The sequence below is a fragment of the Manis pentadactyla genome, chromosome 15 (assembly GCF_030020395.1).
Source record: "Manis pentadactyla isolate mManPen7 chromosome 15, mManPen7.hap1, whole genome shotgun sequence".
NCBI classification, from domain to species: Eukaryota; Metazoa; Chordata; class Mammalia; order Pholidota; family Manidae; genus Manis; species Manis pentadactyla.
This window is the reverse complement of record NC_080033.1, coordinates 66,915,479-67,059,657: the sequence shown is the minus strand read 5'-3', so window position 1 is coordinate 67,059,657 and position 144,179 is coordinate 66,915,479. Positions and strand designations below refer to the sequence as shown.

The following is a 144,179-nucleotide window of genomic DNA, read 5'->3' as shown; positions in this document are numbered from 1 at the left end:
ACTGACATAGATGACATTGAGTATCTGAAAAGGCTGCTTCACACAAGCCAAGTCTGGGACCTAAATCAAATACAACATCAAGTTGATAAAGTCAATATGAAGATTTTTTTTTTGAGAGGGCATCTCTCATATTTATTGATCAAATGGTTGTTAACAACAATAAAATTCTGTATAGGGTACTCAATGCACAATCATTAATCAACCCCAAGCCTAATTCTCAACAGTCTTCAATCTTCTGAAGCATAACGAACAAGTTCTTACATGGTGAACAAATTCTTACATAGTGAATAAGTTCTTACATGGTGAACAGTACAAGGGCAGTCATATCACAGAAACTTTCGGTTTTGATCACGCATTATGAACTATAAACAATCAGGTCAGATATGAATATTTGTTTGATTTTTATACTTGATTTATATGTGAATCCCACATTTCTCCCTTATTATTATTATTATTATTTTAAAATAAAATGCTGAAGTGGTAGGTATATGCAAGATAAAGGTAGAAAACATAGTTTAGTGCTGTAAGAGGGCAAATGTAGATGATCAGGTGTGTGCCTGTAGACTAAGTATTAATCCAAGCTAGACAAGGGCAACAAAACATCCACAGATGCAGAAGATTTCTCTCAAAACAGGTGGGGGTGAGATTCTAAGCCTCACCTCTGCTGATCCCCAGTTTCTCACCTGATGGCCGCCCTGTGACTGTGCCTGTCTTAGGTTGTTCCTCCCTTGAGGAATCTTACCTGTCTCTGGCTAACCAGTCATCTTCCGGGGCCATACAGGGAGTCAATCTGAAGATTTTTAAGATCCACTTTTCTTTTGTATCTCTATTAATTATGACACATATTGGCTCAATTCCACATTGAAGGGACTTACAATGAATGTTACTCTTAAATAAAATGACTCCATTTTCAATATAAGAAAAAAATATATATGTTTTGGTTCAGGGACCTACAAAGAGTGTTAAGTCTGGCTTTTGACCCATAATTCCTTTTTCTATGTGGGACCTGTTTGCTCATCTGAGAAAAGCACTTGATTAATTCTTTGGGTTATTTTTGGCCTTTTCTATACTTGGTAACAATCTTATGAAACAGGCAGAGCAGGTATTCTCAATTACTGCTACTTTATTTTATGGTTAAGAAATTCAGGTTCAGAGAGCTCAAGAGACTTGCCACAGGTTCCACAGCCATGGGGTGGTACAGCCAGCACCCCATTGTGCTGCTCACAGAAAGGATCTAGAGGAAGAAAAATCTTGGCATTGCACCTGCAGGCCATCAGCACCTCAGACTGGCCTCTCCCCTACTTTTCTTCCATTGGGCAGTGCTCTCTGACCCATCATTTCTGACCAGTTAGCATGGGACTTTGCCTGCTTTCACACACAACTCACTCTCAGTTGCTATGGCTCATTCTCTTTACTTTCAGCAGCCACAAAAGATTCTTCTTCCAAACTTGATGATCCTGGTAACTTCAGCTTCCACTGAAAATAATCAAAGCTCTGGTAGTATGTGTAGAAGAAACAAAATTTCAGGCCTTAATTGAATATTCTCTGTGTTAGTATGTTCATTCATTTGTGATGGGATGGTCTTTCTTTTTCTTCTCCCTAGCCCAGTCCCAACTTTATCCTCCTTCTAGGGCATGGCAAAAATTAAATCCAGGTACCAGAAGGGAAATTAGAAATACGATTGAACATGGAAGAAAAGAGACCCTACTGTAACCAACAATGGCAACGTGAAATGTCTAGTTGTTGGGATCGAAAGCTGCCACCATTACCACTACCACCAACACTAATTCTGGGGTCAAATGGAACTGAATGGTTAATAAGGTGCTGTAGAGGCCAAGGAAAAGAAACAGCTTTCTGGGAAGAGGAGAAAATGGGGATTGGAGAGCTTAGGGATGGGAGGAAGAAGAGAAAGAGGGTAGAGAGGAGAGGCCTGAGGCTGGGTATGTGGGATGCACCCAAAAGCCAAGTTTGAAGAACCCAGAAGCGGTGAGAGCCTGGGAGTCCAAAAGCTGAAGACAGGAGAGGAGGGCCCCCAAAACCTGTTTCTGCCTCTGGCCTCTGTTCGACTTGAAGATTAAGGATCATTTTGAGTGTTCTTTTGGACTCTTTGTGCCTAATTACCAAATACTAACTGTTAAATAATGGACTGGACCACCTCTCCTCCCACAAAGGAGGTTATGGATCCAATCATGTTATAAGTATTTCTGAGCATAGACCATGAACCATGTACTTGGACAGGAATGCATGATGAAGATGAATAATAATACTTGGCCTTTCCTCAAGAAACACAGTCCCAGAGACTCTTTAAGGATAGTGACATTTAAATTTTTTAATGAATAAATATTATTATCTCAGATATTTTCAATAAACACACCAATGTTTCATTAATTCAATGTGTATCCATGGCAGTTGCAATCAAACTGTAGACTAAAAACATAAACATGCAACTTAGAGCAAAACTTTTGAGAACCCTGACCACCATCCCTTCTGAGCACTAAATAATAACTAATATTTAGATAATATTTTTCACATACCTCATTTCTTATTTTGCATTCATGATAGTAAGAATATCTATAAAGTAGATACTGCTATTACTATCCCCATTTCACAGAAGAAACAGGTTAAAAATTTAATAAACTTGAATTTAGTGTTTTTTCTTTCTCCTAAACAATCAACAAAACCCACTGAGGCATCATCCTCTCTAAAGAAAGAGTAGCAGACAACGATATAACAAAATCTTTGTTTTGATTAGTTTGGACACTCTTATAATGTTTGACATCTGCTTTCTCAATCTTAGGCAAAAGGCCATTCTATTTGCCAATTCAAATCTGTTCCCACTGAATATTTTCTATTATTTTAAGCCAACAACAAAATTGCAAATAAGGCACTAATAATACACAAGTAAACTTTGAGAATTTAATATCACAACTGAATTCAGGTATTCCTTGAGGAAAAAGTAAACTATGAACAGGGAGCTTTGAGACTTTATTAAATGCTGTGTTTTCTTATAATGTTTTCTTTGTATTCAAGAAGATGAAGATAATTTCAATGAAAACATGATTTTTTTTAGAATTACAACTATTTTTTTCTTTTTTAAAACCCTAATGGTGTTTATTCCTCATAAAATTCACATTGACATACCATATTAATTGCTGGAGAATGTTCCCTATAGAGCTACTCGGGAAGTATTCCCAGAACAACTGGGATTTGAAGCTCTGTAGTAATTCACCTGAGTTTCTCTTCTACCAAAGCTGCTCTCTAAAAACATAATAAAACAATGGGAAAAAATTCCATAACTGTGTATTCAAAAGCAATGGGAGGGAAAAGGAAAAGAGTAGTGGATGTGAAAGGGGGAGGCAGAATAAAAGGGGGAAGGGGAAGAGAAGGCAGAGCTGGGAGGACACCGAAAAGGTAGGAAGAGGGAAGGGAGACTTTCCTTGGCTCATGGTCTAATCCTGGCTCTTCCCATCCTTAGGCCACATACCCACCACTCACACGCACACCCCAAACACACTCACACACGCACACACCACACACATAACATCCCTTTCACTACATATTCCTGCTTTGACAGTTGCCTTAGCCCCACACATCTTGCACAGGATGTAGAAACTGGCAACATCTCAATGATCCAAGCAATTCCTTTCAAGAACAAAAAATTATGTCCATAAATACATCAATAATTTTAAAACTGTTTTAAAATTAAAAGATTCTCAGAATTGAAACCATTTTCAAAAATAGTCTCATGAGAGATTAATACTTAAGTTGCTTTCTACATTCAGTAATCTACTATTCTTCCACTGGCTTTTTTATAACAAATAAAACATACTTGCTGGGTGGATGGATAGATGATACACAGAATGGGAATTCTAAATCATTAAACAGCACAACCACAACCAGAATTTGCTTTCCATGCTCTCTTGCACACCTATCTTCTCCCGTGCACTCCATACCTCCTTGGGAATGTGGCTTAGACACCAAATTTTATCTTTGGGGAATATTTTCATGGTTGCCAAGGAAAACAGCATAAAATATTCTACAATGGGACTGTTGCATACATATTCACATGTGTACATATACATGCGAAAGTGTGCACACAGACTCACACACGCCAATCCCAGGTATACGGAAACTATACCCATATCCCTCTCACTCTCCAATGTATAAAGGGATATTCTGAGATTTGGATTATAGCTTCTGCCTCCTCAGTAGAACCATATTGTATTCCTGGATGAGCTGTCAAGTATCCTGAAGACACTGTTTAAATTCACATTTGGTCCTATGTCTCAGTTTAAACCAAGAGAGAGGATGGCCCACTCTCGCCGCTGATATGCTGCTTATCTGCTGCTCCCTCCTCAGTTCTCAGTGTTTCTGAAATGCCGGTGCTACAGGCAAAGCACTCTGATTAGGAGTCAGCCTGCCTCTGAGCAAATGCTGCCACCTGGACCCTGAAGGCCTCTTAGCTCTAGCCCAGGGCTGAGGGGCCCGTTGGAAAGTCCCAGACAGATAGAAGAAACTGCTGCAGAGAACTGGGCTCCCAAAAGACAGCCAGACCTATTTGGAAATGTGAGCCAGTACTGAGAGGTGCCTTTTGTGGGGGGAACATGTTCAGGCACTCTCATCCTTTCTAAGTCCCCACTTTTCATTATAAAGAAAAGTATTATTTTATATTCTTAACAGTAAAAAGATAAGTAAAATTTTGTCTTTTTTTTTTCTTATTTCACTTTGCATTACCTAATTAGTATGGGGCTATATTCATGTTGTAAAAGACTCAAACATCCAAAATTATATAATTTAAAGCATGAATAATCTCTTTCCCTACTACTTGCTCAGTGCCCTTCATATCATTTCTGCAAGATTTTCTAACACATATGAATACTTCTTTTTAACACAAAGGGCATCAGGCTCTACTACTCATCCTATGATTGGCTTTCTCCACTTTAGCAACACATCTTAGAGATCATATCATGTCTAAACATATACTCTACCTCTTTTTTTTTTAAAGACTGGGGTTTTTTTAGGGCAGTTTCAGGTTTGCAACAAAATTTAGAGAGAGGTGCAGATTTCCTGTAAGCCCCTGCCTCCCACACACGCCCAGCCTCTCCCAATACCAATTATCACTGACCAGAATGTTACACTTTTTACCAAGGATGAAACTACATTGAACATGATAATAACCCAAAGTCCATGGTTTACCTTAAGATATATTCTTGGTCTTCTACGTTCTATGGGTTTGAACAAATGTGTAATGACATATATCCATAATTATACAATATCATGCAGCATATTTTAAATGCCCTGAATATCCTTTGTGTTCTGTCTATTCATCTCTCTCCCCCACCCTCTAATCTGCAGCTACTGACCTTTTCCCTGTCTCCATAGCTTTGCCTTTTCCAGAATGTCATATATTTGGAATCATAACAGTATGTAGCTCTGTCAGATTGGCTTCTTTCACTTAGTAATATGCATATATGGTTCCTCCATGTCTTTTCATGTCTTGCTAGCTCATTTCTTTTTAGCACTGAATAGTTTTCCATTGTCTGGATGTACCATAGTTCATGTTTCCATTCACCTAATAAAGGGCATTTTGGTTGCGTCCAAGTTTAAGCAATTATGAATAAAACTGATATAAACATCCTTGTGCAAGTTTCTGTTTAGACAAAAGTTTTCAACTCCAAGGAGAATGCCTGCTGGATTGTAAGTATGTTTAGTTTTAAAAGAAACCTCCAAACTCTCTTCTAAAAAGGCTGTATAATTCTGCAATCCCAACAGCAATGTCTGGGAGTTCCTATTGTTCCACATCCTCACCAGCATTTGGTGTCAGTGTTTAGAATTTTGGCCATTCTAATGAGTGTGTAGTGGTATCTCATTGTTGTTTTAATTTGCATTTCCCTACTTGTATATGATGTAGGACATCTTTTCATATGCTTATTTACCATCTGTACATCTTTGGTGAGATGTTTCTTAAGGTGTTTGACCCACTTTTTAATTGGGTAATTTGCTTTGTATCATTGAGCTGTAGGAGTTTTGTGTATATTTTTTAAAACAGTTCATTGTCAGATGTGTCTTCTGAAAACATTTCCTCCCAGTCTGTGGCTTATCCTCTAATTCTCTTGATATTTATTGACTTTCAAAAAGCAGAAAATTTAAATTTTAATGAAATCCAGCTTATCAATTATTTCTTTCATGGATCATATCTTTGGTGTTTTCCAAAAAGTCATCACCATACCCAAGGTCATATATATTTTCACCTATATTATCTGCTAGGACTTTTATAGTTTTACTTTTTACATTTAAATCTATGCTCCAATCTGAGTTAATTTTTGTGAAGGATAGGTCTGTGTACAGATTTTTTTATTTTTGCATGCAGATATCCAGTTGTTCCAGGACCATTTATTAAAGAGAGTATCTTTGCTCCATTTAGTTTACTTTGCTCCTTTGTCAAAGATCAATTGAGTATATTTATGTGGGTCTATTTCTTGATTCTATATTCTGTTCCACTGATCTATTTGCCCATTACTTCACCTTACAACATTGTCTTCATTACTGTAAATTCATAGTAAGTCTTGAAGTTGACTTATATTAGTCCCTCAGCTTTGTTCTTTTTCCTTAATATTGTCTTGGCTATTCTTGTCTTGTGCCTCTCCACATAAATTTTGGAATCAGTTTGTCAATATCCATAAAACAACTTACTGAGAACATGTTGAGATTGCATTGAATCTATAGATCAATTTGGGAAGAACTGACATCTTGACAATATTGAATCTACCTGTCCATGAACATAGAATATTATTTAGTTCTTTGATTTCATTCATCAGAGTTTTGTAGTTTTCCTCATTGGTCTTCTACATACTTTGTTAGATTTATACCTAAGCATTTCATTTTTGGAGGAGTGTTAATATAAATGGTTTTGTGTTTTTAATTTCAAATTCCACTTGTTCATGGTTGGTGTATATATATAGGAAAGCAACTGACTTTTGTAAAGTAAGCTTGTATGCTGCAATGTTGTCTTAATTGCTTATTAGTTTCAAGAATGTTTTTGTTGATTCTTTCAATTCTTTGGATTTTCTACATAGGTGATCATGTTATCTTCAGACAAAGACAGTTTAATGTTTCCTTCCCAATCTGTATACCTTTTATTTCATTTTCTTTTCTTGCCTTCTTGCATTAGCAAAGACTTCCATTACAACAGTGAAAAAGAGTGTTGAGGGAGGAATCCTTGCCTTGTACCTGATCTTAGTGGGGAAGCTTCAAGTTTCTTACCACTAAATATGTTATCTGTAGGCTCTTTTTAGGTATTCTCTGCCAAGTTAAGAAAGTTCCCCTCTATCCCTAGTTTACTGAGAATCTTTGTCGTGAGTCAGAGTTGGATTTTGTCAACTGTTTTTTCTGATCTATGTGATCATGTGTTTTTTCCTTTTTTTGTCTGTAGATTATATTAGTTTATTTTCAAATGCTGAACCAGGTTTGCACACCTGGTATAAATCCCACTTAGTCATAATTCTTTTTATACTTTTTTGGATTAAATTTACTTATATTTTCTTGAGGATTTTTGCTTCTATACTCATGGAGATATTAGTCTTTAGTTTTCTTTTCTTGTAAAGTGCTTGTGTGGCTTTACTCTTAGGGTAATGCTCACAGAATGAATTAGGAAGTATTCCCTCTGCATCTATCATCTGAAAGAGACTGTAGAGAATTAATCTGATTTCATCCTCAAATCTTTGGTAGAATTTACCAGTGAGCCCATCTGTGCCTGGAGCTTTCTATTTTGGAAAGTTATTGATTGTTGACTCAAAATTTTTAATAGATACAAGCCTTTTCAGATATTCTATTTCTTCTTGTATAGGTTTTGGCAGTTTCGGTCTTTCAAGAAATTGGTCCATTTCACCTAGGTTACAAATTTGTAGGCATAGAGTTGCTCATAGTATTCCTTGATTGTCCGTTTACTTTCCTTGGAATCTGGAATGATGACCCACTTCCATTTTGGTCCTTTCTCTTTCCTTTCTAGTTAGCCTGCCTAGAGGTTTAATGATTTTATTGATCTTTTCAAAGAAACAGATTTTGGTTTCATTTTCTCTATTGATTTCCTGTTTTCAATTTCATTGATTTCTTCTCTAATTCTTATTACTTCTTTTCTTCTGCTTACTTTGCTCTTCTATTTCTAGCTTCCTAAGGTGGAAATACCTCTTTCTTTTTAAGGACTGCATGTTTTGTACAGAAAAATATGATAATTTAGTAGTTACTGACATGTATGCTGTATCCAATTTTTGCTATCATAAGCAATGCTGAAATGAGTTTCCTCGTACATAGATCTTTTACAGATGTTTGAGTGCTTTGGTGAAGAACTCAATGAACCTCATTACATTGTTGCAAATACCTGGTATCATAGTTTTTGATTTTTTTATATTTTGATAGATAAATATTTTTATCTTGTTTTTATTTTCCTAATTTGAATTAGTTTATTTTCATAAATGTTTCAGATATTAGCTATTTTCTTATTTTTGTGAATTGCCTAATTTTTTTTCACATGTTCTTATTGAGGTGTTTGTCATTTATAGTTACTGACTTGTAGGAGCTCATTATTAGAAATTAATAAATTTCCTGTTATGTATGTTGAATTATTTTATCCCAATCTGTCCACTCAGAACAAAATCTGAATTTCAACATAACCTTCATTAATTCATTAATTTGCCTTTGATGTGCTTAATTACTTTAAGTTACCAGATTTCTGTGGTTTTTGTTTTTTGTTTTGGGGGGTTTTTTCGGTCATGTAAAATGTTTACATTAACACAATAGCTGTCTGTACTATCTTTGCAATCTTTATGCAAATCTAAACTTATTACCAAATAATTATTTTTCATTCCCCAGCATGATAGGCTTTACAGCTTTGCATGAATGCATGGTTTGTGGTAGTGGTGGAAGTGGTTTTTGCATGTAGTTTGTTAACACACTTGGAATTTATTTTTGTGTATAAAACACATAATATGCTATAATCTAGAAGTCTGTCTAGATTTTTTTTTCTGAATGAAGAGCCTATGATCCTAACATCACTTATTGAGTGTTCTGCTGTTTTCCTATTGATTGGAATACTTTCTTTACTATAAACTAAATTCCCATATTTACCAAAGTCTGTTTATGAACTTGGCTGATTTTATTCTTCAATTTTGTTACTTGTAAATTAATACTCATACTTCTAATACTATTATCACAGTTTGGCTTTCTTTCTTTCCTGCCTATTTTTCCCTTGGTATATTCATTTTATTTTTTTATATGAACTTTAGTGCCTTTTGTTCAATTCAAGCAAGATAGTCTTGTCCCAGATTTATTTTTTAAAGGAAAATAAGTACCTTTACAAACTGTTATCTTCCCATCTTACATAATGGAACCTCCATAAAAACCTAAACAAAGGGGTTGGAGAGCTTCCAGGTTGGTGAACACATGGAGGTGCTGGGAAGGTCATGTGTCTAGAGAGGTCATGGAAGGTCCACACTCCTTCCCCATACCTTGCCCTTTGTACCTCTTTATCCAGCTATTTATTTATATCTCTTATTATATCCTTTATAATAAACTGGTAAAGGTAAGCAAATGTTTCCTTGAGTTTTGTGTGCTATTCTAGCAAATTACCAGACCTAAGGAGGGGTCATGGGAAACCCCAATTTATAGCCAGTTGGTCAAAAGCACAGGAGGCCCAAATTGGCAGTAGGAGGAGGTCTTGTGGGACTGAGCCCTTACCCCATGGGGTATTTGCTAACTCTGGGTAGTTAGTATCAGAACTGAATTACATCATAGGACACCCAATTGGTGTCCACAGAAAACTGATAATTGCTTGATGTGGAAAACTAACACATTTGGTGTCAGAGAAGCATTAGTGTAAATAGAAGAAAAACTTTGCTTTGACTCTGACTCTGGGGTTGAATGAGCTCCAGAGCTGACCCCCTCTGCAGCAGCCTTGACCTGTGTTCATTTTGGTTACATTTTCTTCCACCAATATGAATGTATCTGCATTTTTTTTGTCAGGATCCCTGACTGCACTCATTCATGTTTTCCAGGATGATTATAAATTTATTTTTCATATATATTTCATGAGATTTTGAATAGGAGGAGAAATAGGTATATATCCTCCTTTCCTACTATCTTGATCCATTCTCTGGGAATTGATAAAATAAGGACACCAAATCATTCCCAATCCCTCCACTTTTACATAAGTATTTTTATTTTCATGTACTCCCTTATGGTCTTTGTCCACATACATAGTTTCATATTGTTGTAATCAAAGTGTACTTAAAATTTTGCATTCTTCTTTTCCACTTAATATGCCTTAAACATTTTTCCATGTAATCACCATAATTGCCATTTTAATGGCTACATAATTGTATGTTAAGGTGGTCTGGTATTATTTGCTTAACTACTCCCCAGTTTTTCACTATTACAAACAGTGGAAATGAGCATTTTCAAACATACACTTTCTTTTCTTCTGATGGACTATTTCCATAGGATATATACCCAGGGATGAGCTTACAGGTAAGAGGATAGGAATAGTTTTAAAGTTCAAGTGCTATTGTGTCATATTGCATTTCAAAAGGATTTTACCAATGTACTCTTCTAACTATAATTTTTTCTTTGCTATCATTAATGTACAATTACATGAACAACATTATGGTTACTAGACTCCCCCTATTATCAAGTCCCCACCACATACCCCATTACAGTCACTGTCCATCAGCGTAGTAAGATGCTATAGAATCACTACTTGTCTTCTCTGTGTTATACTGCCTTCCCCATGTTCCCTCCACTACATTATACATGCTAATTTTAACTATAATTTTATCAGCACTGGACACTATCATTTTTCTTCATTAAAAAGTATAAAAATTTACCGTGTTCTAATGATGGTTTAGTTTTCATTTCTTTAATGAATAGACAGATTGAACATTTTCTTAAATAGTTATTGACTCTCCTTCATCTACAAATTGTTACATATCTCATAAATCAAATGAGCTCTTTATTCCTAATATTTGAAGAAGTTTTTAAATAAAGTATAGGTATTCATTAAAGCCTGACTCATAATAAATTCAAATATCTTCCTCAATCTCTTGAATGCCATTTTTAATAATTTTTTATTTTTTCATTATCTAAAAGTCTTACATTTTAATAGTAGCAAATCTACCAAGCTTTTCCTTTGTAACTTCTTTTCTTTTCAAAATTAAGAAAGCCATCATTTGTACAAATTCTTCAGGTAAATATTTTAATTTTTTAGATCATATGTAGTTGATTTTGTATGGGTAACCCACCCCATATACTTTGGAAATATATCCTGAGGTACAGAATTGAACTCAGGCAGTGCCACTTTTCAAAGGGGTAAGAGAATTCTGTGGTGTCCACTACAGTGACAACCAGAAACATGTGGCTGCTGATCTTAGAATGCAGCTAGTCTGAATTGAGATGCACTGACAAGGTAAAATATACATCAGATTTTGAAGACCAGGTATGAAAAGAAGAATGTAAAATATCTCATTAATAGTGTTCATACTGATTACATATACTGGGTTAACAAAATACATGTTAAAATAATTTCATCAGATTTGTTTTTACTTTTTAAATGTGGCTGAAGTTGCACATGTGGCTTGCATACATGGCTTACTTTATGTTACTATGGGACAGCACTGCTCTAGCAGATACTCCCTCTGTCCGAGTTCCTGCAAGAAGCAGAGCAGAGCCCAGAGGATGCCGGCAATTATTACAGATCTTTTGAAAGGTAGACTACTCGCCTTACAATTTAATGAGACCTGAGAGGGGAGCAAAGTTTCATTGTCCGCTGCTGACATCTCCTGTGTCAACACTACGATTGTACTCATTTTTAGTTAAGATCCCAATTGATTCATTGTTGAAAACTCCTTGGGGGCCCAGAGGAAGGGCAAGGATACAGCACTTTTAGACCAGCCCAACTTTTAGAACAATACATTTCCAGCCACTATCTTTGACTAGTTTCTCAAAACACTGTGAGACCTGGAATCTGTCTTACTGTTCCTCTCACTTAAATTCCTCCAATTCTTTAAGGTCTTCATGTAGCTCCCTCTGATTACTCCACTCCTCGCTGATTGCCCCACATCACTGGGTTCCTGTGCACTTGGCATCTGTAACACAATTGGGCAATTGTGCTCTTTGCTAATTGTTTCAGGTGAAACCAGAATCCAAATGAGGCATTGTGAGGCCTATCCTAACTTTAAGACTGATTTATCTGGCAATATTTCCAACATATGTGGCTAATAGTGTCCATTGCATTCTTTGCCCTAAATTATCTAAAAATTTAAAGTAATAATAATTTCATATTTCACTGGTATTCTCCCAAATTATTTTCATTCTAATGATCTCATTTAAGCCCAAATAGGATCCCAGTCTAGCTTGCCAATTTTATGCCTCTATGTTCCACAACATGTAATAATCTAAGAACAAAGGGGTTCCAATCACTGCTCCTCTACAAGGTATATGCCACAAGGAGTCTGGGTTCAATCATGGAACTGTCTGGAATGGCGCTCTCCCTTTACAGGAAACGACCATCATTATACAATTGCCATTTTATGCCATTACTAACTTTTCATCACTTTGCATGGGAATACATACTTGTATGACAGTAAAAGTGATTAAATAACTAAGCAGACCTTGTAGTAAATGAGTTATATCTTTGCTGTCATTATGTCTAATTCATCCTACATTATTCAGCCTGAAGGCTTTTCAGAATCATAAGTAACCCAGATCATTTTTTACCTCATCATCCCATTATCCAAAATGAGAAAATAATTCTAAATGTGAAGATTACTCTTTCTGAAGATCTTTGGTGAACACTCCTATAGACATCAGTGAAATCTATTAACTGTGTTTTTTCATAGCAGAAAGAAGATGCTGAGAGGTGCCCATGTGGTCCTTCCAGCAACTCCCAAGAGTCAGGTTCCTTCAAGACTATAAATGGGCTCTTCAGGATGATCTGACTGAGGTGGTGACTAGCCACCTCATCACCTCTAATTGCATGAGGCATTATCAGGCTTTGGATTCACAGCCAAGGTTTCCCAGAGTAAGGCAAGCCTAGATATAGCATGAAATTTCCTAGGGAGTGTCTGTGATCTAACCATACTCGGTTTGATTCCACAGCTCCAGTAACTTCTCCATGTGCTGTACAGTTTATAAAGGGCTTCCAAACATATTGTCCCGTTTAATCCAATACAACCTAAAAGGAATTATTATCCACATTTTTCAGATGGTGAAATGAGTTTCAGTGACAATCAGTGATTTGCCCAAGATCACAGAGGCAGTTAATGATCGAGCAAGACCCAGGCCCAAGTCTTCTGAATTCAGGTGCCAGGGGAAAAGAAACTCAAAGAACAACTCAGGGGGAAAAGATTCTAACATCTGCTTGGCCAGTAGCAGTTTTGAGACTTTGGTTAAATCACCTCACCAGATTATCACCAGATAATCTCTACAATTCCATGCTACCTAATATTCTAAAGGTTCGAGGGACCTAAATATAATTTCTGCTTATATTATATCTGCTCATCCTGTTGACACTGGTTCCAAAGTTGGGTAGCTTCTTTGGGTTTCTGTCTCATTTTCTCCTACGTCCAACAGGATCCCAGAACCTTCATTTGCCCCAACCCAACCAAAAGTTTCCATACAGGCCAAAAATCCACTCATAGCGAAGCGTCTCTGTGTCTGAGGGGAGGGAGTAAGGGAAGAAGAGCTCTTCTTCTCTTGGGAATTTCCAGAGCCCTGTGGCTAAAAGGTAAAGCCAAGTTCATTCTGCCTTATTTCATAAATTAGATTTGGAAGAGATTGAAGTTGCTTCAGTAATAATCTTTATTGTTAGAGATTTAATAAGTAATTGTAGAGATTATTTAATAATTCATAATTATAGAGATTTCATTAAATACTTGCATGGTGGGAAGCTCGTGCCTCCTTTTGGAAACTAAGCTCAGGAATATCACAGTCCTGCATCAGATGATGTAAGATGGGTATCTAAGCACCTCCATTTGTGTTGAAAAGTGAATGCTCAGGTCAAGATAGATGTCTGTCCTTGGTTATTTTGAACACAATAAATTTATTTGTTATAGAGTTTTAAAAGTCTTTATCCTCATTTGTCTCTGCAAAACTGTAACCAATAATTCAAGGAATTGCTTGTCCCCCAAAAACATACTTTATCACCTTAAATACAAACTCATAAAAAATTTAGGTGATAGATAAACACCAATGGCAATATCCTTCCTCTCTCTCCAAGCCGAAGAGAAGTTTTAGTAGTCTTGAATGCAGTCTGAAAAAGAAACAAACGGCTTTGTAGTACTGAATCTACATCTGCTTGTTTTGTTGTCTTTTCTTCTGCAGCACTCCAGGCGCAAGCAGGTAGCCAAATGTGCTCAGAATGCTGAGTTGAGTTTAGATATCATTCCAGGCACTAGAATTAGCGTGAAAATTTTTAATTGTACCCTTAAAAATGAATGCAACCCAGAACTTGAGGCAAAACATTTTTTTTGAATAATCATTTGGTATGGCCCTATGCCTCTAAACAAAATGGAGCAATCTTTCTAAAAGAGATGAATATATCTCTTGTGCCTAGGGATGGTACACTTACTTTTCTGCTGATTAATAATGCAATGTCTGCAAAGGCAACATGCTACAGAAAGCATATAGGACTTGCTTTTATAAAACACAGGTTCCAGGTCCGGCTACAACTTTTACTAACAGGCTGTGTTGTTTTAGAAAAGTCACTTAACCTCTCTGAGCTTCATTTTGCTTATTTTCATTACAGAACCTTCATTACAGATTTTTACTATAATCTTCATTACAGTAAAAAAAAAGGGGGGGGTGTTTTAAAAAGTCCTAGTGAATTAATAGAGCTAGGCAGTGAACATTAATGACTGATAACATCACACACACAAAAAGAAATATCCAGATTATGAATTATCAAGAAAAATAAACGTGATTCTGATAAAGCCTCAAGATCTAACTGTCAATTTATAGAAAACATGAGGAACAGAGGACCATATTAAACCATGCCACAGGAATGCAATCAGCAAAATTCAGACTGTGAGAAACTCTATATGATAGACAATCCCAGTGTCTGACAACAATAACAGAAAAAAATTAACAAGGGAAAACAAAAAGGCAGAAAAAGAGGAAGAAAATATAGATCAAAAGAGACTTAAGGGACATACAAACTTCAACTTCATGTTGTATAAATCTGATTTGGATTCTGACTCAAACAAATAATTGTGGGGGAAAAAGTTGTGGAGTCTCCAGTTTCCACTCAGGGATATATAGAGAGCTGTACAAAGCATTGCTGTTACCCTAAAAGCAACCAAAAAAAAAAAAATACAGACAACTGCAACTGCAAAGCTCATGACTTTTTTCAAACCTATTTGAGAACTGAGGTCTCAGGGCAACCAACTGGTCCAAAATATAAGGAGAGACAGACACTGTAGGGAGAGAAAAGGTTTGACAATTCACTTACCTGGCATGGAGACCATTGGATGGACTCCTGTAGGAAGAGTTCTGCCAGAGTAGTTAATATTAACAAATCAAATCAAGCTTTATATAAAAAGTATGATATCTCACCAAGTGGGGTTTATCCCAAGATGTTGATTTAAAAATCAATCAATGTAATTCACAATGTTAACAGAAAAAAAATCATACTTAATGGTAAAAGATTGAATGTTTTCCCTTTAAGATCAAGCCAGGAATGTCCTCTCTTATGGCTCCTATTTAACACCATTCTAGATGCATCATAGTGGGTACATTGTAGCCAATGCAGCAAGACAAGAAAAAGGAATCAAAGGCATATGGATTGGAGAGGAAGGAATGAAATGGTCTCCATTCATAGATGACATGATTGTCTATATAGAAAATCCCAAAATATATGCCAGAAATACCTCTTAGAACTAGTATGTGAGCTTGGCAAATTTTCAGGATACAAAGTCAATTTTTCTACATGTGATAGTAACAAATTAGAATTCAAAAAAATTTTTAAGTGCCATTTACAACAGCACTCCAAAATTGAAATTTAGTTTCATATATGTTGTATATATAGCAGAACATGTGAAAAATGTGTATGGTGAAAACTGTAAAACAATGAAGAAAGAAACTGAAGAAGACCCAAAGTCATGTTCATGGATTGGAACTGTCAGTATTATTAAGATGTCAGTTCTTCCTAATATGATCTATACATTTAACAGAACCCTCTGTCAGTAACCCTCTGCACTGCTACTGCTTTTGAAATTTTTCTGTAAGCCTAAAATTATCTCAAGACAAAAAGCATTTAAAAATATAAGATGATTTGGACAATTACAAAATCATTGTTGCTTTTAGGGAGATGAAGGTATGTACTGGGGTTATGTTTTTTAAATCCCTGCCTCATAGAGACATAAATGAAGATTTTAAATAATTAGAAAATCATTAAATGGCAACCACCATAGAATTACTTGTTTCTAGAAAGATTCATGGATGTTAAAACTAGGGAGTGAAAGTATTATGAGAAACAAGACACTTGTATTGTCTCAAAATATCACCCCACAAGATATTTATTAACTATAAAGGAAATGATAGTAACTTTACAGTGAAGTAAACTGGTAAATGTTATCTTAAACAAGTGCCTCCTGATATGATGCCCAGAGAAGGACACAGCACCATTTCTATGTGTTCCTGCCAAAAATGCATAACCTGAATCTTAATCACACAGAAATATTACACAAACCCAAACTGAGGGACATTCTATAAAATAAGCTGTATTCTTTTAAAATGTGGGGATCATGAAAGACAGAGAGAGACTGAACTACTGCTCCAGATTAAAGGAGACAAATGATACATGAGATCCAAATGTAACATAATCCTGGGTTAGACCCTGCATTAGAAAAAAATACTCTCTTTGCTGGAAAGGACATTAATGGGACAATTGGCAATGTTATTATAGGCCTTTAGAGTGGCAAATGGTATTGGGTCATTTTTAATTTCCTATTTTTGATCATTGTACTATGGCTATGTTTTTTTAGGAATCATACAATTGAGTATTTGTGGGAAAAGAGGCATCATACCTGCAGTTTACTCTCACAGTTCAAAAAGAAAATTGTATATACATACATAATATATATTGCATGTGTATAAATATATACATATATTTATAAACATACATGCAGAGTGAAATATATGAGCTATAATATTTATTATATGTATAATACTATATATTACATTTATAAAATCTATTTACAGAGAGAAAATGTAAAGCAAATGCATTAAAATGTTAACATTTACCCCCATATGAAGGGTACACAGGAATTCTTTGCTCTATTTTTGTAACTTTTCTAAAACTCAGAAATTATCACAAAATACAATTTTTCTTTAATCAACAAGAGAGAGGTAATGATAACACCTTGAGCCGTTGGCTCCCCCTAATTCCACCTAGTTCTGTCTATCCCAGAATCAGACCAGCTCTGTGTCTATTATTCGTTAGATCATCCCAGCCACTGTTTTGCTTCCTGTGGCTGCTGTAACATATTACCACAGATTTAGTGGCTTAAACAACACAAATTCATCATACTACAGTTCTGAGGGTCAGAAGCCCAAAATGACTCTTCCTGGGTTAACCAAGGTATCAGTAGAGCTGGAGCCTTCCTTTCTGGAGGCTCCAGGGGAAATCTCCTCGCCTTTTCCCATCCCTAGAGACTGCCTGCATTCCTTGGTTCACGGTCTCTACCTCCATCTTCAAAACCAGCAGCACAGTACCTCCAAATCTTTCTCTGACTTCTACCTTCTTCCACTTTAAAAAACCCTTATGATTTAAAATGAGGCCCATCAGAATAACACAGAATAATCTCCCTATGTTAAAGTCAACCGATTAACAAACTTAATTTCATCTGCAACCTAAATTCTTCCTTGCCATGTAACATAACATTCTCACAGGTTCTGAGAATCAGGATGTGGACATCTTTGAGGAGCCATCATTCTGACCACCACAGCTACCATCTGTCGGGAATGCATGGGAAGTGTGCCCTGTCCACAAACACTTCTGGCTAATCGGATAACCAAATCATAACTGCCCTAGAAACACGTCCATAGCTTGTTGGACATGTTATGGTGATTGCTCCAGATGTAACTTCCTCAACTCTCCCATCCCCAGTAAACCTACCAATTTTACTTATTTCTGGTTTTTGTTTGTTTATTGTACAGACTTCCTTTCTTTAACTGTTATTATCATTGTCAGACTGAGCCTGTAAAATGGAAGGCTGATGAAGACGAGTAACACGAATGTTGCTGATAAGAAAACACTTCCTAATAACCAATTTAAATTGTCTTTATTGAAATATAATCATATTTCTTCCTGTCCTCTCTTTGAAAGTAGCAGAAAGCAACTAGTCAATATTCACCTTATAAAAACCTTTTAGATTTAGAGTCCTTCTTTCTAATGTCAAAAACAAAAATAAAAAACAGATAATATGTCAACCAACTGGCCAATCCAGTATAAAAGCCAGTCAAGTCCGTTTTTGAAGTGATAGAGTGGTACAGCCAAGCCCTAGGATAAACAGCCATCCACAGATGTGACCTGTGTGGTACCTCCGGCTTTCCCCCCTCGGCCAGCATTCCCTCGCTCAGTCCTGGCCTATTTCTGACTTCTCACAGTTTAGGTTGCCCTCCTTCAGTTCTGATTCCTGCCTGGATCTCTTATGCAAGTTCAGTTTGGACCTGGAACTTTGTCCTTCTCCAATGGGCAAGATCTTGTTCACCTTTCAGGACTCTTCTCACATAATCCCTCTCCCCACAAGAACAGTTAGCCATTCTCCTCTGCATACCCCCTTATACATGTGGATGTGGGGGGGAGGGGTTCATACCTCTAATACAACACTTAGCTCGTGGAGTTGGAGTTATGTACATTACCATCAGCTTTGAACTCAGGTCTGGTCACCAGACTGTGAATTTCAAGGAGGCAGCTATTGTGTGCCACATTTCATTGTTTATTAAATGAGTCCTCCAGGATTTCTTCCTACATTTCTGGCTATTCCTCCTTCTACCTTCAGATTAATTCTCCTTTCCTTAGAATTCCAACTCCATATTGGAATCCCTCAATACTTGATGCTTGGTCCTTTTCTCTTCTCAGTGTATATTCCTCTCCCTACTTTATCTATGCCCTCAGTTTCAGTGGCTACTTTTATGCAAATTACTCCCAAGGTACACCCAGTCCAGAACTCTCCTCTGAGATTAAACTCATTCATCTACTGTCTCTTGAAGTTCTTAAAGGCACCTCAAACACATGTTCAAAACAAAACTCAGGAACTTTCTCCCTGGTAATGAGAACTTTCAGTTACTTTTCCAGAACCCATTTCCCCCTTCTCACAGCGGCAATATTCTAATTTTCTTTAAGGACTTCACTTCTCCCACTCCTGGCCAATCTCATTTCCAAGAGGCTGACACAACCCTCATCCACAACTCTAGGGGTAGGCGGTGATTAACCTGGACCACTCTATATATCCCATACCCCTAGGCAGGGCATCTCTTGGACTGTGGGCATGTAATGCAATCCAGGGCTCCTGGAGAGAAAAGTCCTCTTCTTGTACTTGGTGGTATTAGTATGTGGCCATCTTGCTACCCAAAGTGAGCAAATGTACCCGAGGAAAGCAGAACATAAAGACTGATCCTTGTCACATTTTTGGCCCCTGAACAATTCATACCTAATGCCAAGTTAGCTACATATTTTGTGTGTGTGTGTGTGTGTGTGTGTGTGTGTGTGGCGGGGGGGCAAGTGGGGCTCATTTGTAGTGGCCAACAAATTCCTTTCTGCTTGGGCCAGCTCACATTGGTGTTTCTATCATCTGGATCATAAGGAGCCCTGACACTCTCCATCCCTACACCCAACCCTCCAGAGTCTCCCAGCTCAGTGAACAGCAGCAGCATCCATCCAGCTAATGAAGCCAGATACTTAAGAACCATTTCAAAAATCCCCTTCCCCCTTGCCTGCCATATCCAATCTATCACCAAGTCCTGTCAATTAGAGGCCCTAAATATGTCTCCATTATTACTGTTCCCACTCTATCCTAAATATTTGCCTGGACTACTACAGCCAATGAACTGCTCTACACTCACCTACCCTGTCTTCCTCCAGTCTGTCTTCCACACTGTAGCCAAATCATGTCTTTGATGTGCTAACATGCTAATTTCATCATCTTGTTTAAAACATTCATTTTCCATTACTTTTAAGACAAAGACAAAACTCCAAACTCCTTAACATGGTGTCTCTACCTGGCTTCCCCCCAAACAGCAGGACACAAAAGCTTGCCTACATACAGTTTCATTTGGGAAGTGGCCCCCGGGAGAAGACATTTTGGATTAGGGAAAGTGAGTGAAATCAGAGAAAGGGGAAGCGAATGAGAAGTCAACCACCTGGTCAGTCAAGCAACTGTCATTAATCCCGTGGTAGACTCCTGAAGGACTGTGGGAATGCATTTCAGAACCGTTGACCCGACACAAAGGGGAGAAGCATAGACCCATAAACATTCATCTACCATGCTTGGGAATTGTCCTGTTGATGCTAACTCCATAGCACTTCTGAGTTGCTGACATGTGACCATCAGTGGTCTCCTGCAAGGGCTCCAGGCCTGAGACCCAGAGAAACCCAGGCACACTTGGAATAGTGTCAGCACAGAATCAGCAGAAGCTGGTATGGCACCATCCACCACAGTTTTGGCTGGAATCAGACTGATGCAGTACAGGCGTCTGATGCCATACGTGGTCAGGCCTCTATCTTCCAACTTCCTCTCACCCTCTGACTTCATTCAAAACACACTAGTCTTACAGCCCCTGGATTCTACACGGTCCCGTCCACCACAGGGCCTTTGAGCATGTTCTTTCCTCTGTCTAGAATGTTCTTTCCTTCCGTCTTTGTCTAGTTCCCTCTACTTATTCACCAGAATTCAACTCAAGCATCTTTTTCTCTGGAAAGCCTTCCCTGACTGTGCTTCTACTTTAAGGCACAAATAAAAGTTGCAAGTGTCTGCATGTGTGATTACTTCAAATTGGCTGACTCCCCTTAACTATAAGCAACATGAGGAAAACTACAGAATCCTCAGAATCAGCATGGTATTTGGCACATTCCAGGCACTCAGTAAATCCTTCTGGTATGTGGAACAAATAGGTGCTCAAATATTTTCAACATCAATTAACAAATGGAGGTAATACTTTAAGAAACAGAAGTGTTACTTCCTGGTGTGATTTATTTAACTTTTGCTGAATTGCATTCTATTTCTTAAAATTGCTATAGTGAGACTCTTTTCTCAGAAACCCTAGGAAAAACATTGTATTATATTTTAATGTGTAATACCTGTAAACAGCAACTGAATTCCCCTAGAGAGAATAGTTGAGAAAGAGAAAAGAGAAATCATCAATGTAGATAAGAAAGCTCCTTTGTGGACTAAGACAAGGATGCTACCTAAAACAAATGGCTCTAGGTTATTGACCACAGGAAGAATAAAATTCATTGGTATGTGAAAACAAACTCCCCAGAATCTCTCTGAGCTCTCCCTTTCAGCCAGCACCATCAATTATGATTATTAAGCGCCTGCTCTGCTGCTGTGCAGTGGAAGAGGCAGGGAGGTTTGGTAGCTAGGCAACGGCCTGGAAACTCAAATGGTAGGAGTTGTGATTCTGTATGTAGGTCCTCCATAAAAGTGATAAGTGGCCTTGGGTAAACTTTCCCTGCCTTCTTTTCTTCATCTGAAAAATAGCATCACCAGTCTGCCTTTCTGCACTGAGGGAAGAAAAACAGAGGGAGCAGTACATTGCAATTGTAGAAAAGTGAGCTCATGGGACCTGGGGTGCGAAGAACTCATCAAGAGATCAACTTTTCAACTGAAATCACCACTTTATTATTAATGGTCTGAGCGTAAGTAATCTGTGCCTCAGTTTATCTATCTGCAATGATTCAGATTACTGTCAGGTCCTGACTTATAAAAACAAATTAACATGTATGGTCTTTATTTTTTGTAGGATCTAGGGTACCCTCTCCTCCAAAGTGTCCTCAGAATTTCTCAAGTGCCCCTAGACTACAAGCATCTCAAAGGCAACGGTCACATCTGCCTGATTCACTACACAAGCCCCAGCACCTGGCCCAGTGTCCAGTACAGTTGCTCAATTATGTTTACTGTATGAGTACATTAATTATTTAAATAATATCTCCTCTTTAAATAGGGACAAGATAATATGTAGCCTTAAGTGAAGCATAACTAGTCTTAGGAAAAAAAGTCCACTAAACAACTTTGGAGGAAGTGGCTTTAATCTATACTCCATTAAGATAAGTCCATGACAGGTCAGGAATAGCACTGAAATAACATCACCCTTTGACTGATTCTCTTTTATTATTCTTACTATTATTTAGAACAGTCCCCAAAAATACAGTTATGGCCCAAGAGCATTCCTCTTTCCAATATAACTGTCATTCTGTAGAATAAGTTTCAAAAATGTTTATATATTATCAAAATTAAGTTTCAAAATGAGCTACAGTATCTGGAAAAAGGGGATAATAATATTTCACAGAAACTAATTGGAAACTTGTTTTGAAATAAAGTAGTTATTATTTCCATCATGGAGAGATGAAAGTACAGAGATTTCCTTTTATCTCACCCAGCCTAGTATCTTACATTATTTATTCAAACTAAAATTAAAACCTGGCCAAATCCTACTGAGGCATTGCATATCAGTTAGAGATTATTCTCCTGGAAATGAACTTTTGTTCACAAATTTCATTATGCAGTTTCAAATGGCTATTATTAAAATGTAACATGTAAAACTAAATTGTCTTTTTTTCCTAGCCATGCACAAGGTTCACTTTCCCATACCGTATTGTTCTTTTTCTGGACTTAGCAACATGCTGTCCCTCTGCCCATTGCCTCAGCAACCAGACACTCTCACAGCACCCACTCCACCTGCCTGGAGCCCCTCTAATACCACTTTTTATTGCTCATCCCTTGCACCTAGGAACAGAAACCAAGGGACATTTTCCACCGGGTAACCTTGCCAAGTGCCATTTAATTTTTCCTGCAGACTCAAACCTCAGGCAGAGTGACTACCTGAAGAGCTGACCCACTTGCAGGTTTCTGAATGCCAAGTTCTGAAGCTTCTTCCTGTCTGTCCCCCAGGCCTTGCCACATTCTCCTCACTTGACCTGGAATACTCTTCCTTGCTTGCTTAACTCTGACTTACCCTTCAGGTCTCAGCTTAGGCAGAGCTTCCTCCAGAAAGATTTCCCTGACCTATCTCCCAACTACTGGGTCAGGTACAGCCTCTGGGTTGCCATGGCACCCTGTACCATGTAGCACGTGCAACTTTTCCTTTTTAATTGGCTTTACCTCTCACTAGATTGTAAGCCCAAAGAAAGCAAGAGTTATATTATATTGGCTCACCATCTTTCACTACTGCCCAGCACAGTGACAAACATAACAATTGACCAATAAATATTTCACGAATTTTGGATTTAGCTTCAACTCTGTTATCAGACCCTAGAAAACCAACCTCCCATCCAAATACCAAAGAATACTCCCTATATTCAGGCTTGTCTGGCACTGACTTCGTGGTTCCCCAAGGTTCTCCTTGGTTCTTCATCTTGAGAACTCAAATTTCTCCTCTGCTCATTTCCTTCCACTCCTGGAAGGTCCTGCCTAAATCGTCCTAGTTCTTCTTTTCTGGGCAATCTGTTCAAATCATGCTTATCAACTATAAGCATGGTCCTACTTCTTGGGTTCTTCACATTCATGTTCCATCTCCCGTATATCCAGGCCACCTTTTACTTTCTTTCCACTCTCTAGTCTACTCTTTAGCTGTCTTGGCAAGGATTAAGATGATAAGCAATTGTTAAGGGAGACACTGAAAATGTATCCAGAGATTGCATTGTACAAAACAATAATTTTAAGAAATTTCCAATCTTAGTTTCTGTGCCTCTACATGACCTCAGCTCTTAATCCTACTCAAACTTTCCCTTTTCCCCAGGGCGGTCACACTCCTCCACCTCCTATCCTAAAAGAATAGCCTCCCACCCTACCCCTGAAAGTCATTTTCCAAGCAGCTCAATCTAGCTTTTCCCTCTGCCTATGTACTGCCAGGAGCTCCTTTTTCATCATGCTTTTCTAGAATTATTCATTTGACCCTGATGAAAGAAATAAGGGTAGGCTTTTTGAGGGGAAAGTCAAACAGGTCATTTTTTTCATAGGTTGCCTTAATTTGTCTTGGTTCACATCTTGGTTACACGTAAAGAAAGGAGCTAATGAATATTGCTTACATTCACTTTTATTGTTCACATCATTTGAGGTATAAAAGGATATAAACAACATCCTTCTCTCCCCTTCTCAAGTTAAGAATCCATTGAGAAACAAGATGTAAGAGACAGACAAATAGTGATCAAAACGTCAGCTTTATTATTATTACTGATAAAAATGCTTTGAGAAATTGACTTGAGGTTTGGGCACAAACATACTTGTAACGTCGCTTCTCAGAATGGCAGACTTATGCACCAGACACAGATAGGCGTCAGTTCACTGCTGAAGGACCCTCGCCACCCAGGCAGTGGCTGCTCCTGTAAGTTTCCGACCTGTGTCAGTATCTTATAGAAAGGAGAGCTCCAAGAAAGAAGCATCTAAATGTAGGTTTAGTTCTTTCTCCAGTCAGAGAAGGCCAGGAATGTGATGTTTGTTATGCAAAAGAATTCATCATGAAAACATAAAGGCAGGGGACTGGAGAGTCCCTCCATACAGAAACCAATTAAATTCTATCAAAGTTTCCACCATCAGCCCTAATATGGTCCAAAGATCTGATAGGCCCAGGATTCCCTCAACAATTTTTATTTTTTCATACATTATGAAACAATATTTGAGGATTCCCATGAGTGTCATGGATTTGTCTGCCCTCATGTACGACCAAGATAAGTTTTCCTTTAGCACTCAAACTAAGCCAGACCTCTTGGAAATAGGTGCACTGATTACTTGGATTCTCTGGTTAAGAAGAAAGTCCTTTTTTAATTTCAAACCAGACTCAAATGAAAGTCTTTATAAAAATGTATCCATTTACTTTGATGCTGTCATGAGCACACTGAATGTAATATAATCTTCCCTTTTTGATCCATGGTCTTTGAAAGCCTCACAGCATTATTTATATCAATTCTCACTGTTTGGAAATGGATACACAGAGATACAAGATACAAAAAATTGGGTTGGATGTGCCCTAACCGCAAGACAAACTGTGGCTGACCAGGAAGCTCTCTGATGAGGTCAGACTTTTAAAAATATATTTGAAAGATGATAAGAATACATTAGGAACCCTGACAGTAGTAATGGTAATAAGGACTGACTTTGCGCTGGACACTATTTTAAGCCCTGTATGTATACCAAATCATTTACTCTCAAATCCTAGGAGGTAAGCATTATTATCTCCATTTTACACACAAGGCAACTCAGGTTCAGGGAAGTTAACTGACCTGTCCGTGGTCTCTGCTATAGGAAGTGGAACAGTCAGGATTTGCCCTTGGACTGTTTGGTTCCAGAGCCCTCACTCATATGTGCTAATACAAGAGAAAATGTGCATAGGAGTACTGAACTGAAAGAATATGATAGGAGGGCTAATTCCTCAATGTGTTGTAGTGAAACAAAACATGCTACGTAAAATATGCTTAAGCCTTTCGTCCACAAACTCAGAAACATACAATATACCCCTTAACAGCTACAATCAAAGTAAAAAAGATGAACCTGAAAAACACACTCACTGCTGGCAGCAGATGATCTAACATTAACAAACAACAAAGAGAAAGTCATATATCACAACTTCTGTTGTAGTTCCATCTTCTTTATCAAGGAGAATGATCTTTAAACTCGGGGTGGAGGGGGAGGGGTTGAATAAATGTAATTTAGAAGGAATTGAAGTATGAGATAAGTAAGGTGATAGCAGGAAACCATCTCACTGTTTTAAATGAGTTCAAGTCTCCAGGCCTACACAAATTACATCCCTGAGTATGGACAGACTTGCAGATGTAATCTAAGAGTCACTGTCAGTAATCTTTAAGGGATCACAAAGAATAGAAAAGGTACCAGGGCAATGGAGCTAGAAAAATAGTACTTTAATTTACCAACATGGAGGGAAAAAAAGTATAGTCTATGATTTACAGATCAACAAGCTTGATTTTGAAACATAGTAATAGTCTAAAATAATTAGATAATTTGTGAGCCCTTAGAAAAGGAAGTGGTGATCACCAGGAACCAGGAAGGATTTACTGGAGGGAAATAATAAAGGTTCTGCATGCCTCTTTTTTGCAGGATTAAGGACTGGTGGAAGTGAGGATGCCATGTACACAGTGAGGGATGTGAGAGCAACCTGGCTGAGGCTCCTATCACCCTGTGGTTCAGAGTTGATTCAGAAGAGCTGGCTGGCTGATGGGGGTCCCCTTTGCTTTACACCCCATGAAGTTACACATTTGCTCAGAGAGAAAAAGCCTTCGATGCATGAGGGAATACAAATGCTGTACCTCCCCAAAGCCCCCAAACAACCTCAGATCCATCTGAGGTTTATGTTAATTAAGGCAAGCATATTTAAAAGTCTCCCAATATTCTTGGAACCTACTGGATAAGTAAGACAGTGTTTTTCAGAGAATACATTTCTGGTTGACAATTCAAACCAAAAAATGCTCTATGAATCAATATCCTTCTAACCAGAACCTTTATCTTCAGAGTTGCCTAGCTCACTTCCTCCTTGTATCAAGACTCTCCCCACCTCCTCAAAGAGGTTCTTGCTAACCCATAGGATATAAGATAGCATCTGCCCCCACCATATTCTGAGTACCTTGTTTCATTTTTCTAAACAATTGATGCCATTATATGATATATAGACTAGCTTTTACCACTGACACTGTATTATATACACTGAGACCTGTTTGTGTATCCATGTGAGCCTCTGTATGCACATATGTATGTATGTCTTCTCCTCTTGCAAAGCTAACAAATTCTATGTAAATGATGTCCCTACATTATGAAGCAGCCCTGCTTTTTTGAATGTCAGCTCCGTGAAAGCAGGGACTTTGCTGTCTTTTACCACTGTGACCCTAATCTCTAGAATAATACTGGAACACAATTGTCCTCAATAATATTTATTGCTCAATAACATTTGTCTAATTAATGGATGCAATAATATTTATTGCTCAATAACATTTGTCTAATTAATGGATGCCAACCTGGAGAATGGTCTCTAGAGGCTACATGGTTTTCTATCCTTGGCCCTATCCAAAATATTAACTAAGACCCAAATGAGGAGAAAGAAAATAAGATAATTGATTCTGAGTCCATGTCAATAAAACATTTATCATCACCATCACCATCAGCTACTGTGCAATAGGCACTTATATTATTGTGAATGCTCACACAAACCTAAGAGGTAGAAATTATCATTTTCATTTTCATATGTACAAAATGGGCTTAGGGAGTTTAAATAACATGCCAGCATCAGACAGCAGATACATGGAGCTGGAATTCAAAACCAAGACCTGTCTCATTGCAAGTGCATGCTTTTTTACAATACTATGATGACACTTATAAAAACATGGAAAAGCTACTTAAATTTGCAGTTGACAGGAAAACCAGTACATTAGATAAAGAATCAAGATTTTACAAAAATTTGACAGATTTGAATGGCAGGTCAGAATTCAAAAAACATATATATAAAGTATAAAGGTAAAGTCCCATATGCCAATTTTAAGAATCAAATGCACAAGAACATGAGAGTGGGAGAAAGGGATAGGAGGGGGAAAGTTATTTATTTGAAATAGAGGTATCAATTGACCACACAAGTTCAGTATTAACCAACATTAAAATGTGGTTGTCAAATGAACTAAAATGATGTTAAGCTGCATTATCAGAGATTTTTAAAAGGGAGGGTAGATCCAGTTCTATTCTGCAGAAGCTAGTAGGAAAACCACAGCCTAAATACAGTGTAAATTCTCCTATAATGGTGAAAATCTTGTTATGAATGATATGATTAAAATGCTTAATGAAGTTTGGTCTGGAAGAGAAGAGATTTGACAGATTTGAATGGCAGGTCAGAATTCAAAAAACATATATATAAAGTATAAAGGTAAATTCCCATATGCCAATTTTAAGAATCAAATGCACAAGAACAAGAGCATGCATTGGGTGCTCACTGCATTGGGTACATACTAAAGTATCTGGGTCAGGTTGTCATGCAGCCTCTGCTTGAACATCTCCCCTGATAAATAGGGACCTCGGAAGGCATTTAAGTATTAGTAAGCTTCATATCTTCAGGCAAACCTGTTTCCTAAAGTTTCATCAGGAGCAACAGTGAATGTCCTCCACTTTTTTGTGATGATCATCTCTTCTCTTCCAGACCAAAATTCAAAAAACGTATATATAAAGTATAAAGGTAAAAAATGCAGTGAGAAACTAGGGTGATTTTGTGTATTTTTTCAGTCCAACTTCCTTCTGCATACAGTGACCTTATTTTCTGAACCCCAAACCAAGACCTGTGGCCCTAAAAAAGACCTTTGTATTGCTTCTGGGTTTGAAAGACTAGTAGATATAGTGTTACTAGCCACCAAAATATTGCATTTCTGGGAGGTGTCAATGATTGAAAAAATGGGGAAAGCATTTCCAGTTGGGATTCCCCTGGAAAGGGGAAGATGTGAAACCACTCTACAGCAGTGATTTCTCTCTTTGAGTACTAGTGTTTTAACCAAATAGACAGAAACTCCTGGTTAAAGTCCACTTGTTTTTTCATAGCACAGCAAGTTTACTTGAACTATGGCTCTCTTCCTCCAAAAGCTAGTACCAAAATATAAGTACCTATGCCTGTTCTTTGGATTGAGAAAAATCAATAAGCCCTTGGAAAAGTGTTTGGGAGCATAGAAAAATTCCAGGCCCTCCTACAGAAGCTGTGCCAAGCATTCTCTCATGATGTCACATCCATCTTTGTGTGAATGCTCCAATCTTCTGCAGTTTATCAAAGTCCCAAACTACCCTCATTCCTCCAGCCTGGACCAGAGTGCCTCCCCAACAGCTCCCCACCTTGAGGATCTTGCACCAAGAAGTGGGTGAGGCAAAAAACCCCTTTCACCCTTGGCCAAGTCTAGACGCTCTCCTTGGTCCATATGAAGCAATCAGAATGATTGAGATATGGTAATTCCAGATCATCATTCATATCAGCTGTTCCCTAGTAGACACAATGTTCTTTTCAATAGACTACTTTCTTTCACACTGACACTCATTTTTCACCAAGCATGGCAGAATTTCAAAGCCAAGAATCCTGTATTACACTGTAAAGAAACAAAATTAGACTCAAAATTGCCTTTTTTTGATTTTGATATATCAATCAACTGTTCAGGAAAACTTCTAAACATTTTCAATTACATTACAGGCTGGCAACATTTTCTAACTTCAAAAAAAAACCAGGCTTAGTTAAAAGTTTGTTATCTATTCTACTGATAGTCTATATTACATATTTGCAATTGTTGCTCTTTTAAGACAGATTGATTAATAGCATCAGTTCTAAAATCTCAGCATGTCCACGAGAGAAAAAAAAGGTTTTCCATCTGTGATTTTCATTAACCAAGGCAGATCTATCTATTTTGGTGTGTTTGCTTCTTCCTTCAGCTGCAGCCTTTGGTCCCTACATACCTCCGAGACTATGGGCCTCATGGCTGCCATGAAATCTAATTGTAGGTCAGGCGTGCACTCTAGAGATAGAAGGCATATCATGATCAAATGAACCAAAAGGAAAGAAAAGTCTCAACACCCCAAAGACCCAGCCTCCCTTTTGTACTTTACATCTTACTTGACTGGGTAGGAAAAGTGGCATTTAACTAAAAATGAAGATTCTGGAAAACTGAAGAAGAAGTAAGGTATGGTTGACAGGGGTGTATAAGAAACATATACACTGGAAATTATGTGCTTAGTAGATTAGATGGTGACAGTAGCTGAAGTGCTTAAAGTATGTCTATTGTCACATTCTTTAAGAAGTGGAAATCATAGGAAGAATGTTATCAAGAAAACTGAAATATTTATACATCCTTCCCTAAGTGGGTTCCTTAAGAAAAGAGCTTAAGACTGCTCCTGCTCCTGTTAAAGTTTTTTATAAGCTTTAAAGAACTATCTGATTTACTAGTTAAAATTGGCAAGTTATCAGAATTTACTGAATCCCTATAATTTGCAGTATGTGTCATGTGCAAGAATACAAAAGAATTAGAACACAAAAATTCTCATGCAACGGTTTACAATAAATGGTACAAATCAGACAAAAACACTTGGAAAACATTTGAGAATACTCTGAAATATGAAAATAAATGTGATCTATTATATAATCAGATGAGGCTGCATGAGTCACTATATTGGAATTTCACCTCACTTATTAAAATGAAACACAGAACTTGAAAGCTTTCAGTACGTGACGGAGCTTCTTCTGAAGGATAGAGAGGCTGACCGAGTGACCATAGCTCTGCCTGACTCTATTGTTTTCACAAACACACACACATACAATTTTCTTAGCATTCTTTAATGCAAATGAGACATACTAAAATTTTCAAAAACACTTATTTCACTTTGTGTAGGATGAATAAAAGCAGTCAAGCTTACAGAGTCCAGCACAATAGCTACATAAGCCCCTTGGCCCTCACAAATATTCACATTCTTATTCCGCAAAGGAGCTAGTAGTTCAACACTAATCTGAACTGTAGGCCTCATGGATGCCATTAAAGACAGAATTTTTAGGGCCTGTCTTAGGATTCTCTGAAGTGAGGGATGCCTCTCATCTCCAGCATAAAGTGTACTTTAATTCTTTATATCATGATGGGGAGGAAATTTCAGGATGCCAGAAGATAAAGACTCATAAAAGGACCTCACACACTTTTAATTTCCTACCAAATGCAATGCCAAACAATATCTCATTATTTTTCACACTGATTTCAGCATCTGCCTAAAGATGAGAATTTTTTATCATCCAAACCTGGCATTGCTCGGTTAGGGAGTGGCGAGTAGAAAGGAGTTTTCCCTCTACATGTGAGTTTCTGTAGGGACTGAGCTGGAGAAACGTTTCCCAGAAAGTAGGTAAGAGTCCTGCAAAAGGTTTTACTTGTCTATAGCAGAAACTGAAAACCCATAGTGACCTTGGTCACACCTTTGTTGTGCCTTGTATGGGACAGGAAAGAACGGGTTTGTTCCCAATCTCTCTCTACAGACATACCTACTAGAAAGTGCTAGCAGGAAAGTACTCTAAATTAATAGGATTTAAGTAGGTACTTCTTAAGCTTTATGCAGATATACCTTACTTTCCTCCTCAGTGTAGATAATACTGCAGCCTGTTTACCACAAAAGTGAATGGGGTCTTGTTCTTTGATTAAGAACAATGATCATTGTCTGTAGTTTATTCACTACCAAGAGAGGAAGAAATCACTACATAGCAATGCTCAGCCTCACCTGGGGATCCGAAGGGTCTCTCTGAACAGGCCCCATCTGTTCAGTTCACTCACAGTTTGCTTTGCCTGGATGACTGATTAAAAGTACCTGACTGCAGTGTCACCCTTTTTTGAGACCCCAACCCCTACAGTCATGGTTTGGTCCCTAAAGGGTCTGATAACAAATCGCTTGTTGAAACCACAACATTCAAAGTAGAGTTACTCACATAGTAAAGAGGGATACTACTGTGTCAGTAGCTAAGCATGGTAAGAGCATATAAAGGGGTGGTAGGCAAGATAGAACAATTTATCTGGAGGGATATTAATTGAGGGATATTTTCTAAAGATCATTAAGACCTCCCTATAGACTCGATCTTTAGCCAATTGCATCTATTTTATAAGGCTCCCATAAAACTATAACTCTGGTGATTTACATGAATCAGTTAATATCTTTGTCTCCAGCAGAAAAGTTAAATATATCCAAAACTTATGTGAAATTAATTTTTTGTTTCATTTATCACAACACTAATCCCAATTCACATATGCTCAGTCTTCTGAGTCTACAGCTGCTATTGCATGATTCTGAGCTCATGACTTAAAAAAAATAAGAAGGAAAGTTAGTTTTAAGACATCTAAATTAACCATTATTGTTAGGAAAACAGTATGTCAGCTCGAAGGCTGTGCTAATGTAACAAAAGATCTACAGTAGTCCTTGCACTGAGGTAATCTCCCACTCAGGTTGGCCCCCTTACATGTGCTGTGCTCCGGAATGATGATACCTGAGGAGCTTAAAAGAAGTAAAAGAAACAGCAACAAAAATGGGACCCTATGAAAATAATTTCATAATTTGATATTTACATGATCGTACCTAAAACACTAACTCAAGGTATAAAGAAATGTCACTAGTTAAAATGAGTTTAAATACTTACAATTATCAAGATGGTGCTCATTGGCAAATGAAATCATGAGAGAAGAGGCACGTGCTATGCCTGGTCCTACTGAGCAGTTTCCAGACTTCAGCTCATTCTGGCAACTACGATAAAAGATTACAGAGAGACCAGAATTATAATACATGAGTTTACATTTTATCAGTTAGCATGTTTCTGCTGAAAACAGAAGGCTGAGTAAAACCAGCTTAAGTAATTATTTTTATTATATCACAAAAGAGGTCCAGAGGTATAGTAGCTCCAGGGGGGGTTCACATGGCAATTCACCAATATCAAGAAGGTTCTAGGTCCTTCCTGTCTGCTCTGCCAACATATGCATGTTGACTTGCCCCCTGAGGCTGGCCCTCCTCCAGCTCCTAAGATGGCTTCTGCTCTTGCAATTGCAGGCACCATATAAAGATGACAACAGTCAGAGGCAAAAGTGTTCCCTTCTACACATGAATTTGTCCCAGAAACACCCTGCTCCCCAGAGTCCCCCTCAGTTCTCATTGGCCAAAATTATGTCATATATACCCATGCCTAGATCAATCACTCTCAAGGTAATAATTAGAATTAGAATGTCTGGTTTAGATATTCAAGATTCACCTCCACTCAAAACTGAAGGGAACCCCAATTTCTGCTAAAGCACATGGCCACCCAACATTTGAGGAAAGTTAGGGTTTGACTAGCAAGAAACAACACTAGTGAGAATGACAGTGGAGTAGGCTAGTTCCTAAAGTGTCTGTCACAATACCTAATCAGAATAGAAATAGAGCTTAACTCACTACACATGGCTCAATGCATAGAGCTGACACTAACAGTTTAACTGGTGGACAGTATCATATATCTAAGATAGCCACTGTTGCTATAGCACTCCATCTTCATAGAGAGCTGCAAAGACATGAATCTCTCTTTAAAAGGCAGTGAGTGATTATAATTGAAGAACAAATCATTGCCAAATCCATATCATCTACATAGGCCCAAAACAGATATTTCTTCTTTTATTGAAAAATCAAGGGTTCCCTTTACTGGAAATTTCAGTTCCAGTGAGTTTCCAGTAACAGTTTCACATTCCAGATGTACATTTGTATTGGTTACTGGGGCTCAATTTATCTAATGAGCCACTAGAGTGGACAATTGTTTATGCAAATTAGGAATTGTGGCTGTATTAAAAAATAATTTATTATATAACACATTACCTGAATATATTCAAACATATATCATTTAATTTTTTCATTTCATTCCATATTCTTCATCTATTACATGGCCATCTCTCATGTGAAAAAAATGGGTTGATATTTGTTAAATGATTGCTCTTTTCTTAAATATTTAATCACTTCTAATGAGAAATGTTACTGAAATATCTTACTATATTTAATGCAAAGAAATAAAAAGCTAACCATTTCAAACAATAAGGCTTCTCTCTCACTTACCAACTTAACATTTCCCTGTATGGCCCCGGAAGATGACTGGTTAGCCAGAGACGGGTAAGATTCCTCAAGGGAGGAACAACCTAAGACAGGCACAGTCGCAGGGGGGTCATCAGGTGAGAAATTGGGGATCAACAGAGGTGAGGCTTAGAACCTCACCCCCCCTGTTCTGAGAGAAATCTTCTGCATATGTGGATGTTTTATTGCCCTTGTCTAGCTTGGATTAACACATAGTCTACAGGCACACACCTGATCATCTACATTTGCTCTCTTACAACACTAAACTATGTTTTCTACCTTTATGTTGTATCTACCTACCACTTCAGCATCTTATTAAAAATAATAAAGAGAGAAATGTGGTATCCACATATAAATCAAGTATAAAAATCAAATGTGTATTCATATTTGAACTGACTGTTTATAGTTCATAATGCATGAGCAAAACCAAAAGTTTCTGTGATGACTGCCCTTGTACTGTTCACCATGTAACTTATTCACTATGTAAGAATTTGTTCTCCATGTAAGAACTTGTTCGTTATGCTTCAGAAGATTGGAGACTGACGAAAATTAGGCTTGGGGTGGATTAATGATTGTGCATTGAGCATTGACTCCCCTATACAGAATTTTATTGTTGTTAACAACCATTTGATCAATAAATATGAGAAATGCCCTAACAACAACAACCAAGAAAAAGTACACACTTCCAATTGTAAAATAAATAAGCAACCGGGATGTAATGTATAGCATAAGGAATATAGTCAAAATATTGTAACAACTTGGTATGGTGATAGCTGGTACTTAGAATTATCATGTATATAAATGTTGAATCACTGTGTTGTACACCTGAAACTAATGTAATGTAATACTGTGTGTCAACTACCCTTCAATAAAAAATAATTATCTAAAAAAAAAAAAAAAAAAAAAATATCTTACTATATTTAAGGTAGGTCAAGACAGACAATGCAATACAACTATAAAGCAATCCACTGAGGTAGGAGACATGTATTCTAATTCTACCTGCATTTACTCAGCATTCACTATGTACCAGGCACTGTGCTAAGTGTTTAACTTATATTCATTTATTTAATCCTCATAATAGCTCAGTAAACTATGTACAATGATCATGCCATTTTCAAATGCAGAAACTGAGACACAGTGAAGTGATGTAACTTGTACAAGCCCACACAACTGATATATGGCAGGAGCAGGATTTAAACCCAGACTATGGGACTTCAGACCCAAAGCACTTAACCACTGGTACACCACAACCTCTCTAGTTCTGGAATTGTCATACTTAACTTTGTTGGAGTCACAGTTGTCAATTAAGTTAACTAAATAGTTAAGTTGAGATCTTTCAGAAAATTTCCATCCCAAATACTTAAAATGTCATGAAAGCCATGACTTTAAAGAAATTCTCTTCTGCCAGAGGTTATATTAAGGTTCCATTTATCACACAACCAAACACCCACATCTGGACACTTGCTTTCTAATAACAACTGCAAGATGATTCAAAAGAAGAAATAACTAAAAAGCCAACCATGGTGTATAAGTTACAGGAAAAATACATCTCGTTGGAGGAACAGGGTTGCAAATCAACTAACTTAATGAAGTGCCCTAGACTCCAGTGTGAGACCTGCCTAGAAGGCAGGCTCCAGAACTGAGTTTCCTACAACATGACTTCTGAATTAGTTAAAGATCTCCTAATTTACCCAAAGAAACAAAACCACTAATTCAAAAATATATATTCACTTCTATGTTTATCACATTATTTTCAATAGCCAAAATATGGAAGCAAACTAAATGTCTATCAATAGACGAATGGGTAAAGATGTGGTACATATATACAATGAATATTAGGCATAAAAAAGAACAAAATCTTGCCATTTGCAACAATATGGATGGGCCTAGAGGGTATTATTCTAAGTGAAATAAGTCAGAAAGAAACAAATACCATGACTTCACTTACATGTGAAATCTAAAGGACAAAACAAACAAAAAAGAAAGACTCATAAACAAAGACAATAGATTATTGGTTACCATAGGGGAGACAAGATGATGGGTGAAACAGATGAAGGAGAAACAAGGAGGTACAAACTTCAAATTGAAAAATAAATTAGTCACAGGAATGGAAGTACAGCATAGGGAATAGAGCAAATAATACTGTAATATTTCATATAATGACAGAGAATAACTGCCCTTACTATGGTGAGCATTTAGTAATGTACCTAATTGTCAAATCACTATGTTGTACATATGAAACCAATATAATATTGTATATCAACTATATTATAATGTTTTAAAATTTCTTTGGGGTATCTAAACTCAGAGGTACAGAGTAAAGCTATACATTTGCAGAATTAATATTTAGTTTATTACTCCAAACACTGTGAATTACCCACTAGAGTGACTACTACTCAACTTATCTGAAGGGCAAAATTTTAAATCTAAATAATTAAAGCCTCAAATCTTATTTTAATACAGGCAAGATTGGACAGTATCTTCCTGTGGTCTGTGCAGTTCATACTTGCTGTACTTTTTCATTGTGTGTAAAGAGGGACATCAGTGGCCTAAGTTCCCAAAGACTGTCTCACCAGGGGCATTTTCTTAATCCAGGCTGTGAAGCTCCTATGACCCTGTTGGGATGGCCAGAGCAAAAGAGTGCAAAGGATGGAAAACTTCAAACTACTCATCTCTTAAAGAATCACTTAATTTCTGCAAATTTTTATAGGAATCAATTTTCTTTGGGTTAAAGACAGTTTTCTTTTGGGTACACAGTAGTATCTCAATTATCCCCAATAAATGAGAGATATAATGTTTTAAATTCAAAAGACAATTTATGTATATTATAGTGTTTGTGTGTATGTATATTGTTTATAGATTAATTTGCTTTCCTGTTGCAATTATTTGTTAAATAATAAAGTTATATTAAGCAACAAAAATGACCCAAAAAAGACCAATATATAGTGACGCTGAGGTGAAGTTGAAAAAACAAACTTGCTACAGTGAGCAAGGACTAATCCATAAAGACTTTAGAAAAAAGTAGTTGCAGCTGGTTTACATCTATGATTTGGAATGTAGTCCAGATAAAAGTGCTAGAAACTTGTATTCTCAAACATTTGTAATCTCTTTGCACTGTACTTATGAAATAGATAAATTAAGAATGCTGTATGACATTTTCCACCCCCAAGAAAAAAGCTTAGGCAGGTAGAGAACTGCACCAAAAGCCACTAATGTGAGGAACCATTTGCCTGTTATTTAAATGTTTCTCAAATCAGAAAAGCATTAAGTTTTGGGGGAATTGTTTCTCTCCTATTTCCTTTAGGACAGTCAGATTCTAGGAACAAGGGGTAAAATGAGAGGAATTATACTTTGTTTTGCCAAAGTCATTGAGTTTATAGTAAAATAGTTAAAGCTAATACGAAAGTTACACAACAAGAGTCAAACAAGGACAAACAGACGTACAAACTTTATTCCGTAACAGTGACACTGTCAGAAGCAAGGGAAGGGGAATGATCAGTGAGGTGAGTACAGCATGGTAAGGGGGCCCAGCACCTTAGTTCTGAAGTCCTAGCAAGTTATTTAACTATGGTAGATTGTGTTTCTTCATCTGTGAAATGGGAATACCCACCTCAAAGGTTTATGGTGAGAAATCATCAGATCGAAAGCACCTGTCAAAGTGCCTGGCACACAGCCGACACTCTAGACAAGCCAATTCTACCCTTATTAACCTGGGAGTAATATTCTCCAACTGAGGGACTACTCTAGGATAGGACATCCTGATCTGAGAAGGTCTCTCATTTCACATGTTGCCATGGTTTCTTTAAGCTCTCCTTTCATGAATTCTTTTTTAAAAATTTAATTCCAAAACTAATATACATATTTTTAAAATAAAAAATACTGAAAAATATGTTAAAAGTAAGTCCTTTCTGCAGCCCAATACCAACAGTGATTATTCTCACTGTAACAACTATTCTTGGTTTAACATATCTTTCTAGTCTTTTTACATGGCTAAACAAAAATATATGTAGGTATTTATAACTTTTAAGAGAGAAATTGAACCATGTTATAAAACGTATTCTACTAATTGCTCTTTCACTTAACGACATATCCTGGATATCTTTCAGGGTATGTATGTGTAGATTTATATTGTTGACATAAATTTAATATTAAATTTTAAATGAGACAAGATAAATGATGAAAATAAAGACAGTGTTCCTTCATCATGAACTTTTAAATGTAATTACATTTCCACCAAATGGTTGTGATTATGTTATTTTTTTTAAGTCCTTACCATTTAGAGATATATACTGAAATATTTACAAATAAATTATGTGATGCATAGGATTGGCTTCAAAATAAATGGAAAGAGAGAAACTAGGAGACATACATTAAACAAGATTGGCCATGAATTGATAATTACACTGGCTGCTAAGTATATGGGTGTTAGATAATTCTTCTCTATACTTTTGAATTTTTTTGAAAATTTCCATAATAAAAAATTAAAAACTTTTTTAATCCTTAAATTTTATCTACTAAATGCCAGTTTTACATTTAACTCATAGCAACTAATTTCTGATTAATCAACAGAATTAATCATTCCTAACACCCATCCCCTAAGCAGCACAAATAAACAAAAAGCAATTTACCTTCCTTCTAGTTTAAACATTGCTATAAAAATTCAAATAACCAGTCCAGAGAAGCAATGTTCACTAATGTTAGAAGAGGTGTTTTATCGATAAATGTAAATTATAAACTATTATAATTATTGCTTTTTAGAATTAATGAAGAAGTGTTTTCCTTTTTCTCTTACATTGGAATTTGTCTTGCCAATGGTTTTCAGCCCTGGGCAAGTTCACTATGGATTCAGTGTGACCAAAGAAATGACAGTAAAACATTCTTGAGGTGAAAGGGTTATACCCAACTTTATTTCCACAGTAGCAGGTCAATCACTAGAATCCCGTCCACTCAGAGCGAGTCTGCAGGCAGCAAGCTGGTCTCTGCCTCTGGGCCTCTCCGCCCACACAGCCGTCCCAGTCTCTGTCCTCAGTGCTGCCACCTCTCCAGCCTCTGCTCTGCTCTCCTGCAGCCTTGCAGCCATGCCACCATGTCACCCAGAGCACTGGGCAGAGCTCTTTATATATTGCCCACATGTGTGTAGTGAGCAACCTGACCAGGGCCAGGTGAGAATCCTGGCCACAGGAACTTTCGTTTTATCCACAAATTATTGCAGCTCAATGAAAAAAGAACAGTTCTTTAGACTATGTATGGTCAAGAAATCAGAAGATAATGTGTGCTTTTTTTCACCCAGAGAGATCACACATGACCTGGAATGCCCTCACCAATACACTCTGCCCTGCTGAAACCAAGAGAAGGCCTTTGTTATGCCATTCAAGCAGAATAATTTCTTGAGTCTTTAGTTTGTGTTTTGTTCTATGTACACCTCAACAGTTCCAGAAGGCGGCCAAGCCCTTAGCATCTTATAGGGCACAGAGCAGAAGCTGCTTGGAATCTGCAGCTCTTTCTGACTCCTGTCAAATCCTATACTCACTGAAGAGGTATGTCCATGTGGCCTGGAGGCAGATGGGATTGTCATTGTACCTCCCAGGAGAGCAAAAAGGAAGAGGAAGTTTTTCTCAATATGGAAAGAAATTAGGATTCAGAAGGTCCAGTAAAATACTGAATCTGGCAAGACAACAGAATATCTGTGTGGCTCACCCAGAGAGGCTGGATGCCTGGCCGCATGTTCTTTCAAAGATTCCTGAACACCAAGCGTGGACTAGAAGCAGTAGAGGAGCAGAATCAAAAAGGACCAAGCTAGCTGGACAATGGCCATCTTCACAGCATCCAGTGAGAGCCAAAGATCAGTTGCCAGAGGGATCTTCACCTTTGCTTTGGCACCATGTAAAATCCCGAACCTTTGCACAATGTTTGAAACAGGAGAGCACTAATAAATATTAAAACTTAATTACTGCCAGACCAGAAGTAAGATGAGATCTTAGATATGGGTTTAGGTGAGTTTAAAGAAAATAAAGATGTGCGATCTGGGTTTGTGTTCGTTAATTCACACAGACTACTCCATTTAAAAAGCAACCATGCCAATAAAAGTGGCTATGAAAGCAACCTGCTTCCATGCTGTAATAACCATCCTTCACATCCACACAGCTCTGTACATTCAGTAAGGTGTTTTCACATATGTTATCCCATTTGATCCTCACGGAGCCAGGACGACTCAGTGACTCTCTAGCTATTCAGAGTAGATGGGCAGAGGCAAAATGGCTCAATGGAAGAGAAGATTTTCTCCCAGACATCTATCTACTCACTAGGTATTTCCTTTGCTTGGTTGTGTTCTCTCTTTCTCTCTCTCTCCCTCTGCCTCTTTCCTTCTCTCTCCCTCATTCTTGTTAGGAACAAGAGGAAAAATTTATTTAATATTTCATTTTTAAAAATCTGTGCAAAGTTGTCATTTGTAAGATGAATTTCACAAAATAGAACCCAATGCCCAGGATGAATTCACTTCTTAGGGGGTTGCAATTTAGGCTGCCACCCAATGGTGGTATTATGTCATGGCCAAACCTTCTCATGAAACAGAAAAACAAAAGAAACAGACAAACACCTGTGGGCATATTTGAGAAAAAAGAGATCATAACACTTTGTGATGTCTTCTTACTATCAGAAACAGGTATCTTTCTTAAAACAACTCAATAGACATATAGTTTTCTGAAAGAGTTTTTGTTTACCACAGACTTTTAAAGCCAGAGGATTTAACAGATGTTGCCCCTGAGGAACAGAAGCTGGGGAAGTGAAGTATAGGTAAGACTTTGATTTTTTACCTAGTACATTTCTATATTTTTAACTGGTTACAATGAAATGCATTACTTTTATAACACACTGTAATTTGAAAACCTAATAACTGTTTTAATCAAACAAATCGAACACCTAACTAGATTTGTTTCCTCTTTATCACAAAACATCACCGCTAGTTCTCTTTCACTTTTATACCTTACAGGGAGGAAGTCGACAAGAAACTTCATTTAATTGTTCACTTGCGTCCCAGAACCCCCTGTCCTGGCTTGTCAGCATCCTCTAGGTCAGGAATTTCCAACTGTGGCGGGAACACCAGAGAACTTAGAACCAGAATCAGAATTAAGAATCCACTCTCCATCAGCCTGTATACACCACCTGGCGAGTGTGCAGGGCTGAACGCACATGCCACTGATTTTTCAGGCACACTCAGAGCGAGCAGGTAGTGATCTAGGAGAGTTTTTCATTTCTTTCTTGCAGTTGTAATAGGAAATATTTCTCCAAAAGGCAAAATGCATTTTTATGTCTGCAAAACATACTACAAACATAACTTTCCTTGTAAAAAAAGGGGGGGGGCTTTTTATTTTTGTAATGGTGGGACTCATATGCATAAGAGTGATGGTAGAAGGATATAAAACAGCGAGTGCTACTGATGTGGGCTTGGTTCAAAGTCACAAGGACTCTTTTTCAACTATTAGGCTTTGACTTCTATGAACTGATCTCTACTTTTTTGAGTAAAAACTTGTCATAGGTAAAGAGAAGACTGTTTAGTCTCTCTAGCCCTCTGATGTTAAGACATTTCTTTTGTTCCTCCTTATTAGTAGTAAACATACAATTTCCTCTTGGGGAAAATAAACACCCATCTTAGCTGTGGCTTGACTTCCACAATTATAACACATTCCTAACACTTCATTTCCACATTCTTTTTCTTTCTGAGAACCTCTTCCATCCCTCATCAACGTCTCCCAGGTTTAGACATGGTGGCTTCATTTGTATAAATTGGCCATACTTTTTAATTTTTTCATTTCATAATCCCCATAGCAACTCGCTTCTTTAGAAACTTCCACAGAAATTCCAAAGATATTCTATCTTTTTAACTGAAAGAACATTTTGAATAGAATTAGTAAAGGAAAATAAGTGGTTTTCATTACCATGTCCTTGGCCTTTACACTCTGTAAGATTAAAAATATGTTTAAATACCAACTCAACTAGATAGAATTGGCTAGGTATTCTGGGGCTTATAAATTATTTTTAAATACATATAATTTTAAAAGATGCTGCCTCGACCATTTTAAAGAGAAGTTTTTCACTTATTCATTCAACAAGTATTTATTGAGTATATTAAAAAATGCTTTAAGCTGTTTAAGATTCAGGTAACAAGAAAATTCAGAACTGCCCTTCTGCACCTGCAATCACATTAGGTAAAAATAAAAGGCAGTGTGGAATTAAACACTGAAACTATAAAACAACACTACCAGCACATAAAAAAATTATTTTCAGAGCTGTAAAAGAAAGATAAAATTTGAATTGGATTCTGAGAGATAGGCAGGAATTGAAAAGTTGGAAAAAGATGAAACATTCCAGGCATCATTCCAGAAATAGAAGGCAGTATGAATATTTACAGGGAAGGCAAATCTGAAATGTTTGGAGGCATAGTAAGTAGATAAGTTTGGCTAGTGGAGTCTAAATTGAAGCATACAAGACAAGATAAAAAAGCTAGGAGATAAGACAGATATGGAAAACTCTGACCATCAACCTTGATTTTATCTCACAGGTGGTGATAGGATTAATTGGTTAGAATAGAAAAGTAATCTAAAAGAAATTAGTAAGAGTATTCTAAAAGAATGCTTGAGATGACTTGAGAGTTAGCCTTTCTCTCTGCCTTCTTCTGTTTTTCTTTCCTCTATTTTCCTACTCTACTTTCAGACAGCGATCTTAAGAATGAACCAATTCTAGTCTGCAATTTTTAAATATAATTCTCTCACTTGAAGCATTTCAGTAGCTTTTCAGCATCTTTCAAAATCCTACCGACCTAACCAACCTAACATATGGCCTTTGAGATCTAGCCTTACTTGTCTCTCCAGACTTGTAACTTACACAATAGGCGTCATTCAAACCCCTTTGCATCTGAGTGAAACATGCCTTCACTCCTCCTGCCCCTTTCCCTTTTTTAACTGGCATACCCTTCACTCATCGTGAAGTCTCTGCTTTGATGTCACTTGCCCAAGGAAGGCTCCAAGCTCCTCAAATCCCTATTAGGTTCTCTGCTGTAACTCTCACCTCTATAACAGCACTTAGGATCTGTATCTTTGTCTTTGGCATTTTCTCAAGGGAAGGGTAATTTCCCTAGCATCTACCAATGGACCAGGAACATAAGAGATGCCCAAAAATATTTGTTAAAGAATGAAAAGGGCAGGGTGCAGGAAAAAAGTCTTTGGCTGTCAGACAGTCATAAAGTAGTAAAATTTAGTCATTAAATTCAGGAACAGTCTTACAGTAACGGAAAAGAAACAATGAATGGGGACACAATAAAAAGAAAGCTAAACAGAAGGTTCACAAATCTGAATTCTGATTGAGATGATGTAACTTGGATTATATAATCATTTACCTCAGTAGTTTCCAAATCCCGGCTGATCATCAGAATCATCCAGAAATCAGGAATTATTTTTGTTTTTGATGCTTTTATTTCCCCTGGTCATGCTGTTATAACCACTGTCTGATGTTTTAGGAATTATTTACCTGGTTGTCCTGTAAGGACACCTCCAGCACTAAGCTCTAATTTAACCAAGATCACCATGAACAAGTAACTGGAAGGACTTGATAGATTACTGAATGTAAGAGCAGAAGGGATGTACTAACACTTTCAGGTATTTTAGGCTGGTTGACCTAGTCACATTTGCATGTAACAAGCAGTCAATAAATGCCTGCTTATTGAATGAAGCAGAGAACAGGAAAAAGTAGCACATTTTCTAAGAGAGGGTAGATCTGATGTTGGATGTGACTTTCCCAGCTGACACTCTAATTATTTGTCCTTCAGGGCTCTGTCAACAGAACCGTCTTCCTTCCTGGAAGAGGTATTTGTCCTTGGGGTTGCTATTTAGGCTAGTATAAAGGCATACATTGGAGACACTGTGGACTGAGTTCCAGACTACCTCAATGAAGCAATATCTCAATAAAGTGAGTCAAATTAGTTTACTGGTCTCCCAGAGCATACAGAAGTTATGTTTACAATATACAGTAGTCTATTAAGTGTGCAATAGCATGACTCAAAAAATGTAGTTCATTAATTTAAAATACTTTATTGCTACAGTATTTATCATCTGAGCTTTCAGTGAATCATAATCTTTTAACTGGCAGAGGGTCTTCCCTTGATGTTGATGGCTGTGACTCATCAGGGTGGTGGTTGCTGAAGGTTGGGGTGGCTGGAGCAATTTCTTAAAATAACACAATGAGTTTGCAGCAACAGTTGACACTCCACAAAATTGAAGTTAATCCTCTCAAATAGTGCTGCTTTATCAACTAATTCTTAAGAGCCCTGGGATTTTCTAAGTAGTAAAGTAACACTGGCTTCACTTAAAGTCACCAGATGCATTAGCCCCTCCCAAGAGAATCAGCCTGTCCATTAAAGCTTTGAAGCTATGCATTGCCTTCTCCTCTCTAGCTATGAAAAGTCCTAGATGGCATCTTCTTCCACTGTAAGGCCGTTCATCTACATTGACAATCTGTTATTTAGTGCAGCCTTCATTAATTATCTTCAGGAGATCTTCTGGGTAACTTGCTGCAGCATCTCCATCAGCACTTGCTACTTCACCTGCACTTTTACATTACAGAGACAGCTTCTTTCCTTAAATCTCATGAACCAGCTCTGCCAGCTTCAGACTTTTCTGCAGCTTCCTCACCTCTGTCAGCCTCCACTGAATTGAAGTTAGGGCCTTCCTCTCAATTAGGCCTTGGCTTAAGGGAATATTGTGGCTGGCTTGATCTTCTATCTGGACCATTAAAACTTTCTCCCTGTGAGCAATAAGGTGGTTTTGCTTTCCTATCATTAGTGTGTTCACTGGAGTAGCACTTTTAATTTCCTTCAAAAATGTTTCCTTTGCATTCACATCTTGGCTGTTTAAACCCCTAGCTTTCAGCCCATCTTGGCTTTGACAGGCCTTCCTTACTAAGTTTAATCATTTCTAGCTTTTGATTTAAAGTGAGAAATGTGGGACACTTCCTTCCACTTGAACATTTAGAGGCCATTGTAGAGTTATTAATTGGCCTAATTTCAATATTGTTTCTCATGAAATAGGGAGGCCTGAGGAGAGGGAGACAGGGTAATGGCCAGTAGACAGAGCGTCAGAACACATACACTTATCAATTAAGTTTGCTGTCTAATACGGGCAGTTTGTGGCACTCCAAAACAATTACAATAGTAACATCAAAACATCACTATCAATAATCACCATAAAAAATAATGAAAAAGTATTGAGTACTGCAAGAATTACCAAAATGTAACAAAGTGAGCAAATGCTGTTGGAAAAATGGTTAGACTTGCTTGACACAGAGTTGTCATAAATCTTCAATCTGTAAAAATCACAGTATCTGTGAAGCACCTTAAAGCAAAGCACAATAAAACAAGGTATGCCTATGATTCCCTTCTCTGTGAGTTAAGCATCAGAGAATTACCTTCCCCCATTCTGTATAGTCCCACAGGGACTCTAAAGGCCTAGCTAAGACTCAAGGAGACTCTCTCCCAAACAAATTTGAGTAGAGTGTCCTAAGAGCAGAGAAATCAGTTGGTGCTCATCATTCTTGCAGTGGCACTGTTAATTCCTGCTTCCTAGATCCCTGGGCTGCGCTGGTTTCTATCATCTTAACTTGGCCTTGTTCTCAGGTCTTTTTATTATTTCTATGAACTACTCAGAATCCTTCTACTAAACCCCCACTTCATTTAATAAGCCATGGTAAATTTTTGGTACTTGCAGAACAAGCAAAAGAAAAAAAGCTAACAGAGAAAAGGAAGGAGGAAGGAAGGAAGAAGGAAGGAAGGAAGGGAGGGAGGGAGGGAGGGGAAAGAAATGCAAGGCATATACGTAATTTTTAATTTTCTAGCAGCCTCACTGAAATAAAAAGAAACAGATGAAATCAATTTTAATGCCAGGCTTTATTTAAACCAATACATCCACACTACCATTATTTCAATATGCAATCAATATGAAAAAATAGAGATATCTTACTTTTTTCATTCTGAGACTTTAAAATATGGTATTTTACACTTACAGCCCGTCTCAGCTCAGACAATAAGTTCACTAAAATGTGAAATGTGGCCCTTACAAAAGAATAAAATATGGATAATGGGAAATGCTTTACACTGCCTTTTTAGGTTTAACTAAAATTAAGTATTTAGTTCCTCAGTCACATTAGCTATACTTCAAGTGCTCAGTAGTGTATACGAGCAGGCTTACTGTACTAGGCTGGACAGCCTTAGAAGTGATTGGCTACAAGACTGACATGACTCAGGAGACTTTTTCTTGATGGATCTAGTAATTGGAAGGAATTGGAGGTTTTCATACTTCCAACAAATTCCATTACAAAAGGATTCAAAACTGTGTAAAGACCTATAAAAACATGTCTTCCTCAAAATGTGTCCTCGGCTGGGTAACTAAAACAGGTTAACACTTTATTGAGTGTGAGACCTGTCCTCTGTATTTCACAATTTAGTAGCATGGAGATCAAGGAGTTGTCTCCCGTCAGAGAGTTTCATTCAAAATCAAAATTACTATTGCTCTTAAATCACTTCTCTTTTATTGCATTTTTGAAGGGTGGGAAGAGACTTTAGGGATGTTTTAACTTTATTTTACTGTCAAATAAAAATGTAGGAATCTGAGGAGCAGGCTGAAGAACTGACCTTTATCCCTCAGACATCAACAAGTACTGTAAGTTTTAGAATAGAAGAGTGACACAACGAAGCCGATGTTTCAGGAAAATGGATCCGAATCCAGTGTGCAAGCAGACTGGTTACAACAGAGACCCGCAGGAAAGGTGTGGGACTTCTAACATCCTTAGCTGGCACGCGTAAACTCTTTTTTCTGCCAGGAATTGTTTTCCTCTTAATCTGACAAGCCCTAGCTCATAGTCAACTCTGTTTCCTGGACGCAGATGGCAGCTGGGTCTCTTCACCTCTGCCCCCACAGAACTTCAAAATCCTGAACGAAGTCAAATTCATAGACAGAAAATAGACTAGTGGTTTTCGGGGAGGAGGGAATGGGGAGTTACTGTTTCATAAATACAGTTTCTGTTTTGCAAGATGAAATGTGTTCTGGGGTGCATGGGAGAGATGGTAGAACAAAACTGGATGACTGGAGGGTGTTTCCACAGGCTAATTCCTCCCTGGTGACAGTACTGTCAGATTTCAACGTAAATGCCACACCTTTCAGTGCCCTTCCCTCTGCCGGGCCAGAATGTCACAGCAGCCTTTGCTGTACCCTCTCGGGAACTCCATGCTTGTCTTACAGGGTTCTTCTTTCTTCCATGGCACCCACCAGACTGTCAACTCCAGGAAACGGTGATCACGCATTGTTATGCCCCTCCGAGGCCCAGCGATTAGTTCAGCGTCGCATTCGCTAGTGTCTCACAGTTATGAAGGAGTTTTTTATAACTACTTATTAGACTGACTTCATCTTCTCCACTGAAAACGAGTGCCGGGACAGGGCCACGTTTCTATCCAGTTTCCCAGATCTCAGCTCTAACACTTACTAGCTGTGTGAACTCTGCTAAGTCCTCAGCCTCTCTGGGCCTCAGATTCCCTGACTACATGGTGACAGTACTTTCAGAGTTTCGATGAGGATTCAATAATACACTTTTTTGCTTTTCAGGAAAAAAAATAAGTAATTACTATTATTTAATACACGAAAAGATTATTAATACACATAAATACTAATTATTAAATATTAATACACATCAGGTACCCAGCATCAGAATTGGGCATTTAGTGCACCGCTGTCAGGTGAAACGCTACTGGGTTCGGAGTCTTCCATAGTGGGGCCCCTGTGAATAACGTCTTTAGGTGGCACATGGGGCACCGAAGCGATCATCTTTTCGATTCTTTGGATTAAAACGAGGTCGTCTTCTCCTCCTAAGGTATCTTTGCCTAATGACAGCACCGCTCCATGACGTCATGCAACACGGGGTACTGACAGCACCGCCCCCATGACGTCATCCTGACCAGAAAACCATCATCACACGTACAGTGACGCAGGACACAGGAAGCCCGCCATCCACGTTAGAAGCGTGAATTGGTCCGGGCGGGAGGGTGAGGAAACCTTCCCAAAGGTCTCACCGGGACTCCCGAGTCCGCCATGCGCGACAGGCCCGGGTCCGCGAGGCTGGACGGCCCTGCCCGGCGCACGACCTGAGGGGGCCGGGACGCCCTCGGGGAAGGCGGCCAGGGCGCGGGCCTCCGCCGACGGCGGCCTCTTCGGGGTCTCCCTCCCGGCGTTAGGTGACTCTCGCTTCGGCCGCCGAGCCCTTACCTCGTGAGGGGAGCGCTCCCTGGAGGCGACGTGCGCGCCGAGCCCGGCACGCTTTCCCGCGCGAGACACGGGGGCGGGGCCACCAGGCGCTAGGCGGCGAGCTGCGTAAGACGCCGCCGCCACGTACGCAGCAGCGCGCATGCGCTATGAAACTAGCGGTGGAACGCCGACCCAGGGAGAGCCAGCATGGCGGCGGAGCGCAAGACTAAGTTGTCCAAGAACCTTCTGCGCATGAAGGTGCGGGGACGCGGGGAGGGCGGGTGAGCGGCAGAGATTCCTGGTCTCCCTGACCTGTCCGGGGCCGAGGCAGCGGTAGTGCGAGGGCACTGGAGAGGCCGCCGGGGGCCTCCAGCTCTTGCAGCCATTCATTCACTTAGCGCCTGCTCTGCGTTAGGCACCGGGAACCGGATTACAAATCCGGCGGATTCTCCCTTAAAGCCCGCGGTCGTGTAGGAGAGACACACACGTAAGCAAGCGTTAGAAGTCAGCGTACTGAGTGTGGCGATGCTAGAAGCGCCGGGAGTTCCGGGAACTTGCTTGGGCTTCTGCGGGAAGTGACCCTTAAGTAGGTCGGAGGGTGGGGGGCATGCGACATCAATTGAGGGAAAAGTTAGTTCAGAAGTCTGAGGGACAAAAGCCAAAACTTAGTTGAGATTTCTAAAAACTAAAGACAATTCAAAATGTCCAAAAGGTAAGTAGCAAGAAATGGATCTGGGAAAGTACCCAGTGGTCACGACATGCAAGGAATTTTAGACGAGATTTAAGGATTTTCTTTTTTCTCTGTTTTGTGAACATTGGAAAGCTGTTGAGCACAGGGAACAGTAATCATTATTTCTGCTTTTTACTTTCCAAGTTATTGTAACTACCCTGTGGTGAATACACTGGTGACAAACTCGACAGGGGAGAAAATTGGAGTCAGAAAGACCAACTAGAAGTTCTGATGATCTGGTGAGGGGTGCAATGGCAGCAGGAAGAGAGAAAATTATAACATTTGAAGTGATAGTGAGTTATGTCACCCAACTTTAAGCAAAATTGATTTTTTGAAGTGCAATTAAATCAGTTTAGATTGGGAAGTTTAAAGGGGGACAAAAAAGGTTGATAAAATGAATACAGGAATTAAAACGGAAATACCAAAGCCTTAAAACTTAAATAATAACAGTAGCTAACATTTATCTTTCTTGTATGTGTCAGGTTCTGTTCTAAGAGCTTTTCATATGTTAACCCGTGAAATCCATAAAATAATCTTTTGAGGTGGGTATGGTTATTCTTTTTCATCTGCAGCCACTGAAACAGTATCTTACCCACAGTTAGACAACTAATATGTAGTGTAGACAGGACTCAAACTCAGGCAGTCTGGCTCCAAAGCCCCTGATCTTAATTAGTACTCTGTACTGCTTGTCAGTAAACACTACTTATAGGTAAGTAGTTAGATATCATGTTTAGAGTATAGTGGAATTTCCAGGAAAAGGACATAAATGATGTTTTGAAAGATTGGAAAATAAACGTTGCTTGTACAAGATCTGAATGGAGTTGAGCTAGATTGTAACGGGATAAATAGGGTGAATGAGGGCAGAGAGTAAATGTAGCATGATTTACAAAGTACTTCTTTCATACATATTAGCAAAGTTTGAGTCTTCACTGAGCAGAGTTTTCTTTTGGCTTACAGTTTGTGATGTAGATTTCAGAGTGGAGTGGATTGGCAAAGCAGACATTGAAAAGACTTTAGCAGTGCTTTTTACTCTTGGAATAAGTTAAGTGAAGATGTGCTGGGTGATTAGGGCTCAGACCAAAGATCTAACTCGAGTTAGGAAGGAAAAAGTTAGCTTTAAAAAATATATCTCCCCATACCCAAGTGATTGTTGGAAACTAAACTGGACATTGGAAACAAAGGAGGAGGGGAGAATTACTCAGGTTCTCTAGTTGGGTTAGCAACTTCAGTTGTTGGTGAGAAAAAACTTACTGGCAGGATAGCAGGAGACACTATGCGCATAGAGTGACATGTCCCATCCCGTGAAAAGGAATGGAGCAGCTGCATTAGGTCGTAGTACCCAGTGCAGCTGTTCACCCAGAGCTAAGTACAGAACAGGAAGGAATGGGTTGATGACCTAATACTGACTCACTTGTTTTCAAATATACTTGAAAGTCTCTGACTTAGCTATTGAGGCCTAGAGGGTAATCCTGATGGCAAATAGAAAGTGAAGGATGCAAGTGGAAGGCCTGTCAGTATGATGAAATTGTTGTAGAGAGGGCACTCATCCATGAATTTAGCTCTTTTGGACACTTAGACAGGAGTTGAAGAACTTTTCCTGTAAAGGAACAGATACATAGGCTTGTGGGTCAGTCACTATTGCAACTACTCCCCTCTGCCACTGTGGCTCAGAACTAAATGAGCATGGCTTTATTTCAATAAAACTTTATTAAACAGTGGAAGTCCAGCCTCGGGACTGTACTTTGTCATACCTGCTTTAGGCCCTTAGTTGTGAGTAAAGCTAATCACTAGCTTTTGAGTGTGTTCTTAGATGCTGTAGAGTCAGGAGAATTAGTTTGCAACTCAAATCTGGAGTCTTTTAATTTATATTCACAGGATGTTCTATCCTTTCCATGTGTACAGAATATATATATATATAGAGAGAGAGAGAGAGAATTATTTTGTATACCACAGATAATATCTACTTGACTAAAAATGTCAGATTAAAAGGCAGTTGGGCAAGATTAGTGAATTTCCCAAAAAAACCTATAAGTGATGAAATGAGGCATCTGGGTTTAAAGACAACCATCCAAGAAAGGGAGTCTGGGAAAAATAAGACAAGTCTGGACTCACATTCAGAGAACTTTATTATTGAACTCTTGTGTACCAGGTGCAGCCTGAGTACCGATGTTAAAACACGAGCCATAGTCTGCTGTACAGAATCACTGTCTTTCCTCTGCTGGCCTATTTTGAATTGAGCCTCTGCACGTTTTAAAATAAAGAGTAGCCATAGAGGCGATCAGCATTTCAGAGGATAAATGTAAGTGGAGAGCGGGCTTACCGATACAGCTTTGCGTCAGTCTGTGTTTATAGGGCCCTTATACACATCATTATCATACTCGTACTGGTGAGGGAGATAACCCAAATACAGTCCCTACCATGAAGGTCTCCAGAAATGCTCAGGATACTCAACAAATTAAAGTGTGGTGAGACTATTTGAAGGTGCCATGTGAAGCATCTAAGAGAGATACCAATCTTGCTTGCCGTTGCCAGAAATTCTTTCAAAGAGATTGAGCAGAGCGTTGCAGACCACGGTCAGCAGGTGCAGAGACCCATGGGCTCCGCGGGTCAGGGAAAGAGTCAGGAAGTCCTGCATCTCGTCCTCTTACTGCCCCTTGCACTCTCTGTCTCGGCCTGACTCTCCTGATTTTAGTCTTGTCTCAGCTCTTCTTCACTGGCCATTACGTAAAACTGAAATATTTATTGTGATATAAAAAACTGAATACAGTTTTTTGTGTCCTGCTTTATTAAATCAGACAAACTAAAATGTGGTAAAGATCTTTTTGAAGTCTTCTAAAAGAAGTACACATGTTACTTTTTTGTGTCATCTGGCAGGCTCCCTGCTATTCTAGTGTGATGCTGTCCAGGGCGGAGCTGAGCTGATTGGTCACTCCCCCCACCCCCTGCGGCCTCACCCATGAGGTGGGATCCCTGGAGAAATGAGGGAGAACAAGTGGAAGAGTAAAGTTATTTGAGTTTTACTCAAGTCTACGTTGGGGAAATTAGTTGCTGACACTGATTTTGTTTTTTGTTTTGTTTTGACAGTTCATGCAAAGGGGACTGGACTCAGAAACCAAGAAACAACTAGAAGAGGAAGAAAAGAAAATCATTAGTGAAGAGCACTGGTACTTGGATTTGCCAGAGCTTAAAGAGAAAGAGTAGGTTTATTAGAAATTATATTGGTGATGCTTTGGGCACTCAGAGGGAATTTACTGTAAACGTGACATCATTCCAGTGACTTAAAGCCTGTAAAATAGTATCTGTTCAGTTTCTGGAGTCAGCTTTACAAATAGTTTTCTAAAATTATTAAACCTGTAAGAGTTCTACTTGGATTTATACATTTTTACTGGCCCAGCCATTTTTTATGACATTGTTCTTTTTTTACATTAAATAAAGGATTCTAGTAATAACTGGGGACTTTGATGAGAATCTAGAATGCGATCCTTGTCATATGAAGTCCCACAGATCAGCCCTACCCAGTTTTGTTTGAATAACAAGAGTTCTTCATGAGGCTAAGCTTTAAATGCAGGTCAAGAGTTTTTTGTTTCTTTCTTTTTTTAAAAAAAATTTTACTACTTTTAGTGCTAGTCATGTTAGCTATTTATTGAGTCTGCAGTATGTGTGCCAGGAACTGAGCCAAGTGCATCCCATCTCAATTATTTAATCCTCTTAGCAGGTTTCAGAGCTGACTGCTACCATTCCATCCATTTTATAGTTGAGAAAACTGAGGCTTAAGAAAGTAACTAGCACAGAGCCATTGCTGAAGCTGGGATGACGCAGCAGACCATTCCTCTCCCGCCTCTGAGCTTGGTTGATACCTGATAATGTAGTTTTGAATGAAAGAGTAATGGATTCACATCATCCACTAATATATCTAAATTCTTCAGGAAGCTGTTTATCATTTTCCCTTGATGTGTTCTTTCATAAGCTCTGTGGTGTGGTAGTTTTACTTAAACGTTGTCAAATGGCTGAAGAGGCTCCTTATTATCTTCAGACACATTTACATTTTTCCATTTTGTACCTTAGAATTTATTTCTTGTTTTTAACATGTTATATTCCTGTGTTGATTTGGTGGACTTTCCCTGGATCTTTCTGGAAGGTCAGGTATCCTTCCTCTAAAGAGAGCGAGTATGTCTCACCAGGAGGGGTGGGGGAAGGCACTTCATGCGTTTGCTCCTCTCCTTGCTTTTCTCTACTGCTTCTCAGAGGCACGATGTCGGCGAGGAAGGGGAAGGTGATACCTGAAATGGTGTGGATTTGGGAGCCGGGTGGTGTGGGAAGGGACCACTGATTGCTGACTGGTAAGGAGCTATAAATTAGTTTTATGCCTTGACTAAACTTGCTCAAAATATTATTACTTTTATTGAAGGCAAGACAGTTTCTATCTTCTTTTCAGTATTTTTCTTTCCCCCTCCCAGGAAAATGACCTTTGGGTTCCTTTCCTAGGAGGTAAATGTCTCAGTCCATTTGAGCTGCTACACAAAATACCACAAACTGGGTAACTTAGAAACAACAGAAATTTGTTTCTCACAGTTCCGGAGGCTGGAAGTCTGAGAGCAAGGTGCTGGCACAGTCATGTTTTGGTGAGGGCCCTCTTCCGGGTTCACAGCCAGCACCGTGCTGTGTCCTCAGCTGGTGGAAGGGGCTTAGGGATCTCTGTGAGGACTCTTATGAGGCCCTAGTCCCATTGGTGAAGGCCCACCCTCCTTACTGAGGCCACCTCCCAGAGGCCTCCTCACCTAATACCATCATATCTCTGGAGGTTAGGATTTCAACATTCGAATTTTGTGGGGGGCACAGCATTCAGGCATAGCAATAAGTAATAATCTTCAGTCATTCAGCATATTTTTTCGTATGGGTATGTGTATCGGTTTAGGGTGTTTGCAGGAAAAGATGACACCATCATAGTGGGTAATTTGAGGAGAGTGTGACAGAGACCACCAAGTTGTGGGTAGGGCACAGAGAGGCCACGAGGGACAGTGCATACCTCGTGGCTTGTGTTGTGAGAGGAATGTGCACTCCAGGCTCAGAGGGTCAAGGGGATAGAGTGGTTACTGAATCTGAAGACGGGCTGTGTGGAGAGAGCATCTTACAAGAGCTGCTGCCTTCATTGAGGACACAGCTGGCCTAAGGTGATCCTGCCAGGAGGGAGCCAGGCTCAGAGAGCAGAAGAGCCCCTCCGTGTATTACCCTGAAGTCAGCCTCCCAGGGCACGGAGTGGGGGAGACGATGGGTGGGATGATCTGGGAGGGCAGATGGGCCTGTCTTGGGTTTTTTTTAACATCCCAACAGGGAGCTAGTGGATTGAATTAGTTGATAAAGCAGATGGGCTCTGGAGTCAGGCAGGCCTGGGATTGATGCCCAGTTCTGCCACTTGATTACAGTTGTGACACTAGGCAAGTTGTTTAACCCATCTTTTTGTCATTTGTATATTGGGTATGATACCTATCACATAATACATTATGAGGAATAAATGAGGTAATATATGTGAAGCAGTCACCACAGTGTCAGGCATAAAGCACATTAAATGTTGGCAATACGTGTATTTCCTTATACTTGAATATTATAAAATTCACTCATTCTTTTTTGCTCATTTGTGTTTGTGCATCTTCCCTGGGTTATGTCATCTGAATTATTCCAAAAGGTCACTGCGCTCTGTGCAATTGGAGATGTCACTGGGTGTATGCTCTGGCAGTCTAGCGGTTGCCATTTATAATGTCAGTTGTACCAGGCTATGATTCAGTGATGACGATTAGGGCTCTTCAATGTTCACACCTCCCCTTGGGGCCATCCCTAGCCAGTGACTAGTCTGTGTAGGGGGATGAGGGTCTGACTGCTTTGCCTCAACTTGGAACAAATTCCTGGTTCTGCAGCTCCTCACAGGGGCTGAGGCCTTAGCGTGGCTACAGCGTAGGTCAGCTTCTCCCTCTGCCCAGTCATGCTGTCCTCACACCCTTACAGGGGCATCTCCCAGACAGCACTGCCCAATAAAACTTCTGCACGTAACTCAGGGAAACAGTCTGATACAAGATGCTTAGTATACATTTCTGGGGGTAGAATTTACCAGATGGAAAGTTTTGCTTTATTGCTGCTGTGTGGTTTTCCTGCAGAGGACAAGCCCCACTGTAGAGGATGTGATAGAGCCGGTGTAACGATGCCTTTGCCATAGGATGTTTAGAAAGTGTTTTTGCTGTTGTGCTTCCTATGCTCGTGACCTATGTCCTGATGTATGTCAGGAGCTGTGAGATCTGAGGTTGTATCCTACTTGCAGACTAACAAGTCAGCCTGCCACAGTTCCATGGATGCTGGTAGAAGGTACAAGACTCCCGGGTCGAAGTCAGAGGACTTTATTACTCACAGCACAGCAAGAGCATCATATTTGTGTCATTTCCCCTTTTTTGGAGTGATGCTATCACAAGCCAAGGCATGCCTGCTGCCAGCAGAAGCTAGAGAGACAAGGAATGAGTTCTCTCCTGCAGCCTCTGGAGGGAGCACAGCCCTGCCAGTACCTTGACTTTGGTGCAGCAGAATTGATTTCAGACTTGCAGAATTGTAAGGTCATAAATTTCTGTTGCTTTACCCCACCAATTTTGTAGTTATTTCTTACAGCAGCCCAGCAAACTAATGCACCAAGTAATTGTTTTCCTACTGGAAGTTGATATTTACCCCTGACACCATGTACAGCCTCGTATTTGGCCAGAGAGTCAAGGGGACTCAGTATGCAGATTCCAGAATTCCTTTCTGTATCTCCCTTTCTCTGGTATCTTGACCCACATAGTTCAGCCACCTCTGTAGCCCCAGATTTCAGTTTGTGGCTGCAGTGAGACTGCTCTGGGCTTCTGCTCCCTGCTCCAAAGTCACGAAGTCACCTCCAGTCAGAAGGTGGGCATTCATGGAGCTCACTTCATTTGGCTTTCTTCTCTCAAGCATCACAGCCCTATGCTTTGCTCATTCATTGTTTCCTATTTTGTCTTATTTTATAACTGGTTTTAGTAGGAATACTAGTTTGGTACCAGTTACAGCCAGGAGTAGAATGACCTGTTTCATTTTTATCCATTGTATGAGATAAGCCTCTTTTTTATTATCTGGCACCTCTGAAGTGTATCCTCCATGAGAGCAGACTCTTTTACTCTTTCTTGCAGCTTCTAGAATAGTGCCTAGCCCACAGTTTGGTCTAGTAAGTGTTTGCTGAGTGAGTGAATGAGTGTGCCTTAACAAGAAACAGGGAGTACTTCCTGCCAAAGAATCTGTGGAGGCCAGATATTTGCTCTCCTAGCATGCTTTATGGCTGATAGCCAGACTGTAGTCAGATATGCTCCCCTGGGATTGGGGTCATCAGCTGGTGACTCGGAGGAGAATCCCTTTTGGAGACTGAAACACCCATTCCTCCCTCCTATTTCCAGGGCAGCAGTGGCCTCCCTGGTGCCTTCCGTGATGTCCAGTGTTTACACAGCAGCAACATTTTTACTAGGGTAGTTTTGAAGGATGATTTAGGTTTTGGGTTGATCACCCAGCTACCCTTATTTCTGCGCATTTTCTAGTTCTGCTCATCCAGCTTTCCCATTGATTCTGTGACAGACCCAGTGTGCTTACTCCAAATTCTCTCCTTAAGTCACCCAGGATCAGTCACTGTTGTTCACAGCTAAGAGCTCCAACTAATACACTCTCTTTAAAGCTGCCCAGGACCCTGATTTCTGGGTATTTAATAAGGGGTGTAAATGTCAAGGAAGTGTTGCTTCAAATTTGGAAAATTCAGGTTTATTGCAAACACTGTAGGTCTCTACATTATGTAGGTATTTATGCAAATTAAATGTAATGTTTACAAGAGGCTGTGCCTCCAGCCTGCAGCTCTCATCTCTTCAATTTTTTCTTTCCTGGCCAGATTCATCAGTTTTTATTTCAAGCCCTATGTTAAAATCTTACTGTATTTTTCCTTGATTCTGCTGAGAGCCAAAAGATCAGTCTTTCATTTGAAACCTTGACTTTTATTTGCTGTGCTTTGTTATAAGTAGACATGTTATTAATACAGGTTTATTTCCTGTTTAGGAGTTTCATAATAGAAGAGCAGAGTTTCTTGTTATGTGAAGATCTTCTCTATGGAAGAATGTCATTCAGAGGATTTAATCCTGAGGTTGAGGTATTAAATATAATTGCTTCAAATTTTTAAATTTTCCAATTGAATTCTTTTCTGCTAATAATTGGGTTTAGGTCTTTCCCCGGCAGGTACCATTTCTTCTCATTATATAGAAAATAATAAGTCTTGAAATCTCGCCATAGCTATTTAAAGAAATTGCAGGCGTTGCAGTCTATTTTATGGTAGAATTGAGTAGATAATTTGATATAGCAGTATACATTGCCACTGTGAATGTTCAGCTCAGGTCTTTTACAGGAAAGTCAAGATTTTATTCAAATGGTGCCATTATGAAAAATTATTTTCTGCCATCTATAAATGTATTTTTTCTAATGGAAAAATGTTACTTAAAAATTGAATAATTGGACGTTTTAATGGACAGGTTTTAATCCAAGCTTATAAATAGATTTTTAAATGAATCCTTTGGAAAGTTTGTTTGGAAGGTAAATATTCACCGTATATAAATGAGGTATTCATTTGAATTTTTCTGCCTCAGGTTTGTAGAGGAGCACAGACCTTCATTCAACAAATATTTATTAGAACTCTGGCTGGTGCATTAAAAACCATCCTCTCAGGTACTCAGCCAACCAAGTGGAGGTTTGTGATATGAAGCTTTAGTAGTGTAACTATCACTTGCAGAAGGGTTTCTTGGTGCTGGCACTCCTGACGTTTGGAGATAGATCATTCTCATCGTCGGCACCCTCCCATGCATCATGGAGTGTTTCAGCATCCCTGGTCCCTACCTGCTAGGTGCGCCCACACACACGGTTATAACAACCAAAAATGCGTCCAGATATTCATATTCCAGGCATTGCCAAAGGTCTCTTCCTGAGCCTTGAAGGGACCAAGGTTGAAAAGCACGTGTGTAAGGATGTGTGGAGAGGACCGCAGTTACCAAGCTAATTGCCAGTTTATTTAAAGATGACAGGTTGTTGTTTTTTTCCCCCTTTTTTAAGGGAGTATGATAACTAAGGTGTTCTATTAATTTATACAAAATCAGCACCAAAAAGTGTTTGTTTTTAATATATATTTCCCTTGCTTTGGCTGCTTAAAGCTTTAGATTAGGAAGGCAGTGGGGTAAAGGGATGGTGGGGGAGCCGAGATTTTAAGTGTGTGATGCCCAGAGGCTAAGGTTGTGGGTAGGCAGGCACTCCACGCTGATCGGGTTATGACAGGGAACAAGTTGATCCTGACCTCCGAGCCTGATGTGGGGGTTATCAGAAGACAACTTTAATCACTGGCACTCCATAGCACAGAGTACTCTCTCTGGGAAAAGGTTGTGAATTGTTTGGTTTGGAGATCTGAGCTGTCATAAAATGTGAGAAAAAAAGGTCACTATACCTGCTAATGAAAAGGATGATACCAATTTGAGAACACTTAACTTCATTATAAAAAGGATGTACTTAGAACACATTTTTAATATTGTGTGTGTCCCTAGGGACACCTCGCATGGAATTTACTTATTCAGTAAGTATTTCCTCTGTACCTGTGGTGCATCAGCCCTCTGGAAGCACTTAGAGGCAGTAGGGAACCAAAGTCTGCCCTCACAGAGCTCCTAATCCCCAAATTATTTTCTTTTCGGTCCTTTAAACCTTGGAAAAGCTAGTTGAAACAGATTTCTCTTCTTTCCCGTCTTTGTCCTGCCTTTGCTATAAAGAAGGCATTGTACTTTTTTTTTAATCTGTCAGAGGGTAACTGTCGAAAAAACGTGGAAGAAAGAGGTGGAGGAGAGACTCAGGCATAAGGACAGCACATGGGAAGCGTCATCCACCCTTGTGTCTGGGGGCCGGGCAAGTCCTCCCCGTTGTACCAGAGCCAGCCTTCCTGCTCTTCCATCCAGTAACTTGCTGCCCCCACCACCAACTTAAAATTACTCTTGGCTGTGGCATTTCTTATATTTGGCTCAGAGGTGGAAGTTGAAGGAAACCTGAAAGTTTACTTTTTTCTTTTCCCCTGCTCTCTAGAGTGTGTTAGCAGTGTGCCCCCAGTAAGTGTAAGTAATTAATGAGATTTATAATGTGAAATACAATTCAATTCATTAACAGTAAGTCTGATCTAGTCCGGCTTTGTCTTAATTCAGAGCTGGCTTCTCTTGGCACCTGGTAGAATCAAGTTTTACAGAAAATCCCTTATAAGTTTTAGCTAGTCCTGTAGATTCTGCAACTTCTGCTCGCTGCCTTCAAGTACATGTGATACCAGTTCCCTTAACAAGCCTTTCCCAGCCCCTATAGTCAGCATTGTATTTTTTCAGAAATTAATGCTTCAGATGAATGCTAAGAACAAAGCAGAGGAAGTTGAAGATGAAACAGTGGAGCTTGACGTGTCAGATGAAGAAATGGCTAGAAGGTAACCGTTACCTTGGGGCAGCGTTGTAATCTGGGCCCAGCAGTCACTGGCTGGCTCCTGGACCCTCTTCCCCCCAGGCACTGTAGCTTTGAAGGGTGTGTGCCTGCCGGAAGGTGATCCCTGCTCTCTAACGGGGCCGGGGTGGCTTCAGACCTGTCACAGGCTGGCAATTGAAGACCCATGTCCAATGCCTCTCCTAATACACATTTTAAAATACACATCTCAATTTATTTAGGATAATGCAAAAACAAAAAATAGCAAGAACTTAGTTATTTGTAGAGAAGTTCATAAATGTTTAAATCAGATTGTTTCTTTCAGTCAGTTTTGGGTTTCTTATTTGTTGCATATTTGGTTTGATATTCTTGACAAGACTTGATTCCTATCTTTTTTATTTGAAATTAAACTTAGACTCTGTGTCATCTTAACAGATATGAGACCTTGGTGGGGACAATTGGGAAAAAGTTCACCAGAAAAAGAGACCGTGCCAATTATGAAGAAGATGAAAACGGAGACATAAAACCAGTTACAGCAAAGAAGATGTTCTTAAAGCCCCAAGATTAAAATGGGTGCCTTACAGTGTGGCTCAGGGACTCTTTGTGAGAGTTAGCACATTTTGAAATGCCTTCTGATGCTTTCTCTATAGTTGCTAATATTATAATGTTTATTTGTACAGAAATGTATAATATTGGAAACATGCTGTTTTGAAACAGACATGTAATGGATGTTATACATCCTTTACTTTAGTATTCATCAAGAATGGGTTTTTAGCCCTGATCTTCAAATGCAGATAGGCACCTGGTTGCTCCCTCAAGATTTTTTTATCTCAGATTTTTTTTAATAGAGCTCTGCAGTCACTAACCTTGAATTGATGCATAAATATGAAGAGCTATTATTTAAGTTGCCCTTATGTGTATAGTTTATTTTTAATTATTTATCATGTCTAGCCAATTTATACATATGTTTGGGAAGAAAATGTCACAAGAATTACATGTAAATTCATCAAGAACAAACATGCCTGTCCAGCCTGAAGTATTAGCATGCTAGCAAGTCATTGTCCATTGTGGAATTAGGGCTTTTTGTTTAAAGACTTTAATTTTGTTTTAATTTCCTTAATAAACATGTTTTCATATACTTTTCCTATTCTCTTTTACTTTAAAATAACAATTCTACTCTAATTCAGTTTTGGAACTCTTACCCAAATAGTAACTTTTAAAAACCCAGCCATTAATTTAGAATATTGTGATATAATTGGTTGAAACATAAGAAATTATCTCTTGTGGGTCAAAACAACCAACCATCAGTGTCTTCTGGTACAGCCCCGTAGGGCACACCTAGGCCCACCATCTAGTCTGAACCTTGGTCTAAATAGTGCAGAAGTGTGTATATGTGTGTCTGTCTGGGGAAAGTACCTAGAACTTCTAAAAATAATGATTTTGTTTAATTTGTTCTAGCAACTATATGATGTGCATGTCTCCTTTCTCTCTGAATCTCCATAGATTTTGATTGCTCTGTGACCTCAGCTCTTTGGTGAGTTAATGGGAAAAATTGTGAATTTGACGTTAATCTGGCACTTATCTTCGTGAAGGTAGGAGCAGTTGATCTTCCAGTTCTGCATCCTGGGACAGGAGCCCCAGTTCTTCCCAGAGCGTTACCAGCACTGCAGTCCATAGATTTGTGGTATGGCTGTCCACCCTCACACTCTGCACAACAATACTTCTGGTAGGAAAACCTATTTCACAGTAAAAGAAGTGGGGTGGTGGGCTTGTGGCTCTGGAATTCACTGCTCTTAGCCCATCACCCAGGATTATCAGACAAAATAGAATGGTGGAATGGTCTACTGAGGACTCAGTTTTGGCCCTAGGTGGGGTACAACACTCCATCTTACAAAGTGTAACTTATGCTTGAGTCGGTGACCACTCAGTCGGGCTGTTGCTCTCATCACAGTCGGAACGTGTGGTCTAGAATCACACAGGTAGGCAGGGCAGTTCCTCTCCGTCACCGCCGGTCGCCCACTGGGACACTTTGCTCCCTGCCCCTCAGCTCTGACCTCTGCAGGTCTGGGTTTTCAAGGGAGGAGTGCTTCACCAGGGAACACAGCAGTGGTTCCATCATGACAGAAACTGAAACAGTCTGGTCACTTTACCACAAAACCAACAGGAGTTTACTCTCCTGGCTGATGCACATGTTCTTGGGCACAAAGAGGTGTTTGTGTTACTGCTGCACAAAGGGTGATGGAGAAGAGTGCCTGGGAGCCAGAGCATTCTGTAGGGCATCTTTTAGCACTTCCATGTCCAAAGACAAATAGCAATGGAAAACTATAGCCACAGAGGTGGGTATGATTTCAACCCTTTAGGCAATGAAGTTTGGGTCACCCTACCAGGTATCAACCCTGAGCAGTTGAGATGCGGCTGGGTTAAAAGGAAACGTGGAAGGTGTAGGGAAAGAATGAAGTTTATTAACTATGGCCTTGTGACTAATTGGAGAAACACATTACCGAGAGGTTAGGCGTGTTGTCTTCCTTGGTTGTGTGTGTCCTAACTTCTCTCACCTCCTTCCTCTTTATTATCGTGTACATTTTTAGAGGATTAAGTCTGCTGTTGAGTCATGAGGTAACTAACAGGAGGTAAGATGAATAGTGGGGTTGCCTCCTAGAAACCGATACAGTGTGCTGGGATTCTACCTCCTCATTTTGGAAAATGAGTGAGAACGTCTGTGCAAATGAAGGCCGGCCTGCAGCACAGGCAGCTCTGCTAATGGCTGGAGCCACAAACATCCCCGGCTCCATTCTTAAAATGGGGGCCACTTTGCTTCCTAGTCCTTCATCACCCCCAAAACACCTCTTCACCATAGCAAAGGCTGGTGTTTCAGTCACAGTCATTGATACCCCCACCCCTGGCCCACAGGGCCCCCCACTCAGCTCAGAGACACTGGTTTTAATTAAGCAGCAACTTAGTAGAGGTCTTGAGTTAGCCCTCCCTGGTGCCCTCCCTGCTTTTAAAATGGAATGCTTTCAGCCTCTTCCCTCAGAGCAGCTTCCTGCATGACCCCTTTAGTGTTCCCTTTTCACCTCTGTAGCTGTCCCATCCCAATTAGCAGTTCTTTATATGAATTTCCCCTCTTAAAATAAGGGTAACTTTTATCTCCTGACTAGTTTTTGACTAATACAGACTCATCCTAAAGTAGTAATATCTGTGAAATCATAGGTTTGGTGGGCTTGAAATGCTTCCTCTTCTAATGTGCAGTCAAGTTTAGAGCTAGTAAAGTAAAAATGTTCAGCCATTTACCATCCTGGAAGTTACCTCACATGCCCAGTAGCTAGCATACCCCTTTCTGGAAAACACCGCCCCAGCGCAGTGATGCCCATCAATCAGCGTGGTTGTTGAGGCGGTCACGTTCATCTGGGCTGTCGAGCTGCTGTCCTCTGGGGTAGGGACTATATCTTATCTTTTTTTTTTTTTTAACTTGCCCTGCACCTAGCAAGGGATGTGGCTCATATTAAAGCTTTTAGTAAATGTCTCTTCAGTGAATGGAAAAATGAGTAAATATTAGATGGATTATGTGGAAGCTAATTGGCCTACAAATCCTATCAAGACCACAGTGCTATGGAAATCAACCAAATGAGAAGACAAAGACCATTTATTCTGTACTTGCTATATGGCAAGGGATTCAGCCACCATCATAGGTGTTTGAGCAAGACTCAAAGGCAGGGAGAGGAGTGGGAAGGCTTCATAATGGAAAAAGGAATGGCTTCAAGCATGCCTAGATTGGAAGCTGTTGGCACAGGGAAGCTGTAGGCTGCTGACCAGAAGGGGGGCATCCTGTGTGATAGGGTAGGAATGCATATTCTGACTTTTCTCTAGTTGGTACTAAATTGGAAGTCGGGACAAAAATTAGGGACGCTGTCAGTTATTAATCAGGTCCTGACCATTCTGGACCAGTTGTTATAGAAGTTTACTGTTCAGCCTCCTGGACTGTCCCTGCGGACAACCATCTGGCCTCCTGCCAGGGCTGGCTTCCTCAGTTCATTGTGAATAAAGGATTTATTTGGGGGTCAGGCTACTGTAGATTCTGGATCACAGTCCTGTTTGTGTATGTGGTCTGGCCATGGTAGAGTCGGGCTCAGGGCTTAGGTTTATTTCTGATCATACTATAACACACGTTCGATCATGGTGTTGTGGAAATGGGCACCCGTTTTAAGAATGGAGCCGGGCATGTTTGTGGCTCCAGCCATTAGCAGAGCTGCCTGTGCTGCAGGCCGGCCTTCAGCAGTGAGTGCCACAGAGACAAGGCCACCGAATCAGGCAATTGAGACCTTTGCCGTCCCAGATCTTGGAGAGGAAAATTGAATACAATTGGCTAGTGCATATAAAATTCAATTTAAAAAATAATCTTCATTTCAGTCATGGATATACTTGATCAAAGTAGACTCTTTGGGGATGGCATGTGGATACAGCTGCAATAGTAGTTTCAAGAAAATCCCTAGAGAATTTCACTTTCTAATAGGTCTTTTATGAAGATACCCATTTCCCCACTTGCTTGGGGGTAAGTTTTCTCAAACCTGGCTTCAGAGAGCACACGGGTATCTTATTCGAGTACAGGGTGTGTTGGCAGCTTCAGAGTCCGTGGTCTGACCTGCCCTCTCCCTGTAGGAATAGCCTGAAATAAACGGTTTATTAGAATTACTTAATGGCTCTGTAAGCTCTTGTAGAACAACAAGCTCACAACACAGTAATTTAGCATTTTAATTTCAATATGCGTTACATTCAACCCACACATGTACTCTGCTGAGCTGTTTGGACAAAGAGGACACCACAAACCAACAGCTCAATTTTATATCCTACCGTTGCCTTCCAACATACTTGGCTTGTTTTCCATGTGGTCCTGTGTTTTCATTTTCCCCAGGAAAAAAGATTCACTGGGTTTCAGGATATTTGTTGTAAAGATGAGGAGTCCCTCGACCAGCTTATACAAAATCACACTGTTCTCCATAAGGAATATTTAATCTGGATGAAGTCTCTTGCTAATATCTATTCCATCAACATTGGATGGATGGGAGAGAATTCTGCCTGTACGTGAGTAGCAGTGCTAACACTATGTTATTACAAACTTGAAGCAAGATCAAACAAGACCACTGAGGTAATGATGATGACAGTCTGAGAAACATTGGGAGACCCTGGCTCCCAGACTTCTTTCCCTCTTCTCCCATGGCAGGCACAGCCACGTCTGCCTCAGACCTCTGCCCTGATCATGGCCCCTGATGGTCACTTCGCCATGCTATACACCTGCATCAAATGGATTCTGTCCTTGAACCTGACACTTTCCTGCTCCCACCTCGGATTCTTATATAACCTCACTGGGAGGGCCACAAGTAAAAAATGGGGAATAACATAAGAACAAATCTGGAGTTCAAACGAACACCACAGTAACACAAAACCTGAGCCACACCAGGAGTGTGGGCCACAAACCCACACTTTATCATTGGAGATCCTATCAGGTGTTTAATCTAGAATGGGGCTAATAAGTGTGGGGAACAAGATGTTAGCTGGAGGAAAACAAAGCAATCATTGTTTGCTCTGATGATTGTTCCCCAAAAGAATAACAACTGTGATGTCCCTGTGAATGAATCAATCTGTCATCAAATGCCAACCGTGTGTCAGAAACAATTCTGACATTCATTTGTTTAACAAATACTGACACTTGGCCAGGCACTGACCTATGGGCTGGGGATGCAGTAAATTATCTCTGTTTTCCCATGAAGATACTGAGGAACAGAGACATTGAGTAACTTGCCCAATGTCACACAACTTTGAAGGGCTATGTCAGGGTTTGAACCCAGATCTGACCTCAAGCCCACACTCTTTCTCATACGTTATGCTGTAGGGGAAAGCAAAAGAATAAAATTGGGAAACAGACAAAATAGCCTGGCCCTATAAGACCCTAAGTTTTTTCTAAACAGTCTTTCAGAAACATACTATACTCCCTGGCATTTTAAATTCTCCTTTTTTTATAAACATACTTTTTATAGATGATGGCAGTTAAATTCACACTAACAGCCAGTTTTCAACACAAGCGATGATTGATTTTTAAGTAGGGTATTCTCCATATTAGTGATCCCATATTAAGAAAGTTTGTATATGTGAATCTATGGTAACAAAAAATAAATGGGAACACAATGATTCGATGAGTACTCACTTGAAATACAGCCATATGTCCTCACATACTCCTGTAGGTCATATTCTGTAAAATATCCAGTGAGGGATTATGCCTCACTCTTTGTCTGGTTCCAACCCCAAGTCCTCATGCAGGGATTTGCAAAGAGTGTATGTTTAGTAGATAATAGTGAACTGAATGAAATTTTTTTCCTATTTACCCAACTTTACATAAATATTTTTAGTCACTCTCTTCTGAGAATTCACCTAACAAATATTGGACTACCCAGAGATTTTGCATACTTCACTGTGTTGCAAGATATTTCTATAGACAGGCATATATTCACAACTCAAACTCAAAACTGAACTCAGCTGTTACAGCCTCAAGAGTAATGGAGTAGAAATCAGTCTTTTCCCCAAAAGGTCAGAATGATAAATTCTTAGTCTGGAATGGACCGTTCACTTCTGATTTAATCCAGGAACCAAACTGTACTCTGTTCTGTCAAGTGGAAGATGCAGGGAGGGCATCTGATACTGCTGCTTCCTAGAAATTACCTCCAGGTCCAGCAGCAACCGCTAAGGGTGAGCTGGCGAAAGTCCCAGGCAGAATGTTGAAAGTGACAGTTGTCTTCCTCTAGCTGCATCTGGTAAAATACAAGATAAGATAGACTCCAGAAGGAACTGTCTTAGTTTTGCAGCAGATTTAGAGAAAATTTGAGGGCCCAAGCTGGTCCTAGCAAGCAGAAGCTTTCAAAGTAAGAAAAGGCAAAGATCAAACATGGAGTGTTGTCAATAAAAGTTGGTCTTAGGATAAATTTTGAGGTAAATCCTCAAAGTCAAGTATACCTGGCTTCTTTTGCTCAACATAATATTTTGAAATTTATCCATGTTGCATGTTTCTGAAGTTTGATCCTTTTTGTGCTGACTAGTATTCTATACTGTGACTATACCAACATTTATTTTATCCATCTGTTAAGACCATTTTCTGATTTTGAGATGTCAGAAAGATTTAAGGGTTTGTCTCCTAGACCCTCTTTGTTCCACAAGAGAGATTCTAAGGATCTTAAGGGCACTGTCAGTCAGGTAGTTTGTTATGCAGCAATATGTAATAGAAATAGCAACTTTAAAATGTTTGCCAATCTTAACATGTACAAGGTATGACATCTCAGTAGGGCTTCTTTTATGTGCATTTATCTGGCTACTATGAGTTTGAAAAGCTTTAGTTGAATCCCTATGAATCCCTCACAGCCCAGGTAAATTGGATGACAAGGTTTGGAAGGAGGAGAGAAAAAAATGTTTCTCTGAATCAGCCAGGAGAAATCACCTGTATGGGATAAACTACGGTGCAGATACTGCTGAGAGAAATTTCAAGGAAGAAAATAATCCGAGAATGTTAGTTGCAGGCTGGCCGTTCTTCCACTGGACTGTGGTAACACCGTAGCTGCTTTCAAAAGAATCGCCCAGCACATTACAGCTTTTCTCTCCTTGATTCTGGGCAAATTGGCATCTGGATTTTTAGAAATTACAATCTGCACGGTCAAATGTGTGATTCTGACATTGCTCCCGTCATCTGTAGCAGAAGTGGCAGAAGCATCAAAGAGCCCTCGTCAGGAATCGAGCAGGAAACCGCTGCGTGAGAATCCTCTAATGGGAAGAGAAAGGCTGAAATCATTTACCCTTCTGTTGAGGCAGAGACAGCTGGACGAGGGCAGAGGGCTTCAGGACACCCTCCAGCACCCATGGGTTGGAAGGCAACAATTTGCAAATCAGAAATTGTGTATTTCCTTTGGGTGTCCCAGGGAGCAGAAGAGCAAAATTAACGAACGCCTGAAGTCGTCCTGAGCTTACTTCTCAAAAGTGAAGAGATCACAAAAAACAAGCCCACTAAGTAGATGCCACTGATTGCAAAGGAGGGAGAAAGTAGTCATTAGGAAACTAAGAAAAGCTCACTGGGGAACGAATTATACACACTTGGAGTTTATGGACTTTCATGTTTAAAAGTGTTAGAATTAGTGCTGACTTACTCCAGAAACTCATATTTATGTAAATTCTGATTATTAAAAACCCAAATATATAAACTCTAAGTAAAAAATCATTAGTTTCCTTCATGAAGAACATACACCTTCATTCTTAAGAAAGAAAGGGAGGGAGGAAGAAAAACGGAAAAGCTCTTTCTTCATCAAACTTCCCTGAGATGGGGGTCAAGGAAAAAGTTAAAATTAGCTTCAAGTTGAAGATTAAATTTTAAAATAACCCCTTTAAAAGGTTGGGACCAAATCTTCAGCCTGTAGGTGGTTTATTTTGATGCTCTGTCAACTGGTAAAATGAACTGTTTTTAGTAAGCCTTAAAGGACAGCCGTCCCCCTTATCCATGGTTTTAGTTTTCACAGTTTCAATTACCCCAAAGCAGATGATCCTCCCATAGGACATGATGACTACGCCATTCCCCTCCCTCAACTCATCACGCTGGCATTTATCATCCTACGTCATCACAGGAAGGGTAAGTACAGTGCAGTAAGATTTTGAGAGAGACCCCACATAACTTCTATTACAGTATATTGTTACAATTCTATTTTTAGTTACTGTTAGTCTCCCATTAGGTCTAGTTTATAAATTAAACTCTGTCATAGGCATGTATATATAGCAAAAGCAGAATATATGGGGTTTGCTACTATGTGGTTTGAGCATCCAATGGAGTCTTGGAATACATCCCTTGTGGATAAGGGGAGACTGCTGTATGATGTACATACAATAAGATGCGCCCATTTTAAGTCTAAGTTTGATGAGTTTTGACAAGTATATTCACCTAGGTAACCATTACCACCCTAGAAAGTTCCCTCCTGCCTGTCCTGAGTCAATTCTCAATCCCCTATCTTCAGCAACCACTAATCTGTTTCTGTCATATTAGTTTCCTGTTCTGAAATATCCTAAAAATGAAATCTTAACAGTCTGTATTTTTTATACCTGGCTTCACTTGCTCAACGTAATGTTTTGATATTTATCCATGTTGCATATTTCTGTAGTTTGATTCTTTTTGTGCTGACTTAGTATTCTATACTATGACTATACCAACATTTATTTTATCCATCTGTTAATGGTCTTGTGGCTCTCAAGTTTTTGTGCTATCGTAAATAAAGATGTTATAAACATTTGTGTAAGTGTTTGTGGAAATATATTTCCATTTATCTTGGCTTAATGCCTAGAATGCAATTGCTGGATCTTGTAGGGTGTGCTTCTTTTGATAAAGAAGGTTTTCCAAAGTGAGTATGCCATTTTAACTTCAATCTTCAAATGAGAGGTCCATTTGCCCCTTATCTTCATCATGACTTGTTATTGTCACTCTTTTTGTTGTTAACTATCCAGCTATTTCAGTGGGTGTATGGTGGTGCCTCAGTAGTAATTTAATTTGTACTTTCCAGCTGAGCAATACTGTTGCACATGTCTTCATGTGCTCATTGGTTACTCTGTATCTTCTATTGTGAAGTCTGTTCAACAATTTTGCTCATTTTAAAAATCTGATTGTCTTCTTATTGAGTAGCAAATACTTAAATATTTTGGATACAGGTCCTCTGCCAGACATGTTTTTCCAGTAGATCTTTCTAGGTTTTATTTTTCATAATCTCGATGCTGTTTTTTTTTTTCAAAGAGCAGATGGTTTTAGTAGAAGTCCTACTAATTAAATTCTCTTCTTGGTGTGTTTGTGTTTTATCCTTGCCTACCTGAACATTAAGATGATTTTCTTCTTAAAAGTATATAGTCTTAACTATTACGTCTGTAATTCATTTTGCAGTTGTGTTTGTGTTTATTGTATAAGTAAAGGGCTGAGATTCTTTTCTCTTTCTTTCCCAAACAGATGTCCAGTTTCTCCACCACTCCTTGTTAAAAGACTGTCCTTTCCCCTACTGAAATCCTTGGCACTAATGGTATTATTATAGGGTATTGGATTTGGGGGTATTTTTGTTCTCTGTTCTTTGCCATGTATCCATATGCTTATCTTATTGGCCTTTCTTCATGACTACAGCTTTAAGTCTTGAAGTCCTTTAGTGTGTTTATCCATCTTTGTTCTTCCTTTTGTAATTGTTTTGGCTATTCTAGGCCTTTACAATTATATATAAGCTTCAGAGTCGATATGTCAGTTTCTACAAGCAAAGCCTTCTGTGAATTTCTTTGAGATAGCATTGACGCTGTAGGCCAGTATGGAGAATTGACATTTTAAAAATTATTGAGTGTTCCAATTCATGAACCTGGTATTTTTCTCCATTTGTTTAGTTCTTTAATTTCTCTGAGCAAATTTTCTTGTAGTTTTTCACCTATGTTGTTATGGGTCGTTCACATGTTAAATTTATTCTTATGTACCTCATAATTTGGGCTGCTTTTGTAAGTAGCAGAATTAAAATTTAGTTTTTTAATTGTTTATTACTAGTATTCAGAAATACAGTAGATATTTGTTGTACTGTATCTTACAATTTTGCTAAATTCACTTAATGGTACTTGCAGGTTTGAATTTGGGGGATTTTTTTTGTAGATTATTTGGATTTTCTGTGAACATCATCATGTTTCTATGAATAGGCAATTTTACTTATTTCCAATCTGTATGCCTTTTATTTCCTTTTCTTGCTTTATTGAACTTGTTAGTTCTTCCAGTTCAGTGTTAAATGGAAGTGGTAGGAGTGGACGTTCTTGCCTTAGTTTCAGTCTTAGAAACCTTTCTTCTGAAATAGCTAGGACATGTCAGCAATGAGGGTTGCATAAACCAGAGGACAAACAGAAAATTTCAGGGAACAAAGTCATGCCAGAATGTTGGGTTAGTCGCTACACCATTCCTGCCAGGACTGCAACAGCTTTGGGGTTGGTGACCAGAGAGATGTCGGTCAAGGGTTTATGGCTCCTTCCCCTTTATTCTGGGGACATTGACATCAATATTTTTTGAACTGCCAAATTTAGACGTCTGAAGTTGCTTCTATCATCCCAAACCAGTGTGGACATAGGCACCTGAGGTGTCCAGCATTGAACTCAGAAAGCTTGTTGGTGAAATTTGTCCTGATGGTAGAGGCAGAGACACCTGGGATGTTAGCAGTGCAGATGACAGATGGCCTGAAAACCAGCACCCATTCATCACTGGCAGGCAGCAACTTTCAAATCAGAAATTGGATCATTTCTGAGTTTTAATACATAGCAGCTGGAGAGCAAAATTGAGGAAAGCTTGAAGTCTCCCCAACTTACTCCTCCTCATAGATAATCAGATCCAGAGGTTTTTTGGTTATTTTTTTAATCATTAAATAGATTCCAGTGGTTTCAAATACAAAAGAAGATGATAATTATAAAGCAAAGAAAAACTTTGTTGAGTATGAATTGTGTAGATTGGCAACATATTGACTTAAAAGTTAAATTGCTAGAATTAGTACTATCTTCATTCAAAAATTCTAATTCTGAAGTACTTTCAGTTCACAGAATCTAGTGTAGCCTAGCTTACTCTTGCTCTCTTGTTAAAGAGTAAACAAAAATAAAGGAAAGTAAGGGGAGGAAGGAAGGAGAGAGGAGAGCAGGGGGAATAAAGGAAGTAAATAAGGAAACAAGAAAAAGAAGCAAGGGAGGAGGAGGCCATCAAGAGGACAAAGAGCTTTCATTCCTTCTCTGCTTTATCTAAATATCTGATCCACACAGTCACAAGAAATACTGCAGTTCTAAGGCTTAGGGCAGTTTGTAATCAGACAACAAATATCTGAGAAAGTAGCCAAACTGGGAAATGGGCCTACAAACTTAATAGTACTGATTTTAAGTTTCCATCAGCTGTTTCCATCAAACAACTGTTGATTTAGTTGCTGCACATTGAAGCCTCAATCCCAAGGACTGCTTCGGGGGAACTCAAATTGAGATGGCAACTCTGAACCAGGCATTTGAACAATTGTTATTGCTACTATAAAGACAGATAGACAGATGATAGACAAGAATGAGAGGTACATTGATAGAAAAGGATGAGTGGATGGATAGGTGGGTGGATGGATGGGTGGACAGTTAATATATAAAATGAACAGGAGAAAGGAGCACAGAAATTTTTATCTGGAAAGTTTGTATTGGTTAAGTTCATATTTTCTTGACGAAAGTTTAAAAATTGCAGATTGCTTTTATTTTCTTTTAAAGATCTTTAATGTGGAAAATTTCAAACCTGTGCAAAAGGAGACAGAATAGTATCATAAATTTCCATGTGCCCATTTTTTATCTTCAACAATTATCTATTTATAACTGCCTTATTACATTTCCACCCACTTATCCTACTCTATATTAATTGGATCTCAGATGTGATACCATTTCATGAAAATATTTTAGTATAAATGTCTAAAAGATAAGGGCTTTTAAAATAACCATTATCACATGTAAAATAATTAACAATTTCTTAATATCATAAAATGTCCAGTGTTTAATTTTCCAAGTGTCTAATAAATGTCATTTTTTTATAGTTTGTTTACTTAAATTGAGATTAAAATAAGGTTTCTACATTGTGACAGGTTAATGTTTCTTTTAATCATCTTCTTACCTGTAGTTTCCATATTCTGTTTCCCTCTTTTCCTTGCAGTGCATTTGTTGCAATAATTACTTGATATATTTTAATTTAAAAGTACTTGGCCAAATCTAATGCAAATTATATTTTGCTTCCTATGAATCATGCAATTTATAGCCTGGAGTTAAGCCAGTGCTTTGATATGATTTATTCTTTTCTGCAGACTAATGTCAGAAACTTTCACTTATATTGTGGAAGGCATTCTCGAAATATAAATACTGGGAGGCTATGGAAACAGACATAACGTATATGAAAGTAAAATCAAGACCTCTCAGAAGCTGGATAAGCAAAGAGAATGAGAAAGGCAGCAGTAAATGCCAAGTTAATGTTTAAATGTGGAAATTGATCATGTTTGAATTGAAAATGCTTCTATGGTTTTTCATCACAGAGAATAACCCCCAGACTCCCTACCCTGGCCCTGTGTGACCTAGACCTGCCTTTGCATCTCACCTTATGAGCTTTCCCTCACCCTTACAATGCTGCAGTCCCAGGGCCTTCCCTCCAAGCCTTTCACCACAGTAGGTTTCTGCAAGTGCTCTTTTCTCTGCCTAGCTAGTGTTCCTGACTAAACATGTCTGCTCAAGGTAGAGGCCTACCTAGATACAGACTACTCCCCAAACCGAAACACAAACAACGAAATGTTCAGTGGCCACCAAGGAAACTTAGCCACAGTAATAAGCAGAAATCAAAACTCTGTGGCCTGGGAACACAACATGGCACAGCCACTATGGAAGACAGTTTGGCAATTTTTTACAAAATTAAACATGCTCTTATCATATGACCCAGCAATTGCCCTCCTTGATATTTGCCCAAAGGAGCTGAAAACTTATGTTCCACATGAGAACCTGCACATGTTGTTCACAGCAATTTATTCATAATTGCCAAATCTCAGAAGCAACTTCAACAGGTGAATGGATAAATAGATGGTGGTATGTGTAGACACTGAAATACTATTCAGCACTAAAAAGGAATGAGCTGTCAAGCCATAAAAAGACATGGAGGAAACTTAAATGCATACTACTAAGTGAAAGAAGGCTACTGATTCCAAATTCATGACATTCTGGAAAAGGCAAAACCATGGAAACAGTAAAAAGATCAATGGTTTCCAGAAGTTGGGGGAAGGGAAATGAAGGAGAAGGGATTTAGGGGGCAGTAAATATACTCAGTAATGACACTATGACACTACTATATGCCATTATATATTTGTATAATGTATAGAGTGTATAGCACCAAGAATGAAGCCTAAGGTAAACTGTGGACTTTAGGTGATGGTGTTGTGTCAGTGTAGGTTCATCAACTGTAGTAAATGCAGCGTGTTGGGGGAATGCTGATAACGTGGGAGGCTCTGCATGTGTTGGGGAGGGGCCATATGGGGAATCTCTGCTTTCCCCTCATTTTTGCTCTAAACCAAAAACTGCTCTAAAAACAATTGCCTGAAAACAAAAAACTGTTTCATGTGTGGATCTAGACAAGATAAAGTCTTTGGGAGCTAGACCTTGAATTCATGTTTAAAATGGAATCACTCTTGATGATAGTTCATTTGAGTGCAGAATTCTTGAAGGAAATTTGTGTTCACAGAGCCAGAAATCAACAAGAGATATTATTCTTCACAGATCCTCCCTGAAAAAAATATTTAAGAATGGACTTAGGAAAATGCAGAGTTGTGTCATGCAAGAGTTAGTGGGCATCTGTGGGCTTCTCTCCCTAAGCCCCTGCCTGTCTGCCAGCCTCCAGCTCTCCTGACACCAACTTACTACCTGAAACTATGTATTGCACCATGTTGGTGTGGGGCAGGATGGGGCCCTGCCCTGGATATAGGGGCTCTGTTGAACAGTGCCCGACCCCAGGCACCTGTTGCCCAACCATATCCCCCCCAGTGCTGCTGCTTACCCCACACCACCCAGGCCTCCAAAAGCCTTGACCCTGTACCCCCACCTCCAAATGAACCATTCTCAAGCCTTGCAAATACTGCCCATGAAAGGTCCAGCCTGCTGGTGAGGGACAGGAGGGAGCCCAGAGGGGGTTCTGCAAGAACTGAGGCCCCTGTCAGCTCTGCTCATTCCTACGTCCCCAGGACAGAGCTGAATCTAGAGCCCAGCCATAGCTGCTTAGGCTGGGCCTGACCCATTTGGCCTTACTTCCTGTCCCTCTGTTTGTCTGTTGGTCTATTCCTGGGAAGCTCATCTGGGCCCTGCCACCTTCCCAATTTTTCCCATGCTATTATCCATAAACTGATCTCTTATTTTTTTTAAATTGAAGATTAGAACTAGGGGGAAAAAGGTAGCATCAAAGCTGGATGACTGCCTTCTGCAGTTGCTACTTGCTTATTCCCTTGAATCTGCTGCTAACAGGACATTGCAGTACGCAGCCTAAGAAGGGGATGACAAAGTGTGCTTGGAGATCACCGAACTGGGCAAGCCTGACATGCATCATTGTACAGGTTATGTATTTCACAGCATACCCTGCTAAGGCAGTAAGAGAGGCCTGAAATCCTGCCTTTAGTCCCCTTACCAAGCCATGCATTCTTGTGACTGTATCCATCTGGCAGACTATTGGTTAAACTGTTTACTAATTTGCAGAAGGTGCTGTCGAGGATAGCATCCATCCTAAAACTTGGCCTGGGGAAGATCAGAAGGGACATTGACTTTGGATGGACTCAAAAGCCCTGCAGTGTTCAGGACCTTGAAGTCCCAGAAGGCCAGAGCGAAGCATTTCACAGGCTTCTCTAAGTAGGTATGAAAGAAGGCAGCCTCCAGGCACGAGCCAGCTTTCACTAAGGCCTGCTTCTGAAGTTCAGCCAGCTAAATGGCCTAAAATCAGCTATAACCCCCGCCTGGCAAGTTCCATCTATCCATTCCGTTTTGGCCTAAGATATTCCCTCTCAGTCCTCTGCTACCTGGCTTGGATTCAGGTATTTCAAAACAAATTATCAGATCAAACTGATTCTGTGACTTGTCATCTCAGACCAGAACACATGCTCCAACTTGTGGTCCAGGGCCTGTGGACCTGGGTGCCGAGCCCTAGGTTAGGGCTGACTTTATGATCAGGTCTGGTCAGAACTGTGTGTCCTCCACAGATGTCAGATGGGGGTTAGAGTCACTTCTTTTGAGAGCCTAGGATTAAAATAACTTGAGCAGCCTGAAGTGTCAAGCAGTGACATTCAGGGGAGAGCTGTCACCCTCATGACAGCTCCCCGGGCCGGTTGCCAAGGGTTTCATCCTTCATTGGCTTCTTTTCAGAAGAACCAGTGGCCATTGGCTTGGTGGTTGTAGACCTGGTGTGAAACAGCTAAAAATAAGAACCGCTTGTAATAGGCAAATAAGGCTCCCTCGAACTTAATAACACTGAGGAAATTTCCATCAAACGTTTCCACCAAACAACTATTTATTTAGTGGCTGCATGTTTATCTTACCCAGTATACTGTCAATTCCCAGGAGAGCAGGGATCGATCTGACTTGTTCCCAGATATGCCCCCAGTGCCGAGCACCACACCTGGCACTTGGTAGGAACTCAAGAAAAACTTTCGGTGGGAGGAATTGCTAATGCAGTGGGTGTGCAGGGAAAGAAAACCTAAGGTGTGGGATTGAAGCAGGCCTACTTCCTTTGAACAGTGTGGGTTGGGTGGGCAAAGGGGACAGCTATGATCTAGTTTGGCATTTGTACCCCCAGGGCAGATCAGAGAGAGCGGAGTGGCCAGGAATCACAGAGCAGAAACATCCAGGCTCCAGTTGGGGTGTGTGAGGTACACACTGTACAAAATTCTTCCATTACAGTTGACTTTGTCTGGCATTGGTACGGCCATACCAACTTCCTTATGAATAGTGTTTGCATAGTATATCTTTTTTATCGTCTTACTTTCAATCTTAGGATGTTTTTCTTGATGACATTCTCATTTTCAAAGTCTTTGTGGACAAAGGCCATCAGAAGTCTGAGGAAGGTGGTGGTACAGCTCTGTCTCCTACATGGTGAGTCCCGGGAGGGCAGGGTCTTCTTTATGTCGGCCCCACTCCTGCCTCCCACAGCTTCTCACCTGGGCTGTCTCTTCAGAGGCTCCCAAGGTGGGGTTGTCTCCCGTCTCTCAACAAGGCAGGAATTTCACTCCCAGTTAACAGTGAAGCAGATGCCACAGAACACCAAGACAGAAATGGGCTGCATCTTCCGCTTTCCCTTTGCTGCGTATGAATCCCGGTGTCGAGTGCTACCCGCTCAGCTTCCAGCCTCTGCCTCCTTGTGCTTTTCTTCGGGTGTCCATTCACAGCTGCCCCAAGAGGAAAATGTTCTGTCCCCTCTTATCATTTTATTCAGGACAGAAACGAAACACCCATCTAACACTGGATTAGTGTTCTTTTACCTTCTCTGAAACATTGATGAACCATCTTTTCCCCAATTTTGCATAGAAATATAATTGTCAAGTGCAGTTTTCAAGCAGGAAATGTTGATGATTTAAGCCCTTCATAATTATTAGAAAGAACATTTCAACAAAGGACATTGACACACTGCTTAAGTCTCTCTTATTGCAGAAGGATATGCCTTTATTGGATGAGGCCCATAGGCTTTGGTGTAGCTCGCTTAGGAAACTTGTAACAGAGTGATACCAGAAGGTCTCATGATCCTTCTAAAGGAGAGACTGTCTGGCAGCTTCCAATGGGCTTCTGCAAAAATTAACATACAACAGATGACAATGGATACCTGGGAATGAATGAAGGATGATTGCCTCTCCTCCTGGGTCCTAATCTTACCATTTCTGATGATTACAACAGTTCCATTTCCTGAATGGGTAGACCATACACCTAAGGGCACTAAGGGCGTTAGCAGCACCCAACATAACTAAGAACCAATCTCCCACCCCTTCTAAGCTCCTTACCCATTTAACACAACTTTTGACACCTCAGTTCTATCACATGCTAGCCATGTGACTTTGGGAAAGTTAACTTTCTAAGCCAGGCTTCTTATCTAAAAATGGAGATGATAATACTACCCACAGGATGGAGTCATTGTAAGGACTGAATTGGTTAATCCAAGTAAATTGCCCAGTGTAGTTCCTAGCATGTAGGAAGCCTTAAATAATTGTTAGTTTTAGTGGGGAAAAAGCAGTAGTATTTCTTATCAGGATGAGTAGGAGATGTAAACGTTGTTTGTCCATGATAAAATCCCCATGTGCTCTTGTGAGTGTGAGAGCACTAGCCAATCAGCAGTGAAAACCCCCAGTTGAATCCAGGAGTTCCTCAAGTCCTGACTGCAAAAATTCAGAATGGCACTGGCCTTCCCACCATCTGACCTCAACCAAGACACCAACTGTGACTTCTCTCCACAGTAAGCGTGCTCAGATACAGAAGAAGAAAATAACTATTACTCTATGTTTATGGGCCCTTACTAAGTGCTGGCAGTAGCTGAATCCTTTGCATTATTACCCTGTTTAATCATTACAACAACTTTATGAGACTAGCATTACCACTGCCCCTGTTTTTAGAGTAAAAAGAAAAAGAAAAAAGATGCAGAGACATTAAACAACTTGCTTAAGGTCACCCAAATGTTGAAAAGCTGACTCAAGATTTGAGCCCAAGTCTGTGTGTCTTAAGTCAGTTCCAACTGCTTTAACAAATTACCATAGATTGGACAGCTTAAACAACAAACATTTATTTCTCACAATTATGGAGGCTGAGGAGTCTAAGGTCAAGTTGCTGGCAGATCCAGTGTCTAGAGAAGACTGCCTCCTGGTTTGCGTATGCTCATCTCCTCATGTCCTTACATGATAGAGAAAAGCAAGCTCTCCTTTCTCTTCTTATAAGGGCACAGATCACATTATGAGGGTCCAACCCTCGTGACCTGATCACCTCCCAAATGCTCCACCTCCTAATGATATCACACTGTGGTTAGGATGTCAGCATATGAATTTGGCAGGGACACGTTCAGTCCATAACACTGTGTATCTTCAAAATGTCCACAGCGTTACCACCCTGCTGTTCTGCCACCAAAACTGTGACATCTTTGGAGCAATATTAAGCAGAATTCAAACCCAAAATGAAAACAAATCACTGTCAGAGGAGAGGAGGGTGGTCCTTTGTCTTTAAAGTAGGGAGAGACTAGTAGAGTCTCTACTGTTCTTCTGTAGAAGCCTCCCTGGAAAGGTGCTCCCTCAAACCTTCTTTCTTTTCTCATGCTGCCCAGGTCAAACCTAAGTCTCACCCCTTATAGCCCAAAGCCTTCTGTCAGGGACACCACTTCAGGACTTGGGGTTCTGAAGAAGTGTCTCAGCAGAAACCAGAAAGAAAAGAGGAATGCGGGGCCTGACTGGGGCCCCATCCTACTGTGTCCCTGCAAGTGGGTCGGGCCCTAGAGAGCAGGAGAGGAAGAGAGGGCTACTGGGTTGGTGCACAAGGGCAAATGCACACACCACCCCTCTTTGTAAAAGGACCCGTTCACCCTGGGGATCCATGAAGGTGTGGGCTCTGTGCTGGGAGCAAGCCTTTGAAAACACTGGTGGTGATGATGATGAAAAGGAAGAGATGTCAGTTAGAATGCTTATGGTTGCAAGTGACAGAAACTGAGTTCTGACTGTCTTTTAACAAAATGGGAGTTATTTGAACATATAGATGTGTGTGTGTGTGTGTGTGTGTGTGTGTGTGTGTGTGTGCACTTACAACATGTAAGTCTTACCTAAAAATCATACCCAGACCAAAGGATAGTATGGTTCAAGTTAGGACCCGCTCTATATAGAATTAGTTCTTGGATAGTCAGGAGAGTGCCAAAGAGAGAAGTTACATTATATCCGGCAGTGAATCATTTCCTATTACCAACATAGAAGGAAGAAGAGCAAGTGGAACTAAACAAAATTATCTGTATGGTGAAATCCCCAGGGCAGTTACCCCCAGATAGATGGAATAACCTGAGAAGAGCAAATAATTTAGGACAAAAGCCTTGGGTTTGCTTGTCTCCCTTCCTGTTTCCCATGGTAACTTTGGTTTCTCACTTTAGTCATCTCCACATTTTGCAATATGGTAAATAAGTTTTGTGATGATTGAGGGCAGGATATCTTCTCATGCCAGACACAGTGTACCTTACACTGTTGTCCTAACCAAGCGTGATTCCAACAGGCTAGAATTGCCAGCAATCTGCTGAAATCTTTGGTTTCCACCATGGGGTTTTGTTGCAGCAAGGATTTTGTTTCACTTTTTTTCCAGAGGGACCATGCTTGCAGACTTTGAGGCTAAAATTCCAAAAGAAATTTTAACAAAAGAATTGCTTTTCTGTGGGAGAGGGCCACTGAATAGTAATGTCACCTGTCGTAACCTCTTTCTTTAGTCTCATCTCTTTTCTTTCTCCCCAAGGACATTGCAGCCTTGCCTGTTTTCTCTGTCAAGAATTATTTTATTCCTCATTCTTCACCAAACCCTTCCCTAGAATGTGTATTTGTCAGAAATTAATTCTGTTGCAAAAGACAGAAACCTAACTTGAAATCGTTAAAGGAAATGTATTAGCTCATACAACTTGGAAATCAACCCAAATTGTGGATCTGCAGGTACAACTAGATCAAGGGACTCAAAACTATGTCATCACACCTTGGTTTTTCTTCATCATTCTGCTCTGTTCTTCTCTATCTTGGCATCATTCTGTACTGGACGCTCCTCTTGGTGGGCTCTAGAAGCTTCAGTCTAATGTGGGCAACCCAGTAGAAAAGGATACCCTTTTTCTCACAGCATCCACTAGCAGTCCTTCCATCAATGGGAGCCACAACTGGCTCTTCTTGATTGGCCAGCCTGGGTCACATGCCCACCCCAATGGTGAGGAGCTGGGGTCCCTTCAGTGTCAGTCTCACTAAAAATCCCCCCAAAAAAGGAATGCTGGGCAGGCAAAAGAGTAAACAACTTCAGACTACAAACATATTGAGGTCTCCCTATCTTCAGACTTCAAATTAGTTCCCATTATCTCTTCCTTCCCGTTGTTTGTTGTTTCTTGATGTGGAATTCTGAGCAGGGTATTGAGTTGGGACTCAGAAACACCCATCTAGTCCCGCCATGGCCACCCCTACACTTGAGATCCTGGAGGGAAATATTGGCTTGCCGATCAGTAGAGAAACACTTGGAGACACTCCAGAGCAGGTGTGCAGGGGGTCCCAAGCCCCTGAGTGAACCACTATGTGTGAGCTGGGCTGGAGGCACCCCACCCCATCAGAGCTGTTTGCATGGAATTACTCTTAGAATTACATCATCCAGAGTAGCATTCCAAAACGTGGTCTTTATCACCAGTATAATGAAACTGATGAAAATTAATGTTCCATTCAAATAATGTAGTAAATTTTATTTGTAGGATTTTATCAGCTCTCTATGTAATAAAAGAAATCATCGAAACCAATATAATATTATATATCAACTACACTTCAATTTTTTTTTTTTAAATCATATCTTCCCTGGAAGCTTTTCCTAATTCCTCCTTCTTATCCTGGCTCTGCTGTGAGGATGACCCACTTTCCTGCTGCCAACACTGGGGAGAGAAAGAAAGGGAGGAGACAGAGGGCACGAAGGTGTCTGGTCTGCAATACTTGTCTCTCTCGTTTTCTGAGAAACTATAGGTTTTGTGCTACAAATGAAACGCTGAACACCTTTTGGAAAGATAGTCTCTTCTGGTTTAAAACGGGGTTTTCCAGACATATGTGCAGTGGAATTCAAGATTCTCCCCACTTCTCTTTTCCTGGCCCTTTTCCTGAGAATCCGGGCTCCTGCGGGCTGGCTGGTGTATTTCCCGGCACAGGGGAGGCAGCACTGGCTCAGGGCTGCCCGCCCTTCGGCCTCTGCTCCCGGCTTCTCCCGGACACCCCGGACACCCTGGTTCTTCATGCCCAGCTCCATGCCCTCCTCCAGGAGCCCCCATGATTTGCCCAGACCTCCCCACTCCCACCCAGCCCAAGGGAGCTGTGACGGGAGTGGCCGTGAGAGGTTGTCATTCTTCCTCCTGCTAAACAGGCAGAGAAAGGTGTCCCTAAATAGGTTTCCCTCCCAGGTTACCCCTGGGCAGGGTGGAAGCCCTCCTGCGGGAGACCAGTCAGGAGCTTCTCCCATCCGGGGTTCTCAGACACATCTGCGTCTCTATTCAGCACCTTCCCACTGTGCCTTCTGGGGTTTTCAACTGTCCCGGTAGAGCTTTCTGTGGCCTGTCCACATGTCCCACAGCCTGCTTACTTTATGGCTTCCAGCAGTGGTCCTTGAACTCAGGTGTGCATCACCTAGGGGTCTCATTACAAGTTGCCGGGCCCACCCCTAGAAGTTCTGATGCAGTAGATGTGGTCACTCAAGTAAAGGTCCAGGTAATGATAATGGCACCCAAATCCCCAGAACCCGTGAATATGTGACCTCTTGTGGCAAAAGGGAGTTTGCAGAAGTGATTAAGTTAAGGATCTTGACTTGAAATGATCAAGAAATGTGACCACACCTTCCCACGATCTAACATTGCCCCTCCAGCAGGCTTTTTCATCCTGGAATGCTCGGATGGAGGTGACACAGATGGTTGCTGTGGACACAGAACCTACCAGTCACATGCCCTGGGTCTGTGTAAAGGCCTCTGGGGCCCTGCTTGAGATGGGACACCTTGTCCTATCATCTCCCTGGTAGTGGAAGGGAAAGGAGGTACATAGAGAGCTGATTACATACGAGGAATCCAGTACTTTGGATGCAGTTGCGGTGGGATATCAAGCCCCAGTGAGCAACTCAGCTTGAATGTGGTCCTTGCCATTTATTCCTCCCCTTCTCCTTTCTTCTCCCTTCCCTCTCTCCTTTTTTCTCTTCATCTCATTCTCTTCCTCCTCTCTTGGCAGGCAGTGGAATCCAAACTGGATTTCAATCCTATTTCTGCCTTTTGGTACTTGTGTGACAGTGAACTAGGAACTTAACCTCCCTGATCCTTAATTCCCTTACCTGCTAAATAGGGGTGAAGATACCTAACAGAGGTAGGTCTCTGATGAGAACGAGATGAGAGGGTGTCAGTGCAGAGAAGTCACTCGATCAGTGCCCTCCGTGGTGGTCATCTATCCTCCAGCCTTCTCACCACTAAATCCTATTCAATCAGCAGAGCACACAGGGAATGCAAGGTAGGAAACTACAACTTTAATGAAAAGCTCAAGTTTCCCTTTCATTCCAAGACTGACATTTCCCATTTATTTAACTACATGGCCTTATTCTTCAGTTACGCATGCTTAGTGCTCTGGGTACAGCCTTTCCAGAGTTAAGGAATTTTTTGCTAAAATAATCAAATATGCCCGTAGGGCTAACAGCAAAGAAAAAGAGCTCCAGATAAACCAATTTCCCTGGTGTGTAAAAAGCAAAGGGTCTTTTAGCAGAGACAGCATGCCGGATGTCCAAAAGCACAGGAGTGATGTCCGGGGAGGAATACTTGTCCGCTGACTCAAGAAAAATCCTTTGCATAGTGATATAGTCCTCGCCATAGTCCTTCTGCACATCACGGGGGAGGTGGTCCAGGAGGCTCTTCTCCAGCTGGGCCCTCATTTCAGTTGTGCCTGTGATGTCTGGGTGGGAGAGCAAAGGGAGGTTCAGAGGCTGGGAAGGCCAGATCGGGCATGCCCGACCCCTAACAGGGAAGCAGGCCCTTGTGAACTGGCTACTGTTGGGAAGGGTAGGCATTCCCAAATGCCTCTTTAAAACGTGCTTTATAAGTTACATTTTCTAAACAGACAGACAGAAGAGTGTACAGATGACTGATTCTCCACAAACTGAATAGCCCACATAACCAGCAGCCAGATTTAAGAGAAGGATAAATTGGCCTCAAAGTCCTCTCCTAAACCCCCTTTCCAAGAGCCACTATCCTAATTAACAGAACAGTTTTCCCTGGCTTTGGACTTATAAATGGAATCATACATTATATTGTGAGATTCATCCACATATTGTGTAGTCTCTTTTATAGCTGTATAGTTTTCCATTGTGAAAATATGCCATAAATTATTCATCCATTATACTGCAATGAGCATTTGGATTGTTTTCAATTTGGGGCTCTCACAAATAGTGCTGTCACAAACATTCTATTACACACCTTTTCATTACTATTATATCCAATGTAAAACATAATGTATACAATATATAAAATCTACAATACATACATAAATACACATATAATTTTTTTACTTAAAAGTAATGCCTGCTTCTATGTATAAAGTTAAAAAATATATAATGTTGAATATCATTTTATCTAGTTATAATTTTAATTTAATTTTAAACAACATAACATAAAACATTTAAATTTAATATGTAAATTATATCTGATTAAGTACACAAATACATATTTAATATAAAAGTAATGCTTATTACATAAAATTTAATTAGATGTATATTTACTTTAAAATATAGTAGCAACGTCTGCTCATTATATCAAGTGAACATTAAGGAGATGTATGTTTTTTAAATTACTCTCCTCTGGAAAAACTTAAAAGTATTGTGCATCTTTCTACATTTCCTCCTTGTTCATATGAATATGTGTACACATAGAAGGCTTCGGTTTAATTTTATTTTACCAAGAACAAACAAAACCCAAAAAGGATCATGCCATATGTATTTTCCAGGAATTTGCTTTTTTGCTTGTTCATCCGTTTTGCTGAGTAATAAATCATGAATGTGCCTCCTGGTCAGTGGCTATAGATTTGAACCAGAGCAGCAGAAATCCCCACTGAACAGCTTTTGGTCAACCACTTGTCTATCCAAGGACTTTCCAGTTGTTTCTTAAGTTTTACAATTTCAGGTGATAAACAGCCTTGCACAATATATCCTTTCATCTTCGGCATTTACTTCTGTCACCTACACTCCCCAAACTGTGTCTGCCTGGTCAAAAGGCACATGCATTTTGAATTTCATAGCTACTGCCAGATTACTTTCCAGAAAGGTTGCAGCAACCCACACATTCCCCTGCAAAGGCGTGACTGCTCAGGGATTTTAGTGGGGAGTAGTCTTTGTCTGCTAACTTGGGCTGCTGCTGGATACAGGGTCTGCTGCTGGATACAGGGTCTGCAGGGAGCTTCACTGAGAAGGACATAAGCCAGTCAAATCCAATAACAGTCATGGATATGCAAATGGCATTCCAGCTGCTCATTTCTTTTCAGGAAGGCGCAGCAGCCTACCTACATGATTACCCTGACAATTCCTCTGGAGGCTTCTGGGCCTTGAAAAATATGTTTGCATGCACTCTACCACTTCTTCCCCAGTCTCTGCTTTCACAGGCTGGGGATTCCATTTCCTCTCCACTTCCTCCCTCTTTAAACACCTCCTAGACTTTCTAACCACTCTTGTGGGTACCCTGTCCAGAGTTCCCGAAGGTCTTTTTATTGGTGAGAAAGCCACCGGCGTTTTGACACACCCACCCATCCCCTGACACTTTGGGACTACACACTAAGAAACTGTTAAGATGACCTGGATTAAATTCCATCTCTGCCTCATATCAGCTCCATGCGTTGGGAAATTCCTTAACTTCTTTGAGCCTTAGGTTTCTCCCTACAAGATGGGAATTTTATGATGCCTACCTCACAGGTGACGATTGAGATTGTGCATGTAAAGTGCTTAAAATCTGCTAACTATGCAATACATTTTAGCTATTTGTTTTCAGGGCACTAGGAAATCTGATGTGTCTCCTTGAATGTCTTCGGAAGCCCTTTGTGTCCCTGAAGATTTCTTTTCTTGTCCTCCCTTCAAGCATCATTGCCAAACTTGAGATCTTGGCCCTCCACTGTCTAGCCTCTCATCTTCAGAAAGCCCATCAAATATCACCTTTAAACCGAGGGCAGTCAAGTATAAAAGAAATAACTGGTCCCTGTGCCTAGGAATTGGGTTTGAGATTCCTCACCTGGCAAAAAATGTCAATTAAACTTACTCCTCAGGACTGTAGTTAATTAAGAACTGTGACCAGGTGGGAATATAAATTGGGACAATAGTTTAGAAAACAGTTCAGTATTGTCCAGTAAAGCTGGAGGTAATTAAACTGTATGATCTAGTCATTCCACTCTGGGGTGTGTGTCCTAGAAAAAATTCACATACATATATACCACAGCTGAATTGTTCTTAGCTGTCCAAAAGTGACCCAAATAGCCCACCAATAGTAGAAAAAGTATGGCATATTTGCAGAATACTATACAGCAATGAAAATGAAATTATCTGCAGCTACACACAACGCAGATGAATTGTGAAAACATGATGTGAGTGAAAGATGCCAGATGCAAAAGAATACGTGAATGTTGATTCCATTCAAAGTCCAAAAGCTAGTAAAGCCAAACTCTGTAGTTTGGGGCTTCAAATATGGATGAGACACTGTAAGGAAAAACAAACAATTGTCACAAAACATAAGTGAGTGGTTCTGTGTTGGGGCTGGCAGAGGGCCTACTGGACAGGGTCACATGAGGGCTTTGGGAGCTGACTGTTTTATTTTTTGATCTTCATGTTAAGTGCATGAGTTTTTATAATTGTTAAAGTATGTGTGTATGTATTTCTCAATTTAAAAAAGACTGTCAACAACATTAGAAAAGAATGTATGGGTATTGGCCAGTGCCTGATAAGAGCAGCTCCCCAACATGTTAGCTGAAACAACTTCAGTGAATCCTCAGAACTGTAACTTAACTGCAGGGTTGCTGTCTGGTCCAGTGGAGTCTGTGCATTGGAAGTTTTCTTTAGCTGTGTCACAAAATCCTTAATGCTTCTGCCAGGTTCGAAATCAAATTCATCATTTCCCCACACTAGCTGTCAACCAGGTTTCCCCTCTCTGTGTCACGCCTCCCCAAGTCTCTCGGTCTGTCACATGTGGCATCATCTTTGACCCACATGCTTCATCAACTCGCCTCGATTCTCCTCCCCATCCAGGGGAGGGGTCCCCAGGTGGAAAGCTCCTCTCAAGACTTCATCTTCATTCCCTTCCTCCTGCCCTGGTCTGGCCTCTCAGCCTGCGTGGCCCACATCTCTCTCTCTCAGTCGCCCTTCCAGAAGAGCCCTTGCTGGGAGTGCTGCCTCCTGGACAACTCAGTGAGACCCACCCCCCGACCCGCCAAGTGCTTCAAGACAAAAGTTCAGTTTTTCTTCTTATATCTTAGCTTTGGGCTTTGTTAATATCCAAACCTCCAAAATTTGTTTCCAGTATGTTAGCAGTCCCTCCCAGTTTGTGGTCTTTTATTAGGCGTGCATTTTAATATTTTCACTTAAATCACCAATTAAATGTGTGATGGCCCAAACTAAGGCCTGAGCCATGGGGGTGGTCTCTGTCTTCCCAGAGTTCAGAAATTCAGAGAAGGGAGGGGAGAGGAGAGGATGGCCATCACCTACCAGGGTAGAAGGGAGGTGGGTCATATTCTTCAGAGGCGGGGAGGTGGTGTTTGAAAAATACATGACATCCAAATGTAATCCCCTCATGGGAGGATGCAGGGGAGCAGCAATACATTGAAGAACCCAGCAACTGCCCCTCTATTCTTAAAAGAGGCCCACCCCTTCCAGCCCCTCTTTGACTGAACACTGATGGAGGGTCAGTCTGAGCTCTGTCAGAACAAAGGGCCCTCAGCATCTCTTGAAGGATGAACACTGCCGGGCCATGAGCTCAGATACTTACTCGTTTGGAAGCCTCCAGGCTGGATGGTAGAGACTTTAATTCCCCATTTGGAAAGCTCTTGTCTCATAATTGCTGAAAACATGGTCAGAGCCGCCTTTGATGAGCCATAGGATGCCAGGTGTACAATTGGGAGTCCTCCTATGGGAATAGTTGGGGAAAAAAGTCAGGCCTGACATTTTCTTTTCATCCATTAAGTATTTAAACAGTGCGTACTGCATGCCAGGAGCTGGTATTAGGGGTAACACCACCAGGGCAGGCGAAGGCAGACAAGGGCCCCCCATATGCAGGTGAGTCCGTCACAGCCACCAGTGCGGCTTCCCTTCTTTGCCTTCAACAGCTGCTCCATAGCAGCTGGTCCAATGTCAAACCAAGGATAAGGTTCACTCTCTGCAAGCTTCTGAGCTATGATTTCGGTGGGATAAAGAGCACATGCCCCTGCCTCTGATCTACATCCTGAGGTTCCAGGTGGATGTATCTTTGGGGAAGGGGCACTGTTCAACCCATTTCAGCACATGTAAAGAGACTGGGTTTAATAATTGTTGCAAGAATGAGTAATTCCCACCATGGGGAGCTGTGGGACATCTCCCATAAGAAGAAGTGAGAAAGGACTTGTTGTAGGAGGGCTAACCAGGGCTGGGCGCAGATGCTCTGTATCCCATTTTAAGTCACATGTAGTTTAGAAGGCCGGGGAGATTGAGCCTTAAGCTGGGTCTATGTTTGGACAAGGAGATATGGAGGAGCTATGGGAGGCAGAAGCAAAGGAAGCCAGAAAAGCAAAGTCACCGTCTTTGGAAGAAGGGTCTCTGCAGATGTCATCAAAGTACAAATGTCAAAATGAGACCATCCCCGACTGGGATGGGCCTAAATCCAAGGATGGATATCCTTGTGAGAGAGAAAGACAGGGACCAGCTCACGTGAAGACAGAGGCAGGGCTGGGAGTGACACTGGCACAAGCCAAGCAATACCTGCAGCCACCAGAAGCTGGGAAGGCCAAGAAGGCATTCTCCTCGGGAGCCTTCAGAGGGAGGTGGTCCTGCGATCACCTTGATTTCAGACTTCTGGCCTCCAGAACCATGACAGAATCAACTCCTGTTGTATTAACACCGTACTTTGTCACAGCAGCCCTAGGAGATGAATGCAGGGATGCTCTGCTTCTCTAAGTGGAAGACACTGAGGCTGTGAAGGGGTGAAGACAGTGAAGGCTCACAGCACCCAGGGGAGCTCATGGGGAGACAGGATGACTGGACCCATGACATTAGGGCCCCCAGCATTGCCAAAGATTCCCCTGGTCAGAGAAGCATCTACTGGTGAATGGATGAACTTGTGATACAGTCATCAATGGAATACAACTCAGCCGTTAAAGGGAATGAACTTGATATACTCAATGGCATGGTGGAGTCCTAAAATAGTTACGGTAAATGAGCCAGATGAAAATGACTGCATACCGTATGATTCCATTTATTAAAAATTCTGGAAAACACAAACAGATCCATAGTAATGGAATCACAGTGGTCACCTGCTGTTGGGGAGGGAGAGAGGTGAGAGGAGAGCAAGGGAGTTTTTGGAGATAGTGGACATGGTCACTATCCTGATTGTGATGATGGTTTCCTGGGTACATCATATGTCAAAATTTATTGGGTGTTTAAATAGGAGCAGTTTATGGTATGTTGATTTTATCTCAATTATTTTTAAAATTTCCTTTACAAAGGAAAAGCTACCACCTGGCTTCAAAAGACCATAGACATTTCAGCAAATGCCAGAGATGACTTCATGGGCATTTCTCTCTGCCTAAAACCCCCAGGACATTTGCACTACTACTACTACCTGGGTGGTAGGGGTTGGGGAAGGAGGATTGCCAGCATTCCCTGGTCTTACCTTACCGTGCACCCTGGTTCCACCAGCTTTCCCAGCTTCAGTGATTCTCACCAAACAAACGTGGTTGGGTCTAGTTTTAAACATGTGCTTGTCTTTGTTCTCCTCGCTTCAGACTTTTGCAGATAATTCCTTTTCCCTGCCAAAGTCTCTTTTATTCTTCTGGTTGGGCATGCTTCATCCATGAGAGAACATCTTGCTAACCCTTAGTTCTCTTGTTTGAGTCCTACCTCTATCCAATAAAGTTTTCAGCATATTTGAGACCATAAAACATGGCTTATGTCTGCACCTAACAAATATTAAGGATCATTTTTGGAGGGTTACTTAAGTCATCACATTACCGTGGTGCATAGGACAAACCCTTGTTTCTAGATAGGCTTTCTGCCACCTCTTCCTGGGCTGCCGTGAAGCCCTGGGCTAATTTCTGCACACAGAGAAAACAGGACAGCAATGACCATTTTCTTTAAATGGTTTCTTAAAGGGCAATCTCAGTAGAGACATTGGCCATTTCCAGCCACATAATGAAACCATGGCTTGAATTTGATTATCTAACCTCCATCTGAAAGCCATCCAATGCAATTAAAAAGAAAATGAAATGATAAACTGTATGAAACCAAACACACAGCCAAGTACTGGTAAAACTGGGGAATCTGAATACAATTGGTAGATTATATCATGATCAGTATGCTGGCCATAATATTGCACTGTAGTTTTGCAACACTTTATCATTGGAGGAAACTGGGTGTGGAGACAAGTGCTGCCTGCTTGTAGGCTTTTGTCCCAGAATAACCCTGTGTCCACATGGCCCCCTCCTCCAACATACCATGCTGGTAGGTATATGGTGTGTTGATGGCCTGAGGCTCGCCAAATCCAGGCCCACCTTATCTATGGAAACGTCTTGTTGGAATGCAGACCCCTTTGAGGAAGGTTTCATTCCTTGGGGCGCTGGTTGCACCAGACTGATTCCTTCTTGTGAAATAAACGTATGGTCATAAATCACCTTCTTTGGCACGCATGTAGTCTCTGTCCCTCTACCCTAGCACACACGCAGTCTTTGTCTCCTCACCTTGCATAAGCAGTTCCGTCTCTGTCCACAATAGCAGGACACAGCCTAGTCCAGCTGCTCCTGGACTCCCCGTAACTCCCAATAAAATGTCATGTCTCCTACCCTCTCTCCAGGACTTTTCCTCAGTCTCTCAAGCACTTTCCCGTAACTACTCGCCCAGTTGGGTGTACAACTGGACTTGTGACCACACATCCGGTAAAGGTAAACACAATCTTTATTCTTCCTTACAACTTTAGGTAAATATACAACAACGTCCATAAAAATTTCAATTTGAAAAAGAGTATAGTATATGTGCCTCCATGCTCATTGCAACATTATTCACAATAACCAAGACATGGAAACAGCCTTAGTGTCCATCAACAGAGGAATGGATAAAGCAAATGTGAGCTATATATATGAATATAAAATATATATATGAATATATAAAAAAGAAGGATCATTTCATTTGTGACTATGTGGATAGATGTTCAGGCAAGCCTTGAGGGCATAATGCCAAGTGATACAAGTCAGAGAGCAAAATACAAACACTGTATGATCTCACTTATATGTGGAATCTAAAAAAACTGAACTCATAGAAACAGAGAACAGATTGGTGGTTACCAGAGGTGGCAGGGTAGGGGGGCGTGTGGGTGAAATAGATGAAACTGGTCAAAAGGCACTAACTTCCAGGTATAAGATAAATAAACCGTGGGTATATAACGTGTAGCAGGGTGACTGGTTAATAATACTTTCAAAGTATATTGGAAAGTTGCTAAGAGAGTAACTCTTAAAAGTTTTCATCACAAAAATAAGATTGTAATTACGTGAGGTGGTCATATTAACTAACCTTGTGGTAATCCATTTTGTAATATATACATATATTGCATTATTAGTTACATTATTATGGTAACTAACACAACGTTAAATGTCAATTATATCTCAATAAAACAGAGTGAGAACATAGGCATTGAAGTAGAGATACCGAGAATAGTTAATGCCAATTATCATCATTCTTCTTACATTATTATTAAAACTTTGGTCTGGCTCAAATAATCTCCTTTGGGAAACACCCATCTCCTCCCTCTCTTTGTAGGAAGGCTGTCAGTCAATGGTTCTGTCCCGGCAGAACGCGCCGATCAAAATACCCCAGTCCCTGGACCTGGAGATCAGGCTGGGGCTGGGCGCGTGAGCCACACCGAGTCCTGATACAGCCCATGGAAGAGAGATCGTTTTACTGGTTATTCCTGGACACCTGAGTGTGACGGTGGAGAAACACAGGACTTCTCAGGGGCCATTTTTGCTACCTTCTCCTGAAGGTAAGCAAAGGAAAGCAGAGACTCAGAAGGGGAGAGGGGACAGTTGGAAATGGGGGTTGAGGAGGGAAATGCGAGAGGAGGTGGGGGAGAGTTACAGGGATCCCAAGTTACAGCGTGGTTCCAGCCAGTTGGTGAACTAACACATTCCTTTTCTCTCCTTTGTTTGAGCTAGTTTGAGGTGTGGCTGTCTCTTAAAAGGAAAAGTCCTGAGGCTTAACTGGAAATTTCAGTACAGCATCTGGCAGCAAACATTAAACAATTCTCGTTCCTGTCTTGCCAGCTGATTTTTGTTAAGCGATTTTTAGCTTCACGGATTCTTGAAGGAGTTTGAAATCCAACTCCTTCCTTCTACTGGTGAAAAATGACAAACAAGTTAAAGCAGCTTGCTTGGAATTGCAACCCCGTGTGCAGGGTAAAACCCTTCTCCTTTCTCCAGGGTTTTATAAATGAGGTGAGCTTGGCCAGCAAAGGAGCAGATTAGCAGAGGGCAGTGGTGATGAGCTAGGTTTTGGAGCCAGCACTGCCTGGCTGGGTTCAAATCTAACGCTGATTAGTAAAGTCAGTTAAAATCAGCAAAGTCATTTTGTGTGTATGTACCTCTGTCTTTTCATCAGGAAACTAACAATAATGATAGTCCATGCATCACAGGGTTGTTGTGAAAGTTAAAGGAATTAATCTGTTAGAACAGATTCTACATATTAGAGCTTTCTATTATTGCTACTCAGGGTTTTCACATTATCTCAATAGCCCAAAAGACTCTGTGTGTTCAGTGTTTTTTAAGAGTAATTAGTGCACCTGCCTCAGGATCGTCCCCAATACTTGTTTATTTGTGGATTATTAGGACCCACCCCAGACATACCGAATCAGAATCTGCCTTCAAAACCAATCTGAGCTATTTCTTGAATACTAAACCCTGAACTATTACATCAGGGTTTTTTCTCACATATTTCTGAATGTGTGTTTTCATGGTGATATGTTGCCCTATGGATATATGAGGTGGGGAGAATTTATCACATCCCACATTGTCAATCTAAACTGAAAACATGCTTTGCACTAAACATTTAAGACACATTTGTCTTTTGTATTAATGTGGGAGAAATTGCAGATATGTTACCATTTTTTATCTACAAAATGGCAGTTCTGTAGGGTTCAACTTCATAGGTTCAACCTCGTGTTAATATTTCATATTAGTGTCTAAGATCCCTGGTGGCATTAGATGAAATAAATGCAGCCATCCAAGGCTCACTGACCAAGAGCACAAGGTCTCAGGGCCTTCTCCCTTCCTGGCCATATGGACCCTTCATCAGCTGTCCCGTAAGGGTCTCTGTTTTCTACCTTTATTCAACTCAGGTTAAAATCGTATTGCCAGAAGGCACCAAGGCCGAAGGCTGCCAGAAATGTGGTAAGTTTATTTCCATTTCTACTGTGAAAACGTGACCTCTAAACTAAAGGGCTCATCTACTGGATAACTCACTGGACAACTGGTAAGGGATGCACAACCCTGGGCGCAAATGCGGGTTGTAATCTGAATAACCACATAGCATGCTGATGTAATTCCAAGGAGGCTGTCTGGAAAATTTACATGTTTATCCACTAGCTGACATTAAATGAAACCAGAATGCCCAGAGAGAGGTATATGCACTGTGTCTGTTTTTAAATTCCGAATCAGTGGTACATAACTCAATAGGCATAGTAGAATCACCTTGGTAATATTAACAAAAACAAATAACTAAAAGAAAAATGTCTGGCCCTAGACCAATGAGGTTTAAAAAAAAAAAACTGTCTCTAGCAATGGTACCAGAACATCAGTATGTCAATAAAACTCCACAGGTGATTTTAATGTGAAAATATCATTCTGGTTCAGTGGTCCTCACACCTGAATGAGTTTCAGAATCGCCTTGGGAACTAATGAAGCACCCAGAGATCCCAGGCTGTCACAGAGGACAGAGCCTGGGCTTTTAGTAGTGTTACCAAATTCCCCAGTGAATCTGATTATCCCCTACCCTGTGACCCAAAGTTTGAGAACCTCTATAATAGCTAATTGTTTTAGAACAGTAGTTTCAAACTTGGAAGCTTATTGGAATTCTCTGGGAGCTGTTAAAAAGTCAATTCCTGTCCCCCACCCCATATGATTTAATTGGCTAAGGGTTCATCACAAGCAATGTGATGTTTAAAAGCTACAGGTGATTCTAATGAGCACATGGGTTTGTTAAACACTCCTAGAGAATGTCTCTGAAATTTTTCCACGTATTTCTGTCCTCCAGACATGTCAATGCTAATACAAGCTTGGGATCTGGAAAACTGAGATCTCTATTTTGACTATAGAAGGGCTTACATGATCCCAGAAATTACATAGTGACCTGGCAGTGACATATTTTTCTTCATTTAATTCTTAACAGATGTAAGGGATAAGTTATGTTCTATTTCAGGAGACTGAAATTAAAGAGACTTTCTAATGCTGGGCTAGAAGAAGGGGTTTTTGTGAGTTGCATAAGCCTGAGTCACAATATATTCCCTTCAAATTATGTTGCATGAAAGCCAGTATCAAAAGGTGGCATACTGTACCATTCCATTGACATAACATTCTTGAAATAAAATTGTAAAGATGGAGAACAGTCATGGTTGCCCAGGGGGTAGGGATGCAGGGTGGGGAGAGGGTGTGGAATATAAAGGGTTATCTTGGGGTGGGGGTGGATCCTTGTGGTGTTGGAACAGTTGTGTATCTTGACTGTGTTAGTTACAGGAAGCCATTGATGTGATAAAGTTGCACAGAACTATAAACACACACACACAAATGATGTAACTAGTGAAATGAGTAATCTCTGCATTGTCTTGACTTCCATTACATGGTTTTGATATTGTATTATAGTTACACAAGATGTTATCATTAGGGGAGGCTGGTGTAGGGGAAATGGGACTTCCTGGTGCATGTCCTTGCAACTTCCTGTGAATCTATATGTATTTCCAAATAAAAGAGTTAAAAAAAAAATAACATGCTCCCTTTGAGACATGCTTAAGGGAGAATAGCCTAGCTCCTAGGTAGGTTTCTCATATACGAAATCATAAGCTCTCCTAAAGTTTTGGTAAATAAAACCAAAAACGTAAGCTCTTTTGAAATTTGGTATGAAAGCCCAAACAAGGCCTGACGTACTTGAAATTTTATAAGATGACACAAGCTACCTGGACAAGCTAGAGCTTTAGAAATGTCTTTTGCCAAGGCCGCAGCCAAATTTAAAGTGAGGCTATACCTCCTTCCCACTCCATCCCACACATACCCCATCACAGGTGTGGCTCATGTTATAGCAGAACTTTGCACTTAGCACAGTACTTGCTCAGGGAGATGTCAAAATTGAATGCTGGGTTTCCCCACAATAGATGTTAAATAGCCAATGCTGGTTAATGGCTGGGAACTTGGGGTGACCTGTTAGTGGCGACTCAACAGAACACGTAGTCAACAATGGGACTTGTTTTAAGCAGCCATGTATAGACCTATGGACTCTTTCCACCCTTCCTAACTGCAGATTTTCCGTCCGTCCTTCGTGTAGCCACGATGAATATGGCATCCTAGCTCCCTGCTAGAAGATACCAGCTTCCCCTGCCCAGCTTTTCTGTCTCAGGGAACTCCTTGGTGACTTCATTCCCTGGCAAGCGAATCAGCTCCCCATCCACTGTTGATCCCTCTGGTGGTCCCTGGCTTTCCTTTACGTTACAGTATACTGTTGGCCATGGAATAAAACTGAGGGAGAGTTGAAGTTACAATTTTGGAACTTACAAGGGAATTGTGGAGACCCCCTTTCTTCCCTGAATGGGCTCAGACACGGTCTTTGCCTGACTCTCTTGGTGTAGCATAAGCAGTAAACTAGCAACATTTCCTGAGCTTCAACCAACCAGCTGGTCTTGATGTCCTTTGAGGTTAAGGACCTCAAAAACTCCTCACCACCATCCTTTCTCTCCCGGAAATCTAATCTCTAGCTACATAGGAATTATGGAAGACAAAGGGCTTTGCAAGTGAATGTCCTATTAACACAGCAGGGGGAAGGCCGGCAATATTGCGATGTGATATTGTGATTTATAATAAGAAATAAATATTTAGTGTTTGTCCCTTTTCTGGCACAGAGCTTCTAAAATGCTTGGAATTTCCTAAATGATGAGAGGAAAGGTGTCTTTTATTATGTTAATGAGGTAACTGACAAACAACCTCAGATTAGAGGGTCGGAGCTCCTGGGCTGACCCATCCCCCCACCTCAGGGGAAGGGAGAGAGGCTGGGGATTGAGATCTCTCACCAGGGGCCAGTGATTTGATCAGTCATGTCTGTGTAAAGAAGCCACCATAAAAAACCAAAAGAAGGAAGTGTGGAGAGCTCCCCGGTTGGTGAACATGTGCAGATTCGGGGAGAACAGCGCACTCAGAGAGCATGGACGCTCCAGGGCCTGTGCCTATGCCTTGCCCTTTGTATCCCTGCATCTGGCTCACGATTTGTATCCTTTAATGTCTTCTGTAAAAAATTGTTAACCCGGTGAGCAAACAGGTTTCCTGAGTTCTGAGGGCCACCCTAGCAACTTAATCAAACCCGAGGAGAGGGTGGTTGGAACCTTCGATCTATAGCTGGTTGACCAGAGCACAGATGATGACCTGGGTTTGCGACTGTCATCTGAAGTGGGAGCGGGAAGGACAGTCGTGTAGGACTGAACCCTTAACCTGTGGGGTTTGATGCCATCACCAGGTAGTGTCAGAATTGAGTTAAATTGGAAGACACCCCTTGCTGGAATTGAGGACACTTTCATAGGGGTGCCAAGGTCCCATGCCCACAGCTGCTTTCTCCTTCTCTACTACCTTCCCAAACCAGAACCCAAGGACTTTGTCTTAGAGGAATGTGAGGAGGTCTCCCAGCCAGTTTGTACTTCCCCCAAGGTCAACTGGGGTCAACTCAGGTAACAAAGTCCATTCCATTACTGTACATTCCTAAACTGAAAACAGACCAACCACATGCACCCAGGAGAGGTAAATTTGCTAATCTCCTTTAGGCATGGTTAGAAGAAATTTGGGACTGATTTAATCTATTCCCTTGTAATCTCGCAATCTCTGGAGATGCCACAAACTGTTGAGTATCGAAATCAAAGTCTTGGACCTTGTTACTCAAAGTGTGCTAGAACCAGCAGCAGCTGAGAATCTGTTAGAAGTGCAAATCCTCAGGTGCTACTCCCAGACCTGTTGAATCAGATATTCCGGGGGTGGGTGCAGATTTTTTTTCTTATTGTGGTAAAATATATAATAACATTGAAATTCACCATTTAACTATTTTAAGGTATAGAATTCAGTGGCATTTAGTACATTCACAACATTGTGCAACCATGTCTTATGTGAGGGTTTCTGCCCCTGGCAAGTGGATTCAGTGAGACTGAGAAATAACAATGGAACAATCTTAGGGTAAAAGGGTTTATACCCGGCTTTATTCTCCTGGTAATAAGTGGAGCACTAGAATCACATCTGCATCCAGCAGTCTGCAGGTCTATAATCCACCTCCATCTCTGCCTCTGCCCAGAGTCCTGGGCAGAGCTCTTTATATAGTAACTCAGTCAATAATAGCTTATTGCCTATGGCGGTGGAAGCAGTAGCCTAGCAGTAGGCCAATTACATCAACAAGTAGTTTAGGGTCAGGTGAGGATTCTGGACACAGGAACTTCTATTTTCCCCACACTCCACCCCTCCAAGATTCTCACCTTACAGTCTACATGCCCTTAATCTTCCATGATGAACCCTGCATGAGAAATCTGGAGCATTGTAACCAGATTCCACAACAGCAACAGAGGCTAAAAACAACATACAGATAATAACAAAAATTGATGCAACAAGATTTTGATACAGGTAACAAAAATTGTAATAATCCTCAAGACTGAAGAGGTTATCCCAGCTGTATTCAAAACCAATTCTACTCAGATGAGTTCATGACTCACACTTTCCATGGGAAGCTAGTAGCGGTACTGATAGAGACCTCCTTGAACCCCAGCAGTAGAAGTTATTTGCTAGGGTGTGTGCCCAATCCAAAAAACCGTTAGAGGAGATTAACCTTAAAGGCAATAAGACACATGTTTTAATGCTACCAACATAGGAAAATCTTGTCCATCAGGTAGAATGCATGCAAGAGAGTGGACCTATGATAGGACCATAGCAGGAAGGGAGTCTCATCAGGGTCTAATATATCATAGCTTTACCCCTCTCCCTGTGGGGGGTTACTGAGGGGTCTGTATATAGTGCTACAGGAGGTGCATGCACTGGCCATAATGATAAAACAAAACTCCCCAGTAAGATGCTCCCACCTTCTGGTCATTTAGGATATATTACTGAGATCTTTGGAAGCTACTCTGCTGTTACTCTAGGAATTCACAAAAGGATAACTTTCCCATTTCTGAATCAGACAGAGCAATTCCACCCCACCTACATCTCAAAGATTAAGGAGACAAGCTGATATTGACTCCTGGGGTTTCTGCCAAAACCATGAATCCAAATCCACCAGCTCAGCCTGAGTATAGGAGCAGAGCATAGAGTGCTCCATGACCTGGGGGAGGGGCCTGTACCTCTCCCAGAGAAACCCACAGTTTATGTGTCTTTATTTTCTTTACTACAACTGGGCAGGCTTTCAATAGAGGAGCAGTTTTGATACCTCTGGCACCACCCCTTCATCCATCCCCAGCTCCTCCTCCATTTCTGGGGCTGATGGCACCTTTCTCTCCACACCCCTGAGTGCCTCCTGTGCTACACCCTTTACCTTCTCCACAGTGCCTCACAGCAATGCTAGCTCAGTCTTCAACAGCTCTCTTACCTTCACCTCAATACCTCACAGCTGGCATTCTCATGCAGCCTCTTCCTGTGTTTTCTTGCAAGAGTACAACCTTCTCCTCCATGGCCTTTGCGTCCTTCAAAGCACCTTGCAGCACCTCTATCTCATTCTGCAAAGAATCTTTTACCTTCTCCCCGGCACCTTGCAGTTTGCATTCTCATGCTTCCTCTCCTGTGCTTTTCACAGGGGTTCTTCTCCTTCATGGCCTTTACTTCTTCCACAGTGCCTCACAGAAATGCCATCTCATTTTTTAACAAATCTTTAATTTTCTCCATAGCACCTCACAGTGTGCTTTCTCATGTGGCCTCCTCTTATATCAATGCCATTTCATTCTTCAACAAATCCACAGCACTTCACAACTCATGTTCTCATGCTGCCATTTCTCATGTCTCTCACAAGAGCAAGTTCTACTCATCTGTAGACTTTTTTAGTTCTGTAAGAAACAGCCAATCCACAGTTCCCACTGCCTCATGGGCAGTCTCTTTCTCAAAGGATCTCCTTATAATGCCGAGGGCCACCTCTACTGCTCAGGTGTCACCTCCACCTGCCTCCAGTCCTGGGATGGGACCCAGCCCTCTAGGAGGCAAGCCGCCTCAGACCACATGCCCATTGAGGGGCACTCGAATGTCTCCCCATTCATAGGGGCAGCCCACTGAAGCACCCCTCCCATGATGGCAGCCTGTTCCATTCTTTGGTCTACGATAAATTCTGCTGGCTACGCCAGTTGTCTTGCCTGAGAGTTTCAGCCCCAAGCAAGTTCACTGTGGATTCGTGAGACCAAGAAATGACAATAGAACATTCTTTGGGTAAAAGGGCTTTTACCCAGCTTTATTCTCCTGACAATAGGTCAAGCACTGGAATTATATCTGCATCAGCAATCTGCAGGTCCATAATCCTCCTCCGTCTCTGCCTCCGCCCAGAGCACTGAGCAGAACTCTTTATATAGTGACTCTGTCAATAATAGCTTATTGCCTATGGGTGTGGGAGCAGTAACCTAGCAACAGACCAATTACATCATCAAGTAGTCTAGGGTCAGGTGAGGATAATGGCCATAGGAACTTCCATTTTTCTCACATATAGGTTTGCCTTTTTTGGACTTTTCATATAGACAGAATGCTCCAATGTGTGACCTTTTGTGTCTGGCTTCTATTATTGTGATCTTTTCAAGATCCATCCATTCTATACCATGTTATACCGTGTGTCAGCGCTTCATTTCTTTTTATGGGTTAATAATATTCTCGTGTGGCTAGACTACATTTTGATTATCATTTCATTAATTGATGGACATTCGGGTCATTTCCACTTCTGGCTATAATGAATAATGATGCAAACATCCATGTACAAGCTTTTGTTTGAACACCTGTTTTCTATTCTCTTGAGTATATACTTAGGAGTGGAATTGCTAGGTCATATGGTAACTTTATGTTTAACTTACGGAAAAACCACCCAGTGTTTTCCAAAGAGGCTGTGCTGTTTTATATTCCAACAGTTCATGAGGGTTCTGATTTCTCTACACCATGGCCATCAAATGGTGTTTCCTGGTTTTTTGATTCTAGCCATTCTAGTAGGTGTGAAATGTCATCTCATCATAGTTTTGGTTTCCTGCAGTAAATGTTCAAGTGGCCCTGTTGGTGATTCCAATGCACATGAAGTTCGAAAAAGTTGTTCAGGAACCGGTAGCATCCATTTTAGAAACTAGTTAAAGAAATACAGAATAGTAGGCCAATCAGGCCGCCTTAGTCCAATTCTACATTTTAACAAGATACTGGGTGCTCATTACACACTCCAGTGTCTGAGAAGTGCTGGTGTAGGAGGCATCCCTCAGAGCTAGCACTTCCTAATTATCATGCAAACATACTAGAGTCAGGGTCTGTGACTGATACCCCTGTTTGTCTGGTACGTTCTTGTTTGACAGTCTGGAAAAGTGAGAGGAACAAAGAATGTGAAGTCAGATAGACCCAGTTTGCAAGCCTGACTCCTTCGCTTATAAGCTAGATGATGCTGGGCTAGAGTATCCTCACTTAGAAAAAGATTAACCTCTGCATCCTGCAGACATGAGAATTAAATGACGTAGGGGTATAAGCATTCAATATGACTCGGCATGGACAAGTTTACTGACTCTTGCTCTACCTTCTTCCCCTTAGCCCTGGACGTTGTTGAGAGTTTTAGGGAGGCAGATCTCAGCTTGGCTTCCTCGCACATCACTGAGCAGCTGAGGGACTGGCTGAATGATTTGCCAGATGGTTCCCTCAAGGCAGCCAAGTCAGCAAGACAAAGCCCAGTAATGATCTCACACAGTTAACTTCTCTGGACAAAGTAAGACTAAGCACAAGGCTGGAACCATGAACTCTGTCATTTGTAGACTTGTAAGGACGTCTAAGGCTGCTTACTTTGACATGAAGTAATTTTAATGCATATTAAAGTAACTTGATGTGGTGGGTAGCTATTACTATCTCTCAGTAGAGAGGCCCCTTTTACTAGGGCATTTTCTGTGTACCATTAACTGTGCTAAGTATTCAGAAGCACAGTCATTTAAAATCTACAGAAGAGACCAGAGGTTCTCAACCAGGGACGATTTTAACTCCCCACTCCCTCCCAGGGGATGTGTAGCAGTGTCTGAAGACTTGTCAGCACTGGGGTTGGGTGCTGTTTTCCTCCAGGGGGTCAAGACCACAGGTACAGTGAAATATCCTGCAGTTAATCAAACAGCCCCCGAAAGGGAGAATTAGCCTCCCAGCAAATATCGATAATGCTGAGGTTGAGAAACGCTACCCTGGACTCAGGCACTGTACCACCGTGTCACTGACAGATGATCAAATGGGCAGGCAGACAAGTGAGGTGCAGTGCACTGCCCAGGTTACCTGGCTAGTAATGGAAGAGCAGGGTGCAAACCACACCTGGCTCAGAACTCCCGAGGCCTGAGTTTTTTCCTAAGGTTTGTTTTCAACCAGTGTTCTCCCTCAAATACAGCTTGCAACTGTACACAGGTGCTTACTCTGTGATTTCTTAAGAGGAAACTGGCCAGAAAAGGCTTTTAGACCTTTCAAACAAAGATTTTTCAACTGTCCTTTGTACAGAGTCACCTCCTGATTCCATCATTAATCATTCAACTTCCCTACTGGGATTTGGGTTAAAGAGCCAATTTTCATTTTTTGGAAGGGATGATAAAGGTGATGAAAGGGGGAAAAATTCTCCTGGAGAAGGTGTGGTCCAGTCTGGAAGTAGTGACATGTTTTGCGGTTATCTGCCCAAGGGCGGGTGGGTATTTGATGAAACAGCAGGATGTAGGGTCACTCAGTGTCACAGACAGAGGTGGTGATGCCAGGAGCTGGCAGGATAAAAAGTCACTGGTATAGTTACAGTCAGCCTCTTCCACAGAATTCATGGCAGATGGCTTTTGAGTCTCTAACTCTGCGGTATGCCAGGTGTGAAGCTGATGGTTAAACACGTGTCGTTTCATCTCATTTCAAGGCCCTAAGAAAATGTAACTATTATACCCATCGTAAAATGAAAAAGCAGCAGTTCAGAGGCCCAGGACTCTGCCAGAGGTCACCCAGTTGCCAGCGGTAAACACAGGATCAAAGCCTGCACAGTTTATCTCCACTTCACTTGACTTGCTTCCTCTCCTTTTTGAGACCTGATTAGACCTGTATAGCTACGCGATGTCTCTCTCACTCTTTCTGTTCCTTGTTCCTTTCTTTAGGGATGGGAGATATGGGAGGGAGGGGTGTATTCATAATGTGGTTGACTCTTCTGTGCATCTCCTAGAGAAGAAATTAAGCAATATCTCTTCTGTGTCCACAACCCTGGGCCTCCCCATCCATATGAGTGGATTTAGATGTGGATTATGTTGACCCTATTCCCACCTGGGAACAGTAAGAGCAGAGCGAGTATCTCACAGTTGAGCCTTGATATGGGTAGACAGTGTTGGGTATTGGAAAGGAAGCCAGGCCTACAAGTTTTTTTGTGGGTTTTTTTTTGGTGGGGGGGGGGGTAGGGGAGGAGCTTAGGGGAGGCAAGGAGGAAGGGCAGACACACCATCCATCCACCTTTAAAGGAACCGGGATGGATCCAGCAGTATTTGACCAGATGTCCAAGTCAACCCATGTATACTTTGCTTTCCTATGGCTGCTATGACAATTACCACAAACTTAGTTGCGTAAACAACGCAGACTTATTATCTTACAGTTATGAAGATCAGAGGTCTCCCTGGGCTGAAATCAAGTTGTCAGCAGGGCTACATTCCTTCTGGAGTCTCCAAGGGAGGATCCGGTCCCCTGACTTTTCCGCATTTTAGAGCTGCCCGCAGTCCTTGGCTCATGGCCCCTTCCCCTGTCTTCCAACTTCCCTGTGACTCTGACCCTCCTGCCAGACCAGCCTAGACATCCCAGGGTAAGCTCTGCATCTCAAGATGCTTACCTCAGTCACATCTGCAAAGTCCCTTTTGCCAGGCAAGGTCACACATTCCAGGGTCCAGGGATTAGATCATGTACATATTGGAGGGACCCCTATTCTGTCTCCCAGAACAGTAAGCTACTTACAACTGCCTGAGACAGCTTATTTGGCATTATTTGCTATGCAGCAGTGGATAACTAGAATAGAAATTACTGGTCGCAGCTTAGCTTCTCCTGGCTGATGCCAACTTCCATGATCAATTGATACCACTGAAATTCTTGTCATGCAGAGGATGGCAGGGGTGCCAGGCTCAAGATAACCTGGTGAGTCAGGGTAATCATAGGCTGCTTTTGGAGAACACTTATTAGTGACTGCCTGCCTTTCTCTCTTTCCATGCCCACTGCTTCAGAATGAGAAGGGCAGCCTGGGACAACCCCATGGGCATTACCCACAGCTGAGTACGGCTCTGAGGAACCCCAATTTGAAAATGCCTGTCCTAGAAGATATACATGGGCATTGTTATGGAAGGGAGATTGTTGAACCCTTAATCCAAGTGCTGACTCTCTGTTCTTTGAAATGCAGAGAGATGAGTCCTCACACATCACACTGTGAACTACAGGCCTTGAGATTTGGAAAAACAATGGCAATAATCTTACAGAAATCACTAGTAGGCTGCCCTCCGAGTCATGGGGCTCTCTGACAGCGCCACGGAGCGAAGACAATTGCCTTCTCTTCATACAGGAAACCACAGTATGTGCTGACTTTAAAGAGGGTCGAAAGCAGGTTACCTGTAATGCAGGTAATTAATGTATGCAGGATTTCCTGTCCAAACGGAGGATTGCATTTGGCAGTCATGTGAAGATATGTAAGAACCCTAAATCCCTAGTGATGAATAGATGAGTGAGAAGGTAGGTAAAAGTCTGTACAGGAAAGGATTTAGGAGAGAAAGGTATTATTGTCTTAAGATCAACAGTAAACATGCCATTCGACTAATCTTGCCTGTGCCCTGCAGGAGCATGTCCTGCCTTCTCGCTCCGTTCACCAAGAATGCAGCGAGCTGCATCTTGCACTGCAGGCATCCCAGACCTTGTGGGGAAAGGCCAACTCACCAGCCATGCTGCTGATGTTCACCAGCCGCCCCTTGGATTTCCTAAGAAGAGGCAAAAACGCCTTCGTGACTTCCACGGCCCCGAAGAAGTTCACCGCCATGCATTGTTTGTAGTCGGTCATGGGAATGAGCTCCCCGTCAGCGGGAAAGCCGATGATGCCAGCATTGTTGACCACAGCCCACAGTCCTGAGGACAGAAGGGAACAGCTCCGTTGTTGGGCGAGACTGGAGAGCAGGAGGATTTTTAACACTTTAAACTCTGGAGTCAAAAGGGCCCCTTTGAGATTTAGGATCTAAGCAGAACCCTCACACTCTGGAATCCGAGTCTCCTTGAATACCTAAACCCACTTACCTTGGAGAGCTGAATGGAGAGCAAACCAGTGATATATTAGGCAATGGTGTTTTTTTTGGAGGTATTTTCAAAGCCCTTCCCACATCCAGGTAGCTACATATTTGCTCTATCTGAGGAAGGAGGATGACACAGCACTTGAGAGGAGTCTACTCCATGTTTCTTCATCAAAGGAGTGTGTAGAGACAGCACAATATCTTTAGGACAATGCAGGCAGATATAGAAAACCTTTTCCCAAGACTAGGAAAGATTCCCTAGCCCAGGGAACAGGAAAACTATAGCAGAAATGCCAAGAGCCAAGACTGTAAGTCCCAGAGTCTTATTCCCTTCCCCAACCAGCCTGAGGCCCTTGGTTGCATCAGAAACACCAGGGTTTGTTCGAATGCCGGACCCCACCTCCAGAGACTCGGATTCGGCATATCTGGGAGTGGGGTGTGGGGGACTGAGAATCTGCATTTCTAACAAGTTCCCAGGTGCTGCTGATGCTTGGGAAACTGCTGTCCACAAGTGATTTCCAACCTTGACTGCACATTAGGATCACTTGGGGGCTTTTTTAAACCCATGTGCCAAAGCCACATCCCAGCCATTTAGGTGAGAAACTCTCGGGTGAGAGAGAGAGGAGACCTTGGCATTCATAGTCTTTAAAGTTCTCCAGCGTACAATGTACAACCAAGCTGGGGAAGCACTGCCCTCAATGTAGAAAAGAAGTAATCAAGAAAAAAAAAAAAACCACCATCCTGTGTTTGGGAGAAGGATGTCTAGAGCAGATTCTCTGAGTTCCCTGAGCTGCAGCATCATTTACAACAATGGATCTCAAGGTGTGGTCCAGAAACAGTAGCACCAGCATCAACTGAGAACTTGTTAGAAACCCAGGTTCCAGAACCTCAACTCGACAGGCTGGATCAGAAATCGTTGTCAAAGCTCAGCATCTGTGATAAAACACACCCTCCAGGAAACCTAGAGCACACTCAAGTGTGAGAACCTAACGCCAGCCCTAAGTGCGCCTTTCTGATGGCATCAAGGAGGCAAGTAACAGCCAACCTGTAGGAGGACTGGACAGAGTGTTGGACATCTCAGCAGAGGCCAGTATTGACAACAAGACCAAATGTCCTATCCCCAGGAATTCAGATGCTACCCCAGGAAAATGAGGTGAAGTTCAAAATGACTGAAATGGTTTTTGCTACATGCCGTAAAGTTAACATTGCTTGCACACCTGAGCTGGTGTTCTGACATTCCCGTACAATAATGACAAGCAGCATCAAGTGAGATGACACCTGGCACATAGCAAGAGTTCAGCGGCTAGTATGAGGATGGTGATGGGTGGGGAGGGTGGTTTTAATTCACTCAGCCTGAGCCCGCCTTTGGCAAGTCAATGTGCCAGCAGAAGCTTGAAAATGCCCTAGACCAGGGTTGGCAAATTTTTTCTATCAAAGGCCAGATAGTAAATATTTTAGCATTGCAGGTCCTACTGTCTCAACTCTGCCATTATTGCATGTAGAAGCCCCAGACTGTAAAGGAACAGCAGTGGTGATGCTCCCATAAAACTTGATTGATGGACATCGACATTTGAATTCCATATAGTTTTCATGGGTCAAAAATATTCTTCTGATATAACCATTTAAAAATGTAGTAAACCATCCTTAGCTCATGGGCTCTACAAAAATAAGTGACAGATCTATATAAACTTCTTTAAAGGACAAAGTCAAAGAGACAGGGAACAGATTAGTGATTGCCAGGACTTAGCGATGAGAATATGGCTCTAAAAAGGTAGCACAAGAGAGCCTGGTGGTGGTGGTCCAGTTTTGTATCTTGATTGTGCTGATTTTTACACAGAGCTACACGTTTTGAAATTGCACAGCTATACACACACATACACATACTTGCACATGTAGCTGGTGAAATGTGAATAAACTGTGGATTATACCAATGCCAATTTCCTGGTTTTGATATTATACTATATTTATTTAACATGTTAACGCTGGCAGAGGCTTGGCAAAGGGAACAAAGGATCTCTCTGTACATTTCTTTGCAACTCCCTATAAATCTACAATTACTTCTAAAAAAAATGTTTAAAGAAAAAACAGTCAGGGCCATAGTTTGCCAACTCCTGCCATAGAATTCCAAGCTGCTAATAAGCTCGTTATGCTTGTAGGACTTATTAATATGAGTTTTTAAAGTAATGAATAACATGTTAATACTAATTTAATAAATTCTCTGTAGGAACACAGCACAATTGCTGGACTTTTTTAAAAATAAGGTATCATTGATGTACAATCTTACGAAGGTTTCACATGAGCAACTTTGTGATTACTACATTCACCCATATTGTCAAGTCTCCCCCCAACCCCCACCCCATTGCAGTCACTGTCCATCAGCTTGGTAAGATGCCACACAGTCAGTCACTACTTGTCTTCTCTGTACTACACTGTCTTCCCTGTGAGCACCCCCCCCACCATGTGTGCCAATCATAATACCCCTCAGTCCCCTTTTCCCTTCCTCCCAATCCAGCCTTCCCCACCCCTCCCCTTTGGTAGCCTCTAGTCCCTTCTTGTAGACTGAGTCTGCTGCTATTTTGTTCCTTCAGTTTTGCTTCATTGTTATACTCCACAAATGAGTGAAATCACTTGGTACTTGTCTTTCTCCACCTGGATTATTTCACTAAGCATAATACCCTCTAGCTCCAATCCATGTTATTGCAATGGTAGGATTTGTTTTCCCCTTATGGCTGAATAATATTCCACTGTATATATGTACCATATCTTCTTTATCCATTCATCTACTGATGGACACTTAGGTTGCTTCCATATCTTGGCTATTGTAAATAGTGCTGTGATAAACATAGGGGTGCATATGTCTTTTTGAATCTGGGATCTTGTTTTCTTTGGGTAAATTCCTAGGAGTGGAATTCCTGGGTCAAATGGTATTTCTATTTTTAGTTTTCTGTGGACCCTCCATAATGCTTTCCACAATGGTTTAAGTAATTTACATCCCCACCAACAGTGGGGTTCCCCTTTCTCCACATCCTCACCAGCATTTGTTGCTCCTTGTCTTTTTGATGTTGGCCATCCTAAGTAGTGTGAGGTTATATCTGTGGTTTTAATTTGCATTAAATTAAATGTGGAGCATCTTTTCATGTGCCTGTTGGCCATGAATTTCTTCCTTGGAGAAGTGTCTGTTGATATCCTCTGCCCATTTTTTAATCGGGTTATTACCTTTTTGGTTGTTGAGGCTTGTGAGTTCTTTATATATTTTGGGTGTTAACCCCTTGTCAGATATGTCATTTACAAATATATTCTCCCATACTGTAGCATGTCTTTTTGTTCTACTGATGGTGTCCTTTGCTGTATAGAAGCTTTTTAGTACAATGTAGTCCCATTTGTTCATTTTTGCTCGTTTCCCTTGCCCAAGGAGATGTATTCAGAAAAAAGTTGCTCAGGTTTATGTTCAAGAGAGTTTTGCCTGTTTTCTTCTAAGAGTTTTATGGTTTCATGACTTATATTCAGGTCTTTGATCCATTTGGAGTTTACTTTGTGTATGGAGTTAGACAATAATCCAGTTTCATTCTCTTACATGCAGCTGTCCAGTTTTGCCAACACCAGTTTTTGAAGAGGCTGTCATTTCCCCTTTGTATATCCATGGCTCCTTTATCATATATCAATTGGCCATACACATGTGGGTTTATATCTGGGCTCTTTATTCTGTTCCATTGATCTATGGGTCTGTTCTTGTGCCAGTACCAAATTGTCTTGATTACTATGGCTTTGTAGTAGAGCTTGAAGTTAGGGAGCATAATCCCCCCAGCTTTATTCTTCCTTCTCAGGAATGCTTTGGCTATTCAGGGTCTTTTGTGGTTCCATATGAATTTTAGAACTATTTGTTGTAGTTCACTGAAGAATGCTATTGGTATTTTGATAGGGATTGCACTGAATCTGTAGATTGCTTTAAGCAGGACGGCCATTTTGACAATATCAATTCTTCCTATCCATGAGCATGGGATGTATTTCCATTTATTGGTGTCCTCTTTAATTTCTCTCATGAGTGTCTTGTAGTTTTCAGGCTTTAGGTCTTGCACCTCCTTGGCTAGATTTATTCCTAGGTATTTTATTATTTTTGATGCAATTGTGAATGGAATTGTTTTCCTGATTTCTCTTTCTGCTAGTTCATCGTTAGTGTATAGGAATGCAACAGATTTCTATGTATTGATCTTGTATCCCACAACTTTGCTGAATTCAGATATTAGTTCTAGTAGTTTTGGTGTGGATTCTTTAGGATTTTCTATGTACAATATCATGTTATCCGCAAACAGTTACAGTTTAACTTCTTTCTTACCAAGCTGGATGCCCTTTATTTCTTTGTGTTGTCTGATTGCCGTGGCTCGGACCTCCAGTACTATGTTGAATAAAAGTGGGGAGAGTGGGCATCCTTGTCTTGTTCCCAATCTTAAAGGAAAAACTTTCAGCTTCTCGCTGTTCAGTATGATGTTGGCTGTGGGTTTGTCATATATGGCCTTTATTATGTTGAGGTACTTGCCCTCCATATCTGTTTTGTTGAGAGTTTTTACCATGAATGGATGTTGAATTTTGTCAAATGCTTTTTCAGCATCTGTGGTTTTTGTCCTTTTTGTTGATGTGGTGGATGATGTTGATGGATTTTTGAATGTTGTACCATCCTTGCATCCCTGGAATAAATCCTACTTGATCATGATGGATAATCTTCTTTATGTATTTTTGAATTCAGTTTGCTAATATTTTGTTGAGTATTTTTGCATCTATCTTTATCAGGGATATTGGTCTGTAATTTTCTTTTTTGTGGTGTCTTTGCCTGGTTTTGGTGTTAGAGTGATACTGGCCTCATAGAATGAGTTTGAAAGTATTCCCTCCTCTTCTACTTTTTGGAAAACTTTAAGCAGGATGGGTATTAGGTCTTCACCAAATGATAAAATTCAGCAGTAAAGCCATCTGGTCTAGGGGTTTTGTTCTTAGGTAATTTTTTTTATTACCAATTCAATTTCATTGCTGGTAGTTGGTCTGGTCAGATTTTCTCTTTCTTCCCAGGTCAGTCTTAGAAAGTTGTATTTTTCTAGAAAGGTGTCCATTTCTCCTAGGTTATCCAATATGTTAGCATATAATTCTTCATAGTATTCTCTAAAAATTCTTTGTATTTCTGTGGTGTCAGTAGTGATTTTTCCTTTCTCATTTCTGATTATGTTTATGTGTGTACACTCTCTGTTTTTCTTGATACATCTGTCTAGGGGTTTATCTATTTTGTTTATTTTCTTGAAGAACTAACTCCTGCTTTCATTGATTCTTTCTATTATTTTACTCTTTTCAATTTTATTTATTTCTGCTCTGATCTTTATTATGTCCCTCCTTCTACTGACTTAGGGCCTCCTTTGTTGTTCTTTTTCTAGTTTCATTAATTGTGAGTTTAGACTGTTCATATGAGATTGTTCTTCTTTCCTGAGGTAAGCCTGTATTACAGTATCCTTCCTTCTTAGCATGGCCTTCGCTGCATCCCACAGATTTTGCAGTGTTGAGTTATTGTTGTCATTTGTCTCCATATATTGCTTGATCTCTGTTTTATTTGGTCATTGATCCATTGATTATTTAGGAGCATGTTGTTAATCCTCCATGTGTTTTGGGGCTTTTTTTGTTTTCTTTGCGTAATTTATTTCTAGTTTCATACCTTTGTGGTCTGAGAAGCTGTTTGGTACAATTTCAATCCTTCTGAATTTACTGAGGGTCTTTTTGTGGCCTAGTATATGATCTATTCTTGAAAATGTTCCATGTGCACTTGAGAAGAATGTGTATCCAGCTGCTTTTGGGTGGAGTGTTCCATAGATGTCTGTTAGGTCCACCTATTCTAGTGTGTTGTTCAGGGCCTCTGACTCCTTACTTATTGTCTGTCTGGTAGATCTGTCTTTTGGAGTGAGTAGTGTGTTTAAGTCTCCTAAAATGAATGCATTACATTATATTTCTCCCTTTAATTCTGTTAGTATTTGTTTCACATATGTAGGTGCTCCTATGTTGGGTGCATAGATGTTTATAATGGTTATATCCTCCAGTTGGACTGACCCCTTTATCATTATGTAATGTCCTTCTTTGTCTCTTGTTACTTACTTTGTTTTGAAGTCTATTTTGTCTGATATAAGTCCTGCTGCTCCTACTTTTCTCTCCCTATTATTTGCATGAAATATCTTTTTCCATTCCCTTCACTTTTAGTCTGTGTATGTCTTTGGGTTTGAAGTGAGTCTCTTATAAGCAGCATATAGATGGGTCTTGCTCTTATTCATTCAGTGACTCTATGTCTTTTGATTGGTGCATTCAGACCATTTACATTTAGGGTGATTATCGATAGATTTATACTTATTGCCATTGCAGGCTTTAGATTTGTGGTTACCAAAGGTTCAAGGGTACCTTCTTTACTATCTAACAGTCTAAATTAACTCACTTATTATGCTATTTCAAACACACTCTAAAGGTTCTTTTTTTCCTCCCTTCTTTTTCTTCCTCCTCCACTCTTTTTTATATATTAGGTGTCATATTTTTTACTCTTTGTGTATCCCTTGACTGATTTTGGGGGTAGTTGATTTGATTTTGCAGTTGCTTAATAATTTATTAATTAATTGGTCTACTTCCTTTACTGTGGTTTTATTTTCTCTGGTAACAGCTATTTAGCCTTAGGAGCATGCATCTATAGCAGTCCCTCCAAAATACATCATAGAGATGGTTTGTGGGAGGTAAATTCCCTCAACTTTTGCCTATTTGGAAAGAGTTTAATCTCTGCTTCAAATTTAAATGATAATCTTGCCTTGTAGAGTATTCTTGATTCAAGGCCCTTCTGTTTCATGGCATTAAATATATCATGCCACTCCCTTCTGGCCTGTAAGTTTTCTGATGAGAAGTCTGATGGTAGCCTGATGGGTTTTCCTTTGTAGTGTGTGATCTTTTTTCTCTTTCTGGCTGTTTTTAATACTGTGTCCTTGTCCTTAATCTTTGCCATTTTAATTATTATATGTGTTGGTGTTGTCTTCTTGGTCCCTTGTGTTGGGAGATCTTTGCACTTCCATGGCCTGAGAGACTATTTCTTTCCCCAAATTGGGGAAGGTTCAGCAATTAGTTTCTCAAAGACACTTTCTACCCCTTTTTCTCTCTCTTCTTCTGGTATCCCTATAATGCAAATATTGTTCCATTTGGATTGGTCACACAGTTCTCTTAATATTCTTTCATTCCTAGAGATCCTTTTTTCTCTCTCTGCCTCAACTTCTTTGTATTCCTGTTCTCTAATTTCTATTTCATTTACCATCTTCTCTACCTCATCTAATCTGCTTTTAAAGCCCTCCATTATGTGTTTCATTTCAGATACTGTAATTTTCAAAGTTTCTATCTCTTTCTTGAAATCCTCCCTGACATCTTGAATACTTTTCTGTAGCTCTGTGAGCATGTTTATAATTTTTATTTTGAAATCTTTATCAGGAAGATTGGTGATTTCAGTTTCACTTGGCCCTCCTTCTGGTGATTGTGGGATTTGGGTTTGTACCAAGTTCTTTTGCCATTTCATATTTGTAATAAATAATATGGAATAATAACTTTGTGTAGGTGACACCCTCTAGTGCCCAGAAGCTCTACTCTCTGGACCTGCACAGCACCTGGAGCGATGGTGGGGGTCACAGGTGAGCAGAACCAGTGCCTGCTGGGAGGAAAGAGTTCTTTCCTGCTTCCAGACTGCAGTGCCTGCCTCCACTGCCAGGGCCAGTGCACCAAGCACACAAGGAGGAGCCTCTGTGTCACACCCCTGTAGCTGCCATAGGCGGGGCTGCCCTCGGGATGGCCTGGCGCAATGATAGGGGCAGCAGGTTTGCAAATAGATGCCAGCCAGATACAAGGAGCTGCAGGCTGTGTATCATGGTGGGAGCCACAGCAGGCGTTGCCAGCAGGGGGATGGTGTACCTGAAGCTTCTGAAAGTTCCCAACCTGCTAGGCTGAGTGCACTGGGATGATTTTGTCCACCTGTCCTTTCTCCTGAGCAGCAAGTTCTGTGTAATCCTTGACCCATTAGCAGCCCTCTCACTATTAGAAAGCTTTTCAGAGTGCCCACCTTTCTTTTGTCCCAGAGTGGCTGGTTCTGGGTATCTGTTCTCCACAAGTGGATGGAATCTCAGTCTCTCCAAGTATTCTGCCTGTCTTTACTTTCTAACCCCACTAATCTCCAGAACACCATGTAATGTAGGTTCATGCTCCCAGAGCAGATCTCCAGGGCTGGGTGTTCAGCAGTCCTAGGCCTCCACCCTCTCCCTGCTCTGTTTCTCTTCCTCCTGCCAGTGAGCTAGGGTTGGAGGATGGCTTGGGTCCCACCAGATCACAGCTTTTCTACTTTACCCTTTTCTGTGAGGTCTTCTCTTTCCCCAGATGTAGGCAGTCTGTCGCAGTCTTCTTTCCAGTCACTCTTTCAGGATTAGTTGTATTTGCTATATTTTCATATTATATTTGGTTTTAGGAGGAGGTTTCTATCTCAATTCTCATGCTGCCATCCTTCAGCCTCTCTGATTGCTGGCCTTCTAATAGGGCCTGAGGTTTTCTGGTTTATCTACATGTTCCAGATGGCTAATCTTTCTTGATGACTTTAAACTCCCTCTATCAGGTCCTCATTATTTTATAATTCACTGTTTATTGTAAATAGTTATACCTCATTGCCTGTATAATAAAATGTACACATGAGGTTCAAAAAATAAACTACATATCTATTGAAAATAAACTCCCCTACTTCACTGTTCCATGTTGTCTTTGACTTGAGAGGTTAAAGTCGAGAGAGATCTCAAGGGGAGCAAGCAAAACATGTACTGGGCATTCTGTTTCAGAAGAGCACTGCTGTCTAGAGCACTGGCCCCGAACAGCGTGGGCTCACACCTTGAAAGCAGACTTGCCACACCCCTTCCTCCCTGCACACGGCCATGGTATTTCTGTATCTGGAACCCACTGCTTTATCATTCCTGATGGTCAACGCTGCCACCCCTGGGCCTCACTGGCCAGTGGGGGGGGTGTCTTTATTGACTATCTCCTTGAGGAAAACACTATGTAGTCACCCTTATAAGAGAGCCAGATCAGCCTATCAGACAGCAAAAGACCAGACCAAGAAAGCTACCTTTCTAGAAAATGACTATGCATTGCTAAGCTTGCTGAAAATTAATCCCTAATAAGCAACTATCTATTTTTTGCTCATCCTCTCATTTCTTAGGTGTTTATTAAGTATTTACTGTATGCCAGGAACTGTGCTTCATGTTGAATGAAGGGAAGTAAGAGCCTTACTAAATGCTTGCTTCATGCCAGGGACTCTTCTAAGTGCTTTCTATACAATAACTACTCTTCAACTAGCAAGTGAAGCAGATAGCATTGTTCTCTTTTTGTTGGGATTGTCAGCTGTAAAGAGGATGTAAGCAGGAAGTGCTTGAGGCCTCCACTGCCTCCAGAAAGGTCCAGCACAGAAGAAAGGAGAGCTGAGAAATGGACACTAGGTCCTGATGCCATTGCTTAAGTACCTGGATCCAGAAACGCCTGAAGCCAACTGATTTCTTCAGTTACATAAGCAGATACATTCCCTTTATGCTTAGCAGTTTTGAATTGGGCTGTGTCACTTGTATCTGAAAGAATCCTGATGGAAACGTGGTTCTGGTTCTCAAGGAGCCTAGTGGTAGGGAGTGTGGGGTGGACAGATATTTATAGTAATGCAGTAGTACTAGTGTGTGCAAGGTGTTAACAGGTGAGGGTCCAGAAGAAGTGAATGATGGAACCTGGACTACCAGGAACATCACACAAGAGATTATGTTTGGGCCAGGTCTCCCATGGGAGTAGAGTCTGCAGCCAGACAAAGTGGGGTCTCAGTAAAAGGGAACGGAGGCCAGAGGGAAATTTTGGTAAGAAGATGCTGGATATGCAAAGATGTGAACTAAAACATTGTGTTCTAGAAACAATCCACAATTTACTGAGTGGACCAGTAGGTTTTGCGGATGAAGGTTTGCTGGGCTGATATCCTGAGAGGCCTTCAAACCTTTATTAAAGGGCTTAGGTTTTGTTTGTTGGCAGAGAACCACTGAACCAGCCAACGAGACAAAGCAAAACACCTACCACAGGCCTGGCTCATAGGAGGTGCCCACGGCATGGAGGCTGTTTGTCAAGGTTTTTCGGAGATGGATGACATGGTAAGATGTGCACCTTGTAGTGATTACTCTCTGTTTGGAAAGTATTGGGGAAGGAGGCCACTGCAGGACTCAGGTGGGACATGAGGGCCTGCCCCAAGCCATAGCTGCTGGAGATGGTAGGGAGGGGCTGAGACGATAAAGATCTAGAGGCAGAATTGACAGGATTCAGGACCAATAGGATGCAGGCATGTAGGTAGGATGCAGGGATGTAGGGCCAGCTGTGGGAATCAGTGACCCTCCCCCCGGGTTGCCGGCTTGAATATTAGGTGGCAGTGCCAGTATCTGAGCTGTGGAATGCAGGAGGGTAAGCTGACTTGTAGACTGGCAGCTGGGGAGAAGAGAATGTGGTCAGTTTTTGAGAAAACAAGGTAAAAAATGTTACTTATAATAAGCCTGGACATCGGCAAGAGAGTTAGGTTGATAATACATTATTTGAAATTACTGGCATAAATTTCAGTGTTTCTCCACTCTGATGGAACATTAGCATCACCCGGGAAGCTTTAAAATATACCGACATCTGGGACCCCTAATTAGGATCTTCTTTACCTCTGACATGCCCAGCAAAAGAAGAGGAACAGCACCAACCTCATTGTTGAAGAACTAGCTGAGTCATTGTATGTAGGTACTGACTTAATTGGTTGGGGCGGGTACCCAGGCTGGGTCGGCCTTCATCATTTCTTAAGGGGCCCCACATAACTTCCCTTTTGCACTGGGCCCTCCAAGTTATGCAGCCCACCCTGCACCCAAGCATGGGTATTTTCAAACACTACCAGGTGATTCTAACATGCAACAGGTTGAGAATTCCTAGTACAAGGAGAGAATAGCGTATCCCAGGAAGTGTAGAGTGGGAAGTTTGGGGGTGGAGCCCTTGGAAACATCCATGGGGAGTGGGAAAGACAGAGGGAGAGGTTCACGCAGGAGGAGCAGAAACAATGACTATAGAACTCAGAAGGCAATATTGGTCTGGAGACCCTAAAGCTGAGGCAAAGGAGGGTGAGCAACACGTTTAAATTCTGCAAAGAGGTGAAGAGCTTGACATTCAGGATAATTATGATTAGCTTGGCCAGACCAGTCAGAGAGGCATGGTGACAGCCAATGCCAGACTGAAGGGGGAGAAGTGACAACTGAGGGCAGCAGGGCTCCAAAGAGCTTGGCCATGAAATAGCAGAAGAGAAAGGTCAGCGGCTAAGGGAGGACCTTAATCCCTGAGCTATGTTTTTTTAAGACTGACATGTTAACGTTGTTGAGAGGAGAGCAATGGGACGGGGGTATGGAGCAGGAGGGTAATAATGGGAGAGTGACCAAGCAGATTTGGAAGGGATGGGATAAAGAATTCTGTATGTCCAGTGAGGATGGACCACACCTGAGCCATTCCCAATGTCTTCATGTTTCCAAGAGGCCCCAGCATGTTGTAGGTGCTTAGGACAGGTATCTTAAGGCACAGTGGAAATTAGAGGCTGCAACCAGTGTTGGGTGTTTGCAAGGAGGGCAATGGGGGGCACAGGTGGCTGAAGACAATACCTCTGTTCTGCACCTTCTCCACCACCTTGCTGTAGGCGTCTTTTATCTGCTGCGGGTCCGTGATGTCTAGCTGGAGCACAGAGAGGCTCTTGGAGCACGTTCTTCGCAGTTCCTCTGCCCCTGATCCCTTTTCATTCAGAACTCCAGCAAACACCGTGAAGCCCAGCGCATCCAGATACTTGGACAAAGCATGGCCGATCCCGGAATCACTACCTGCAATATAAAATAGGCTCTAACCGAGTGGCAGGAGAAATTATTTAATAAGGAAAGCACTACCTGCGATTTATGATTTATCCTTGTTCTCTGAAGAGAGCGGGTCTTGAGGAAGTTCATCCACTAAGTAGAAAAATGGGCAGAGAAGCCAAAACAGATTAATTTCTCTGTATAAAATAAGGGCAGGGAGGTAAAATTTGGCGTGGGGCCTAAGTGGAAGGAGAAACACTGATGGAGGGATGGCCCCAGGAGGGGCTGGTGGCCAGAGAAATCAGGAGGGAAAAACTAAGACAGTTAGTGGAATTTTTGTAGGACTCTCTGCAGTGCAATATTTGATGGAATCACCATCACACCATGGAATCTTCAGTAAAATGTTCCTTACAAACTACTACTTAGGAGCTGGTTTTGCTTTTAGAGATGTAACAAAATGTTGGATCCTGCTTCAAAGCGGACACAGGGTAATAACGCAGGCTGTCCACTGGGACCATTCCTTCTGGATTCCGAGAGATGGAGGCTCATGGCGACCTGCCCTTCGCATCTCCCCAGAACCTTTTCCCTAGCCATGGCCTTCTCCCAAGCCATTGGATAGACATCAGCCCTAGAAAGAAACCTGCAATAGAACCAGACAGGAAGCCCCAAGTGCATTGCTTTGTGAAAATAGGGAATTTTTAAAGGTAAAATATGTGCCAGGCCTTTCAGAATTTGAAATGGGAGTTGACCCAACCCAGTCTGGAGGAAATTATGGATCCTAGAAAAATTGTCTTGCACCCACAAGTAAAATGTAGACGTCGGAAATTCTGAAGATGAATACAACATGGACAGAGAATCACCCTTTGAGCTATATCAGAATAAATGTGTAACTGTTAATATGTCTCTACAGCTCTAAAGATAAGAAATCAACTCCACAGTGGGTGTGTCACATGGTCTTTCTGGTAACCCTTAAGAGATCTCTCTTAGCAGCGGCATATAGTCAGGCATTCCGCTAAGAACTGAAAGACCTGGGAAATCAGAGAGGGTGCTGATAATCAATTCAAGGATCAATATTTAAGTGACCAGAAAAGATGTCTGTTTCCAAGCTAACAAGACCTGCCTAGAACGTGGCCCAAAATGTTACTGTCCCCAAAGAGAGGGGGATCACCCTCAGAAGACAAAATGACAGAGAAACAGGTGTTCCCCTGCATCGTTGATAAATGTGAAGGACTGAAACCCATGGCTGGTTTAAATATGCAGATCCTTTGACCCAAAAAGCCTCAGCATCTGTCTTAGAGAACAAACTCACATACATCCAGAGACACATAAATGATGTTCTTTACAGCCTGGTGTATAATAGCACAAGAAGGAATTAGCCTATGTCATGGATGGGAGAATGGTCACATAAATGATGGTACCCGGATGGAATATGGAATTTTTTTCCCATTTTTTAAAAGGTATCATTGATATACACTCTTATGAATGTTTCACGTGAAAAACATTGTGGTTACTACATTCACCCATATTATCAAAGTTGACACAGCAATTTTAAAAGATAGGGTAGAACCCTATGAACTGATGTGGATATTGCTCTAAGATACTTTGTTAAGTGAAATAAACTAAGATACAGTATAGCGCTCATTATATAGAATCCAATTTATGCCCCCCAAAAAAGGAGGGAGCTAATTCTGTATTTACTGGGTACATGGAAATGTCAAAGAAAGGATTTGGAGGGAGAGACATCAAAACAGTAACACTAGACTAGTTACCCTTGTTGCCCCAGGCAGGATGGAAAGGAGCTTGTCTTGTAACGTTTCGCATTTTTGCTACAAGGAAGTATTTATTTGTGTAATTTATCTTCTTTTAAAGGCCATGCCAATTAGAATGGAGATTGGCCAGCCCAGTGAGTGTCAGAAAAGGTACAACAGAGAGGCCAACGTGGGCTGGCCTCTACAAACACTGCCCGAGAGAGTAGCAGCTTTAGCAAAAGGCATGGGCATTCTTGTTCCCCAGATGTTCCTATTATGAAACGAAGTTGCCATAGCTGATTGCATTTAGCTTATGCTCCGTTTCCCTCCTTCTTGTATTTCCATGTGTGTCTGTGCCCAGGAAACAGCCCCCTGTGTGTGTCTGCTTTCCCACCTGGGCCTGGCCAGAGGGCAGAGATAGTACCATTTGAGGTAGACATAAGTATCTGGGCTATGTGATGGGTCTCTGCCTTGGTATAAATCAGCACATTAAAATTCTGATTTTAACATGTAGTAACATATATGTATACCAGTTTTGTGAGCCCAGCAAATGTGGCTTTGCTCTGTAGACATGGACATGCAGCTGGATAAATCCAAATGTGGGGTCTACAGCGATGGCACCAGATCCCAGACAGTGGCTAGTTCACCACATAGTGGGTGCAATGCATTCAGCCTCTCCCTGGAAACCCCCAAACGTCATGGTGGTCAACTCTGTCTTGTAAAATTATACTCCAGTTGTCTATAGTCGAGATTACATTCCCATTTCACAGATGGGAAACTGAACCTGAGAGAGGTCAACGTCACAGAGATGGTAGGGATGGACCTGGACTCTTTACCAGAGCCTAAATCCAAGACCATGACCCTTCATCCCAGACCAGCCACATTCTCCTTTATCTGTGCAGTAGAGAAGGAAGGAATGGGAAAGCCAACCCCAGCAAGGAAGGCTATGCATTAACCTGAAACTAACCACATTAGAACCAGACTGGAGTGAAGAGTGGATCTTGAGTCAGGTTATACACGCTCTGCTGGGTGAGCCATGTGTTCACGGAGGGCGCTCCCTGTTTGCAATACACTATATACCCTATGCTTCTGCTTCATGATTGGCATGGCTGGACATACTGGGGCCATGGATTTTCACATCCCCACTTCCCCTGACAGGTTTGTCATATAAGGATACCAGCACTTCCCTGGCACAGACAGGATCATTCTCTAGTGCTGAGCTGAACGCCATGGCCCTCAGCTCCATGCAGCAAATAAACACTCAGCAGGCGTCTGCCAGGGAAGGTATCTACCCAAATAGCCGTTGTCTGATAAATGGATGAACCAAATATGGTCTCTCCATACCATGGACTGTTTTGTTTTTTACTGAAGTACAGTTGATTTACAATCTTATATTGGTTTCAGGTATACAATAGAGTTGGTCAACAGTTACCCACATTATTAAATCCTTACCCCAACTAGTGCAGTTACTTTCTGTCAACATAGGAAGATTTTACAGAATCATTGGCTGCATTCTCCATGCTGTCTACCATCCCGTGACAAACTCATATTATGATTGAGAGTTCTTTAGGCCCCTTTATCCCCCTCATCCTACCCACCCACCAACCCCAACTCCTCCCCCATGGCAACCACCTGTCACTTCTCAGTGTCTATGAGTCTACTGCTGTTTTGTTCATTTTGTTGTGTTTTGTTCAGATTCCACAAATAAGTGAAATCATATGGTATTTGTCTTTCTCTGCTTGGCTTATTTCACTGAGCATAATATCCTCTGAGGCCATCCACGTTGTTACAAATGGAAGGATTTCTTTCTTTTTCATTCCATTGTGTATATGTACATCTTCTTTATCCACTGATCTACTGATGGACACTTTGGTTGCTTTATACCTTAGCTATTGTAAATAACGCAGCAATGAACATAGGGGTGCGTATACATTTCAAATCAGGGATTTTGTTTTCTTCAGGTAAATTTCTAGATGTGGAATTACAGGGTCATATGGCATTTCTATTTTTTGCTTTTTGAGCAACCTGCATACTGTTTTCCATAGTGACTGCACATAGTCCCATGTCACTACGGTTGAGGTTACCTGATTCAAGTGCACGACAAAAGTTTGTTGAGTTAGATGCTTACCCCAACAGTGGGGGGGAAATGCTGGGGACGGTTATAAGCTCTGCCCCTTGAGGTCATGCTATCTCTAGTGGCCTGGAAATCCATCAGCATGGAGCGATCAGGTACTAGAGTCCCATTTGTACAAGATTGGAGTGAATTTGAAACAGTGATTCATTCTACAAATACCAGTAAAATCTCAAGTTATATGCAAAATGGAGACAATGTGAATCACTTTAATTCAAAAGATTTAACAATTGGATAGTTTCAAAACTGGTGGACCAGTTGTAAGTGGGTTTATGCTGTTGCCACATGGGTCACTGTATTAGCTCATGAACAAAACATATCCCATCATTTGTTGGGTCAAGACTTAAATTAGGCAAGTTGGGAAAAATTTGAGTTCAGGAGTTCTCTGGGGTCAGGTCCTTTGAGTGAAACAAAGCCATTCTGTAAAGATAAGACTGCATGTGCTATTGGACAAAGCTGGGTCCTTTGGAACCTACTTTCAGAAAGATGGGTAAAAGGGGAAGAATTTGCAAGCCTATAAATGATCTCTAGTCATTATTAAAATGTCATATATGGAATAAAACTTTAAGAACAACAGTGAGATAGATAAAAGAAGAAATTATCCATAACCTCACCAATCTAGCATAACTTCTATAATTCTAGTATTTTTCTATGTACTATTTTTTAATAATTACAGTTAGAACTATAATTATATAACATGTATATTTTGACACCTAATTTTTAAATTAATATTATATAAACCAATTTTAGGTATTTCTACATAGTCTTCAAAACCATAAAGCATGATTTTTCATTACTAGATAGAATTCTCCCTATTTGAAATGCAGCAGAGAGAATGGTGAGAGCCTGGATTCTGGAACCTGGATTCAAACACTGCTCTGCCACTCACCAGCTGTGTGGCTTTGGCCAGTCACTTAACCTCTCTGTGCCTCTGTTTCCTCACCTATAAAGTGGGGTAATACTAGGATCTGCCTTTTAAAGTTATTAGGATTAGATTATTTGTTCTATTAAAGCAATTGGAACAGGGTGTGGCACATGCCAGTTGCCATCCAGGTGTTTGATAAGTAAATGCCAACTGATTTTTTTTGAAGCCATGCTATTACTTTCATTGGCTACTTTTATTTCCTGAACACCAAAAAGATTTTCAATTTAATTCTTATCTCAGAAGGTCATCACAGCCGTTCTAACCGTGGTGATAAATCAGCTAAGGACCCTAGCTCTGCTTTCTGCCAGTAGTCCCTTCCCTCCCAGACCCTGTGCCTAAAACTCCTCGATGTACCCCTTTGCCAATGATATCTCCAACCAATGGCAGTTGAACACAGAGCTTCTCAAAGGGTGGGCCTCAGAGGTACCCAGGCCCTTTCTCACAGTGGAATTTCACTTCTAATAGTGGAATGGACAAACCACAGATTAAAGACTTACTATGTGCCAATAAGAAGACATGGGCCAAATATACGTCTTGCCTGGTCCACCCAGTGAGTGTATTTTGTAAACGTTTGAAAACATTTAAATGAGCACTTTGAATCAGCTGATTGCACTCCAGGTCAGTCGTTTTGGAGACGGACCAACTCCGCCTTTCTACAAGGAACCCATGAGCTGAACTTCCTCGGCTGTTCCCTTCCTCAGGCCTCCTCACAGCAAGATCCACCGTGCTGCGTGCGTTTCCAGCACCAGCATTTCTTGCCAGTGCAACCTGCCCCACCCCTGCAGCATTCTGAGTCCAAGATCCCTGACATACTTTGTCCCACTTACAAAGGTTGTCTGGTCTAGAGCTGTTTATCCAGAAACCTGTGGAAAACTAAGGATGAAAGGGCTTGTTAAGACTTAAGCAATCCATCAGATTGGCACCCTATGTTGACACTACCTGTTCCCTGTAAAATAGATTCAAGTATGACTAAATGGTAGGTAAATAAATTAAAACTCTAGTACACTGAAGGCTTCCCTGCCATACAAGGCTATTTCCTAATCCAGGAAGAGCAAACAGCTGACGACTGAACCACTGACACCTACCGCCCTTGCTCAAGGCCCTCTTAAAGGGCAGTAAGATTGGATGGTGAGGACCTGGGAAATAGCTAGGTGTTTCATGTCAACTTTTTAATGGAAAGAAATGTATTTTTCCTGGAACATAACCTTTTTTTAACAATTCTCCCATACTATTGTTATTCTTATGTTAAGATGGGCAACGAAAACACTATGAGATTAAATACTTGTTCAAGGCCACACAGCTGGGATGTCCTAGAGTCTTCTCTTGAACGCAGATTCACTCTTTCTAAAGCATGTACATGTACTGCTGTGATTCACTGTCTCCTTGAGCACCTGGGTAGGGCGGGGCCGAGGGATGGCCAAAGTGGGGGCACCAGTAAGGGGAGCTTTCTGCCAGAAAAGGGTCCCCGTCACTGGTGCCAGCTCCCCTCACAGAGGACAGAGCCCCATCATCTGGCCACAGCGCAAACTCCTTGCAGCTGCTCTTCCAGAAGGGAAAGTGCAACAGGTCTGTTCTCAGAGGGGCACGAAGAGAGTCTCCAGGCCTTGCAGCGACATGAGCAACGGATCCACGCAGCCCCCACTGGGCTTGAGGAAATGGCTGGGTTCCCAGACCATCTCCAGTCCTGACCCTCACCTGACCTCCACCTGCTGCCACACCACATTCAAACAGAGTTCATCACCCACTGCCCCCAGTTGCTTTACCTTCTGGAACTCTTTATTCTCCTAAACAGCATCACCCTCCTTCCAGTCACCCAGGACAGATGCCTTCTTTCCAGTCCTCCCTGCCACTCGGTACCCATGCCTTCCAACCTAAGGTTTTGGTATCTGTCTCCATGTCTCCTTTACGGCCTTGCATGGCAAAAAAAATTCAGCTCAACTTGTTACTGAGTTCAAGCTCATGCCTCTCACCACACAGCAAGCCAGTAAGTCCAGAGACAAGGTGTTGGGGCAAGGAAAGCAACTTTATTCAGAAAGCCAGCAGACCAAGAAGATGGCAGACTAATGTCCAAAAGCCCTATCTTAAGGTGAATTTCATGCTTTTGTGCTAGGGAAGTGGGGAGCAGAAGGGGGTCGCACTCAGCAGGTGATGATTGGCCACAGACACCTGGACATCAGCAAGTCTGAGGAGGGTGACGCTCCTTGCCCTTGGCTAGTTGATTCCAGTCATTTTTTTGACACTGGCCATGATGTTCCCATAAGCCCTTGACAATCCAGTCATCCCTGTTGCACACACCTCTTTATCTGTCTCCTCAAGGGGAGGAGAGTTCCTGGTAAGGGACTGGTTGCATCAGGCTTAAGCTGTGAACAAAAGTCCTTTTAATGACTAACAAGCCTACAAGCAGGCCTGCAGGGCTGAGCCAAAGCTTTTTGACCCAGAGATTATGGCAGCAAAGGAGACAGAGACAATTTTTCATTCTGTTACAAAGTCAGTTCAGGCTGCCGTCAGATTGCCTCCACGCTGAGGATGCACTTGCTCAGGTGCAGCAAAATAAAGATATCCTAATTTTCCAAAATTTCACAGTACATCTGCTGAGGATATACCAGTTAAGAAACACTAGACATGACTCTTGATACTGATACCCCTGAAGCTGATGCTGTTGGGGCTGTGTGTCACCTGAGATGGCCAGAATTGGAGAGATCCTTGGCCAAGACAGAGGCTGTTGGAAAGAGCTGAGTTAAGTATTCAGATAAGAGTAGAAAAACTCCCTCCTCCCAGTACTTAGGGGACTCAGCCAAGACTTCCCAGCCCCATGTCCTCTAAGGGCATCATTGCAGAGACTCAAGGAATACCTTCTTTTTTTTTAACCTATTAAGTGCCCACCTTCCTAAAAAGAAAGAAAATAGGAAGAAAATTAAAGTTGGTATCCATGACCATAAAAAATGTGGTGCCCTGGCTTTCCCTAAATGCCACTTTTAACTTCTGACACTTCCTCCTGCCTCTCTTCACCTTTATTCATTCGTTCATTCTTCATTCAGGCATCACTGTGTTAGGTCCTGGAAATACCACTAAAAAAGAGAGATCTCCCCACCTCCATGGAACTTACTGACTAGGACGGAGGTTCTCCTCCATCCCAAGTCCCACTAGAATCACCCCATGTTCTAAAAATTGTCGATGCCGAGCCCCATCCCCAGAGAGTTTAGCTAGTTGGTGTGGGATGGGCTCAAGTAGTGGTGACAGCTTTTGAAGCTCTCCAGGGGATTCCAGTGTGCAGCCAGGGCTCTGAAACACTAATCTAAGGCAGAGATCTCAGCCAAAGGTGCTGCACTCCTGGGTGTTTGACAACATTTGGAGACATGCCAGAGATGCTGCTCAACATGCTGCCATACATGGGACAGCCCGCCACCGACAAAGAATGACCTGGCCTCAGTGGCAACAGTACAGAAATGGAGGCACCCCGGTCTATGGGAACACAGACATTAGGTGAATGATTACAATAGACAGTGATGGATGTTATAAATAGAAAAGTTCTAGGAGCTATGGACCAAAGCTTATGATTTTTTATCTTTTTTTAATTGAAGTATCATTGATATACAACCTTATATTAGTGTCAGGTATACAACTCAGTGGTTCAACAGTTGCCCACATTATTAAATCCTCACCTCAACTAGCGCAATTACTGTCTGTCAACATAGGAAGATGTTATAGAATCATTGGCTGTATTCTGCATGCTCTACTACCATCCCTGTGACCCACTTATATTATGATTGAGAATTTTTGTGCCCCTTTATCCCCCTCAACCTCCCCACCCACCCATCCCAACCCCTCCCCCATGGTAACCACCAGTCACTTCTCAGTGTTTGTGAGTCTACTGATACTTTGTTCATTTTGTTGTGTTTTGTTTTTAGATTCCACAAATAAGTGAAATCATATGGTATTTGTCTTTTTCTGCCTGGCTGATTTCACTTAACATAACACCCTCTAGGTCCATCCATGTTGTCACAAATGGCAGGATTGCCTTCTTCTTATGGCTGAATAGTATTCCATTGTGTATATGTACCACATCTTCTTTATCCATTCATCTACTGATGGACACTTAGGTTGCTTCCATATCATGGCCATTGTAAATAATGTGGTAATAAGGGCCATAGCTTGTGTCTGCAGAGAACTCAAGTTCCTTCCTTTAGTGACCGCTCCACCAGAGAAGAACACAGGCAGGAAGAGAAGGAGCTAGGTCACCTCCAGCAGGGCAGGGACTGTACTAGGTTATCGATTTCACCATTCTATCCCCTGGGCCTAAAACAGTCTGGGCACATTGCAATTGCTCAGTAAATACTTGCCAAAGGCAAAATGAGCAGCTGATTAAATGGAATCATCATCATCCAGGCGCCATCACGCTTCCCGTCCTCTCGAACCACACTGGTCTCCCAGGCTCCCCTCCCCCCGCTCCCCCAAGCCGCGTGCCCCTGTCTGCCATTGTCTGGCCCACGGAGCCCGATTCTGATCCCAAGGGTTCCTCTGAGCCTCCTTTCCTCTGCTCCACAGCTTCAGAGGCTTCCACTACTGGTAGAATAAAATTCAAGCCCTTAAGTCTCGCATCAAAGGCTTCATGATCTGATTTGAATCTGCATTTGCAGGCTTGTTTCCCTGCATACATCATTAACAGACAAGGACTTCTAACACATTGTCATTCTGAACTGATAAAATTAACGACTCTTCCTTAATGTCATGCAATGCTCAGCACGTACTCCAATTTTCCTGCTCATTTCAAAAAGGTCTTCTTACAGTTAGTTTGGCTCAAGATAAAAACAATACCAACACATCATACTTGGTTTTCATGTCTTCTGGCAACGTCTAAGCTGCCAAAGGTTTAACAATCATCTATTCTGGAAAGTTCTATCCTCCCCTTGTGCCATGCCACTTATTTTATTGAAGAAACCATAACATTTTGTCCTCTAGCATATCCCACATCCTGAATGTGGTGAATTGCTTCCTTGTGCTGTTGTTTAATTTGCCTCTCTGTCTTCTGTACTTCCGGTAAAGCTAGATCTAGAGGTCTAATTAGATTTAAGTGTATTTGTTTTATTTCAAGACTGCCTGAAAGGTGGTGCTGGAGGCCTCCTGTTTCACTGGGCGATACAAACTTGCAGTGGTGCCGACTGTTCAGTGAATTCAGGTGCTGCAAGCTGAGCCATCTAATACAAGGTTCCCCTTCAACCTTTCATGCAAGCTTTAGCCTCCATTAATGGCATTAATGACTGTTGTCTCCATTCGTATTTCACTCACGATTTTAAAAGAATTATTTTTCCATTTCTTCTGCACTTACCAGCCAAAATCATAAAGACTAACAACATTTTAAACTGCCCTCATTAGCCTTATTAGTAATCATAATATTATTATTATTAATGTAATTATAGTTATTTTGAACTGTCATATGTATATGGAGAAAAATGAAGTATTATGTTAATGCCATTAGGAACCAAGATTTTTGGCATAAAGGAAAAGGGTCCAAGTCTCACATTGAAGAAGAGAAGTAAAAGTGCCATCATCTTAAATTTGAGCCAAAAGTATCAATAGAATTCATGAGTTAGTTTCCTCTTAATAAACATCGCATATTCCCTCATTCTGCATCCTGAAAAGGCCTAGAAGCAATGACAGTCCCCCAAATTCTTATGTCGAAACCCAAATCCTAGGAGCTGGGCCTTTGGGAGGTGATCAGGTCATGAGGGTCATGGATGCGATCAGTGATCTTGTTCGGGACCATAGAGCGAGCCTGCCCTCTTCCTGCCATGTGGGGCTTAGGGAGAAGCTGGTGGTCAGTGACCGGGAGGAAGGCTCTCACCAGGGCTTGCCTGTGCCGGCTCCACGACCATGAGAAGCGCCTCTCCGTTGCTTGTAACCTGCCCAGGTGATGGTATTTTGGTACAGCAGCCTGAGCTAAGACAACTTCTAAGCTGCCAAAGGTTTAACAATCAGCTCCCCAAATTCCTGACTATTTAACAACTGACTCCTAGAGTCTTTACAAGTTGACTCTGGTGCCCCACTGGCAATGCACAGCAGCCTGAGGAAATATGCAGTTAGTTATCAGGAACCTAGGAAAGACGCACCTCAGGAAGGAAAAAGAATATTCACTTAGTGCCAGTAATGTGCCCAGTGGCCATATCACAGAGATCAGTACCAAATTCTTTCCTACCTCAGGACCTTTGCATATACAGTACCTCATCTTTTCTCTGCCTTACTAGCTCTTTCCCATCCTCCAGGCCTTAGCCTAAATGCCACCACCTCAGAGGGAATCCTTCTGACCATTGCGTCTAAAGTACATGTCTCCTGCCTCCCATGGTGGACACCCCTGTGATGTACCACCTCCACGGCCCCCTTCAAGGAAGGCCTTGGCCCAGGTGCTGGGAGAGCTGTTGGCAGACATACTTCAGAAGAGTGCGCTCTTCCAGGCATTGTCCCAGCTACAAAGAGCCACCTTCCTCAGTGTGGTCTGCATCCAATAAATTAATCAATGCAGGAGCACAGAGGCCTGGCCAGCCCAACATGGGAGAAACCAGACAGGTCCCTCTAGTTCCAGAGCTCCCCACGCTATCGGCCACTCTGCTCCCGCTCTCTCCTCTGTAGGTGTGCATTCCTGGGCAGTCCTTAAGAAACAACTTGCACGCTCTGCTGTGCCTCAGAGTCTATTTCCCAAGGGATCTAACCTGCACTGTTCCCTCCCAAAAGCCCACACTCCGTTATTATTCTTTGTCTCATCCGTTTGGTTGTTCCCTTCAATTCAAAAATTATTACATTTGTTGATTGAATTCCTTTTTTCTTATGCTTACTAGAAGACTATAAAGTGATAATTTATGCACAGTGACTGTTTATTCTTGAATCCCTAAGCTATCACAGTGCTTGACATGGAATAGGTATTTAAGAATTTTTTAAATAAAATAAATCCTCAAAGTTTAGCCAGTGGTGCACTGATGGGCCACAAACAGATCCCCCAAATTCAGATCTCTTTTTAATGACCACATCTATCCATTCTTTTTTACCTGTACCTAACTTATTAAAGGTTTCTCAAATTTTATATTCACGAACGTCACTATAGTCCACAGATGACTCATTCAGCATTCTGCTCAGATCTGGTCCCCATGAAAGTCTGCATCAGCCCTTGGACACGTAGGAACCAGCACAAAGCTGGAGTAGGTGGAGTAGGTGGGCCCTAATAAACTTTGCCCCATCTATGGGAACTAGGTCCCCCAAATCTGAGAGCCTCATATTTATATATGTTACCTCATTTCAAGCCTGAGATCTCAAGGCAAAGTGGGTCTTTTAAAAAAATAGATTTTAATTTTTTAGAGCAGTTTTAGACTTCCAAAAAACTTGGGAAAACAGTATAGAGTTTCCATATACCCTGCATACAGTTTCCCCTATTACTAACATCTTACACTATTAAGTTATATTTTCTGTAATTAATGAACCAATACTGATAACTTTATTATTAACTAAATTCCATCCTGTATTCAGATTTCCTTTTTTACTGTCCTTATTCTGTCCCAGGATCCTCTCCATGATGCCACATGACATCCAGTTGTTACGTCTCCTTATGCTCCTCTTGGTTCTGACAGTTTCTTGTTTTTGATCTCTTTGATGGTTTTAAAGAGTTCTGGTCAGGTATATTATAGGATGCCCCTCTACTGGAATTTGTCTGATGTCTTCCTTATGATTAGCCCGGGGTTATGAGCTTGTGGAGCAGAGATCACAGAGGTAAAGTACCATTTTCATCCCATCATACTGAGAGTACATGCTATCAACATGATTTATGACCATTGATGTCACCCATGCTCACTTGGATGAAGTGATGCTGTCAGGTTTCTCCACCGTAAAATTACTCTTCTGCCCCCTTCCATGCTGTACTCGTTGGAAGGAAGTCTCCACGCAGAGCTCAAGCTTAAGAAACGAGGAGTTATCATCCTCTACATAAATTATTTAGACTAGAGTACTTACATTAATTATCTGGAATTCTTCTGCATGGGAGATGTGTGTTTTCTCCCTCATTTATTCATTTATTCTATCATTTATTTGTATCATTAGTGGACTCGTGGATATTAGTTTTGTATGTTGGGTTATAATCCAACACTACTTTATTGTTTAAATTGCTCCAGCTTTGGCCATTTGGAGCTCTTTCACTTGGCTCCTGTGAAAGTATATCTTTTTAATCCCAATTTGCAGATGAGGAAACCAATGTTCAAAGAATTTAAGTTTCCACCATCATTCAACTAACGGGAGCAGAAGTATGATTAGAATCCTAAGATTCGAATGCACATGTTTTTGGTGGGGTTTTTTTTCCCCCATTTACCATGTTCCATCTGAATATAGTTAACCTTTGTAAATCAATGACTGGTGTATATTTCACCTGATGTAGTTATTTAAGGCGATAACCATTTGAGACTACCAGTCTGCCATGTTCATGACAGAGAAACTTCCCCAGATATCTTTTGACTTGTGTACACCTTGATGAATTTTCGGAGTGAATCCATGCATGCAACCAGCATTCAGATGAAGAAACAGAACAAAACCAGCTCCCCAAAGAGCTCCCTTGTGCCTCCGTCCAGTCATCGCCAACCCATAGGTTACCACTATCCTGACTTCGAATAGCATAGACCGGTTGTGCCTGATTTTTACTTTAAATAAATGGAATCATTCATTAGTCCTTTTTGAGGCTGGATTCTTTTGCTCCTCCTACATTCTCATGTGGCTTAGTTAGTGGAATTTTTCTTTTAAAGGTCCCAACCGTGAATTTCACAAGAAGGTTAGGAGCAGTTATACTTGTAAAAATATGTTAAACAACTACATAAAAAATACCATGCTACCACATAAAAAGTAAATTTACTTAAGATTAACGTAATACAAAGAAGGGAAAACTGCCCAGAGATGTACTTAAATTGCCCCATTATCCCGAGGTGGCTTAGTTCCTCCTCCCTGTCATTATCTGTGGTTTCATCTGCAAAGGGCTGCCTTAATTATGGCTCTGTAGGTCTACTTCACAGGAAAGGTGTCTCCTGGCTGATGGGATGTCATTCTTGCCAGCACAGAGCCAGAAATTCACTTGGCTGCTTCTAACATACAAAGGCGCATGACGCTACCTGCCAAATTTGGCCAAAATACTGCCCAGAAATTCCAGAGATTTACAGACGGTCTCCATTTTCCATTTCATTAACGATCACTGCGATCAACCTAGTTCCTTCCAAACGGAATGGCAAACCAGAATGTCTCTGTCACCACACCCTTCTAAGGCCACCGCAGACACTGTTCTATCAAAGCACCCCCTCTCTTAGAACCCGCTTACCCCGAACTTCCTAATGAAGCAGAGACAGTGCAAGAGAGATCGGTTTGTCATCCCCACTCACACACAGAACATTGTGTTATTTCCTAATTGGATCCAGGCTTCAGCTGCGTTGTTTTCTCATTGGATTCTGGTTTCTAATTTCCACTCCTTCCTTAGCTCACCTCTCCCCACTCATGAACCTACTCTGGCCCCTGCTTGTCTGATAGGTAATGGATGAAGTACCCTGCCTGGATTTCAACTATCTCTATGATTTTCACACCCAACCAAGCCCACCCTCAGGACCCACTTTTCCATCGGGCTGGTTTCTTCATCATCTCACACAAGCCCCCCATTTTCCATCTTCTGGGTTCCTCCTTATCCTTGCTGTAAGATTGAATGGCTTAAATAATAGAAATCCATTCTCCCACAGTTCTGGAGGCCAGAAATCAGAGAGCACATCGCCAGCACGGTCAGGTTCTGGTGAGAGCTATCTTTCTGGCCTCACTGTGCCCTCGCATGGCAGAGAGCTCTGGTACCTCCTCGTATAAGGACACTGACCCCAACATGAGAGCCCCACTCTCATGACCTCATCTAAACCTAATTGCCTCCCAAAGGCCCCACTTCCAAATACCAACACATGGGGGTTTAGAACTTCAACGTTCAAATTTTGGAGGGGAGACCATTCCAACAAGAGTCCATTACACCATCCTCCCAAAGTTCACAGTCCAGGGTGGGATACAGACAATACATGCATGATATAAAAAAGAAAATCATGAATGGTGCTAAGTGCTACAAAGGAACTCACGTGAGTGCTGGGTTGAATAACTGACATGGAAGGAAGAGACCTGCCTTGAGGAGACACACCATGGAAGACTTCTCTAAGAAGCAACATGTAAACAAATCATCCAAAATATCGTACAATGAAAAAATACCTCCTTAGTCCCCTTTACACTGATCACAGGTTGAAGTGATAATGTTTTGGATATATTGCATTAAATAAAATACATTATTAACATTAATGTTACCTACTTCTTCTTTACTTTTTTTAAATGCGACCACTAGAAAACTTCAAATAATTTATGTGACTCACATGATATTTCTATATGCACTGTTGAATAGTATTCATTCCACCCAAGATGAATGGGAAAAGAGAAAGAGTGGTACCCCAGAGAGATGAAGCAGGGGTAGGGATGGAAAGCAGCATGGCAGGAGGTTGGGCTGTTGACTTGGCAGAAATGATAAGTAACATTTTAAGACTAGGGCAGTCTGCTAAGGGTCACAGGGTTCTTTTTGGGGTGATGGAAACTTGGAATTAGGTAGTGGTGACAGCTGCACAACCTTACAGATATACTAAAAACCAGGCTTGTACACTCTAAAGGCTGAATTTCATGGTATGTGAATTATAGGTCAATAAAAAGTAGATACAGAAAAGAATAAGGCAGTCTGATGCCTACCATGTTGCTATAATTGAAAACCCCCTGAATTTTCTGGAAAGCTTACTACTTTCAGCTGATCTGTGTGTGTGTGGCTTCTTTTTCTTTTGGTGTGTGGGTTGAGGGTGAGTAATCAAGGAAAAGTTGCACTTGCATATTTTCACTGAAAGCAGGTAAAGAACGAGAGTTCACCTTCACTAGGAATCAAACCAAGAAGTGACTTGGAGAAAGATGAGCCTGGGAATTTGCAAACATATTTGGAGGGCATGGCTGGCCCTCTCACAGGGCAGAGTATAGGGATTTGAGCAGATGACACCTGGGGGTCTGTTGGGGAAGGGTGACCCTCTCTGTTATGTGAGTCACTTTGATTATCAGAAGCAACAGCTTAATTAAATCAACACAGGAACTTCCATCTATGGTCAGGTTAAAACCTCCCTTGCATAATGCAAAGGGGATGCCCTGCCCATCAGGCACTGTCCACACCTACTAGCAACTGGAAAGGAAACTTCCTCTCCAAGGGCAACAGCGAATAAGGGCTGGTTTTCTCTATGCAGAGTCCCGGGATTCACTTGCAGCATCTTCAGAAGCCAGCCCCACCCAGAGTGTCTCACTCATGAACTCACTCAGCTTCTCTCTACCCCACCCTGGGCTTGGTGCTGGGGCGACCAGGATGGACCCAATCCTGCCCTCAGGGGGCTGATAGACTGGTGGGGAACCCAGGGTCCATGGCTGGCACCATGGAGGTTTCCCAATCCTGTAAAACTTATCATTGGTTATTCGTCGTCTTAGGTCACAGTCCCTGTCATTGTTTTTTAACTCAGGAGAACGAAAAATAAAAACTGGCAATGATTTCAACGATGTCCTCATACCTCCATAGCCTCCGCACCAGGGCTGTGCCGACGCTCGTTGGGAGCGTGGGCCTCTTCCGAATCCCCCTTGCTGCCCCTGCTCCGGGGCTTTGGGGTTTGGCTTCTCTTTGCGGCCCAGGCCACTGATTTTGTGATCTGCATGGGGCTCTGTGGCCTTCTCCTACTGACTTTTGTACCTGGTATACAGGCCAAACCTGTGCTACCAGGGAAAGAAGTTCTTAGAAAGCACCTGTAGTTAATGAGTTACAACTTGGTTCAGCACCAAAGGAACACCAAGAACAGGAATTCTGACCAAGATCTGTCCCTGAGCAAAACGTCTATGCAGTCAGAAAACAACAGTGGAATGAACCTTTCTTCAAAGTGCAATGGACATGTTGTTTTTGCTGTTGTATCAGGTAAGATCCCTAGAGTAAAGAAATGGCAAATGGGGTGATTGGAAAGAAAACTCAATAAAGGATACAGAAACGGTCATGTAAAACAACTTAAAACAGCTGTTCTATTGTTTTAAGCCGCCCAGTCAGGGGTCCTCTGTCACAGCAGCCCCAGGACACTGAGGGGCTACCTCTGCCCTCCATGTGTGGTCTCAGGTGGACAGGCAAACCCTGCCCAGGCTGGGGGAAAGGGTGTTCTTCCCCTCGAATGTGGATTCTGAGCAGGACAATGGAGATAGACAGGACCTAGATTCACATCCCAGCTTTGTGGCTTACCGGCCTACGGAGACTGGCGTGAGTGTGAGCCAGGCCCGGGGCAAGTGCACACCCCTGAGCTCAGACTCTGGAGGGTTTCTGAGCAGAGAGGACACCTCAAAGGGGTGCCTCCTGAGGACACTTGTGCTGTGAGCAAACCACAACTCAATGGCAACACTACTCATGAGAACTCTGCTAGAACCATCTTGGGGACACAAAGATTCCCTTTTCTGGCTGAGGAGAAAGAGGGGAGTGTTACTGCTCACACTCCGTTCCCTGGGTCTCAGAGACAGCTGGACAACGTTACCATCAAAGCCATTGTTGACAAAGTTCAGAGAAGAAAGAGGAAACGGAAAGGTAGGGAGACCCTGGCCCTAGCGTCCCAGGTTTCTGCTAGAAGCCAGACTGCCCACTGAACACACACAACAGAGAGGCACGGCCAGGGCTGTCATTAAGGCATGGATACTACCTGACCCCTGGACACACTGCGCAGAGGCCAGTGGCCGAGCACCTGTGATAGGCCTGGCCCTGCGTATGGCACTGAGGTTGCAGCGTTGATTCCTGTCCCGGGCAGTGGTGACAGAGATGTGCCCGGACTGCCAAGAGAGCATCAAGATCACCTGGGACCTGGGACGGAGCAGGAAGGGCGACACAGCTGATCAGACCTCAAGGATAGTTTTCCCATTTGGCAGACGACTAAACTGAGCCTCTGGGATGTTACTAAGCGGTCCCAGGTCCTGCAGAGCTAGGAAGCCAGAACTGAATGATTCCAAAGTCCAAGGTCTTTCTGCGGATCACCTCTCTCCCTGGGACACGGTGCTTGCATGCCCAGAAGTCCCAGCTTGCTCACGCACTCGTTCATTCATGCGTGCATTTGTTCAGGGCATGTTTGCTGAGTTTCTGCTGTGCCAGCATGTGGGTCAGATGCCGGTCATACAGAACTGAGTGAGTAGTCACGGCAGTCAGGTGGGAGGAGGGGGCTACAGTACTTACTCGGTGAACCAGTGTGTACCTAATTTCAAGGTGAGAAAAGAGCTGTGAAAGTCGCAAGATGTGGAGAATAACAGCTGGAGACATAAAACCTGGACACCAGGGAACACCTGCTCAAAAAAGTAATCTTTAAACAGGTAGTGTTTCAACTGGCCAGCAGTTTTGCCCTGTAGGACATTTGGCAGAGTCTGGAGATATCTGTGGTTGTCACAACTTGGGAGCAGGTGCCAGGAGCCTCTGGTGGGTGAGCTGGGGCCTTGCACACCTCTAAACACCCATGATGCATGTGGCCGCTCCAAGGATTTGGGGGCCTGCAATGTCAGCGGTGCCAAGACACAGCAGCTCCGATTTAGATTAAGATCTGAAGATGGAGAACAAGCCAGCCTTGTAAAGGGACTCCCCACCCAGGGACTCCAGGTGGACGGAGCAGTACGGGCCCAGGCTACAATGCTGGGAAAAGCTCAGTGTTCCACGCGAACGAGTAGAGGAGAAGGGCAGGAGGTGAGAGGGGCCAGGGGCCTGTGGTCTTGTGCAGAAGCTTGGGTTTTTACTGACAGTGGAAAGCCCTGAAGGGTGTTAAGCCAGAGAGTGGGCACTCCGGCCACTTGGCAGAGAATGGGCTGGAGGGACCAGAGTGGAACGAACCCCAGAGGCCAGGAGCAGCCCAGGAAGAGAGGAGGAAGGGGGTGGGGAAAGAGCAGTGGGTGAACCAAGATGTGTTCTGAAGGGAGCAGTTGCAGCGCTGGGAATGAGCTGGGTACTGCGGCAAGAGAAGGAGAACAAATGGGGATTAAGGGTGACTCTAGGATTCTGGTCTCTAGAACCAGGAGGGAGGGAACCAGGTAGTGTGGCTCACGAGGTGGGGAAGGCTGAGCCAGGGCCAGGTAGGAGGGGGTCCCACATCAAGAGCTCGGTTTCAGACATGTACAGTCTGAGACCCCCAGTGGAAATGGGTACAGAAGGTGTGGGAGAGAGAGAGAGTGCCTATACGAGGCTTTGAGCTGCGGTTCATTCTCAGTGTAGGACGACACATTAGCTTCACCGGAGGGGAGTGAAACAACACCACTGTCCCAGCGGCACACCTCCGATCCGGTAAACCTGAGCTCTGGGAGCCAGTGCCTAAGCATCAGTGTGCTTTAAGGCCCCAGGGGTGAGTCTGATGCACAGGGATCGTTGACACTGCCCCCAGGGAGTCCTTCTCTGAGAGCACAGCCCACCGTGGGCTGAGAAACTCACCTTGAGCATTACCAGTGCTAGAAGGAGCACTTCCCACGCCCCTTCCGTGTGGAGGGGTAGCTCTCGGCGTGGCGCCTCTGGGCCTGCTCTGTCTCCTGCCCTCTCTCCCTCGGGGAGACAGAGCAAGGTACCTGACTGGAGAGTCTGACAGAACGGCCTTGTCTTCGTACACAAAAGGCATCCAACACAGGGTTCCTAATGGTTTCTGTTCTTGAATTGTAGCACTGTTTTCCAGTGGACACCTATCTTTTCAATGTCCCGTTTATGGCAGGAAGTCCATGGAAACTGGCCAGTTCTGAGCACACAGGAAGGACCTCCTGGTGTCGGCAAGTGGTCAAGGGGGAGTCAGGGAACTCCAGAGTGTTACGTGTACTGGACCCTGTGCTAGTCCTACAGTGGATGAGACAGAAGCCGCAGGAGTCCCTGGGTCACCCAGGCTGGGCGTGTCACTCCACTCCACTCTGCCTCTGCTCCCTGTTACGTTGGCCCCATCTTGTCCTCTTTGGCACCTGGATGTTACTGATTTCTCTTATTCCCCATCACCTGTTTATCTCCATTTGGTTTAGTGCAACAGAACTGTGTGAATCATCTACCCATTCACTTGATGTCTCTGGCCTTGCCTCAGAACTTTGTCCACACCATGTTCTAGCATTGACACCCTATGTTCTGGTCTAATCCCTGACCCTGAGCACCCAGGCTCGAACACCAAAATCGGGAAGGTGCTGGACGGGGTGACAGAGCAGCGCCTGAGAATGATTCATCTTTAGGAGCATAAATGTGGGATACTACAATCCACAGGGTAATTAAGGTTTAGATACCAACAGAAATACATGTATATAAAACAACAATATAGATAATATATATAATGGGCAAGGCAGCTATGTCCATGAGGGTGTAGACAAGGATAATTCTTTATCATTTTCTGAGTTAAGAACTTGTTTGTACCAGGGACCCTCCTGAAAACCTCTGATTTTACCTCCCTGGCAACTCCTGACCCGTCTTAAAGGTAGTCATATTTTTTAGTACAGAGCCCGATAGCATATAACTTTTTGAATGGCTAATAGGTATCCTGAACCTTCCTGGGATTTGGGGCACATGTAGAGGAAGTATATGGTATGACTTCTATTGTCAGGGACCTTTGCACACACGTTTGAACCTTACAGGGATGAGAGACTACAGAAGGATTTTATAAACAAGGAAGTGGGGGTTGGTTGGTTTTCTTCTTTAGAACAACATCGTCCTGGCTACAGGGTGAGGATGGAGTGATGAGAGGCAGGGATAACAGCAAAGACGTGATCACAATAGTCCAAACGAGGAACAAGAAAGCTTTGAACCCAGAGGATAGAAGGAGAGACTCCAGAGGTTGAGAAAGGTCATTGAGTTACAAATAAATGGCCGGCTGGATATATGGGTGTGTGGGTAAGAGGATTCGAAGATGACTGTGAATTCTCTGACTTGGGGAGATGGGGAGACGGTGACAGTGCCGTCAACAGAATAGAGCATATCAGACAGATGGCAAGACTTGGGAGAAGGTTAGCACGTGCGTTCAGGGACATGTGGACCCTTGAATATTTAGGGAGAGAGATTTGGGAAGCAGGGTCTGTGTGACTCCAGAGGGCAGGGAACAGATCTGGACAAGGCTTAGAGGCCGCTGGTCACCAGAATACCAGATCAGAGGCTGATCATACCAGAATACAGGGGAAGCCACACGTGGAGACTGCAGGAGAGTGTGGGGTACAAGTACATCCAGAAGGAAAATGCAGGGAATTTGGGGGTATGGGGAATGCTGGCACTTAGGAGGGCAGACAGAGAAAGATGAGGCCACAAACAAATGATCAATGAGGGAGAAAAAGAACCTGTAGAAGGTGACTGATGGAAAGGAGTAGAAGCAGGGATGGCAGTGTGGTGGAACAGACAGAACTGGGGAGATGGTGGGAGCTGGAGAACCTAAGAAAATGAAAAGGATTAGAAGAGAAGACAAGCTTGTTTTAGAACATGCCGAGTTTTAAGTTTCAGCCCAAAATCCTGGCAATATGCGTTAAGAGGTCACAATAGTGCTGGGTGCACAAAACGACAGATTTCCCAGTCCTCCCAGAGACTGTTGATACCACAGGAGCAGGTGGACTTAGGTGGCAGAGGACGCAGCAAGATGAGAGGGCTGAGGACAGAACGTCAAGGGCCACCTCAGGGGAGGGGGAGGGAGAAGAATGTGGAGGAATCAGGAGACAGAGAAACTGGTGAGAAGCATGGAATCGCGATGACTGGGCAGGCAAAGGAGGCCGTGTCAAGAAGGAGAATATGGTCAGCTGTGCCGGGGTGGAAGCCCAGCTCTGGTGAGACCCCAGTGACGTGGGAGGGCAGGGTCGGCGACCTGGTGGCAGCCAGAGTAGGTCCTGTCTGTGCCAGACCCCGGGTAAGCAGGAGTCCACATAGAACCAGCTCATCACAAAGCCCCGTCCAAAGCAAGCCAACAATTAAGTCACTGCAGAAGAAGAACGGGGCCTCCACACCTCGGCCACGTCATTCTGCCCTTTCCACCCAGGTGACCCCAGCAAGAAGAACCGGCAGAGGTAAGTACCAAAGCATGTGGGCAGACTGGGACAGTCCCACCGAAGCCAGCCAGTGAACACAAGAGGGAAGGACATTTCACAAGCATGTTTTGTCCTACCCCAGCTCATTCACTCATTAACATTGTGTCGCATCTAAAGCGTTCGGATTGAGACAGTGGACACGGTCGTCGGAGAGACAGGGTCCCTGCCTCCAGACGGCTCACCGTGCATCAGGGCCACCTTCGCACCATGAGAACATCCTCCAGCCAACACACCCCACCCAGAATGCCTGATAAAATCACAACTCCAACCTTTATGAAATTCCCCAGGTTCACAATACCTTTTTATGCTTCTCTGCAGAGGGCTAAGGTAAAGCTTAAATTGAATGATAAAAAAGGAGGCATGGTCATATTTTTTAAAATCTGACAGACTGGACTTTAGGTTCATGGAGGACTGCACTGATTGCTTACCATGTGCTTAAGTGACCTCTTCCCTTGCAGCACTAAACATCCCTTCGTTGCTCATGTTTGTCCAGTCTCCTACAAACCTAACGAAGGTCGCATTCTGTACTTCCAACTGTCAGTGACTTTCCACCCGCGTTGTCCCCCACTGCCCTCAGACTCAAAGCTGAAGTCACATTCATCTTACGGCATCTCTCAAAGCATCAGACTTTCCAAAAATCCCTCACACTCCCCTTGGCACCTTCACTTTATCATCTCTCATCTGCATCTCTTGCTTCATCCAGTCAGTTGCCAAGCTCTGTATCAAGCAGAGACTTGTGCACGTAATAGATGTTCAACATTTACTTGCTGATCGACTGGACACCTGTAGCCTGGAAACCTTTAGAGGCTATTAGTAACCGTGGCTGTAACACTGATAAGGATAGCGGTGAAGAGCATGGCTTGGAGTGGCAGACGGGTCTGATCTCTGCTACTTGGTAACTCAGCGACCTTGGGCTCATAGTCTCCTCGTTGTCAGGGTTGTGAGGATCAACTATAAAATGTATGTAAAGCTGTGAGCATTGACATTTCCCTTAGTTCATGGCCCACCATCAATGTTTATCCATTTCAATAACCTAACGTTAAATCCGAAGAAGCCCAGATCCTGAACCACTGCCAACAGTATTCAACCTGAACCTGAATTGAACTATTGAGTAAGTCCCAGAAGGGGTCCCCATCCACCAAGGACCTTTTGTTTGGAGCATAAAAGTAGAGCCGTCTGCATGAAACAGACCCTTCTTCTCCACCATGAGCCTTCATTGTATCCGTTTTGAAAATTCCAATTAAAAATTATCCAACTCAGCCAGTTTTAACAGCACTAGCTGTGTGCGTGGTAGCTGCTTTCCCGGTTAGCCTGGAAGACCTTCCTAGTTTCCCTCTAGAAAGCTACTTTTTAATTCCTAACGAGTCCCCTCCTTTGTTAACCCCCACCCCGGGCTCCAGTGTTAACCCCCACCAATGGGACTCCCCTGCAGATGCCCCCGGTCCCATTGCACGGCTCTAGTTAGGTGTGCCTGTACCTCCCCCCTTGGGGTGTGAAGCCCTCCGCATGTGCGCCCTGCCCACAGAAGATGCCGAACACTTGAGGAGGGTGAGGAAGACCAGCAGGGCCAGGGTGAAAGGCCCGGGGGCAGAGCATCAAAGCTCCCTCTGCCTCTTTTACCAAGTGCAAAGGGTCAGCTGAGAAGGAGGACCCACAGCCTCAGAAGAGGAGGGAGGGACCCCAGGGCAAGGCGTCCAAGGTCAAGGAAAACTACGAACTTTGGTCCCATCATTTGACAGCATACTAACTCCATGGTCTGTTACTGCTTCTGGACAGCACGTGGCCCACGCCGAGGACTCTGTAAATGGTTGTTGAGTGAATAAATGAATGTTCTTCTATTTCTTTGTCAGCCTTTTCTTTTTGGTTTCTTCTCCTAACCCCACTCCTCAACCTTTCCCTTCATTCCCCTCATCACCCGGTACACAAAGCCAGCTCTCTTGCCCTCTCCCTTCCTCCCTCCTGTCTTACCTCTCCTTTGCTCTCTCTTAGCCACTAATTCCATCTTTAAGAGTGTGGGTATGTATATTATCCTTTTCAGTTCACAGAGGAGAAAACGGAAGTTCAAAAGCGCTAAAGTGGGTGCCAATAAGCATACAGCTAGTGAGGTGTGTGTGCAGCAAATGAGGCCGTGCTGCCCGGTCCCTGGGCCAGTTCTGTGGGCTCTGATCCATGGTGCACTTCCCGCCCAGCAGCCAGCCCTGGCAACTGTGTCCGAGGGCTGCCCCAGGGGCCAGAGTTCACTCTCCAGGGGCTCAGGGGAGCAGAGTGCCTGGAGTTACAGCCTCCCCCGCTCCCCACCCCTGGAGTGGGAGGGTGAAGGGGGCAGTGACAGCCCTTAGCTAATGATTGACAGGTATGAGGGCATCCGGATGGAGCATTCAAGCCTGCAGTGGGCACAGCCCCCCTGTGTGACCCCCTCTGCCTCCACGTCAGCCTGGGACAAGTAAGCCAATGTGACACTCAGACGTCCCTTGATGCCACACGCCATTTGACCCCTTCCCCTTCCCTGAGCGTCTTCCCTGCTGCAGAACCAGGATTCCTTGGAAACCTTCCTTATAAACCCCTTCCACCCAAACCCACATCTCAAGCGCTGCCTCTGGAGAACCAAACTAAGGCAACATAAGTAAGGGCAGGGTCCAAACCTGAGCCTGTCAGACTTTAACGCATGTCCACGCTGTTGGCCTTGAGATGCTGTTGCAGTGACATGGGCCTGCTCCACAGGAACTCTACCACCGTCTGAAAAACGGAATGGCCACGGCTGCTGTAGCTCCAGGCTGCATGTACTGAAGACAAATACACGTTCAAATACTCTATGCTTGCTTATTTTTTCTTTTCCCATAATTACATGTCTCTGAAGCAAAAGACCTTTGATGAGCTGAGCAAGATGAAATAAGGGACTCAAAGAAAAATAGTTTTTAGAACTTATCCTGGCAATTGTCCTACCCCTGGGTCCATAATTAAATAGGCACTAAAATAGCCTTTGTCTTTTAACATGATCTCTTTTTTAAATGGTTTTATTCTGTAAGTAATACATTAGAGAGAGTCTAAGGGAAAAACAAAGCCAAGTGCTCTGATCCAACCACTCACAAACTATTTTCTTCCAGGGTTTTTCCTGTTCAAGTGATGCGGAGTCTCATCCACGCACCTGCTGCGTGTGTCCCCTTAGCCCAGTTTTCCATGTGGTAACACAGACCTGTGGCTGTCGTTTATACGTTCAGTGGCGGCCCATTGTTACACTCAGAGGATATACCATAAGTTGTCACCATTTTGATTGCTTTTGGGATTTCACAATTTTAAATACAATTTTGTTGAACGACTTTGTGAACGTGCTGTTGCATGATGCGTCTAGCCTTTTTCCATATATCAGGTTATTTAGTTAAGAGAAATTTCCAAATCTTGAATTACTGATGGATGGACGCTGCCACATTTCCCCCTGCATGCCCACGCCCCAACGCCGCCCCCCAACCCACACACACTAAAATGTTGATAACACAAACTAACCTGAAACAAAGGTTATTCCAAGTCATGGTGACTTACTTTTTAATAAGTTCTAGTCTAACAAATGAATTCATTTTAAATTTCACCCTTTAGGACAAAGATCTTGAAACCTTCTCTAGAACTAAAGTTGAACCTCATGAAAAGGACAGAACCTGAAAGGGACATTTCAGCTGCCTGTAAATGTAGGTAGTTCCTCTCTCATTTCTAAACTTTCTTAATTGCTGAGCATTTCATTGAGGGATTAGTCACTGGGCTTAAATTGCCTAATTGAATCAATCATATTTTACGCCACAAACACAAGTCAGGACATTTCAATGGCTATGTGAGCTAACTGGCTTGGGTGTGTGTTTTGCACATTTCTGCATGCCTACATCTTCAAAAGCAGAGGACTGAAGAACGCTGACAAGCAAGAGAGGCTTCCTGTTTTCTCAGTTACCTTGAAGTTTGTCCAGTTCATCTAAAGTATTAATTAGTATTATAGTATAAATAATTATTCTTATTTATTAGCCTTAGAAGTGCTGCCCCCTGAAACTGATTTCCCAAGAATATCTGGGCCTCCGGGGGACCATGTCCCATTCATGTCAACCGCAGCCACCATGGCTATTTTTCTTTTTAACATGCTTAATTGTTCTTGCTCCTTTCACACAAGTGGAAAAATACAAACAAATTCGACCTGGAATTAATTCTGAGGACCATGGGAACTTGCTAGCACACACAGCACAGAAGGATTCAGGCTATTATAACAGCTTTTCACCCAGCCCAGTCAGAGAATTCTAGGCAAAAGTAGAAAAACCCAGCCAGTCTTCTGGGCATGTGATTCCCTGTGATCCAGAAATTCATGTAGATAAACAACCCCTTGATCAACTGAGTTTTCTACCTTTGAGCTGTTTTTCTTTTTTCTTAAAGAAGCTTGGGTTCTATAGCACTTCAAAACTCTCATGCATGACAGCTTGCATTTCAAGAGAGAATTTAGTTACTGTGTTAAACGCAAAGGAGACAAGTCACTTTAGAGTCCATTTCTCAGTAAATTGAGAAACCCCTTGATTTGCTTCTGCCGGCATCCTGTGTTTGCCCTCATCCCCGCAGGTCACAGCCTCACGGTAGGGGGCAGGGCGGTGACCTCCCCAAGGATTCTGCAGCTGGTGTCCATACCTGGGCACAGATTCTGCAGCTGGTGTCCATACCGCGGCCGGGCGATCCTATCGCAAGCCCTATCCAGGTTCGGACTTCGCTACCAAACCAACCAGTTTTACAACACACAGGAATTTCATTTGGCCTCACACTTGGCAGTGGAAAAAGAAACACAATAGAAGAAAAAAGCTGGCAGCTCAGCTCACCGCCAGCTGCCTTCTGGACGTCCTGCCAGCTTGATCCAATTAAGAAATATTAGCGGTCTGATGAAGATAAGAAGACAAAAGGTTCAGACGACATGCATGCCTCCTGGCAGCAGTCAGGCAAACCGCAAAATTCCCAGCCCAGGTGAGAGTCCTTCCAATATTTAAAAAAACACAGCAAAGCACACAGCAAACCTGGCTTTTCTTTGTAAGCTTTCTAGCACATCGAGGATATAAGAGCCCAAGTCTAGAACAAGCCAAATACTAATCTCAGAATGAAATTCCGTTTAAGCCTCAAGAAACCTACGGGACTTTCCTTAGCACAGCGGAGCACAGAGTCCCGCAGATTTGCTATTCCTCTTTGTCCCGGGAAATTAACAAAATCATGGCTTAGGTGCCCTTCCCCTTCCCACTCACCACCAGCCCCTTCAAGTGTACCTCCTGAAGAAAGCAAACCAAAACAATGGAGTGAAAGACACGTGGCAGTGTGCTTTCATTTATTCCATGCTACCTATTTTATTTTTAAATCTGAAAAAGTCCCACTAAGGCAAAGCAGCTGCCCAGAGTGAGCGTCACAGTGCCCTCTGCTTACCTGTGATCAGCACCGCCTTTTGGTCCACAGGTAACAACTCTTGGCCAGATAAGTAAGTGTACAGAAGATAGCATGACAGGGAGAAGAGGATCAACACCCAGAAGACGGATGGGCCGAGCAGGCAAGCCCCTCCCCAGAGGCCCACCAGGCAGACCACCTTTACTTCCACCTGCCCTGGGCTCTTCCTGAGCTTGCAAAGCACTGCTCCTCCCAGCACTGCGGTGACAGCCAGGCAGAGCCACGCTGTCTCAGAAAAGAAAGTGCTCATTCTCAGAGCCTCACTGCACCCGTTGTGTGCTCAGGGCCAGCAAGTCAAATGGGCAAAGACTGGCTGGAGGCTGCCTGGGTTATATGAACGGAGAGACAAGAAGGGAGGGGGAGTAAACAGCTCTCACACGCTCTGAATGAGCATGGATTAAGCATAACTCTACAGGCACATATTTCCTATGCATAACTAAAACGCGGTATGCGGTTTAATATAAATGCCAGAGCACGTCCTATCTGATGGCTCCCCCACAATCCTGCGCTCATGACACATGCACGAACTCACCGACAACAAACACACATGCATTGTTTTTTTAACGACCTCTGGAGAGATAACTAGTTGGATAATTATCAACAGGAGTCAATCTGGAGAGTAAATAAAGCCTCTAGCTCAAGGGAAAACTGCTTCCCCTTTAGGAGCCTGTGGTATGTCTGCAGAGTTCTTTTTCTGATCCAGGGTGTGTGTGTGTGTAAATCTGGGCAACCAGTGAGGTTTGGGAGAGGGAGGCTGGAAGGGAAGGCATCATTGATTTTGTCCATGTCCGTAGGACCCCTGCCAACTCCCACTTGACGCGGACTAAGGGCTGGAGGCAGAGGGAATGCAGAACCAGAGGAAGACATTCTTGGCAGATGAAAAGTGCTTTGGTCTGGCCAGGGAGGAGATTATGCCAGGGAGAGAGAATAAGAATGATAATGCAACTATAATGGCTGGTATCTATTGATACTTATTTGTGCCAGGGACCATGATCAGCCACTTATTTATTCATTCTCTTTATTGAGACCCTATTATTCTTTGCCAAGCTGCACGCCAGGCACTAGACTCAGCAGTCAATATGCTCAGCCTCTTTGAATGCAATGACCTTGTAAGGTAGTTCTCTTTTTGTAGTAATTTTACAGGTGAGGCCACTGAAGCACAGAGAGGTCAAGACACTTGCCCAAGATCACACAGCTGTGGAGTCAAGTAGCCTTGTGTCAGAGTCAAAGCTTTATGCTCTTAGCCATTCTACTTCCTGCTTTAGGTAAAAAATAAAAGATAATCAATATGTTATATACTAGCCCTTCCCTACTTAGCCTCATCTGAACCTACAAAACACTTCAGCATGGATATT

The 144,179-nt window shown here is 41.8% G+C and overlaps 2 protein-coding genes across 2 annotated transcripts; one reads left to right on the top strand and one right to left on the bottom strand.

Annotated features, from left to right (window-relative positions):
- Window positions 1–48,237: 48,237 nt before the first annotated feature.
- MPHOSPH6 (M-phase phosphoprotein 6) lies at window positions 48,238–61,182 on the top strand. Its single transcript, XM_036909366.2, has 5 exons — window positions 48,238–48,364; window positions 51,921–52,033; window positions 56,922–57,012; window positions 59,258–59,352; window positions 59,781–61,182. Exons 1-5 carry the CDS (start codon window positions 48,314–48,316, stop codon window positions 59,911–59,913), a joined length of 483 nt encoding a protein of 160 aa, XP_036765261.2. The 5' UTR covers window positions 48,238–48,313; the 3' UTR covers window positions 59,914–61,182.
- A 20,953-nt stretch (window positions 61,183–82,135) lies between these two features.
- HSD17B2 (hydroxysteroid 17-beta dehydrogenase 2) lies at window positions 82,136–143,359 on the bottom strand. The gene is made up of 5 exons (XM_036909365.2): window positions 142,807–143,359; window positions 115,278–115,490; window positions 103,214–103,399; window positions 86,638–86,775; window positions 82,136–82,576 (listed from the first exon to the last, which is right to left on the bottom strand). The coding sequence occupies exons 1-5, from the start codon at window positions 143,072–143,074 to the stop codon at window positions 82,233–82,235; spliced, it is 1,149 nt and encodes a 382-aa protein (XP_036765260.2). The 5' UTR covers window positions 143,075–143,359; the 3' UTR covers window positions 82,136–82,232.
- Between the last annotated feature and the right edge of the window lie 820 nt (window positions 143,360–144,179).

Excerpts from the sequence above, each read along its gene's own strand:
- HSD17B2 (XM_036909365.2), bottom strand. The coding sequence starts at position 143,074 with ATGAGCACTTTCTTTTCTGAGACAGCGTGGCTCTGCCTGGCTGTCACC. Across the intron at positions 115,491-142,806 it reads AAAGGCGGTGCTGATCACAG|GTAGTGATTCCGGGATCGGC; the intron begins GTAAGCAGAGGG and ends TTTATATTGCAG. Across the intron at positions 86,776-103,213 it reads GAACATCAGCAGCATGGCTG|GAGGACTCCCAATTGTACAC; the intron begins GTGAGTTGGCCT and ends CTATTCCCATAG.
- MPHOSPH6 (XM_036909366.2), top strand. The coding sequence starts at position 48,314 with ATGGCGGCGGAGCGCAAGACTAAGTTGTCCAAGAACCTTCTGCGCATG. Across the intron at positions 48,365-51,920 it reads AGAACCTTCTGCGCATGAAG|TTCATGCAAAGGGGACTGGA; the intron begins GTGCGGGGACGC and ends TTGTTTTGACAG. Across the intron at positions 59,353-59,780 it reads GATGAAGAAATGGCTAGAAG|ATATGAGACCTTGGTGGGGA; the intron begins GTAACCGTTACC and ends TCATCTTAACAG.